The sequence below is a fragment of the Chenopodium quinoa genome, unplaced genomic scaffold (assembly GCF_001683475.1).
Source record: "Chenopodium quinoa cultivar QQ74 unplaced genomic scaffold, ASM168347v1, whole genome shotgun sequence".
NCBI classification, from domain to species: domain Eukaryota; kingdom Viridiplantae; phylum Streptophyta; class Magnoliopsida; order Caryophyllales; family Amaranthaceae; genus Chenopodium; species Chenopodium quinoa.
In genome coordinates, this window is record NW_018744290.1 from 589,833 (window position 1) to 706,854 (window position 117,022).

The following is a 117,022-nucleotide window of genomic DNA, read 5'->3' on the forward strand; positions in this document are numbered from 1 at the left end:
TATGTTAATAAGCGATATGAAATGAAGAATAAATTACAAGTAACAAAATAACAAAGAATGCAAGAAAGTAGGGGTCTAACATCCCATCTGAGGGGTTTTTCATTATATTAACATGATAAAGCAAAAAGTATTACAATGATGCACTATTGAAAAATTGATTTCTTCGTATCAGTTTTTATTGCCTCTAGGGCATCATTGTAAGGGAAAGACATGCTCAAACATAAAACCTTGGAAGGTTATCTGCATTCCACGGCTGAGGGAGATCCTTGCCATTAGGAGTCTGTAAGTAGGTCTAAGGCCAAGGATTTCAACTCATTATTTTGGGCATAATCATAGAAGGTTACCCTAGGGTATGGGATCCCAACTTCCACCGGAAGTACAACATCACTTCCATATACTAAGGCAAAAGGAGTTTGCCCCATAGCCTCCTTGGTAGTGGTACGAATGGACCATAAGATTCCGGGTAGGTCATCAACCCAAGAACCCTTCGTACCTTCAAGCATTATCTTTAACCCCTTCAAGATCGTTTTGTTGGCTGCCTCAGCTTGCCTATTGGTTTGGGGTCGGCATACAGCTGAGAACCTAGTTTGAATTCCAAATCGCCCACAATACTCTCTCGTTGGCTTGCTATTGAATTTTCGGCCATTGTCTGATATCAAGATTCGGGGTACACCGAAGCGAGTGATAATGTTTCTCCATATGAACTTCTGAATTTGCTTGTCAGTGATTATTGCCACCGGCTCGGCCTCCACCCACTTAGTAAAATAATCAACAGCGACTATGAGAAACTTCCTTTGTCCTGAGGCCACAGGAAAAGGTCATAGGATATCCATGCCCCATCGATCAAAGGGTAAGACTGATTGGATGCTTGTGAGGGCGTTGGTTGGGAGGTGGGGGATGTCAGCAAACATCTGGCATCTGTCACATTTCATGACAAGCTTTATGGCATCGTGCCTTAGGGTTGGCCAATAAAACCCGGCCCTCAGCGCTTTTCCCGCTATGGTTCTTTCGCCCTGATGGCTCCCGCATAACCCTTCGTGAATTTCTCTAAGAACATAATTTCCCTCCTCCGGAGTGACACATTTGAGCAATGGGTGAGTGAAGGATTTCTTGTAAAGGACCTCATCATGTAATATGAACCACTCAGCACGTTTCTTGATTGTCTGATAGCCGGGGGTGTCAGCTGGCAATTCTCCCTTCAAGCAAAGAATGATTTGGTCCATCCAGGTGTCTCCTTTATCGATTTCCATTATGATGGTCTCATGGTTAATTGGTTTTTCTAGGACTTCCCACATGATGTTTCGAGGGGCTATTCCCTCAGCTGAGCTTGCCAGACGAGCAAGAGCATCGGCTTGATGATTTTCCGAGCGGGGGATGTGCTTTATCTCAAAGCTTTCAAACATCTTTGCCAACTTCTCATCTTTCTCAAAGTAAGCCTTCATGTTTTCTTTCCTCACTTCAAATTCTTTTTTCATTTGACCCACAATGAGCTGAGAATATGAGCATACTTGAATCGACTTGATCTTCATGAATTGACACAAATTTAGCCCCAAGATAAGAGCTTCATATTCAGCTTCATTATTAGATGCATGAAAAAGCGAACTTGATGGCATATTCAAATTTCTCTCCCTCTAGGGAGGTGATGACTAGCCCAACCCCACTCCCGGCCTTACTAGACAACCTATCAACAAAAAGAGTCTAGGGGGTTGAGGTGTCCATTGGGGTAGGCCTGTGGGAGAATTTTGTAATAAAATCGGCTAGGGCTTGGGCTTTTATTGCTTTGCGGGGCTCAAATTCAATGTCGAAGTCTGCTAGTTGGTCTGACCAATCTGTCATCCGGGCGGAGTGATTCTTACTCTCTAACACCTTCTTGATTGGCTGGCTGGTAAGAACTTTGATAGGGTATGCTTGAAAGTATGGCTTCAACTTTCTACTAGCCATCACTAAAGCGTACACCACCTTTTCAATAAGAGTGTACCTCGTCTCAGCCCCCCTAGGGCATGGCTGATAAAATAGACGGGAATTTGGCCTTCTTCCCTCTCAGCCAGAAGAACCGCACTCAAGGCATAATCAGATATGGCTAAGTACACAAATAATGTCTCCCCGAGCAGGGGGCTAACAAGCTTCGGGGTATTCATCAAATGCTCTTTCAATTGCTGGAAGGCTTTCTCAGCTTCCTCATCTCACATGAACTTAGGCCGCTTGAGGGCCTTGAAAAAGAATAAGCTTTTGTCAGCTGACCGAGATAGAAACCGTCCAAGCGTAGCTAGGCAACCTGTGAGGCGTTGTACTTCTTTCACATTCCGGGAGGGATTCCATGTCAAGTATGGCTTGGATTTTCTCCGGGTTGGCATCAATGCCACGTTGATCCACCATAAAACCAAGGCATTTCCCCCTTGTACCCCGAAGACACATTTGCTGGGATTGAGCTTCATTTTATATTTCTAAGGGTGGTGAATGTTTCCCTTAGGTCTGCAATGTGATATGAGCTTTATTTACTTTTAACAATCATGTCATCAACATAAGCTTCAATATTTCAGCCCAGCTTTCCTTCAAAGATCTTGTTCATCAAGCATTGGTATGTAGCCCCAGCGTTTTTCAAGCCGAAGGGCATGACATTATAGCAATAAACCCCTTGGCTTGTGATGAAATCTGTGTGGGATTGATCTTTCTTAGACATGGGAATTTGATGATACCCGACATTGGCATCCACAAAACTTAGGAAGGCGTGACCAGCGGTCGAATCCACCAACCTATCAAACTTCGGCAGAGGGTGATCATCCTTCGGGCAGGCTTTGTTCATGTCTGTAAAATCTATACACATACGCCAAGAGCCATTTGGCTTTTTTTACAAGCACAACATTGGATAACCACTCAGTGTATTGGCATTCTCGAATGAAACCCGCTTCGAGAAGCTTTTTGACCTCTATTGTTGCTGCTTGATTGCTCTCCGGCCCGGCATGTCTTAGCTTTTGCTTGACAGGCTTGTAGCCTTCCTTGACGTTCAGCTCATATGTCATGATCTCAGGGTCTATGCCTGACATCTCGTCTGCTGTAAAAGAGAAGACATCTTGAAATTCTTTAAGTGTTTCAATGATTTTCTCCCTGAGCTGGGGGTCTAAGTTATTCCCACTCTCACAGTCCGAGCGGGGTCATCCCCTAAGGGTATGCTCTTATCTTCCTCAGTAGGCTTAGGCCTACCAACCTGCTTGGGGTTCTCAGCCAGGAATATGCTCATCACGGGATGCGGTGAATCATCTACCTCCATTGCCTTCCGCTTGGACCCCTTGTCCTCTTGATTGACTGAGGTTTCGGGTTGTTTCAAGCTGTCAACATAACATTTCCTCCCTTCAAACTGATCTCCATATAACTTTCCAACGGAGCCATCATCAGTTTCGAATTGGAGAAGTAGAAGATAGGTTGAGATGGCGGCTTTGACCTTGTTGAGTAAGGGCTGACCAATGATCATGTTGTATGGCAGAGGAGTGTAAACAACTAAGAATGTGAATATCAAGCTTCTCCCTTTCCCCTAGGCGAATTGGTAGCTTGATTGTCCCCAAGGGATAGACATGTTGCTCCCCGAAACCGACTAATGGCTTGTCAAGGGGTGTGAGGTCTCCTCTGCCAAAACGCATCTGTTCAAGGCACTTCCAAGTAATTATGTACTGTTAGCTGAGCTCCCACTATCCACCAAAATCTTCTTGACATTGGCATTGGCCACCTTCATATGAATCACTAGAGGGTCATCATGGGGCCTTTGGATCTTCTTTGTAGCTTCATCCCCAAAGACCATGAGAGGGTCCTTAGGGGTGGATGAGGGGTGCCGATATCATAGATAGGCTCCTCAAGCGACCGCAAATGGCTTTTGCGTGCTCTGTTAGAAAAGCCCTCGGAGGCATATCCTCCAGCTATGACATTGATGCTTATGTTGGTATCGGCTGAGCTATGAACCTCTTGTGCGACTCTGGAAGCTTTGCATTTATGTTTGTCTCTTGGAGGATCCTTGAGGTATCGGTTAACCTTGACTTCATCTGCTAGCTTATCAAGTGCTCTCTTGAGTTCACGATAATTTCGGGTGGTATGACCACATTCTTGATGGTATTCGCACCACAACTTTTTGTTTCCTTGTTCTATTGGAATTTTCATTGGATTCGGCTTGGGGAGGATAGCCTTGTTTTTTATGTCCATATAGATCTCACGCCTATCAACATTGTATCTAAGCCCTTCATCATTGCTCTCGATCCTCCTAGGCTTTCTATTTTTGTTTTCTTGGTAGTAATCATCGTGCTTCCTCTTCCCTTTATCCTTAGCCGAGGGAGTTTTGCACACATTGCTGGCCTCGATGATCCTCTCGGCTCTCTCCATGGCCTCGGAGAAGGAGGTGACTTTATCATGAACAAGCTCGAACTTCAGCTTGTTAGACCTAAGCACAAAGAGAAGGGCCGTGAAGGCAACGTTATCCCGGAGGTCTGGTATGAGCTAAGACTCAGTGTTGAATCTTTTGATATAGTCTTTCAAACTTTCATTCTCCCCTTGTTTCACAGTTATCAAGTGAACGCTGGTCTTTGTCTGCCTAGAGCCAACGATGAAATGCTTCTTGAACAAGGTGGATAGCTTCTCAAATGTCCTGATGCTCCCCGGGGCGAGGTTATTGAACCAAGTCTGAGCAATGCCCTTGAGGGTGGTAGGAATGAACATACACCATGATGCCTCACACCCGATTTGGACGCCCATTTGTGCCTTATAAGCATTCAAATGGTCAGTCGGGTCTGTTTTACCATCATAGTGCTCCAAAGTAGGTATCTTGACCTTCGGAGGAATCGAGGTATTCATGATCTCTTGGCTGAAGGGAGTGATGTTCTTAACAGTTCCAAGCCTCCTCCGCTTGGGGGAGGGGGAACGCTCAAGACTTCCACTTGCTGAGCGAGCAGGCCGAGAGGAGGTCCTTCTTCTTTGCCTTGAAGTGGTTGAGTTAGCTAAGCTATCACGGTATCTGGTTGAGTCATGATTAGAGTGAACTCTAGTTCGACCTCTCTGGGGCGGATCATCTTCCTTAGAGTTTCCCCGCCTTGAGTTGATTATGTCACGGGCATCCAAAGTTCCTTCCCTCAGCCTTCGGTCATTGATTATGTCTCTAGCATCTCTTGGTCGGCTTGGCTGTCCTGACTCTCGCTGGGCTACAGGAGATGGACGTGGTCGCGAACGATGGGACTCTTGGTGCTGAGGCCGAGAGGATCCTTGATGGAGTAGGGACAAGTGAGGCTGAGGGTTAAGCTGAGGAGCGTCCCCCAACCTACCTTGCCCCTCAACCTGGTTAACTAGTGCCCTAAGGCTCTTTTCAAAGTTTTTGTTGATTGGGCTACCAGCTGCTTCAAATCCCGACGGGTGACTATATGAGGGCTAGTCACCTCTCCTATGGGCTCGCTCCGAGCTTGGGGTACAATCTCTTCGTCTATATGAGCATGCCGAGCCGAGAGAATTGGAGCTTGTCTAGTAGCATCTTGAGACTTTCGAGGACGCTTAGCGTTCACCATAGCTTTTAGTTTGTTATCCCCACAGACGGCGCCACCTGTTTCTGGAAACAGAATGCTCCTTGGAGTGTTAGGGTATGGTATCAAGATGTCCTAGAGACTAAGTTCAAGTATTGTCCAAATGTTCTTCGGCTCCGCCTACCAAGGGTATGTCAAAGAGCTAGGCTTGCAAAACAGAGAAGATTAGCTGCCTCGGGGGTGTGACCCAGAAAAGCCCCTTCGATGCTTAAGTCAGCAAGTGTACTTTCTAGAGAGAGAGAATTAGGAAAAAGTTTCCATCATTAATGAATGATGAGCTATTTATAGTTGTACTTTTCAGGTGGCAGATTTGTACTTGAGTGGACAGATTAAGGGCAAATCCGTACTTTGCAAATGACTAATGATGGGCTGGATCATGGAGGGGTATTTTCGTCATTTCAGGTCATTGGGCTTAGGATAATGGACTTGGCCCAAACAATAATAACATTTATTTTATCATAATCATGTTACTAAAAAGTATATGCTCGAAAGCTAACAATTCCTCTATTTCACTAAATTTGCAATACTTGTACAGTGGAGCTAGCTTAGCTCGATATCAATTAAGAAATTTAATTTTTTTTAAAAATTTGGGGATGTGATATTAAAATATCAAAAATTTGGGGATGGTATTAAAAAATCAAAATAAACGGTTTGTCACTTTTAACCCTTTTTCTTCTAAATAAAAATGGAATCCATCACTGTTCACTGCCCATAAATAGTTGGCTGAGTTTTTCTCCACTAAAATATTCTAATTCGACGGAAATTGCCGTTCTCATGTCTCATAAATTACAGACTATTTTAATGGTGAAAAAGCCAAAGTTTTTGCAGAATTTTGGACCAACCTAAACCCCCATTAAAATAACCCAAAAAATTTTAAATTTAATTGAAAACTATTTCACTAATTTACTATTAATGGGTTGAATTTTATAGATTCACTTAAAAATTAATAGCCACCGTTCCCACTAATTAATTCCCCTTTTTCACAAATACTTATACTCTTTAAATTTTCTTGTTTTACTCTCAATCTTCTTTTTCATGGCATCTCAACCTCCATTGATGATTTCTTTCTTCTCTAAAGCCCTGTTTGTTTCTCTGCAATTAATTTCTTCCTAAATAAATTAATCAAAAAATAAATAAAAATTCCCCCTTTTTTCCATTTTTCCTCTGTTGACTTATTTGGTACGCTTCTCTCTTTCTCTCTCTAATTTTTGATGTTTTTAATTAAGGGTAATTAATGGGTAATTAATTATTTTCAACATTTCCTAAGTACTATCTTTGACTGTTTTGTATTGGTGGGTATCTTGTCTTTCAATCTTTGTTGATTCTATACATATATTTATATTAGCATATATAAATAGCAGTCTTACTAGTCTAAACTTTGTTTTAGTATGTGGGTCTTTGAGATTTGATAGAAATCATTAAGCTAATTAGGAATCACTAATCATCATTTGCTTCTTAATCCCCTTTTTCTGATTTGGGTATGGTCTAATATCCTTCTAATTAGTAATGATTATATTATACTTCATTATACTTCATTAGTCAATCCTATTGTTGTATAATTTTTTTTTTTTCCAATTTGTGGCATATTAGCAAATATTTGATCTAATGTTTTATAACCCTAGCTTATATGAAGTTAATTTGGGTAATAGGATTGAATATTTTGTTAGAGGGTAAAATATGTCTGATTTTTCAGGCAATTTGTGGTTGTTTGTTCTTGTTTGGATTATCTTCGGCTTAATCACCTTTTTAGCTGTTAATCACTCTTAATTTAATTCTGTAATTAATTAGAGGAAATAAATTCTTCTTCTTGAAATTGTTTGACTTGTGGTTTATGTGATGTTGAGGTTTTTGAAGAGAGTTTTTCTGAAGTATACTGTAATAATGTTTTACATACTATATTGTTGTGATTTTGCAGGTTTTTAAAGGTTTAAAGTTCTTTAATGTCCAAAGGCAAAGAAATTGAGGAAAAACAAGTTGATATGGAAGGCAATGAATTCGATGAGCAAGAGTATGAAGAAGTTGGAGATAATTTTTACACCTGTGAATCCAATGAAGAGGATGTTATAGATTTGAATTCCTCTGCAGGAGCTCATTGGATTGTTTCAGATGAGCCACGGCCTGATAAAATTAGGAAGAGTAATGCTTCTTCCTATGTTGATTTCGGGCTTGTATCCTTAAGTATCCAGTCTCAGGATGCAGATTATATACACTCTCATGTTCCTCAACTCAGTGATGAGTTGGAGAATATGATTATTGCTAGAATTCCGCTTTTGGAATTCAGGAAACTGTGCTTATTGAACAAAAAGTTCTTAGCACTAATAAAAAATGGGGATTTATTGAGAGAAAGGAGAATGATTGGTGTAAGGGAAGCATCAGTCTTCATGCTTGCCAGTGGGGAGGATAATTGGTGGGCATTTGATCAGCAGTTTACATTCCACAAGGCACTTCCTGTATTACCTTGTGATGGTGTCTTTAGACTCGGCGATAAAGAGTCTCTTTGTGCCGGGACTCATCTTCTTGTTTGTGGGAATGAGTTGGATGGACCTGTCATATGGACTTATGATGTGATCATGAACAAATGGTTCAAGGGTATTTCCATGATTCAGCCTAGGTGTTTGTTTGCCTCTGCATCATCTGGTGGCTTAGCCTATGTAGCAGGAGGCATTGGTCTGGAGAGTGGAGGGATTTTGAATTCAGCTGAGAAGTATGATCCTATGACCAGATCGTGGGAGCCGCTCCCAAGGATGAAAGTAAAAAGGAAGATGTGCTCTGGCGTTTACATGGATGACAAATTCTTTGTCATCGGAGGACAAAGCCAAAATAATGAAGTTCTAACCTGTGCTGAGGTTTTTGATGAGAAAAGAAATATTTGGGTGGAAATACCGGGAATTTTGAATGGTTTAACACTACCCTCTTCTCAGTCCACCCCGTCTCCACCTCTAGTTGCTGTTGTTAACAATGAGCTATACACTATCGAAACTTCAACAAACAGCTTGATGGTGTATTTAAAAAACAGCAATTCTTGGAGGGATTTGGGCCCTATTCCTGTTCGAGCTGATATAAATAAAGGTTGGGGTGTGGCCTTCAAGTCTCTTGGCGACGAGTTGCTGGTCATAGGTGGATCGACTATATCACTCTCAGGCCGTGGTATGACTATTTATACTTGCTGTCCTTACCCGAGTGCTGAAACCTTGAACTGGAAGCTCCTTGATGATGGTGGTGGCAATAGACGAAGTCATTTTATTATGAATTGCACTGTTATGGTTGCTTAAAGGCTTAACTTTTCAAAACTTGAGCCTTCTATATTTCGCAGTAATATATTATAATTAAGGTTATAAGCCAGAAATTTAGGCCCTCAAACTGTAACATCTGTTCCTTTTCAGTTTTGTGTTTTGTCTTGATTTTATGTGATTCGAGTGACTTGTATTCATATCATGGTTGTGTTGTGCTTCATTTTACCTTGATATTTTGATGAGTTTCCTGAAAAGAATGCTCAACCAGTATGAACTTGTATTATTCGAACTTTGTCTTACGAATTTGCACAAACTTCCTTGAATGATGCATATGTACTGTGTCTTCCTGTCTGCTGCCATACTGTCATGAATTCCAGTATGATCATTTCATACTTTCCTGAATTTATGTTAGTGTATGATTCTCATACTTATTCTAATGGTTGCTTATTCTTCTACAAAATTCGGGAACTGTATTATTGCAGCAGATTTTATTCACTTTTGAGCTCTGTTGCGACTGTTTCATTCATCATGAATAACTCGTAATTCTCCTCCATGACAAGATATGAACCGTTGAATGTTCGTGTATCGGCTAATGTCTGTCTGTCTAGATTTGCTACCTTGTACCATTCCATTTGATGCTTGGGGCGTTTTTTTTTTTCCTATCTTTTCTTGGAGTTAACTTGTTATAGGTTCCTGGGAAATTAAGGTATTAAACTATGCATAGGGAAAACAATATCAAAATCAAAAGCTTTTGAAGATTGTGAAACTTGTATAAAGTTGCTTGTAGATTGTATGACGCAGTATCTGGACATATAATGTTAAAAGAGTGCATAGATGAGTTAAACTAGAGTTTAGAGCTTTGATAAAGGTTAGAATCTGATAATCAACTTTTGTAAAAAGGAGAGATTGCAAGTCTCAAAAATACAAGCGCCTTTATGTTAGTCTCGGGTAATTGTATTAGACACGGATATGGGAGTAATTATTTTGGCTTTTTGGCTTTTGAGTAATGCACATAAATTACGTCTAGGAGAGTTTTTAGTAAGCTTGTAAAGTACGAAGTAATATAGAGCAAAAGGTAATTATTCCTGATTTTCTTAGCTTGATCCCTTGATGTGAGGTAAATTGAGTCTACCTCCTCATTCATTTGCATAACCATTAGTACTCACATAATTACACTAGATAATCATCAAATGTAGCTCCTCGTATTAGATAGTTTAGTTGGCTAAAGTTTTAATTTTTACGACCGTGATTTTTTATTTTAAACACTTTGGTCATGAATTTTTTAATCAATAACTTTAAAAAACAAATATGATTGATAATCGGTAAAAAAAGTTTTATCTAGTAAAAATAATCTAGAGCCCAATTTGATCATCAATTGTAATTTATTTGTAAGAGATTATATTGTTATGTATTGAACATAAGACCTCATAGAATGAAGACCAACTTATTACCATCTAAGCTAAAAACTAATCATGTTCTATCTATGCACATAAATATATAAATACATATTAAAAATAAAAGCAAAAATTATTCAAAGTGTCGTTGTATTATTATAAATTACTTAGGGCCGAATACTAGTTTTTTTTGTTAAAAAAAATCACAAATAAACCATTAAACATATTACTCGTATTAGTCATAATTTTAGATCGCTAAACGCAAAAGAGCATAAACTTTCAAACGGCAATAGTTACCATACTTAAAAAAAAAAAAAAAAAAAAAAAAAGTAGTAGAAGCCAGCTGAAACGCCCCGCCTTTCTTCCCAACTCTGAACTTCTCTGCTTCTTCTTTCTCTCTCTCTTCTCCACTCTACAATTTCAGTTCTACTGCAATCGCATTCAACAAAGAAAACCCTATTATTCCGTCAAATTTCCCATCTTTTCCCCCCTTTTTTTGATTATCAATCGATGCCATAACTTCCTAATCTAGGGTTTTTTCAGTTTAAACCCTAGATCTGAAAATCACTGCTAATTTTATTCCCAAATTTAAATCTTGGTTCTTTGTGACTTTCGCATTCCGGGGTTGTTGATCGCATTTCGCTGGTAATTTAATGCTGAGGAGAATTCAAGTTCAGGGTTTTGAATTCTGTAGTTTGTAACAGTGTGCGTGAGATGAGGTAAAGCTTCGAATTTCCCCCTTTTTAATTTCGAATTTTTGTTTATTGCTGTTGAATTTGAAGTTTGGGGAACTCAAGAACATAGAATAAGTTGTTAGTGTTAGAGAATTTGTTGATTTGAGTCTTGTTTTGTTAGTGGGATTTTGGAAATGTCTGCAAATACTAACAATAATCAACCCAAGAATATTGGGGGATCAATGTCATCCCCATTTGGAAATGCTGGAATGGTAAACCCTAATTTGCCCCCAAATTTTAACCCATCATCATCATCTTCCCAACCTCAAGGTCAAAATCAGCCTCATCAGTTAGGGTTTGGGTTTCAGAATCAGTTTCAATTAGCCCAAGCACAGGCTCATGCCCTGGCTCAAGCGCAGTCGAAAGCGGCTGCTGCTGCCCATGCTCATCTTTTGCAGGCTCAGGGTATGTCCCTTAATCAGTCACAAGCTATGGGGATGGGTAATTTAGGGGGTAATTCATCTCCTTCGATGTCAGGACCGGGGAATTCGGGTATTAAAAGGATCCCTCAAAAACCCCCTGTTCGCCCTCCAGGACCCTCGGGTGGGATTAATTTAATGTCCCCTATGAGGAATATGATGGACCTTACACCCGCAGCTGCTGCTCGGAGGAAGAAGCAGAAACCTCAGGAGAAGCATTTGAGTGATAGGGTAGCTCCTATATTGCCTGAATCTGCTTTGTATACTCAGCTTCTTGAGTTCGAGTCTCGTGTTGATGCTGCATTGACAAGAAAGAAGATTGATATTCAGGAGGCTTTGAAAAACCCTCCCTCTGTTCAAAAAACTCTTCGGATCTATGTGTTTAATACGTTTGCTAATCAGAATCAATCTGCTCCAAATAAGCCAAATGCGGAGCCACCTACATGGACGTTGAAGGTGATAGGGAGGATATTGGAGGATGGGGTGGATCCCGAGCAGCTTGCTGCAATGAAACCAAACCCAATGTACCCAAAGTTCTCTAATTTCTTTAAGAGGGTTACCATTGCATTGGATCAGAGACTGTACCCAGAGAACCATTTAATAGCATGGGAAAATTCTCGGGCATCTGCACCCACTGAGGGTTTTGAGGTGAAAAGGAAAGGGGACAAGGAATTTATGGTCAATATTCGATTTGATATGAACTATATGCCTGAGAAATTTAAGCTTTCACCACCTTTGACAGAACTTCTTGGTATAGAAGCTGAGACTCGCCCTAGAATTATAGCTGCCATCTGGCACTATGTTAAAGCCAGAAAGTTGCAGAACCCAAATGACCCAACCTTCTTCAATTGTGATCCACAGCTTCAGAAGGTATTTGGGGAAGAAAAGATGAAATTCACCATGGTCTCTCAGAAGATATCGCAGCATCTGACTCCTCCTCCGCCAATACAGGTGGACCATCAAATCAAGCTTTCAGGGAATAGCCCTGCTGGAAATGCTTGTTATGATATATTGGTGGACATACCTTTCCCGATACAGAGAGAGCTCTCCATGCTGTTGGCAAACACTGAAAAGACCAAGGAGATTGAGGTTTGTGATGAAGCAATTTGTGCAGCTATTAGGAAGATCCACGAGCATCGCAGAAGGAGAGCGTTCTTTCTTGGTTTTAGTCAATCACCTGTAGAATTCATTAATGCGTTAATAGAATCCCAAAGCAGAGATCTCAAAGCCGTGTCTGGGGAAGCTAGTCGTAGTGCAGAAAGAGAGCGTAGATCAGATTTCTTCAACCAACCGTGGTATGTAGCTTTATTGTAATCTTATTTAAGCATTAGAATAGTTACATGTCATTGATGCAATATTCACTGAACATATTTTAATGTGGTATTGTGATACTGCTAACAACAGGGTTGAAGACGCTGTTATTCGCTACTTAACGCGCAAGCCAGCCAATGCACCTGATGGTCCTGGAAGCACGTAGACAAGGTGGTTTGCTGAGTGAGCTGTAGGAATGCTGATTAGCCCCTCTTCATTTGCCACTGGAAGGTTAAAGCTTGTTTTCATGCTTCTCCATTGTATAACCATCTGATGTATCTTAATGCTATCATAACTGCTAAGATCACAGTTTGCTTCTTTGCCTATCTGGTGCATATCTAAAATTGAGCTATTACTTGTGAAGAGATGTTATTCTAAACTCTCCCAGAAGGGGGCTGTAGTTTTAGTTTTGTGCGTTACTACCTTACATACTCCTGAGTCCTGACTGGCAATCACCAAAACAAAGCATGGATTGTTCAGCCTTTGCTTGTGGTACATGGCTGTTAGACCCTTTAACGGTCAAGGCGGCTTGCCGTGTAAATAGAACTTATGTGCCTGCAATGCAATTAAATTTTATGTAAATTAGGTTGTTTTGGGTGCCATTATAAGTCCCTGGATGTCTTACTACTTGTTAAATGAGCTACGTTTATTCATTAGCTGAATTGTGGGCTTGTTAGCATGTTGCTTGGCGCTTGTTAGCATGTTGCTTGATTAGCTTCAGGTTTGCATAGGCACCGAGTCAGTTTGCTTAGCCATTCATGCAGATACTTTCCTAGTTTTGTCCCCCCTATATTTTGTCTGGTGACGGGCTGATGTGCTTCATCTTTACGTGCGTTTCTCTGGTTATCCTTTTTGTATATTCAGATTTTTAACTCCCTTTACTCGAGCGCTGATAAATTATTATGGATAATAACCCCGGATCTTTCTTCGCGAATTGAAATAAATTCTTTAGCATATCCACTATTTGACCGCATATCAAATGGGCTGTTAAAGTACCGACTAAGTCATCCAAACACCTCGTACTATCAATGCAAATTTGGACCAAACTTTTTTAAAAGTAGTTTCACACTTTCACCACACCGTTTCCTGGTACCACCATGAACTGATGAACCTTCAAACTATCACCATGATAGTCATACCTGGCTATCACCAGAAATCATGCGGGACGAGTCCTTAAACCATCATCCTCCTCAAATTTGAAAATCCATCAATTTTTGGATCACAATTTCCATATGCGTTCGCAATTATCATACAGGGAACGAAGATTTTAAGGATTTTTTTATTTGCCTAATTTTATTATGTTGAGTGTCTAATTTTGCATTATCTCAACGTAAATGAAGATAGATTTGATCACAAAATATCATATTCGACTACATTTCCTCTGAGACTTCTGAGTTTTTATTATGCATTATTTATTATTTTTTTTTTTTTAAGAAAAGTAGAATGATTTATGTCTACAATTCTACAAAGCAACTCTTGCGAATGAGCAAGTTTTATTGTCAACTCATATGCATATTTCTCCCATATGCATCCTTCACTTGTCAACACACCCTTGAGTACTTGACCCTACCCATTTATGTACAATAAAATTGTTAAGTATGAATAAAAAGGCGATATACGTAATCTCTGAACCCCCGAGGTGATGAGATATTCGGGTAGTAGATATCTTGGTTGGGGATATTGGTACTTGGATGGTTGGATGGCAGGATGAGGACTTAAACTTGTATCTACGCGGGTGGATATAGATGTAGATATATACCCGTTATAAGGGGTGAGTAGTAGGATGTGGTGGATACGAAAATTTTAGGTGTATATGCGTATGAGGGTGGGGGTATCTGCATTTAACCGGCTTGATTGCCATCTCTGATTAGCTATGTTAATGGATGGACGTTTGGGGTTTCGATTAATATTAATTATGTTCTTCCACAAAATCCTTACTACTCTTATCCATTACTCTACATCGATCATTGTTATAGAGAAGCTAATTATGCTAGTTGTCGATTAGCTAGCTAGCACATGTAGGTCATCTTGTCACGCATCTTTTTTGTTTTTATTTTTTTCTTTCACCATCACACGGGTAATCTTTTATTCCCTAGTAATACTCCGCATCAAATACTTTTTTTCATTAATTACATCTTCATATTAAAAATGTATAAGCAAGATAATAAAATAGACCAACATACATAGAAAACTAACTAATGAATTGACTAATATGATATGACTGCAAGAAAGCTGGATATGCGTGAATAATTAGGAATGAAGCATTGACTGGTGAAGGGCAGAGTTGCGATCCTTTTAACTGGTGTTGTGATGGCTATCATTGTTCTGATGTGTTCGGTGTATGTACCGAAAGTAAGTCATGGCAATATAAAGGATCATTTTCCATTTAATATTCAACATTTCAATTTTGGACAATAAACATAAAAAATGATGTGCAAGGACTATCATATAGACATATACTTTGGTTCATGACTTTAATTATGCGACTAATTCAGACAGTGAATCAGTTCAAACTACTAGTTATATCTTCATTCTTAAGATGACAAGACACATTAACTCAATTTAAGACATATTTTTGTTAACTAATAGACTTCTTAATTATACTACGTATTTACTACTGTAAACTAATACTCCGTAATCAAAGTTGATATACTCCGTAGTTTAATGGCTAAAGTCAAAGTGGCTTAAATTTAAGTACATTACAATGCTATGATTTTTGTTTTTTTTTTTTTTTTTTTACTACTCAATCCGTTTTACCTTGTGTTGTACAACAATGATTATTTCTTTGTTTATGTGCACATACCTTTATTTGAGCACATGACCAAAAATTAAATTAATTACAGCGTACGACTAGTCGTACGGTGAAATTCCATTGTTTTTATACAAAGTATTATACTTACAATGTTATGTTTGTTTTAAAACTTGGCAGCCCTTGAATGCTTGCCTGAAGGGTACGCTTGTGGAATCTATCGACAATTCACGAGTTGCTGTGATCCATACAGTTGTTCAAGCTATTGGGATGGTAACTGTTACTTGTTTGGCTTTTCAACTAACACCATTCTCCGATCCAACTATAAATCCTTTCTTTTCCTTTCCTTTGAATTACCTCTATTACAACTGTAATAAGTGCTGTGTTTGGTTTTATGTTCTGAGTTTTAAGTATGTTCCTTTTCTTATATGGTCATAGCTATAATTGGCCAGATTGTAATCAAAATTCTCCCATTGGGAGCGCATGATAATAAATTGGTTTCTTTGTGTGCATAAAAATCATTTTATGTACTTGTAGATTTGATCATTCAAGTCGTTTACAAAGGAAAAAAAAATAAATAAATAAAAAATAAAACAAGCAGAACTTATAGAGTCAAAATGACTGTACTATATGGACCGAATTGTATAGAGAAAAATTAATAACTCGACATAAAATCTCATCGATACAACCCTCAAATCAATACCAATAAAATACAAATTGGCTGGTGTAGTGGTGATTGGGGCTACACTTGGTAGGGGGGACCGCGTGTTCGATCCACCGCAACAACAATTGGGAGGGGACTGGAACCTAACCACCCAGAACTAATCCTCGAATTCGGATTAGCCCAAAGGGTGAACAGGGTGGAACACCTAAAAAAAAATATAATGATAAAAAAAAAAAAAAGTGTTGAGCATAATAAACTTGCTATACACTCAAAATGGCTCCACCTGACATGAACTCAGATTGAATACATGAAATTTATAAACACCAGTACCACCGCTACCACGCCAAGGGAATTATTGAATGCAAATCAATTGTTGGATCACTTATCTGGTTAAATAAATTGTTTAATTAGCTGTTTTGTTGGATCGCATACTATTTTTGGATAGTATGTAAAGTCTATTATAACCTCATTTTTTTTAACTTTATTCATTGTACTTTCTAAATTACCTTTGAATTTTCCACATGCTTTGTATTTTTTTCCACTTTCTCTTTCTAACTTTTGTCTATAATTGTACTTTTCATCTTTTTTATGTACTGCATTGACTTTCTCTTCTTTAACTATTGTATATAATTGTACTTTTCACTCTTTTTATGTACTTCATTCACTTTCTCCTCTTATTTCTTAAATACCGTGAAAAAACACAAACAAGAACTATATATTGGGACGGACGGAGTAATAACTTCTAGCAGCATTTTGTTGAGTGGAAATTAACCAAAAAGCAGCTGGGAAATGACATCATTTTATTCTTAAAGAAACCAAAAACTTGAAATTTATAACTAAATCAAATTGATTTCTGAGGCTATTTCCTAGCTTTGATAAGTAGCACAGTAGACAGCAAAAAATGAGAAAATAAACACAAACCATAAATGCACATATCAGTTCATTCCTACCCCCTATCTACTGGAAATAATCTTCTTGACTAAAGCTAGGAATTTGATAATACAGCAAGGCCATATTACAAATATTATAATGGGGTGTCAGATATTAAACTCAGGTAAGTGTATGCGGGAACATGCAAAATCTTTTCATTAAATATGATGATGAGGGCTTGGGAAATTATTTCAATATCAGCAGAAAAATACTGCTTAGTGGCCAAATTACGGGAACCATTCCCTAGCATGAATGGAAGAAGTGATTTTTAATTTTAAATGGCAACAAAGTTATATCACCTGGAGGCCTAAACTAAAATAAGATACTCAAACCCATGGAAAGTGTTCAAAGGAGAACATTACTGATTTCAAACACCCCCCGCTTCTTATTATCACTGTTAATCAGTTAAAGGTAACAGAGGATCTTTTTTGTTTATTTTTTTGGTGCTATGGAACAGAGGAGTTATAGGCGCTCTTAAGGAACAACTCCCATTACAGTAGAGATTAATATTGATAGTGATTGGGGTGTAGTCTTTGATTTTCTAGGTCATAAGCTGCTCATAGGGTCGACCCCACTTATGGGATTAAGGCTTTGATTGATTGATAAGGGACAAAATCCTAGGACGACTATTGACCCTCACACTCGGTACACTCCGGCAGTACATCTATATGTCAGCAACTATAATCCCAATGTTGTGCCTATGCAATCGGAACTTTTCAGTCATGGAAACAGGAAGGAAGGTTTAGATTACACAATACTTTTGTTATGGAAGCACCAAATGTTGTTGTCTGTGACAGAAAAAGGGATCATGAAAGAAAACCGCTTCTAGATGAAATCCACAAAAATACTCTATGAGTATGTAAGAAGATTAACAGACCCCCAGATATATACAGCCAAAAGATTGTTAGACAGATAACTGTTTATAGACTGTTGCCCATCAAAAAATACATGTTCAATGAATCTATAAGGTTCATTACTCTGAGGCTTTTTACTTTAATAGACTAAATCAAAATGGTTCATAGAACTGTTTGCATGTATTTCTTATTGTGAAGCAACAGGCAATCATTGCATTAAGGATCAAGGGTCAACTGGCATCATAAATTAAAGACTGTCTACCCCTCTCCCTCTTAGCATGCCATGCTGAAAGCCCCATCAGAAGCATCAAAATATATTGATGTTGGTCTCTTCATACTCATATGGTTTAAAAATTACCTAAACTGTCTAACTCCGAACATAACATTTCTTGCAATTAAACCCTTGATTTTACATATTACGAGCAGTTGAGCAGCATACTTGATTGAGTAAGTTTCCATAGTTGCCGTTTCCATGCTTGGAGACCCTTGTTTGCCTCCGTCACCGCCTTGCCGGAACAACGTCGAGATAATACCAGTTTACCACCGACCGTTTTCTCTACTTTTGGTTTTAATTTTGATTTTGATCCGTACTACATGATTGCCTTGATTGAATGTTTTTTGTTTGGCTGAGATATTGATATTACTACTTTTTTATTTAATTTTTTAATGTATCTTTTCAAGAAATTCGATTATGTATATACTTTTTTTTTTTTTTGAAAAACGATTATGTATATACTTGAATACACGTGTTTTGGAATTTCTATGCTTTATTGATTATTGATGATATAATTAGTTTGTTTTTATTTCTTGTAATTTGTTATTTTATTCTAATTAAATGTCTTTTTAATTACTTTTTTTTTTTTGTGTCCCCATTTCCCATAAATTTAAAATTTCTGTTTTCCCGATTCCCCGTTTTCGTTTCCATTTCCTGTTTCCGTGCAACCTAGGTACTAAGAACCTGTAAAGGATGTTGATCTTGAATGCTTCGACTAAAGCCCCTTTTTCCGTCAATATTTCTTGCTAATATTCAAGATTGGTGTACGTGTTACTGTTATAACTAATGCGTTGTCTACATATTTGGGGTAATCCTAGTACTATATATATCAGGTGTTCTCTTTCGCATTATTTATTTTCTCATTTTATGTTGCAGTTCCAAGGGTAACATAAAGGATTAGTGTTATATATATGTGGATCAACACTGCACCATGGACACACACCTTTAATTTATGATTGTTTTTCAACTTGGTGTTTATAAATTGGATAATAATGTATACAACTAGAAACCATTTAGCCATTAACCTTTGGTTCGATGTATATTGCAGGTAGATCAGCCCAAACCGAAGTCATATATAATAGACGACTTTAATGAGATAGCAGAAGCCTATAGAAGTGAGTATGAACCTATTCTAGCATCACCCCTAGTTCAAATTTTTTCTGTCTCCGTCGACACAAATTTTGATGATGAGAGACCATGTAAACTCTATGGTTCGATTCGAGCCACTGAAGGAGAAGGTACTGCCAGCTTTAGTCTCTATGATCGAGACCATGACAGCCCGGAAACAATCTTGAAACATGGCTACTTGTCCCTAATTGGGCCACAATGCAACAATGATTTCCCATGCTCACTAGGCACCACTAGCACAAAAATGGATCTGTATCTAAAGGATAAGACTCGGAACATTGAATTCATCAAAGCACAACTTGATTTGGATTCTAACACTGAAGAGGCATACGATAAACTTTCAAAAAGCTATAGTCCGAGGTCTGTTGTAAAATAGGTGTTGATAGAACAATGTCTACTACAAGAGGGGGGGTGAATTGTAGTCTTAAAAATTTTGCGGAATTAAACTGACTATTAAGAGAGAAGACACTCGAGATAGGCAATGAATTATTTCACTATGTAAAAATGAATTACAAAAGTAAATATTTTGCCTAGACCCAAGTTCCCTGAGGAACTCAAGTATCCCAACTACGATCCCTCAATCTCAGTTTCACTCTCTCTGTGATTCGACTATGAATCACTTGTACAATGTGACGGACTCACTCAATCCTCACACTTACAACTCTCACAAACCCCAATCCCAATTACAAAGTAATTACAGGATTTTCCTAATGCACTTAAGACACTCAAGGATGGAAGGAACTCTGATTTCAAAACTCTTAGAAAACTTTAATGCTCAAAAAACTTAATTTGTTTTTCCACACTTCAAAACATTTTGTTGATTGCTTTTTATAGAGAGAATTGTTAAGTCTCAACCATGTTCCCACTTCCCCCATAATCTCACGTTCACCATAACTAGGGAGTTAAGATGTACGTTGAGGAAGTGGAGAATCATGGATTCACTGACTTCCCTCTCAAGCTTCAACATGTTTCCATAAAACAAGGCAACTGAATTTTACTAAGTCAAAATTAGTTAGGAAGATATTTATTTAAAAGATAAATATTTATTTTAAAAGGATAATTAAAAAGATATTTTAAAAGAATAAAAATAATTAAATAATTATTTAATTTAAAAATAATAAACTTATCTTTTTAAATTAAATAATTATTTATCTTTTATTTTATTTCCAAAATATATCTTTTCAAACTGATTTTACTCTTTCCTTATTTCAAGGACTTTAAAATTGTTTTAAAGTTTACGTAAAATCCTTTTCTGATTAAAACGTTAAGTTCCTTCTGGAACATCAAGTTCCTTATGCGTTCCTTCCAACACTTTAATTCTCAAGTGCTTACAGAAATATTCTAAGTATTGGAGCTTGTAAGTTTTTCTTGAAAGCTTGCATATCACGTCAAGACTTCCAAACTCTTTTGTTCCTGCTCCGGAACATATAGCTTGTACCAGAATCTTCTGTTCAACCAAGACTTAAACACACATCATTAGTCAGAGTTTGTTTTGTTAAGTCAATCATCAAAATACTAAGGTAGTCAATTCAACAGGTGTCTAAAACAAGAGCAACAATAAAATAAGAACAAAAATAAGAGAAGGAAATTCGGTGTGGCGTGAATAATCACTGCCTTTGAAAACAAATTCCGGTGCAACCGGGGTGCTCAATTGTAATCACAGTTGGGGCTAGATTTCCACACTAATTAGAGATGTGGCTAATAACAACAAAACTCGAGAATAGTATGAGAACGATTTGATAAAGACATTAAGTTTAAGCTATAAACATGTGCCTGTTGTCGTTGGTATATTAAATTCTGAATACGCAAGAAAGGCTAAACACGCAAAAAAAGGCTAAAAGCAAATTAAACCTATATGAAAATGCTTGTTTAATACGCTTATACTCGCTCTCCCAACGTATTTCCTTAAAAAAGTTACAAAATAGATCAATTTGTAGCATTTAACATAAACAAATTATATAAAAATTATTCATTAATTAACAAATTACGTGAAACTACATATATTTTTCATGCATTTACATCGTTGACACATATATAATTATGACCTTAGATTCGCCCCTGGTATCCCTTACAAATATTTGGTGACACATTGACACAAGTGTAATTAGAATTAGAGCATTCTTCCAATTTTAAAATAAAGTAATTGTATAATTTTAATAAAATAAAAATAAAATAAAATAAAAACTACTTACAATGGGCTCTTTTGAGAAAATGGTGGGATCGATAAGGTGATCAATATTGTCTCATGAAGGACAGAAAAAGGTTCATGTCGATCACTTTTATATTTCAATCTTTCTATACATTGCTTGTAAGTTTGGCATGCCAAAATGTTTGATATTTGTGATGTTTAAGGTGTGAAACCTGGTACAATATTAATGCAATATAATTGTTTCCTACCGGTCTAACTGTCATACCTCCTAAATCTTTTGATTGCTGTTTTGCAATATCATAACACAGAATTATCCGTGGCTATACTACTTCTATCAATGTCATGTTCATCTCGATGGAAGTTGATGTTTCAAGGTGTAGTTTCCCAGCTACAGTTGAAGATCCGCACAATTTTTTGTATCTTTCAATATTTCTGTTTGTATTTGTTTGAAAGTCCATGGGTTTTTTTTCCAGTTGGAAAACCTACTAACCATGGTATTGTTTCACTTAAATTCTCAAAATCTTCAAATCATGCACCAATTAACAATGAAGAAAATCTAGAATCTGTTAACTTTTGATCGTTTAATAATAACCTACATTATCAAAAATCAAATTGAAACTAAAGCCACCTTTGACCACTTTTGATGTTTGTGTTGTTTGGTAAAGTCTATTCAATCCTTTTTATTTCCAATTAGGGTCCCTTCGTAGGTGATAGGACAATCTTCTCCAGTGTTAAATGAACATCCTTTTTTTGATCTTCTATCTTGTTTACAAGTACAGAGAAAGTTGGACTTCCAGTGTTAAGCCCAAACTGATTCCTCCATTGTTGTAGAAACAGTTTACATTCTTCATCAGAGTCATTTGATTTTGATTCTATAATTAGGACTCCTTCAATGGGCAAGTCTTAGACTAAATGAACATCCTCTGGCAGTATTGATATCTCATTTCCTTTTGAGAGTACCAAAGATGATCTATCTTGGTCAAAGCTACTGACCAATTCAACACAAAAACTGACCTTGTGTGCATCTAAACTTAATTGAAGTAATCCACCAAACCCCAAAATTTTGATAGCTTCCTTATGTTAATCAGGAAGGTCTTTTATAACTCTTGTTATAAGCTGTTTGGGGGTGATTCTCTTAATCAATGCACGATCTCATTCTTCTTCTTGATCTTCTTCCTCCAAATGTGCAGCCTTTTTTTGCTGTACAACAACAATTAGAAGACTGCTTTCTTTTCATCTCTTTTGGAGGTTGGAAGGGGATAATACTTCTCTCAGGACTCCTAAACATTTAATTTAGGAACATTTATTATATAAGTTAGGAACAATAGGCATATAAATTAGGAACATTACGTGTATGTGTTATGAACAATGAGCATTTAAGTTAGGAACATTACGTATATAAGTTAGGAACAATAGGCATATTAGTTTGGAACATTACGTGTATAAGTTAGGAATAATATGCATATTAGTTTGGAACACTATTTTTTTCTGAATTTGTGCATATAAAATATGAACAATAAGTCTCTTTTTCAATCCTTTTCTTGTATACAAACAAACGATTTTATACAACAATCTGAAATTCAAATCAATAATGTCAGTATTTCTTAAAGATTAATGAAAATGCGACTTACATGAAGTTTACAAGAGACTTTTTTGCTGGCCTGGGAGCATTTCCGGAAGAATCCATAGGGTTTCAATGGAGATTACGAACAGTGTATTTTTTTTTTTGAAGAAAAAAAAAATTTGAACAATAGGAATTCAATGGAGATTACGAACATATTTTTTTTTTTGCAGTAACGGGGAAGTGGGATTAATTAGTGGAGTTAAAGAGTCTTTGAGAATTTTTGACTGTTTTCAAATTTTAGAGGGAACGTGGAGTTATTACGTGTACTGTTAAACCGCCTCATTATTTACGGATTTGCCATTATTATTGTTCCAGACTTTTATACCTATTGTTTAAAACCTTTATACTTGTTGTTCCAAAATTTTATACCTATTGATCCAAAGCTTTATACTAATTGTTCAAAACTTTTGTACTTATTGTTCCAGACTTACATACTTGTTGTTCCAAACTTTTACACGTATAAAGCTATATGAAAATGCTAAAAGCAAATTAAACCTATATGATAATACTTGTTTAATACGCTTATACTCGCTCTCGTAATAAATTATCAATCTATATGTCATATGTGTTCATAATCAATAACAGATATGTTCATAATAAATAACGAAACATATATGTTCATAATAAATATATAAAGGGATATTCTCAACGGTAACCCCCAACAATTGCTACGCACCAATGGTAACCCCCTTTTTTGGATTATACAAAATGACCTTAATTTAATTTTTTCAATCACTCATAACCTTATTTCATTAAATTTATTAACTATAGTTAGATTTCTATTAAAAAAAAAAAAACTAATAAAATTAACCCAACCACCTGCCTAGCCACCCCCACCAAAAAACCCACCCACCATAACCCAGCCGTAACAACCGACGAGTCCTTCCCCCTTCCTCCCGGAGTGCCGTAGCCCAACCCCCTTCCCCGACCACCCTCCCCTTTTCTCTTCCCCGACGGTTAGCAATTCTTGAAAACTGCTGGAATTGAATCGACTTGCCGGAATAGGCCTACCGAAATTGCGGTGGCTGGAATTGTATTAAACTTGCAAAAATCAGCCGAATTTACCTCTCGAAATTGCCGGATTTCGCAGCGAAACTAATGGTTTTGAGCTTGCAATGTTGGCGGATTTTGACCTCGAAATCACCGGTTTTTGACCAGCGAAGGTTGCCGAAATTCCGCCACAATCAACTGAAGAATCCCCTACACAATCAACAGAAGGTTGCCGGAATGTCGAAATCTAGGGTTTTGATTTTAGGGAATTCGTTTTTGGGGTTTTAGGGTGTCGAGGATGGTGGTTTAAGGGGGAAAAGTTGGTAAAGATGGGCGAATTAGCTTCGTCGGCGCAGGGGATGGGGTTTGGGCAAGGGGGGTTGGCCGGAAATCGGAAAGGGACGGAAGGGGATGGGTTTTTGGGTAGGGTGGCCGGAAGGCAAGTGGGCCAGGAGGCCGGGGAGGTGGTGGCCTGAAGTTATGGAGGGGGGAAGGGAAGAAGAAGAAGAAAGGGAAAAAAAATAAAGTTGGGGGTGGCTGGGCAGGTGGGGGTAGCTGGGCAGGTGGTTGGGTTAATTTTATTAGTTTTTTTTTTTTTTTTAAATAGAAATCTAACTATAGTTAATAAATTTAATGAAATAAGATTATGAGTGACTGAAAAAATTAAATTAAGGTCATTTTGTATAATCCAAAAAAAGGGGGTTACCTGCATAGCAATTGTTGGGGGTTACCGTTGAGAATATCCCATATATAAATTGTTCATATTTTCAACACTAAATGATCAAATAATTCCACTTTCAACGTATTATAATTCCACTTTTAACCTAATAAAATTAACCTTTCATAAAAATATATGAACACTTTAAAAAATGATCATTTCGTATTAACATATGAACACGTAAAAAAATGAACATGTAACAAAAATTTATGAACACTTAGGATATTAAAAATGAACATGATTTTCATATAGATTCAAATTCATTGTACATAATTATTAACGAAAAAATAAAGATATAATAAATTGTTGAAATATATTCATTTTTATGTACTGAATGTTCATTTTCAGTGTACTAAATGTTCATTTTGTATTGGATGTTCATTTTGTACTAGATGTTCATTTTTAAAATAATACATGTTCGCTTTTTTTTTTTTACAGAAATTATACTCAAATTCGATTGTAATTATTCAAACTCTAAAAAATTGAAAATAATCTAATTAATCTTGATTTATCATAGAAAATAAAATTATTGATTTATCATAGAGAAAATAGTTATTGATTTGTAACATGATTGAGAATCTAAAGACTACCAAAAAAAAGAGAGAGAAAGAAGAAAGAAAATGATTACAAATTAAGCAATTCAATTACTTTTCACATCAAAATCAGAATACCAAAAATTGAAATTATAAAATCGAAAACGAATTATTAAGAGTAAATTGAAACTCATCAAATTATAAATTCAAAAACAATTATAAACTCATCCAAAGTCTAACTCAATTAAAATAATTACAAACAACATCAAAACTAACCTTCATTGATCTCATTAGGATTAGAAACCAAATCCATAGTGATGCAAATAACAGAGAAGAGAGAAAATGTTAAATGAAAAAGAAAAAAGAGGAGAGAGAAAATATCGAATGGAAGATGAGAGAGGAGAGAGAAAATTGAGATCAAAATTATTATTATGAAAGTGAAGAAACAGAATCATAAAAAAGGAAACTTGAAGAAGATGGAGCTTGTGTTTCATTCAGTTGAGGCTGCGTTTTGCCTTGATGCAGCTATCTTGGCTGCATTAGAATGCAGTCAAGAATTTGCACCAATACCTTGTTCTCTCAACTGACAAGAGGGTTGAACCATCAGTAATAAGTATGTTCCATTGTCGCCCATATTGGAGAGTTGTGTCGTCTTGAAGAACAACCCAAAATACACAGAAGAATGACAAAATTAATTTGACAAATACGGTTAATTTCAACGTTTTCTAAAAGCCATTGAATTTCTGTTATTAGTAGATATGTAGAATAGTTTACAACGCATATTGTTACATGAACTCGTAATCTAGTAGTCATGCTGAATGCCTGATTGAACTACTTTCTGGTTTTGTGGGCTATTGCTGTCGTCATTGCTTGTAACTTTTCCGTCTTTGACATTGTTATAAAACTCATTGCTTAATAAAAGGTTAAAATTCCAAGAGAAAGAAGCCATTCATTTCAAGTGAGCATTGATATTTCATTTCTGGTCATCTGTTTAAATCTTCCAAAACAATAGTTATCTTACCTTAACAAAAGAGGAAAGCAATCAACTCATACAAAAATTGAATGCTAAAGTATATAATAAAGTCAAGCTGAATTACTTATTCACTTTGTTGGCTATACATTACTCCCTCCGTTTTTAAATATTTGCTCCATTACAATTGACACTACATCTACAATAGCTTGCAGTCTTTACAGCTTTATCGTTTTGTACGTTACACTCTACCAAATCACTAACTTCAATTATATCTGCAACTTTAATCCCTTAGCTAAACTCCGAGCTCTTCCTTATGAAATACGTAGAAAAGATAAATTGAACATGTTTCATTATACAAGCCATGTGAGAAAAAGTGTTACATTCATTCTTTAATTTGCACTGCAAGACAACCATGTGTACTATTATGCCAACTCTGACAAACCTCTAGCAGTCTAGCACTGTCTTTTGAACCTATACTCTTCTCTTCATATAATTTTTGAAGGAAAGAGGGAAAATGCTCAGAATCAAACTGAAAATCTGAAGCTCCAAGTCCACCAAATGTCAGATGTTGTAGCGACGCTCATTAATCTAGTCATTTTACCTTAGTGCTAGACTGCCAAGCTTCCGAACTGTTTGTTCCAGTTTTCATATATACCAAGTTCATTAGGTGAAACTGACGGCCTCACCTCCTGCAAAGCATCTTTAAAATCCTACAAAATAATAGCAGTCATGGCTTAAATAGCTAAAGAAAACTTACCAACTGTAACATGAGTATTAAATAAGCTATTTCAAGCAAGACATGCTTACCTGTAGAGTTACTGGCCTCATATCCTCTTTGTCCAGCTTTGTAATTTCTATGCCCTGCCTCAAAGCATCTCTTAGTGGACCCATGGAAGCATCCTTCACAAGATTTTTCATATCCGATCCAGAGTAACCTGGGATGGGGTGAAATACATATGGTAAAAAAACAGATGAAGCCCATAAATGTGTGATCGCAAGGTTGGTAAATGGTGGATAAGTCAAAAACCTTCAGTCAATTTGCAGATTATGTCCATATCCTCTTTTGAGAGTCTAAACAGCCCATCTTTTTCCAGGAGATTGCGTACTATCCAGGCTCTTGCTTCTGTGCATTCAAAATATTTTTATTATAACCTATCAGTGATATCTGCTGGAAATTCAGGCGACGGGCAGAGACACAGACCTGCAGAAGGGAGTGGTATGTACAGTCGTTTCGTAAGCCGCCTCCTTGCTGCTTCATCAAGCTCTTGGGGCCTATTTGTAGCTCCTGCAGAGTACACATAATTTACATGTTAATTGATACCCGAATCAAAACATGAAATAGACCATTGGGTGCAATGCCTAAGCATAAAGAGTCCACTATGCCATGCCCATGAAAACACTGATGCAACAGCCTAGACCTTGGCATCCAAGTGCAACCAAATTGGCATCAGCAAAGACTTCAACAAGAATAATATAAGAGGTTAGGGAAGCCCAATTTTTACAAGATAATCATAAAGTTTAACATCTTTGCTTGAAGTCAAACCTAATTATATTTACTGTAAAAGTTGAAATAATAGCAATCATTAGCAATTTATCTAATGAATACTCCACCTAATGTGGCAGGTTGTACGATAAAAGAGCATCAATAGTCAGGTTTGACAATCTGCCATAAAGATATGAACAATCACCTATAAGCAGAATCTGTTCACTTATACTGTCAAAGCCTTCCATCTCAATGAGAAACTGAGTCTTGAGTCTCCTACTTGCTTCATGCTCACCTTCTGATTTGCGCTGTCATAAAATAAACTTTTATAAAACTTCTCAGCAATATAGAAAGTTATGATTCGTGCAGGAACTGAATTAATTCATCTTCAAAAATATAATTAAATATGTGGTCACATTTTTCTGTTCAAGCCTCCTTTTTATTAATTTGAAACCCCAAGAATGTCTTACACTGAGGCAAATATTTGCTTCCCCAGTCAAGTCCATATAGAAGCAATAAAAACAATAAAAATCCCTCTTCCTCCAAAGCTAAAGCTCAGAGACCAGCATTACCTGCGACAGAAGGGAATCAATTTCATCAACAAATATAACTGCTGGTTGACGGCAACTGGCAACTCCAAATAGAGCCCTCACTAGCTTTTCACCCTCCCCGATCTGCATTTTATCAACACATCAATATCTTAGCTCTAACATAAAAATGCATCATAGCCAGTTTGCACTTCTTAAACATAAAATTCTGAAGATAATAGCAGACAGTCTCTATCTGAATCTTTAGGCAAGCTTGAATTAGGAATTAATGAATTAAAGAAGGGGTAATAAGAGAAAATCAAGCCAAGGAAGATTGGCAGAGGTAGACAGGTGGTGGTGGACTGGTGGTTGAAGGAGGGATGAAGCGATTATAATCTTCATTTTGGGGGTTTAAACCTTTCTGGGGAGAGGGAGGGAGAGGATGCTTAACCTAGACGGTAATAAGAGGTAATGATTTCCCCACGGTCCACCTCCATCCTCCTCTCTCAACCACAACTGCAAACTACACCTGTCTTCCTTTTCTTTGTTCTCTCTTATTAACCACCCTTAATTCTTCACTCCCAATCCAACCACCCCCCTAGTCATATTAGTAATATATTGTCAATTAACAGCTTAAAGCGAAGGTCATTTCTTCATGATGTCAATTGCCAATGAAGGGAGTCAGGAAAACAAGAAATAAGTGGACATGCCTTCCAAGTTTCATGAGATTCATATGTCATTGTAATGCACAATTAGCAAGCAAATATCTCAAAACACTCACAGATTAACAAGCCACACTTGAACCTTGAACAAATTAAGTTCTACATATCAGATGAAAGAATTTAAATTCATCAGAGAATAAAGTTCTATATATAAGGAGAGTAGATAAGGAATTCCTAGGAAAAAGACAACAAAATTCTAAGGTGGCAAGAGAAATGTATAGTCTGCAGCAAATTGAACTGGAAAACTCCCTATTTTTTATGAGAACGTGATTTAGAATTACAAGCAAGCAGAAAACACAAAACACAGTGAACAATGCAAAAATCTTTGGATCCAAGGTTTTAAACTTACCCACTTACTAGTCAGTGAACTGGCAGATATGTAAAAAAATGTTGCTTTAGCCTCTCCAGCTATAGCCTTCCCAATCATTGTTTTACCAGTTCCCTGAAATAAATATATGAGACAATATTCATGAAACAGTAGCTTTTAGGCCACTTGCACTTTAAAAGTAAAGAGCTGCAGTACTTACAGGTGGACCAAAGAGCAGAAGACCTCTTCCTGGAGCACGGCATCCTTTGAAAATGTCTGGGCGCAATAGAGGCCAAACCACCATCTCTGTCACACATTTCTTGGCATGCTCTAAACCAGCTGTAACAAGAAGACAATGAGTGCTAGATATATTCACAAAAAGGAGCATTGCATATAACAAATGCAAATTACCAATGTCATCCCAGCGCACATTGGGATCTCGGTCCATGATCTCATTGCTAACATGTTCAATTAGACGAGGCTCCAAATTTCTCAGCTTCTCTGGCAGCTCCCCATCAGGACCACATAACATTTCCAAACTAGCACAAAACAAATGAGCTGTTAGCAAATATGAATATCTGATCACCTTCCACCAGTTGACCACAGGAAGTAGAGTGTGGGAACTCCACTTGGTGGCCATTTGGCTGGATGCCAGGACATGTAAAAAACTATTTGGTGGGCCTTGAGGAATAGACTAAACTGGGGAGGATTAAGTTATTTAACTTTCTTCATTTTGTGCAAAGAACTTTCTAGGAACAATTCCTATGTTTTTTGTCAGCCAAAAAAATCCTCAAATTTTGACTACAAAGTTCAACTTTCTGTCAAAAGAACTACCACTTAGATTAGTATAATCTTATAACGAAGCATGACAGGAAAAAACCAAAAAAACAAAAACAAACAAAAAACAAAACAAAACAAAAACAAAAACAAAAATAAAAATTAAAGCAAAAAACTGTGAAAAGCTTATCAACCGAAGTTTAATAATACACTTGTGAGCTGGACATACCATTTTCTGGTTGAATCCTCCGCAGCATCATCACATTTGCCACCAATTCGTGCAGTCATATTCCCAGCATTGTTGCCATTGGATCTGATTGGGGGAATAAAATTACCACGGACCCCACGGCGTGATACACCATATGATTTTCCACTATAACCCCGGCTGTTGGAATTGTAATCGCTAATGGGAGAGACAGAACAGCTTGGTGAACCACCCAATCCTTTCTTTTGCTTTACTTCCATTTCCTGTCATAAGGAAAACAAGATATAAATTTCGATAAGATAATTTGGAGACTGGAACAAGTCCCAGGTTTCCAACATTTTGAGAAGGCTGTAGTCTAATTTCAAGATGTAGACATAATTGAAAATACCAATTTGGTTCTAGCAGTCACAAACACATTTCCAGAGACTTCTCTGTTAGTTTCCTTGTTGCTCAAAGGTGATCCGATGTCATTTCTAGGATACCTTGTTTCCATGTGAGGACGCTTTACTCCCAAATTGTTTCCAAGCGTTCTTTCTTCTTCTTCAGCGCGTGCAAATGAAGAATGCCCTCTGACGTGATTATTTGATGCACATGCCTTGTCCAAAATAATGCAGTCGTCAGTACCATTATTTTTGGATGTAACAGGACCTTTTACACCAACATTACTTCTACCCGTCATGTTGTTCCCATGCCAAGATGACAAGTCTGCCTCAAGAGTGGTTTTGGAGGTCTTCCTAGTCATTCTCTCAAATTGGTCTCTTTGGCCTCCCTGCACAAGATGTAGATAGCAATGAGCACTTAAATCAAAAGTACTGCTCCCTACTGGCTAAGGAGGTTACACAATGAACATAACTTACTAGGAGTCTAGAACAGTTGCACAATTAGAAGACTCATAACGACACTAGTCAAATTCAATCAGTTGTGATTCCAAAGATCTATCAAAGTGCTTAAACTACATTAATTGCCCCCCTCCCCAAAATGAAGAGTGCATTAGGTATAATTAGCATTAATAGAAATGTGAGTCATTAGAAACTGAAATTTTCAAGGCCTTAGATCACACATACCAATCCACTCGTATTTACTTTGGAAGACTGCTGAATAAGGGCACGAAAACATTTTGACTGCTTGATCTTGACATCAACGTCTGCATTTATGGAGAAAATTTTTCCAGGAGGTATGCCTGCTGCTTCAAATGCTTGGCTGTTACACAAATGGCACATAGTAAAACTTTTTACAAAAAAATTTAAACAGTAGAGATGAAACACAAACTTCCACAGGATAACAGATAACTGCTGCACAAAGAAAATTACAAATAAATTAATTCTGCCAAGAAAAGAAAGCATTAAAGCGACATATCAATCACAACTATTGTCAAGGATAAGGGAAATATCTCAATAACACTTTTTTGGGTCATATGTTAAAGGCAGAGCCTGCATTATGGACATTAGAAATAACTGCCCTCTAGCTTGTTGCTGTTATCAAGAGTTAGAGCATCAGAAAATGTGTAAGAAAGAGGAAACACAGATATGTTCCCCACCATCTTGATAGGTTGGCACATAATGGCTTCTGAGGGAACCAGTGTTTCCTACACATGATCTCTGACTAGGTCATTCACACAGCCAATAATAAATCTCACTTCTTGTTTTTTGACAAGAATAGCTTCTCTCTTGTAGCAGCAAACCAAGAATACTACATTTTATGACCTCATATGCAATCCTTTCCCTTCTATGACCACATACTGTGAGCATTCTCATGGATATGATTATACTCTCCATCTCCAATCTCCCTTCTGGCTTATTTTCACTTATATACAGAGTACAATAATATCACAAGGCATGTCGCGTCACTAGTTTCCATCTCTATAGTGTTATGTTGAATTATTTAAGGAAGATGTAAGCTTCATTTTCCTTTATAGTTCTTGGAGCATCTATTGCCTAGACATATCACAATCTAAGTGCTTTTGAGGTTGTAAAAGTAAGATAACCTTAGCAGTCAATCATTTTGCAATGTATCAAATGTGTTGGCCAACAAACTCCTACAATCATTAAATCGCAATACAACATACAAAGTATGTCTTAGTTTCCCTAACAAAACCCGAACAACAAAGTGAAGTTCTTCTGGTTTAGTTACAGAATTTAATGCTTCCAAAAGCCTAAATATAAAAATTCACTAGAGCTTCATCTCTTATAATCAATGAAACGATGTTCGCAATCATCAAAATATAGAGATTCAACTTCTGAAACAAAACCTAACACCAAAAGCGTTCCTCCAATTCGAAAACAAAACAATAATTTTGAAAAATGGCGAAAAATCAAATTAGCTCAAATTGCAGCTCCATTCAATATCAAAATACAGTAATCAATTTCGTGAACAGAAAAATCGAACAAAATTAAGCACTTATATAAAATTTTTCCACCGAAATTTTCGAATAACGAAATCATTCAGCTTCAATTCGCAATATAAAATCCATCATCAAACAAAAAATTCACCAAAATCAAAAAAAAAAAAAAAAAAAAAAAAAAAAAAAAAAAAAAACTGAAATACTAAAAATTACAAATACCTCAAAAAGGAACATAATAGAGAGAAAGAGTTACCGGTCGTAAACGGGAGTAAGTTCACGGCGAGAAGCGTCGAGCTTAGACAAAGCATCACGACGAATAGGATGAATAAACGAGGAATCGACGTCGTTTTGAGAGCGAGAATCGAGAAAACCGAGGAGACGAAGACTGAGAAGTTGTGCGGAAGAATAATCGCGATTCTCTAAAGCGAAATCGGCGCCGAAGAGTAGAGATTGAAGACGGTTGATGTTGTTATCGACTTCTTTCCTCCAACTTTGCTGGTTTTCTTCTCTCTCCTCTTGTTTCGCCATTGTTGCACCTCTTTCAAGCTCCTTTCTTACTGTAACTTTCAGGAGAGAGAAAGAAAGAGTGAGAGAAGGATTTTGTGAAGGGATTTCTGATTTTGGAGGGTTTTTAATTTTTATTACTTAGTACTTGTATTTTATTTTATTTTCTTTTTTAGGTGTTATTGTAGATTTTAGGTTAAGTAAAATATTTTGAGAAGTTTGTTCAGAAGAGGTTTCGTGGTGTAGTTGGTTATCACGTCAGTCTAACACACTGAAGGTCCCCAGTTCGAACCTGGGCGAAGCCATTTTGTTCCCGTATTTTTTTATTTTAATTTTTCTAAAAAAATTTGTTTTAATATACTGTAAAAAAGAATAATTTTTTTTTTTTTGAAAGGAATATAAAAAAAAATTATTACAAGTAAATTATTTTTTTAAAAAGCTAAAATAAGTTATTAATTGAATATTTGAATGGTTTAGCAACTACTCCGTATAAAAGTAAGACCATTTTTTTGGTAATGCTTATACGATTTAAATTCTACCTTGCTTCATTTAATCTATACTATTTACAAGCCATTTTGTTCCCGTATTTTTTTATTTTAATTGAATATTTGAATGGTTTAGCAACTACTCCGTATAAAAGTAAGACCATTTTTTTTGGTAATGCTTATACGATTTAAATTCTACCTTGCTTCATTTAATCTATACTATTTACAAGCCATTTTGTTCCCGTATTTTTTTATTTTAATTTTTTTAAAAAAATTTGTTTTAATATACTGTAAAAAAGAATAATTTTTTTTTTTTTTTGAAAGGAATATAAAAAAAAATTATTACAAGTAAATTTTTTTTTTTAAAAAGCTAAAATAAGTTATCAATTGAATATTTGAATGGTTTAGCAACTACTCCGTATAAAAGTAAGACCATTTTTTTGGTAATGCTTATACGATTTAAATTCTACCTTGCTTCATTTAATCTATACTATTTATTAAAAGACGTTCTTAAAGATGTTTTTACGTCAAGTGTGCCCCTTCTAACACTAGCATTGCTCATCACCATTCAACAGTTTTTATTCCATGTCATCATTAACTAAAAATGCATTCATAGAGGTTTGAACACTCTTAGCTAGAAGAAAATGCTATATCAATCCACACAAATAGATAAATACAAATTGGAGTGTAGAATAAAAACAAAAAAAAATCTAAAAAAAATTACCGCACGCAAACTCGGGTCACACGCTGGTTATTTTATTAGTTGGTGCCCAACTGCCCAACTATTTTAATTTAATAGTTTTAGATCCGTATTTGAGTTACGAACTTACGACCACACTCAACTCAAGTCTAGCTCTTACTTCACTATGAAATGGCTTAAAGATTAATGAGAAACCTGTAGGTAAATACTTCCATTCTCTCTCGAAAAAAAAATGTAAATATTATCATGTCTTTTCATCACTTAAATACGAAGCATTTATACTTATACTCCCTCCATTCCATGTTTCTGTTTGGAATTTTGACTTTTAAAAAATAAAAGAGTATCCTTTAAATTTCTCTCAATCTACAAGAACAAATATAGTCACGTGGGATCTAGTTTGATTCGTCTTATTGAGTACATTATTAATATCTAACTACTATAATTTTTGCTCGTCTGAGATTAAAGACATCTGCGGTCAAAGATGGGCAAAATTTTGCATCGATTTACGTAAACAACATCATTCTGAAACGGAGGGAGTATGTTACTCCGTATGTGACAGGTTCGAGATAAGGAAAACGATTGATTCAAATAGCTTCAAACCACGAAAAAAGAGCCTCAGAATCACTAATACAATACATACAATAACCATACATAGTAGCTTATAGGTTATTCACCAAGTCGCGAAATAGAATTGCAAGTCTTGCCACATATAGTTAAAATTTTGTCAACCCAAATACAATAAGGTAGACTTTGATATATCACATACTTGAGTGACCAATTCTAACATCAACCCTATGCCATGATGTGTTCAAAATTCCTCTGAGATTCCAGATACTTTCTACGCTTTCGGGCTGCACGTTTGCAGCGATATCCACCTGCCACAAATCAAAGAAAACATCAAGCACAAATAGTGCCATTAGAAAACTCAGCAATAATTGAACATGAAATGAGTTGAATCAAAAGATTTTATATTACAAAAGTAACAGCAGTTGAGCAGCTGTTTTAGTGTTCTACATAGACAGAAAACAGAAACTTAAAGTTACTCATAAGACAGCCATGTAAAGTTTTTCATTAAATTTTTCAGAGCATAATACTCAAGCCAGTTTGTATAAAAATTTTAAAATTAAAAAATAAAATAAAACAGAAGACCAAAGTATCTGCAAGAGAAGGGACCAAGGAATTTTATTACGTAATACAGTATAACACATCCTTACCGCTTTTGCAACAATCTCAGCTCTATGCTGCACCTCAACTTCGGCCTCAAAAAATACCCACGCCCACTTGTCACAGTAGAAACTATCTGCAACATACGGCACGCCTGGTTTCTGGTATCTGGAGGCTTCCACCCATGTTTTACCTCCATCTATGGATAAATCTACTCTTTCAATCCCCCGACCTCCACCAGATAGTGCATATCCTTTGACTATTACCTAAACCCAGATAAAAATAAAAAATAAAAAAAAGTTTTAGATACCATTACCAGATAGTGCTAATGTTGACATATTCCTGAAGTGCCAGAATTCAGCAAAGAGGATTTCAGGAGATATTTTTTTAAGAACATAAAATCCTCTCTATATTTGTGCATTTGATTTATAATTATATAAGAGTGCAAACATTCCGAGATATTTTGCCATTGGATGGGGTCTCCACTCTCCAGAATGTTAAGTGCTAAATTGTTGATATTGTAGTTTGAACAAAGCGCATATGTAATTATATTTTGCCCAAGTATTATTGAGTGAGAAGGAACAAATGTAGCAAAATTACCTTGCCATCCTTCAGAACATTAGAGTCTTCTAAGGAACAGATGGCGGACTGCAAAAAAAGAAGCAACATTTATTCTCATTATGCCCACAAATTCAAACGTTCAAGTTCAGAAATCTAATCACATTCTGCCCAAATTTATTTCTGAACAAGTTATGTCAGAGTATGGTGCACATCAGCTTTCAGGAATACATATACCTGAACTGGAAAATCCATTTGAGGCCTCCTCATTGACCAATTTATATTATCCCAATCAACTGTAGGAGGGAACATTTTATAATCCTTTTGCGTGAAGAAACCCTGTTGATAGCAGCATGAAATAGGCCACTAAGTCCCCTAAAGAGAAAATATGTAACAGCTTATAAAAACCAAGTACTCTATATTAGCCAACCTGAGATTCTTCAGCAATCACATTGACAGAATCCAGCCATTTAACTGAACGAGCACCAATAACACCCGGGACAATTACACGTAATGGATAACCATGATCCCTGTTAAGAGGCTAAGGTCATATCACAAACAGATAAACTCAAGTTAGATTGATACTGCACACAAAGACACTTAATGCTGGTCATGAGATCAGTTAGTGATCGTGAATGAAGCTTGATTGGAAAATCAATAGCTCAACCACTTTTCTCATCTTTTCACTATCTTTTTTATCAAGATGATGGAAATTCTAGGCAGTCAAATTATCAATGCCTGATGTCTCCATACAGAAGAGAAGACAGTAAGAAAATCAGGCCCAAATCAATTTTACAAACACAATACCTATGAGGTTTCAACTGCAGTTGATCAGCCTTTTTCTTCTCTGGTTTAACACAGGTAGAGAGTGGGGAAATTAAAAATAAAATGAGCCCTGATTAACATCCTCTGTCAAAACATGCCCACATCTCTTCATTTAAGCTTCATTCTATTCGAATCATCTTGTCTAAACTTATCTTATTTGAACTTACTTGACTTATTTTATCTTTTTTTTTTTTTTTTTTTTTTTAATTTTGTGCATGGGGGGAAGGATTATTTTTGTTTCAACTGAACTGAACTATCCAGATTTATTTGAACTTATTTGAGCCAAAAATAAGTCAGATAGAACAGGGCCTTAGAAGCCACAACATAGAGTGACTCCATTAGCTGCAGATTAACTAGCAGGGACAGTTTACTTTATCAGTAGTAGATATGTAGCAAAATATAACATAAATTTACTCATAATCAAAGTCTACAAACTCTCTTTGATGAGTAAGTTATTAAGGTGGAATCCTATCACGAGTGTTAGAAAAATCCTGCCTTAGATGCAAGCTTGGTAGAGATTCAGATTTTGTGTAAGGCATTGAAGAAGAAAAAAGGCAGTAAGAACTTAGATGAAAATCACCTCTCCATTCATTTCATAGGCAAGTAATACATCGGCCTCCGGGTTAGTTGCCTGGCTCAACGGAATTGATGCCTTATAAGGACCGCCATTCTCTTCCTACTCAACAACAAATAGATCTGGTGAAACTCTCCATCAAGAGATTTTTAAAAATAAAAATAAATAAATAAAAAAAAAAAACCCACCAATTATTGAAGAATGATGAAAAAAACGTATAAACAAAAGTCAAAACAGAGAATGAAAGAAGCATTACCTTGCACCTGTCAACACTGACAAATTCAACATGTTTTCCCCCACTTGCTGTGGAACTCGCTAGCTTAGGAACACCAACAAGTTCAAGCACATCTGCTAGTTTAGCTCCACCCCATACAGCTGAATTAAAGTTAAAAGATAATAAAAGGTTAGGAAGGTGGACTGAGCACAAACTCTCTAAGCATCAGTTTATGTAAGCAATTATCTAACAAGTATACACCAAGTTCTTCAACAGGCATAAAAAAGACAGTAGTCTGCAGACTATATTCAGCAAACTATACTCCATAAAAACAAGCATCATAGAAAGCCTACTTATCCAATATAGCCAAACTCGTGTTTGCTTCTTTCTCTAATTTTACAAATTGATGAAGTCCTACAGCAAAGCATGGATAGTTTACAGCATATAATGAAGGAACAGAAATTGCCCCAATATTACTCAAATTAATATTACTTCATTTGTTTCAATGTGAAAAGCACAAACCATTTCCTAAGGCAGCAATGCCCCATCCAACTCCTCTCACTTTTTTCGTTTTGCTCATAGCTGTCCTGCGGTTTCCTGCACACTGTAGCATTGAAAGATCAAAATACTCATCAGCTTTAATTGTTGAACAGAAGGACGTTACAGTTATTCTGAGAGAATAAGGCATGTCACAAAAGCAAACACCAATAGCCCACTTAATTTCTCATTACTGAAATTTTAAAACCAACCTGTAATGTAGCTGTTACAGTATACTTGGGCAGGTCCCTAACACAGAAGAAACAATGTGAGCACATGAAAACAAACTGGAGGGGGGAGGGGAGAGGGCAACCATCAGGTAGATCACATATGTCAGTTCAACTACAAGATAATATTTCTAGTTTGCAACCAGTCAAGTAAAGTCAAGGTATAACCCATATGACATATCCTCGACATATCCTCTATAAAGTAATGCAATCAAAATATTGTAAAACCTGCCTACCGGATGTCTCTCATGGAGAGCTCCTTTTGGACGCTGATCAAGCCCATAACAGAAAGACAATACCTACGAGACAATATACAACTGCATCAGTATAGAAGTATCACCAAGTATTGCAAAGATTATAGCAGTAAGGATAACCTTTCGATGTCATCAACTATAGGTATAGGTCCATGATTTCTTTTGTAGAACAAATCCACTGGAGTCACATAGGAGGATATGAGGCCTGATCGATGCGGTTCAGCATTAAAAGGCTCCTGCACAGTAATAAACTACAATTTTACTAACCAATGAAAACGAGGCTAGTTACGTGATACTACATCCACAGCCAAAATAAATTGCCTAGTTCTTGAGCTAACGGAAGCATGCAAAAAGCCTTCACACTGGAATATATTGTATGTTAATCCTTTCCCAATTGACTTTATTTTAGGCCATCTCTAAAAACAAAAAAACAAACAAAACCTCAATTCCTTGAAGATGAATACGTCTTAAGCTACCGCCAAAAGTGTAAGTCACACAAAACTGCCAAATTCTGTAAGTCATTGATACAGTAATCTCTTTAAACCATCTAGAGAGTACTACTACATAAAAATCATCACCAAAGGAACATAATCCTTGATACTATTAATATATGAATATGACTATTGACAAGTCTTCCCGAACCTGCTTTCCTTCAAACTTATAACGACATTCTAGCCTGAATTTGGCCAATCAACAATCTTCAATATACTCCCAATCCAGGAAAGGGTTTTCCACTTTACCTAGACCGAGTAATCTTACTATCATTTTCTTTGAGTACTTTCAAGAATTAGTATAGTTCTAAACTTCTAAGGTTGTTAACACGACGTATGACTCGAATTTTGGTCCGAAACATGCATAATCAAGCGGGAGTATCTACTATTTAGACAACTTACTCTTTGATAAAACAGAAGTACTATCAATGGTTCTACCATCAGGCCACATATGAATTTAGTTTATATAGAAGTATGATATAATCAGTTAAATCACTAATTCATCAAAAATATATTTCTAACTTAAACAATTTCCAAAATTACTCCAATTTTACTTATGCTAGCACAGTTTTGTTTTCTTTGAGTTATTTAGAGTATTGCATTGCTTGATGAAATAAACTGTTGTTTTTACACCGTTTGGAATACACCTTTTGGAATAATGGTTATATGGCACCGTTTGGAATACACCTTTTGAAATAATGGTTATATGGCACCGTTTAGTTTACACCTTTTGGAATAATGGTTATATGGCACCGTTTGGAATACACCTTTTGGAATAATGGCTATTCACTTTTTTGCATGCTGCATATATATATTCAACGTAAGGGTTGTGGGGGATCATCAGTTTTTTTTTTTTTATCTCTTCATTAAAAAGTCAATTTGCACGTGTTTGTCATTGTTCATCATCACAAAATAAATATACTAGTTTACATTGAATCATAATTATACTACACATAATTGTGATTGTTCTTCGTCGTATCTCCTAAGTGATTTCGTGATACCCGGGTTGTAGTTTAAGGGTCGAAATATTACTTTTGGGAAAGTGATTTCGTTCACGCCTCAAAGGTTATTATTGTTTAATTCCGATTTCTTCTTTGTGTCCCTTGTATTTCTAGTATTATCCCCAACAGTTTTTAACATAGCAAAAATGTTTTTATATTAACAATCAATTACCATATTAATTCTAGATGTTTTATTGCCAATAACAAATCCCTCAAAGTAGCACACAACTTAAAATCCACCCCCCCCCCCAAAAAAAAAAAAAAAAAAAAAAAAAAAAAAAAAAAAAACAGACAAATAATAACAATAACAACCCATCAACAAATCAAAATTGCGTCAAAAAAAAATTAAAAAATAAAAATTATCACTAATTCGTCAGCTAAACAATTTTCCAAAAATTCAATCAGTTAATCAATAATTTATTCCTGCATTTAGATAGAACAGTGTGATTTTCAAACAAAAATAAAATCATATTATAAAATACCAAACAATGAATTAATTCAAATTCCAGCAGAATTCAACAGAGTAAAATAACAAATAATCATTAAAATCAAACTTGCTGAATAAATAAGAAATTAACAACATGATCAATAATAAAAGAGAGAAAATTGCCTTGGAATTAATGATAAGAGAAGGATGACGAGATGGTTCATTGGAGTAATCGGACGGCGCGTGAAGCCCCGGCATTTTGCGCGACTCAATTACTCTTCCGACTGGTGTTTCTGGGATGAGATTGAGAGAAAATTATTCTTTTTTGGTTTTTTTTTTTTTTTTTTTTTGGAATTTGGTAATATCTAGTGGGCCTGAGTTGCCTGACGGCCTGTCAACTTTGCTTGGGCCAAAAAGTTGGGGTCAAGAAGATTTGATCCTAACCTTTTGCTAAAAAAAAAACAATATTTAATCACTATTCCTATGTCATTAAATTTTTCCTTTTTTTTGAAGAATCGTATGTCATTAATTTTTTATATGCAATTATTACACATCATATTATTTACAAATTTATGATCAACAACTCAAAAATACTTAAGGGGGTTGCGCCCTTGTCCGCCGAAACAAAGATCCTTCCCTGGCAAGGATCAATGATATATACTTGTATGCACTTTGAGAGAGGGGTACATCATTTAGTTAAAGCTTTAGTCCTGTTATAGGAAATCATGAGATCGATTCTCTTCACCCGTTCTGCTCTCATTAACACCAAATAAAAAAAAATAAAAAAAAAATAAAGTATTGTCTTATTTGTTCTTAACGTTTTTTTCTTAATTGATTTCACTCTATAAAAGTTTTTCAATCCCCCTTTATTGTTTTGTTTATATTTTCTTCCTCCATTTTGTTTTAGTTTAACATATTTTCTTATTTGATCACCTTTGTTAAATTTTATATTGGACAAAATATAGTCATATAAAATCTTAATAGATTTATATAATTTATATTTTCACGATTTTAACATTTGTTCTAATTGGAGATATAAAGGGTTGAAATTATGCAGTGGGTAATGTGAAAGTCAAAACATTACATGATTACAACTAAGAGCACTAGCAATGGTGAGTGTTTTTTTTTGCTCATGAGAATTTTTTGTGAGTAAAAAAATGATCATGAGCTACAATGGTGAGCAAAAGTTAAAATGGGAAAAAAAGCCCATGAGCATTTCCAAAAAAGCTCAAAACTTGATGAGGTCCACAGCTGGCTGGCAAACAAAAAAAAAACGGACTCCAAGCATCAAAACGACGCGTTTTGATGAGGTCCCTCAAAGGCGCGCCTATCAAAACGCGTCGTTTTGATGAATCATATTTTAAAAAAAAAAAGCTGGTTTCTGAAGCGTGCAGCGAGGGGGAGCAATGAAGACGCGACACGTGGCGGGTGCAGGCAGCCAGCCAATCAGAAAATACTAGCCGTTTTACAACAGTTATTTATTTATAATGCATTTTCAGAAAAATATATTTTGTAAAAAAAAAATAAAATTACCAACGGTCATAAAATTAAATTCTCTATAAATAGACATGCATTTTGATATATTTTGATATAATTTCGTAAACACTTTAAAATCCTCCAAATTTTAATTTTCTTAAAAGTTTAAATTTGTAGAAGAAATTGTTGTTGCAATTCAGCCATATTGAGGTAAAAAAAAATTTATTTAATTTTTAAAATCAGTTATATAATATAAGTAGTATATATGTGATTTTTTTTTTAAAAAAAAAAATTGTAGGCCATGTAATTATATTGCAATATGTAATTAAACAAAGTTGTGTATATTTTGTCCATAAATTTCTAAATTTGTAGTTATTAAAGTGTTGCAATTATTGGTTAATTTTTTTTGCTATATATAAATGTAGTTACGTAATAAAATTAGTATATATGTGATTTTATGGAAAAAAAAAATTATAGGCCACGAAATTATATTGCATTATGTAATTAAACAAAGTTGTGTATATTTTCTCAAGAAATTTCTAAATTCATAGTTCTTAAAGTGTTGCAAGTATTGGTTAATTATTTTTTTTAATATGTACATGTAGTTATGTGTTAAAATTAGTATATATGTTATTTTGTGAGGAAAAAAAAAAATATTGTATGGCATGTAATGTAATTGCATTATGCAATTAAAGAAAGTTGTTGATATTTTTTTGGATTTGTTATCATTTTAATTTGTTTTTTGAGTAAATGTTTGTAACGATATTTATCTTTTGTTTTTTGATGCAGAATCTTTTAATGGATCCAAACAACCCAAATTTCCGTCAACAATTTTCGGGTTTTAGTGATGATTTCCTAACTAATTCCGAGTTTCAATTGTTCTTGCAAAGAATGGGCAATATGTCGTCGCAACCACCTCCACTGCATCAGACACCCACTGAGGTTCCCCTACAAAACCCTGCTAATGAAGATCGTACACCTGAAACTGATCTTGGTAGTAACACACTCTTCGATGAGAGCGAAGAGGAAAGCGTACCAGAGACGCCGCAGTATCCTCCTCCACCAGTTCGCTTGTTGGAACCCAACCAGGTTCCTGCACGAGCTACCCGTATTTGGTCTTTTGCGGAAGATGAAGCTCTGATTGGGTTGTACTTGCAGATTAGCGAGGATGCTATTAAAAGTACAAGCCAAAAAGCAACTAGCCTATGGCGCAATGTACACGCAGCATATCAAACTTTGCATACGCAGAAGCCGCATATAATTCCGCCAAGGCTTATTAAGAGTCTGACGTCGCACTGGAGAAGGTTGGCAGCGGACACACTGCAATGGATATCTTGCTATGATGAAGCAGGAAGACTTCTGGAGGGAGGGAGTGGTTACAATGAAGCTGATCGTATGAAAAGTGCGGCGAAGCTTTTTCATGTCGCCCAAGGTCGCAATTTCACTTTTCCTCACGCAATTGAAATGCTTAACAAGGATCCAAAGTGGAGACCAAAGCTGAGATGGTCAATGTCCTTGAAGGAAAGAAAAGTCGCTTGTGATGCTGAGGAAGAAGGTAGTGCTGGAAGTGGGAAGAGGTTCAGAGATGATGTAGAGGATGATACCCCTACGGATGGTTTTTCATCTGGCGGTTTACAGCGACCCGAGGGTGTCAAGAAGGCGAAGGCGAAGCGTAAAGGGAAAGCAGTAGCAACAGAAAGTGGTTCGTCTGAGCTTAGCGAACGAATGAAGGAATTCGCTACAATTCGCGAGAGGGAGGCCATTCTGAAGGAAGAGAGGATAAAAATTGAAAAAGACAAGGAACAGAGGAAAAGGGAGGAACTTGACATTCATAAGATGAAAACCTGGTTTGATATGGTGCAAGCTCTGAAGAATTCGCCTACGCCACTCACTCCTGAAGAAGAGTCGTACAAGAATTTTTTACTGGGTAAATTACAAGACCTTTAAGCATGTTTGGTTGTAGTGTTTTATTTATTAAGCGCAATTTAGTCTTTTATTTTTAAGTTGTATTAGTGGTGTGGTTAATCTCAATGTAAGATGTACACTTGTATTCTGATTTTCCAATATTGAATGACAAGTTGTTTAACAAGTTGATTTAAGTTGCCATTCATACCGACATAATTGCTTTAAATCTTTGTCATTGTGTAGTCACAGTTTTCTGATTTCACTTTATCAGAATGCTTTAACCTTGTGTCATTGATACCGACATAATTACAATAAATCTTTGTCATTGTATAGCCACGTTTTCCTATATTCACTTTATCAGAATGCTTTACCTTTGTGTCATTAATACCGACATTATTGCACTCAAGGCTTGTCACTGTCAACTAGCATAGTATACCTATTCCGTGGTTGAAAATTTGATTCATGTACTTGGTGTGGTCATTCAGATTTGTAACCACATATTCATTTGATATTTTTGCTATATATAGTAGGCATGGCACATATCCACAACCACACCCCTTCATCAAGTAACAATATTAATACGAGATGTATTCTAGACCATCATCAAGCTCAAGTTCAAGCTCATCTTCTTCAAATACTGAAGAATATGACCAACTTGTTGATGAACTCTTCACATACCAACCCCCATCTATCCTCATGCCCCAAACACAATCCCAACACTCTTCAAAAAAACCTAGAGGGGGTACGAATAGAAGAGATAGGGAAATTGGACATGCCAGGTTGTTTAATGATTACTTTTCCGATAATCCTGTGTACAACACCACCCAATTTAGAAGAAGATTTCGTATGCAACGACCTTTGTTTGTACGTATAATGAACAAGGTCGTTGAAGGTGATGTGTACTTCCAGCAGCGTAGGGATGCAGCTGGAAGGCTAGGTTAATCACCTCTGCAAAAATGTACAGCGGCGATAAGAATGTTAGGCTACGACATGGCTGCGGACGCCGTGGATGAATACGTTCGGATCAGTGAGTCAACCGCTCGAGTTGCCCTTCAACGTTTTTGTACCGGTGTCATTGAGCAGTTCAGAACCGAGTACATGCGAAACCCTACAACTGATGAATTGGCTAGAATACTGCATCAAAATGAACTGCGTGGTTTTCCAGGCATGATAGGCAGCATTGATTGCATGCATTGGGAATGGAAGAACTGTCCAACGGCATGGAAAGCGCAGTACGCCGGTAGGAACAAGAAAGCAACGCTAATACTGGAAGCCGTTGCAGATCAGGATTTATGGATATGACATTCCTTCTTTGGGATTCCTGGATCTTTTAATGACCTAAATGTCTTATACCGTTCCCCAGTGTTCGATGAGGTTCTGCATGGTCGAGCTCCTCCGGTAAATTTTACCGTTAACGGCCATGAATACAACATGGCATATTACTTAGCCGACGGTATTTATCCGAAGTGGGCAACTTTTGTTCAGGGTATCACAACCCCTCAACTTCAAAAAGATAAATTGTTCGCTGACCACCAGGCTGCTGCTCGAAAGGACATTGAAAGAGCATTCGGTGTTTTGCAAGCTCGATTTGCAATAATACGAAAACCGTCACTGGCGTACGATGAGGACATACTGCGAGACATAATGAAAGCATGTATCATTATGCACAACATGATTGTTGAAGATGAGCGCCACAACTACACTCGAGCCGAAGTTCTAAGAGCCTTCTACGAAGAAGATCAACAAGAATCAACACCAGCATCAACATCTACAACACCACCGTTTGAATTCAACGTAGGTCGACCTACCAACTTTGACTTCAACGCATTTCTACAGCGAAAAGCTTCCCTCCGTAACAGAGAAATTCATCTATCTCTGAAACGTGATTTAGTCGAACATATTTGGCAACGATACGGGCCACGTAATTAGGGAGAAATTAGACGACTTAAATAAAGCCAAGTACTATGGCGTAGCTACTTTTCCGTACGCAGTCGAGTTATTTTTTAGTTATTGTGTTTATTTTATTTCCTAAGTTTAATTACGCATGACGTTGCAAATGTAATTGTTCTCTAGTATTGTACCGCTTTTAAAATAAATAAAAACATTTAACAAATTATGAGCTTTTTTTTACAATTTTTTTATATAACGTACTTAATTTTACGACAAATTTTAACGATAAAAAAGACAAAAATAAAAAAAAAATAAGTTACACAAATTTAAACTAGTTTTTATTTATTTGGAGTAACATTGTTAAAATATAAATGAAATAAATAAATAAAGAAGTGTTGTGTAGGAGAGAGAAAATAATGGTGGGGTATTGAAAAAGTAAGAGAGAGAGAGTGGTGGGTGGGCATTTTTTTTGCTCACCATTGGGAGAGAAAATGTGAAAAAAATTTGCCCATGAGCAAAATTGATTTGTTGAGAGAGAAAGTGGGTAGAGAGAGAGTGGGTGAGCATTTTTTTTGCTCACCATTGAGAGTGGTCTAAGAAAGAACTACATAGTACATAAATATTTTTTTTTCTCTCTCTAGTCACTCTCTTATACTTTATTCGCATTTTTTATATACTCGTGATATTAACATTCACATTTTAGTTGTTCTAATTTGTTTGCAGAAAGCAAATGCTAAAAAAAATCAAATAAGAAAGTAAATACATCTGTTGAATTGGGAAAAAATAACAAAATTCAAGTATTTGTATATTAGTAGCACTTGAAAAAATAATGAATATTATCACTCATACGAACATCAAACATTTATTACGTGGAGAAAATTCATACTAATGTGTAAATAATGATATTTAATTGTCAAACGTGCATCAAAGAGCATGATAAACCATGAATACTATTGAGGTCCTTAAGCCTACCTCAGCTAGACCTGGCAAATGGGTCATAGGGTCGGGTATGGGTTGGGTCATTTCGGGTCCGGTTAAGTTCGGGTCGGGTCGGGTCATTTCGGGTTGATTTCGGGTCGGGTATCGGGTCAACACTTCAGTCGAGTTCGGGTCGGGTCGAGTTTGGGTCGGGTCAATTTTTGGGTACAAATTTCGGGTCAACTTCGGGTCGGATCATATTCGGGTCGATGCATTGGGTTAAATTCAACTCTGTATATATATTCGGGTCGAGGCATGCCAGTGCAGGAAATTGATCAATAATAGACTTCCTATTATGATTATCAGTAATTTACATTATAGAATTTTACCAATTGAATATTCTTAAAATATTTATTGTGGTGGCGATTTCAACAAGTACACACAATGACACAAGAGTGACAAGACTATATTTTTTCTATTAAAGACTTAAAGAGTAGTAGCGTGGATGGACGCCAAGTACACTTACCCGCGCTGTGAACTTTTCTTAACCGATTCGATCAGATATATGTTATGACATGCTTCGTTTGAAATTAAATTTCCTGCTAAATTGCAAATTAGGAGTCCAATCTCTCTCTTTTGTCTTCACTATTCTCTAATCTCTACACACTTCATCTCATTTTCCATTGAAGCGTTTTTTACTCAAGTGGCCTAGAAGATTTTGTATTCCCAGAATCTCAAAATATGTAAAATACTTACACTGTTACACATTACAAATTAATAAAAAAAAATTAAGTCAGTTTGATTGCGGTTATTTTCTGTTTCGGTTTGCTTAGGTCAAATCGTTAGTTTAAATAGATTCTGGTCATTTCAGATATAAGGTAATTTTAGTTCGGGTCACTTTGGGTTTCGAGTCTATTTGGGTCAATTAATTCAAGTTAAAGGTCGGGTCACTTTGGGTATCGGGTCAACTTCGGGTCGGGACAACTTCGGTCTCGGGTCACTTCGGGTCTCGGGTCAACTTCGGGTCGGGTCGGTTCGTTTCGTTTCGGTTCGGGTCATTTCGGGTTTTGGGTCAAGGTCGGGTCAATTCCACTTCGGGTCGGGTTGATTTCGGGTTTTGGGTCAATTTTGGGTCACTGTTTTCGCGTCAATTTCGGGTCATGGACCGGGTCATTCGGATCTGGGTCAGGATTGCCAGTTCTAACCTCAGCCCAAGGCACTCTCTAGGCCTTAGAGCTTATCAAGGCCACATATATTTACTTGTCCAAATTCTTCTCATTGGTAATTATCTCACATTTATTATACATGCATTCCTAATCTAGCAACAAGTGTTCAAGAACCAATGTATGTGCTTATTTGCAAGTAAATTGATTGTGATGAAATAGAACTATAGAAGAAAGGGGAATAGTGGATTTTCTTACAAAGATTATACCAATACATGCAATAATACTCCATAGTATGTGTAGATATGACAAAGCATAATCAGTCAAGTGCATATAAATTACATTACTTACATGAAACATGTAATCCTTCATTAACTGTAGCTGAGGTGTTACACCCACCTTACCTATGAATGACATTATATTACATACTATGGAGTAATTATTTTTAACAAATTCAAATCTTATTGAATCGGATCAGAAACATTTAGAAAATTTTCTTATTTGTTTTGCATATTTGCCAACTATTTGAAATCATTTACTAATTCAAATTGTAGAAAATACACAATAAAACAAATTAAATAATACCTCATTAATGATTTTTTATACGAAGTATGTATCAACATATAATTACATTCAAAGTTAATTAATACCAAGAGATAAATCAAACCATACATGGAGTGATTCAAAACTAGGCTAAAACAAACACAACATAAATCAGTCCAAAATACCTTATTTCGGATGAAGAGAATATGGGTTAAGTTATTGCACTAACTCCAAAAATCAAAATGTGCTCACTACATAGAGACAGCGAAAAAACATTGAGACTTAGTATTTGCTCTCACATCAAATAAAATCTTGAGTACTAGGATTCTAGGAAGCATTATTATTATTCATAGGCAAAGTACTCCGTACCATCTTCAATTCTTCATAGTAGTCAATGGACTTGGCAATGCTGACCCAGACCCGATGACCCGACCCATGATCCGAAATTGACCCAAAAAATTGATTCGAAAATGACTTGAAACTCGAAATTGACCCGACCCGACCCAAAAATGGAGTTGACCCGAAGTTGACCCGGTCCGAAATTGACCCGGAGTGTTTGACCCGAACAGACCCGATACCCGAAATTGACCCGAACAGACCTGATACTTGAAATGTCCCGAACTAAAATTACCTTATAATTGAACTTAAAATGTCTTGTACCAAAAGTAACTCAAATTGTTCATCTTCAACCATAGCTAAGCTCATAAACTGAATTGATAGTTTTTATTATAACAATAACAAAATATATACTCCGTATAAAATTATTCATTTGAGCTTGATACACAAATGAAACAACCCGAATATGACCCGACCAGATTTTGACCTGACCCGAATATGACCCAAACATACTTGACCCGAAATTGACCTGACCCGAACATACCCGACCCGAACTCGACCCGATACCTAACCCAAAGTTGACCCGAAACCCGAATCGACCCGACCTATACCCGACCCAAATGTTAGTTGACCCGAAATGACCCGACCTGAAAGTGATCCGACCCAAATCCAACCCGAATGACCCATTTGCCAGGTCTAGTAGCCAATGGGTAACCCTTTTTATACATGAAAAGATCATAAGTCGCAATCTTCGTTTGTTTCACATGAAACGGCACCTTTGACTTGCATCACTAGCATAAACAAACTTAGAAGAATAAAATGACATTTACAAAATTAATTATTTTACATAGTCCATAGTAGGATTCATAGAATATACGAAGTAATATCTCCAAAAATCTAAAATACTTAGTATAACTGTATAAGCCTATAATACCCTCATGACTCAAGTTAGTATTGAAAAAAAATTGGGATCATCAATGAGAATAGTATAAAACTATAGTACAATAAACTTAGTAAGTTTAAACTGAGAATATTAGAGGGGCCGAGATTTGAATCTTTTACCTCTCGCTCAAAACTAATCATCTAAAACTAATAACACCATTACTACATTGTACATTGCATAAACAAGATGCTAACAAATTAGTACTCGGTCAGACAGAAGAAAAGAATCGTAGAGTTATGCAAAGGGCATACACGATCCGCCAAGTCTCAGACAGAGGAACAGTTTACTTGCAGAATATTCTGTGATACGGAGTAGATGATATGTTACTGTCAGGAAATCAACAGTATACGGATTCCTTGTACTTTCGCAACCTTAAACTGTTGACTTGGCGATATAGTGAATATTCATTGAGCTGAGATCATACATTAACAAACAGCTTACATGATTGAGACAGACTGAGAAACAGCTGATACAAAAAAAAAGTACAGCAACATAATCGTTTAGTATTACTGACCGCGTCAATCTAAGACAGTATGTTTCAGTATATAAGTATCGTAGGATGAAGCCTTTTATCTGCAAGTTCACAAATATTTTCAGTGCAATAGAAGAGAATAAGTGACGGATAATTTTAAACACAATAGTAGCATACTAGTAGAATAAAGAAAATGAGTGATCTGATGCCAGCCTCGAATAATGTGGATGAGATCGAAACAAAGAAATTTGCTCTTCCAGTGATGCAGAGAACAAGGCCATAGTCTTCCCACTCGTATCTGTGGCAAAGCCTCATATGCGGGCATTTCATTTATGCTGGATACAATTCTTCTCCTGCTTCCTGTCAACTTTTGCTGCCCCGCCTCTGCTTCCTATCATTCGTGATAACCTCAATCTCACACAAAATGACATTGGTAATGCAGGAGTAGGTTCAGTTTCAGGAGAATATTTGCCCGCGTTCTCATGGGTACTGCCTGTGACTTGTTTGGGCCACGGCTTGCTTCTACAACCCTAACCCTCCTCACTGCACCAGCAGTTTACCTGTCTGCTGTGGCAGACTCTGCACCGGCTTCTTTTGCTATGCGATTTTTCACAGGCTTTGCTTTAGCTACTTTTGTCTCAACCCAATACTGGATGAGCTCCATGTTCTATCCAACAGTAGTTGGCCTAGCCAATGGGCAGTCAGCCGGATGGGGCAACCTTGGGGAAGGGGTTGCCCAGCTGGTTATGCCACTAGTCTATACTGCTATCCTTAAGACAGGAGCCACAAATTTTGTAGCCTGGAGGATACCATTCTTCATACCTGCCCTCTTTCAGATGTCTTCAGCATTCGCTGTAATGCTTCTCGGACAAGATCTGCCTGATGGAAATTTCCACCAGCTGCAGAAAGTCTGGTAACATGCATAAGGATAATGCGAAAAAGGTTTTATATCATGGAATCACCAATTACAGGAGATGGATCACTGCTCTAGGATATGGGTTCTGTTTTGGGTAGAACTAGCTGTAAACAAGATAGTTGCTTACTACTTCTTTGACCGATTTAATCTTAACCTTAACCTTTCGGGAATTGTTGCTGCCACTTTTGGGATGGTTAATCTTTTCTCCAGACCTATAGGTGGAGGCTTGTCAGATTTCACGGCGAAAAAGTATGGAATGAGGGGAAGACTGGAGCTGGTGGATAGTCCAAACAATAAGTGGTGTACAGTGCATTGCTTTGGGACTGATTGACACTTTAGCTGCATCTATTGCAGTGATGACTATCTTCTCTTTATTTGTTCAAGCAGCCGAAGGACTTACGTTTGGGGTCGTTCCTTTTGTCTCTAGAAGGTAAATACATCGTTTACGTTCCTTTCACTTTAACCTGCAATTGCATTTACCAAATTCAGCCATGCAAAACCTCGTTAAAGATAACATTGTAGTCTGTACAACTGTACAAGTATATTAGAATGCAAGGTAAAACAAAAATAGTACAACATACAACTATTTCATTAGAGTAAATTAGAAATTTTGAATCAGCACATAAATTGGTTTTGATGGTAGGTTTACCCTTCAAATTTACATCAGATCATTTTATAAGGATTAATTAGAAATTCAGAGTGATTCAAAAACTATTGGAAATTCTTACAATCTTAGAAATACATACAATCTTAGAATTTATTCAAAAAAAAAAAAACATACAATCTTAGAAAACCATAAACTTGTCAGATGGTTGTCAAGCTTACTGCTTACATCAATATCTATTGTATGTTCCTAACTACTCTACGTCACTCATCAGATCTTTGGGGGTGGTTTCGGGCATGACTGGTGCTGGCGGAAATGTGGGTGCAGTCCTTACTCAAGTGATCTTATTCAGAGGATCTCAATTCACAACAGAAGGAGGAATAACATACATGGGTGTTATGATCATAGCATGCTCCCTCGGCATAGTTTCCATATACTTCCCACAATGGGGGGGTGTTTTTTGTGGTCCTAAAGCAAACTTTACAGAAGAAGACTTCTACCTGAGGGAATGGGATGCAGAGGAACAGAAGAGAGACCTTCATAATGTGAGCATGAAATTCGCAGGGAGCTGTAGGAATGAGCGAAGTACAAAAGGAAAGTCTGTAACCAAAGAAGCTGAAATGAGCGCACCAGCTGGTGTTTAACAGCCACCTTTACTTATCAAAATTTGACATCTTGAATCACATCTTTGGATTCAGATATCTACTTTATTACAATCTACATGTCAACTGCATATGTAAAATCTCTATGTTTGGCTATACTGTAAAACATGTTCACAGTATCTTCCTCCAATCCCAACCCCCCATATTTTCCTGCTTTTATACTCGTCAAAGTCCAAAATATGTGTAATGTGTGAAAATATATCCAGTTGTTGTTTTTAGTTCCAACTTTCATCTCTGAATTCACAGTTACCGCCCGCCCGCCAACCCCCCCCCCCTCCCACCCCTAAAAAAAAAAAAAAAAAAAAAAAAAAAAAGGAAGAAGTTGAGGTATTTTTTCTTAGACGACTTTGGATGTGAGATTAAAATCAACTCATTCACACATACATGGAAATCTGAACTAATACGTTTGTAAAAGCATACCATTAAACAAACAATGAGAACAAAGTTTATCTATGTACAATGATATAAATCAAATATTGCAGCAAAACTTACTAAGGATACTAAACATGGTGGCGCAATGTTCAATCCTTAACTTATATTAGTTATCGACTTGAAAAAAGTTTAAAACAAACAATCACTATTTGGTACTCCGCATGTAACATGACATATCAACATTTTTCGTAAGAAAATAACTCTCAAAATACCCTCTATTATTCCATGTAATCTCCTTTCGCCTAAAATTATGAAAAAATGTCATTATTATATGCACTATTCACATATACGGAGTAGTTATTTCTATGCCATCTCTTCCAACAACAGATTTACATCAAATTCATAACGAAATTTCAGCTCGATATACTCTCGTCCCATGAATACCATCTTCTCTATGACTTCTAATCCCAATGCCTAAACCAGTAAAACCACCACAATTCAATGTTCCCGCCAAAACCGTCCATCATCAAACATTTCACCAACTCATCTTCTTCTTTCTCTTCTCTCTCCCAAAACTCACCTCCATCCCTCTCTCTCCTAGCAGACAGATGCACCTCAATGCATCAACTCAAACAAGTCCACGCTCAGATGATCACCTCGGCTCGCATTCACGACACCTACGCTGCCAGCCGGTTGCTCTCCTTCTGTGCCGTATCGAATTCTGGTGACATCAATTATGCTGTAAAGCTATTTAATTACACCCAAGAACCCAATAATTTTATGTACAATACCATTATCAGAGCTCAAGCTACTACTGGAAATCCCTCAAATGCTCTGTTATTGTATGTTCAGATGAGAAGGATGAAAGTTTTGCCGGGAAAACATACGTTTCCTTTTCTTTTGAAGGCGTGTTCGAATATGAAATCGATTAATGGGTGTAAACAGGTTCATTCCCATGTAATTAAACTTGGGTTGGATTTGGAATTGCATGCTGTTAATGGGTTGGTGAGGGGGTATAGTGTTTCAGGAAGTTTGAGCGATGCACGCCAAGTGTTTGATGAAATTTCTGAGAGAAATTTGAGTATTTGGACTAGTATGATTTGTGGGTATGCGCAGAATGATAACTCAGATGAGGCTTTGGTGTTGTTTAATCAAATGGTTGATCATGGGCTTGAGCCGAATGGAGCGACTTTGGCTTCGGTGTTATCGGCCTGTGCTCGAGAAGGGTGCTTGATGATAGGGGAGAAGATTGAGATGTTTATGATTGAAAAAGGTGTTGAATTGGGGGTGATTCTTGGGACTGCATTGGTTCACATGTATGCAAAGAATGGTGCTTTGGGTAAGGCAAGAGAAGTATTTGACAGTATGCAAGAGAAGAATGTTGCAACTTGGAATGCTATGATTCATGGGTTGGCTGTTCATGGGTATGCTGAAGCAGCACTAAGGCTTTTCCGAAAGCTTGAAATCGAGGGAATCGTGCCTAATGACATTACATTTGTGGCAGTTTTATCTGCTTGCTGCCATGGGGGCTTCCTTGAAGAAGGTCGCCAGTTTTTTCGTATGATGAAACAAGATTACAATATTGAGCCGAAACTAGAGCACTTTAGCTGTATGGTTGATCTTCTTGGTCGAGAAGGGAAGTTGATTGAGGCAGAGCAATTGATACGAGATATGATATGGAAAGCAGATCTGATTATTTGGGGAGCTTTGTTGAGTGCTTGTAAGAAATGTGGGAATATTGCTGTTGCTGAAAGAGTAGTAAATGAGATTTTAGCTTTGGATCCTCATAATCACGGAGTTCGTGTTATTTTGTCGAATATGTATGCAGAGGCTGGTAGGTGGGAAGATGTATCGAGTCAAAGAAAGGTAATGAAGGAAGGAAACTTGAAGAAAGTACCTGGTTGGAGTTCAGTTGATGATGGTGGTTAATGTTCATCAGAATTGTACATTTTAAGTTAAAATATTCAAGGTCTTTAAACAAGTTTTTAATCATCCAGTGCATTTAAAACTTATCTTCACTGAGTAAAATGTTGTAATTACTACCAAAGATGTCACTTGTAGCACTTACAAAAGACTATCATGAAGAAAGGAGAAGGATATCTAGAGTTCTTGTATTTCTCAATTCTTATATTCTAAATTGATCAAACTCTCATAGCAAAACTAATCAATACCAGGTTTATAAATGCAGACTATCATTATCTCAGTAAACAGTACAGTTCAGATACATTGAATGTGTTCCCGGTACACAAGCATTGAAATCATAAATTACAGGCATTCAACCCCAGTAAAAATATACAGACATTTGCTGATCCATTATATTGTTATCAGAACAAAAGACAAATGCAGCTATTTTACATATTAACATAATTACATGTATTTTTTAATGCAGTAATCAAAACCGATCTGTGTGTGTTGTCTGAATATACAGTAAATATGGACCTATCATACAAATGTGTCCTTGGCACCATGTATGTACCTATATGGCAGAATCAAGAGACTACGTCAATATTCCACCTTTACAGCATACAAGGCGCTTACCTATAAGAATCCTTTAGTGGCAGCAATAACATGTAAATTACACCATGTAGTAGTGTAGTGTATCAGACTTAACCAAGACATGCAGCAGCTGTGCAATATGGCAATATGAATCTTCAATCTTCCCGCAGGCAACTCTCCAATTTCTTTGGTTTACCTGCTGAGACATGAGATTAGCACATCTTCATGGGCATGGTCACCAGTGCACATGTAATATGCCTAAGCGTGAATAAATTACATGGCAGAATCTACCAATCTAATTCGCTTTTTTTTTCACAAGGAAAAAATCCGATTACACTTAGGGGGGGTTAAACTTAAGTTGCATATGATTTGTATACTCTCTATATCTCATCCAATTGTCCCAGATTCTAACTTGTGGAACCCTTCCTTCTTAAGCAGATGATTTTTCTCCCTTACATAAGTAGTTAATAGGGTTCCATGATCAACTAACATGTACCAATCTACTTCACCGAGAGCTCATGGACAGAGTAAATTACTTGAAAAAAAATAAATTTGCAAGTGGTTCAGTATTGAATGTCATTTTGACTCTAGCATTATTTGCAATGCATGATGTGAAAATAGATTAGCAATTAGATACCAAGTTACTACTTTTCCGAAAAGAATAAAAAAAAAAAGGATACCAAGTTACTAACCGTGTGAAAGAAACTAGTAGAAACTGATTACTGGATATTTGTCCATTTGTCCTTCCCAAAAATCTAAGCCTTATGCAAGGTGTTCATTGGCATTGCCTGTTTCATAAGAGAGTTATATTCTCGACTTCTTGACCACTCATCAATCTCACGAGCACGTAGCACAGGAAGAGGGTGTGACAATTGCCTTGTTTGAGCATTACTGTAAGGACATAAAGGGGTTGTTAATCCTTTTGGAATCCTAACTAAAAAAGTTGGTGACTGTGCACGACTTATTATACTAAGCTGGTACCTTACCTTATATACCACCCCATTGGACTTGAAGAAGCTTTATCATAAGAGCGAGCTTGCTCCAAAAATGCATCCACATTTAGTTGATCCACCAAGGAAGGGCAGCCCCCAGACAACTTCATCAGGACGGATACGACAATCTCTTGTAATACCACCAAAAATATTAAAGAGATCCAACAGAAGGCGAGGGAAGAATGCAGATTAGTTTAGTAATATATTACAATCACCAATATTGGGAAACCAAGAAAAAAAAAGGAGGATAAAAAAAAAATACTTGTATAACACATGCTGAAAGAGATCACATAACTCACATCACCATACCTTGGGATCTTGAGCAACAAGAAGGGCTGCACGATCACAGGTCAGCTCTGCTGCTCGGAGCCAACGGGTTAACTGTTCCTCTATGCTACTAGCAATAAATCCACCAACTCCTACAGATGGAACAAGAGGTTTATTCTTGTATTATGGTAGCAATTTTCACACTGAAACCTTAGCACTTTCTAGATGAGGAAAATGCGAAAATCAGACAAGATTTCTGCAAACCAAAGTTTTCTCTAGTGGTATAAATTTAAAATTAACCTTAAGTGTTGATTTTTTGCAATTTACAGAGCAACCAAGTTTATATTATAGTTAAAGACTTAAAACAGCTATAGTTCTATGCAAATATGATATATATATATCAGATGCTATTTCCTTTAGAAACTTAAGTCCTAGCAGCAAGCTAAAATTAATCAATCTCCGGAAGTGATTATTCACGCAAAACAATCGAGATGTTGAGAACCTTATCTCTGGGATTCTTACAAGTCATTTACCATTACAGGCCACCAGGATTCTTACAAGTCCATTGTCCAACCATTCGAAGACACTGGAAAATGTTACTACTCCAACTAATAGCGGTAATCAAACCACATAAGACCAAAAGTTTATGAAATATTATACATGTAAGATTCTGACTAGCTCAAACGAGCCACCCTACAATGATATCAATCTTAATTATCTAAAAAAATTATTTAAATTATCTTTAGTATACCTATGCAACCACTACAACTCTAGTAGAATGCACATTAAGCTTACCAGGTATGACGTATGCTCCAAGAGAGAGGATATTTGCATATGTCAGCCACAGTCCATGGTCACATTTCAGATGACCCAACTCATGGGCCATGACAGCCTATTGACATTAACATTAAAAAAAAAAAGTCAGGAAAGATAGTTGCAAAATGCATCTGAATCATGGCTCAATGCTTGATAAAAACTGTATACATTTACAGCAATATGGGAAGAAATGATGCAGGAAAAGCAAGGAAAAGAAGCCAACATCAATACCTGCAACTCTTTTCGTGATAAAAGTTCAATAAGACTTGTGTGGACAACTACAAATGGCCTTTTACCGCTGATGGCTAAGGTATATGCGTTCGGTGTAGGACTCTGGCGAACATACAAATCAGGAGGCTCAACATTCAATATTTCAGCAGCCTCAAGCATCAACTGGTGCAGTTCAGGAAGCTGAAACACAAGCATAGCATGTCACAGTCTAATATAAGCTAAAATCTAATTGTTTGAGGCAACACAAGCTTCAGCAATCACAAAAAAGGTTTAAGCATTTTGCTTTAGCAAGGTTTCAAAAATTTGACCGAGTCTTGACACCTTAACAAATGGCCGTATCCAGCACTCAACTAAGAGTAACATAGTTGTGTAGCTTTGAGAAATAATCAAACATTATGGTTGGTGCTGAACTTTCACAATGCATATCATCTAAAACAGATTTTACATACGATATATGTCTCCATCTCAGCCGGAAATTTCAAGGTACTAAACATGTGACTCGTGTCAAATGAACAAGAATGTACTCGTATAATGGATGCAGCAAGTGTAAATTATAGTCTTACAGAAATGATAAAATTCACAACATGAACCGAATTCGACTCCAATTTCGTCAAGTTATTAATATTACCTGGTTTTTGGAAACAAGCAATGAAGTACCTATGTTCTCAAGAAACATAACCTGCTCCGCAATTGATCCTGGCATTATAAAAACAAACATATAAACATATCAAGTCAAATACATGAAAAAAAGTACTAATTTCATAAGAGTAGTCAAAATTATTAAATTGATTGACCAAAATTAGTAGGAAAAAGTATACCTAATAAAGCTTTGCCAATTGCATCTAATCCAGGAATTGCTCTCAAAATCACAGTGTTCTAATTTCACAATCAACCAAACAAAAATTAAGAAAATTAATAATATATAATTGAAGCTAAATACAAGTAATAGAGATAGAAAGTTACTCGTTGATCAAGAGGATGTCTGAAATCATCGGCATTAAGATTGCGAAAAACAACATTCGAAGAAGAAGAAGAAGAAGTAGCAGATGCAGAAACAGAAACATGAACCCTAGTGTTTCCAATAATTGGCGGGGATCGAAAATTGGAGAAATTAGGGGTTGATTTGGGGGGAAAACAACGGATGGAAGGATGAGAAGAGATTGATAGTGAGGAGAGAGAAAAAGAAACCGCCATTTTTAGTATGTTTTTTGCAGAAAATCAAAAAGCAGAAATTATAAGAACTGAGTTTTGTTGGCGGGTTAACTCAGTTCTTCACCCCATGAATCATGAATGAGTGTGAGAGAATTGAACAGATTTATGGTTATGCTTTACCGCCACTTCGTTTTCTGTTTAGACTTATTAGAGGGTTTATTTGTATTTTTTTTTTGTTTTCTAAATGTTAATTTGCTCGAGTTGGCTTTTAAGTTCACATTGTTTAAAATGGATATCTAATCGGGTTTGTTAAGGTTCCTATGTTTCGGATAGATCGGAAATTTTATGATATTCGAAACCTAATTTGTATTGTAGTTGAAAGATGTTTTAAGTCAATCAAGAAGTAGTTGAGAATGGGGTGTTAAATATCACCATAAAAAAATGATCAAAACCATTAACATTTAGTGTGAATGGACAATCATGCACTCACCGCTATCTTCCCTCTTGCCACCATTCACTAACACCTTAGCACCACCACCCTGACTAGCGACGACCACCACACTAACCGGTGACCCACCACATCTCCCTCAATGATGACCCACCACCTTCCCTCCCTCGCCAACGGGAAAGTAGTGGTTTTTTTTATTTCCGACAACCGCAACAACCGAAAACCAAAACGATTGCCGGAGCTGGAAACCAATTATTGGGCATGGTAACCGTTTTTGGGCTCCAGTCACCGCGGTTGCCGAAAATTTAAAAAACAAAAAAAAAAAAAAACAACCACCCTCCCGTCGGCGAGGGAAGGTGGTGGGTCGCCAGTTAGGGTGGTGGCAGTCATTGCCGGTCAGAAGTGGTGGTGGTCATTGCCGGTCAGAAAGAGGTGGTGGGTCGCCATGGAGGATAAGGGGTGGTGAAGTAATAAGGGCATGGTTGTCCATTCACACCAAATGTTGGCGGTGTGATCATTTTATATGGCGGTGTTTAGCAACCTACTTGATATACCATATCAATTGGCTATCATAAGCTTACAATTGTAATTTTAGTTTTTACAAAGTGGGATTGTATAATTGGATATAAGGTGGATATCGTGTTTACTTATAAAACAAAGTTAAGGTGAATTAAAGATAAGGGTATATTCTATCTATCTGATTTTTTACTTATCTAAATTTATTTTAATTTATCTGAATCTATTAAAACTTTTTTTAATTGTAATTTGAATATAGACAAATCTTATCATAACTTTTTTTCATGAACTTATGAGAGTTGAAATAAGTAAAAATAAAATGAATTGAACTATACATGACCTAAATATATAATGAATTTCATGTAGTGAGTTTAAGGTATACCTTTGAGGATTGCCTTACCAAATCAATTCAAACAAAGTGTAGCTTGGGAGGATTAGATTATATTGACATAAAATTCAAGACAAACTTCGCAAAAGGTAATATCGGATAAATTAGGTAGAACATAATGCTTGACTAGGGGAATAAGGGGACTCCCCAATTTATCTTTATGATTAACATAGGGATGTTTATCTAGTGTTGAAATTGTGTAAATTGATTAAAATAAAATTTTCTTTAGTTTGGTGCTTTTTAGCTTTCATGTCTATCAATTTATAAGGCTAACAGATGTTAACCAGCTGAAGCATCATCCTCCATTGAAGCTGACTTCACCTTCTTCCTCTATTGAAGTTGTCATCTCTTTTTTCCTCCATCTTCTTCTTCCTTTTCGCAATCTCCACCCCCTTCACCAACACCATCACCTCGGGCGTTTTTGCCGCCAAAATAAACGAAAATTCTATCGAAAAGGGTGAAATTAAGAGCATGGTCAACCTCAAAAGGTAGGGGGGACCATGTCTTTCATTGAAGCCTTGTTAAAATTGATTTTGTCCATTAAAGCTCTTTGTTACTTCGTCCTTCATTAACGGCGACCGATATTGACAACTACAGTAACGAAAGTTTCCGCTGTTAAATAAACCTGATAAATTACCATGCTGCCCAAACTTGTTTAATGTAATTTATTATTTTAACCCTAGATAAACGCTACATGTTTATCATGAACATAAACTTGTTTTCTCAAGAAATATCGTTACCGCGCTCATTCATGAACAAAATCCAATATCGTTACCGCGCTCGTTCATGAACAAAATCCAATATCGTTACCGCGCTCGTTCATAAACAAAATCCAATTTACAAAATAAAAACATAATCCCACCCAACTTAATAATTGAAACTATCGCCTCCACTAACTCTTTCCACAAATGTGTCCCATTTCATGTGATATGGGTCTCTCGTCTCTCAGTCTTATGTATAACTTGCCTAGGGATTTAAGAAACACTTCAAAAAAATTGTAAAAAAAAAAAATTTGTACAAAAAAAAAAAAAAAAAAAAAAAACCAATTCTTCTCAAAAATAAAAATGGTAAAAAGGATTTCAGAGTCAATCACATCACAGAAATGACACTAACACAGTGCTTGTATTCAAATTTATAAACGGTTATTTTCCTCTTATAGAGTTCACCCTTCACAATTTCCCTCCTTTTAGAGATCCCTCTGCTTCGCTCTCCTCAATTTCCACTGTTCTTATACCTTCAATACTTCCAAAAAAAAAAAAAAAAAAAAAAAAAATGAGAGTAGCAAAGATAAAAAAAATGGGTGCTGATAATTCTTCTGTAAGATCATTTGCTACCCACCATGAATTTTTAATTTTCTCTCTCCTCTACTTCTGGGTTTTTTCTGGGTTGAAGATTATTCAACTACAGTATTTTTTTTTTCCTTTATTTGTTTGGATAAATTGAACTAGCAATATCTGTTTTACTTATTTTTATTTTAATTTTAGCAGAAAAAAGCATCAATGTCAAAGACGGAGTTGAAGGCTGCCTTAGTGGCGAAAAGACTTGCTATGCTTGAAGATGATCAACTTACTCCCCCGGTAAGTTTATGCGTCTCCGTATATTTTTAGACGGTAATAAAAATCCAAGTGTTTGTTCGATTCACCTGATTTTTTCTACTAGTCCGGAATCATATTTATGAATTAAATAGTGTTGTTGGTCACATATTATTAATTTTACACGATTAAAACTTATATTTATGGATTGAAAAGATATATTCTGAACATGAAATTTGTATGTTTAGGAATAATTTTTTTAAGATGAAGCGTTTTCTTAAATTTTTACCCTAGACTAGAACTGTACTTTTTCGTTTTTTTTTATTATTTTATACTCCGTATTTTATTACTATTTTTATTATCGAGTTTGATTATCAGAATGAATTTAATCAAAATCAAAATATATACTCGTCAACTTCCCACTATCACAGATTAACAGTATGCTATGCTATGCTATGCTAATGCTAGTATGCTACTAATCCTTATTCCTTAGCGGTGAGGGAGTGGATGATAGTGGGCCACATTTCCGCATTAAATACGAGTAAAGAACTACTAGAACTAGAGTGTTTTTGGAAAAACTGATAAAAATAATCTCAATTTTTGCCCGTTAAAATAATCTCAACTTTTAATTATTTAATAATCCGGTCTAAGTGACCCGTTACCTGTTAAAGAGGTAATTTTTTTTCTAAAGGTTTATTTGACACGTGTCAGCACTTTATAGGTTGAAAAAAAAATATTTAAAAAAAAACCGAAAAAATCCCATACCCAACACCCAGGCAACCCCACCGGCCACCACTACCGTTCCGGCAAACCACCTTCCTAAATCCCGGCCCAGGTTCCCCCGTCCTTACCCCTTGTCGGAATCGTTGTAATTGGGTGTCGAATCTCTGTAATTGGTGGTGAATTAGATGTTGCGGGGCTGCCGGGTTGCCGCAGCTTTGGTTGGGCCATTGCAATGGCTGGTGGTTGTTGTTGGGGTTGTGCGGCTGCTGCGATTTGAAGAGGGGTTGCAGGGCTGCTGTGTTGCTGCGCGCTGGTGGTTCAGGAGGCGAGATGGCTGATTTTTCATCGGCTGGGCGGCGATGGTGGTTGTTTGGTGGAGATGCGGGCTGCGTTGTTGGGTGTAGGTAGGGGGTTTTGGGGTGTTTAATTTGGTGGTTCAGGGGGTAAGGAAGGGGCGTCGCCGGCTCTGGTGCGGGGGAGTTGGTTCTGGGTGCCGGCGGGGATGGCGGTGACGGGAGGGGTTGTGGCTGGCGGCGAGGAGGGTGGTCGTGGATGGGGCTGGGTTTGTTTTTTATTTTTTTATTTTAAGTTTGTTTTTAAGTTTTTCTAAAAGAAAAGGCTTAAAAGAAAATAAAAAAAATAAAAAAAAAATCGACCAAGGTTGGGTAACCAGTTGGGACCATTTTGAGTAAATGACCCCCAAAGTTCGGATTATTAAAAAATAATCCAAAGTTGGGATTATTTTAAGCGAACGAGCAAAAGTTGGGATTTTTTTTACCAAATTTTCCAATGTTTTTTTTTATTATTTAATGACAATTAATGAACTAAAATGTCACTCAATGTGAATACCCATTCGTCTTTTTGAATGCATCACTTGTATTTTTATAATTTTAATTTTTTAATTTAATTATATATACAAGTCCTAAAATTGTATCTCAACATATATGTAATCCCAAGTGATGCATTTGCACCCATGTGACACATCAAATTTGCAAAGAAATCAAGGGATAACAATGTTGGAATTTTATTTTATTTTTATTTTATTTATTTATTTATTTATTTATTTTTAAGTTGTGCACATTTTTGTTTAAGAGAATTTGAAGAGTTGTAATAATAATTGTAAAAATGGAGCCTCTGTAATTAGATTGAAAATGACTATAGGAATTCCTTCTATATATATTTTTTTTATAAAGGTAAGAAAAATGAAAACATTAGGAAACCCTCCTCACGAGGGGAATTCCTAATGCATACGTTCTATATGGTGTTTAACTAGGATGCAACCGTATTAATATATGGAATACATCACGTACCCGTAAAGGAAAATGATGCGAGACAAATTTGCAAGTTATGTGAATTTTTTTTTTTTTCAAAAGACACAATGCATTGTTTTTTTTTTTTTTTTTTGTTTTTTTGAAAGAGGTTAGGTAGAAATGTAGAATTGCAAGGATTGAACTTTAAAGGGGTTTGAATATTTAGATAGATGTTAGTTCATAGTCATTATGGAGAAATCATTAATGAAGGGTTAAATTTTTTTATTTTACATATTTTTTTTGCAGGTATTATCTATAGTGAATTCAATACCATGTGAAAGGTATATGAAAAAAAAGCCAACTAATTTCATTTTCACATGATTTCAGTTAATTGCTTTAAAAACACTTTGGGATATTGGAAAACATTATTATTTGTGCATTTTTATACCTTAATAATTGGAATTAAAAAAATAAGTTAGAGAATTTATGTCTTAAAAAAAATGCTATTGATAGGAATATTCCGATGAACGTTTTGAATGTTTTTTAATCGGGAATATGGAAAAAACAAAAGAAAGTGAAGGGAGTATTTATTTTTGGCTAACATCAAATATAATTGAAAACCCTATGATAGAGTCATAGGAAATGGCGATCTTAAATTTCATAATTTTAAGATGGTATAATAATTATGCTTCCTCCACCTGATTTTACTTTCAACATTAGGATTTTGGCACTATTCCTAGATTTCCTACTTGTTTGGGGTAAAAATACCCTAAACACGTGGCCCAATGGCCTAGTGACACGTGGCATCCAGCCGTTGGTCAGCAGGGCTCCAATCCTCTGCTGACACGTGTCCTCTAAACCCTAAAAGGGAAACCATCTCTTCCCCACTATAAATAGTGGAAGGACCCTCATTAATGGGGGGCTGGAACATTTGTTGTTCACATTGAATACTCCTCAAAAAGAAAAACACTTACCCCGAGCAATATTAATTGCAGAATTCTCCCATTACGCGAGAAGTAACTTCTACATTACGTGCATTCTACCTCCCGTATCTTTACTAACTTGATCGTCGGAGGCGGAGCTCCTACCCCCGGGAGTCTTCGTGATTTTGCAGGCACAGGCGTCGAAGGGCATTCTTGGAATTGTAACTCTCCCGCAGGACACATCAAAAAACCCCGAAACATTTGGCGCCGTCTGTGGGGAGAGTACTTCTAAGATGACTTCTGATACTGTGTCACCGAATCAGGGCAAACGGCCTGTGGTCGAGCCTGAGGTCCAGACGGACCATGAAAGTGGAGACGAAATTGAAACATATGTGGCCCCGGATGGGTCTTTCAGAACGAAGCACCCTCGTGCTAAAGATAGAAGAGAACGGGAAATCAGCCAAGCTGCTCCCAGCAACCCAGCCGGGCAACCGGCTGGAATTGCCCAAACGGTGGAGGGCTCAGCCCCCGTTACAAGAAACGAACTCATGTCTTTCATGAATAGTTTCAAGGGTGAGATCAAGAGCCTCATCCGGTCAGCTACTCCAAAGAAAGGTCAGCCGGCCAAGAAGCCTTCTGGAAAGAAGGCGGTCAAAGAACGAGTTCCTACCCCTCATCCCAAGCCAAAGGAGGGGGAGGGCTTAAGGTTTGATCCAAGCAGACTCTGTTTTCCTCAAGGGGAGCTGCGAAAGGCCATCCGGCACGTACAGCCGGATGGCTCCAAGAAAACATTCTCAGACGCCCGCACATTTCTCCAAGAGAAGCGAGGTCAGGCGTCTGCGTCGGCCTCAACGTCGACCTTCCCGGACAGTTTCCATGACGTCTCACACAGGCGTACGGGAACGAACCTTGGGAGCCAGACGGGCGAAGCTTCTGCCCGGTCTGGACCCAAAGTGATCCAGCCTGGCCTATTCGGCACACCGAATGGGTTGGGTGGATCCCCTTTTATGTCACCGGGTCTTTTCGGTGGGCAAGCGCAGCAGCCGTTCCAACCCACGGACTGGCAGCTGCGCCTGCTAAATTTGGGGGAACAGCCAACGGCGTTCTCACCAGAGATAACCCAGGCGGCACAGCCGCCTAAGATCAAGAATGTTTTGGTGGGGGCCTATGACGGCACCACCAACCAGAAGACCATCTAATGGCCTACTCTAACCTCATGTACCTCCAGGGGTTAGATGATGCCGTCTGGTGTCGATGCTTCCCGGCTACCCTCAAGGGCATAGCCCAGCGGTGGTTTGGTAACCTACCAGCCGGTTGCATCAACAGCTTTCGAACTTTGGCGTACTTGTTTACGTCAAATTTCTCAATGAATATTCCTGCCAAAAAGACTAGCCTCGACCTAGGGGCAATACAGCAGGGCGACCGGGAGGGCCTCCGGTCATACGTCAGACGGTTCAATCTGATGAGAATTCAGATTCCAGGACTATCAGACGAAGTGGCCTATACAGACTTCTTTCGAGGTCTGAAGGATGGGTCGACCTTTAAGTTTGACCTCGTCCGGAAGAGGGTTGCTACCCTCCAAGAGGCGTTAATTGAAGCTGAAGCCTATATACAGGCGACGGAGCTTTGTGCTGTCAAGCAGCCGTCAGATTATAAAAAGTCTGACAAAAAAGAGAGCCGGCAACAGCATCAGCCGGCAAGAAAGGAAGAAAAGAGAAAAGGGGTCTGGGCAGCTGACCGATCAGGACAGCCGGCCCAGAAGATCAGGCGGAAGTCAGAATCGTATGCTCCCAAATACGAGTTCGCAAAAGATTGCTCCACCATCCTCCTGGAAATCAAAGACCGGATGTCTCTCGACAAACCGGCTGAAATGAAAAGCCCCGTGAATAAACGGGACAAGAGCAAGTATTGCCAATACCACGAGGATGTCGGCCACGACACCGATGGCTGCTATAGCCTCAGGCGGCTATTGGACCGTCTGGCAGATGAGGGGCCCTAAAATCCTACCTACCCAAGGCTAAGGGTAATACCCAGGCCAAGAAAGGGCAGGCGGCAAAAACCGGCCCAGCAAACTCCGAGACGGATGAAGAGACCATCTTCACAATAGCAGGCGGTTTTGCCGGAGGGGGTCCTACCATCCGGGGCACCAAAGACAACATCAGGAAGCTGGTCAACTCAGTGGATGAGGGCCAGGCGTCGAAAGACATCTTTCCTGAGGTCCTTATTTCTGAAAAGGACCGGGGCAAGGTCCGGCGGCCTCATGATGACCCCATCGTCATCGAATGCAAGGTTGCCAACCAGAAGGTTGGCCGAATCCTAATAGACACCGGGAGCTCGTCTAACCTAATCAGTTATCAGTGCTTGACCAAGCTCAAGTACACATCCGGTAACATGCACCAGGCTCCTCACCCACTAGTCGGTTTTGGGGGTGGAGTAGTGCATCCGGTCGGAAGCATAGATCTTCCGATCCGGCTGGGTGAAAAGGGGCAAGGACGCCACATGATAGTCAAGTTTTTAGTTGTGGAGGAGCTGTCCGCCTACAACATGATATTTGGCCGTCCTACCCTCAACGCATCTAAGGCTGTCATCATCCCGTCCCTCATGTTGGTCAAATTTCAAAAGGATGATGGTACAGTCGGTGCCCTAAGCGGGGACCAGAAGACGGCAAGAGAGTGCTATCTCTCTGACGTCAAGACAACTATGGGTGCAGCCGGCCAGGGCGAGCCCATAGATATTGATAACTGCGACCCAGCAGTCCCGGCTCCAAGGGCAGCCGGTATGAAAAGAAAGGCGGACCAACTGGCACCCGTCAAAAAGGAGAAATAGCAATCACTAGCCGGGGAAAGGTCAGATGACCAACGACCTCAGCCGGCTGGTGACTGCCTTGATGTCATCCTAGATGACAGCCGTCCTGAAAGAACAGTCAAGGTCGGGACGGTAGCCTTCGAACGGTTGGGAGAAGGCTTGCTCCAGCTGCTGAAGGAATTCAAAGACATCTTTGCCTTTGAAGTGGAAGAGATGCCAGGCGTCAGCCCGGATCTTGCTGTCCACAAGCTAGCCGTAGATCCCAAAAAGCAGCCGGTTAGGCAGAAAAAGAGGGATCATGGTGGAGAAAGATCTCAAGCAGCAGCGGCTGAGGTCAAAAAGCTGTTGGATGCTGGGTTCATTAGGCAATGCTACTACCCGGATTGGGTGGCAAATGTCGTTCTAGTAAAGAAGCCGAACGGTACTTGGCGGATGTGTGTGGATTACACAGATCTGAACAAAGCATGCCCAAAAGATAGCTACCCGCTTCCAAAGATTGACAGCCTAGTCGACTCAACAGCCGGCCATGCGTTAATGAGCTTTATGGATGCTTATTCCGGCTTCCATCAAATACCTCTCTGGAAGAAAGATCAGGAGAAGACGGCTTTTGTCACTGATCAGGGGTTATTCGGCTATACGGTGATGCCGTTTGGGTTGAAGAATGCACCGGCTACATTCCAGCGCATGATAAACACCGTTTTTATCAACCAGATTGGCAGGAATGTAGAGGCGTATATCGATGACATGATAGTCAAATCCAAGCTACAGACGGATCACCTAGCAGACCTGCGAGAAACCTTCACCACACTCAGACGGCACCGGGTCATGCTTAACCCAAAGATGCGTATTTGGTGTTGAGTCTGGGAAGTTTCTCGGATTCTTGATTGACCAAAGAGGCATCGAAGCTAATCCGGAAAAAATACAGGCGGTAATTGACATGAAGTCTCCCCGCACTGTAAAAGAGGTCCAGAAGTTGACCGGTTGTCTGGCGGCATTGGGGAGGTTCCTCAGCCGGTCAGGTGACAAGTGCCTCTATTTCTTCCAGGCAATCAGGAAGAGGTCAAGGTTTGAATGGGGTGAAGAAGCAGAGGCGGCATTCCAGAGGCTTAAGCAGCACTTGCATTCTTTGCCAAGGCTAGTGAGCCCCCTACCCCGGGAGGTTCTGTACATGTACCTAGCCGTCTCTGATCACGCCCTTAGTGCCGTTCTCCTCGCTGAGAGAGACGGCATTCAGCTGCCGGTGTACTTCATCAGCCATGTCTTTAAAAATGCTGAGCTCCGGTACCCCATGATCGAAAAATTTGGGTTGGCCTTATTCGTAGCAGTCAAGCGGTTGAAGCCTTATTTTTTGGCACATCCGGTTGTGGTATACACAGATCAGCCGCTCAAGCGTACGATGACTGCTATAGAGTCATCCGGTAGAATGATCAAGTGGGCTGTTGAAATACAAGGCCTTGAGATAACTTTTGAACCCAGGCGGGCAGTGAAAGGTTAGGCGTTTGAACTCACGGCAATCCATAGTCCGGTTCCGTTTGCTAAATGGGGCATGGACATTTTGGGACCTTATACGCCTGCATCAGGCGGCCGCCGCTACATTCTTGTAGCAGTAGACTACTTCACCAAATGGGTTGAGGCAGAGGCGGTAAAAGGGATTAAAACGAAAGACGTGATTTCTTTCATCTGGAGAAACGTCATCACCCGGTTCGGGGTTCCAATGTCCATGGTTTTCGACAACGGACCGCAGTTCGAAACGCCTGTCCTGAAGACCTGGTTGGGAGACCAAGGAATTTCCCATTGTTTTGCATCCGTTGGCCGTCCTCAGGCAAACGGTCAAGTTGAGGCTTTTAACAAGTTGATCTCAGACGGGATAAAGAAGAAAGTAGAAAGAGCCGGTGGACTATGGGCAGAGGAATTACCTCATGTCCTTTGGGCTATCCGGACAACCGAAAAGGGGGCAACCGGTGAGACCCCATTTCTCATGACATACGGCACTGAAGCAGTTCTTCCCATTGAACATTATGAGCCTACTCTACGCATTATGTTATATGATGAGGAGGCTAACTGGGAAGCCATGCGGTTGGCATTAGACGCTCTTCCAGAGCGAAGGGGGAATGCTGCCTTGCGTCATGAGATCTACCGTCTGCGTATGACTAGAGCCTACAACAAGCGGGTTCGTAAAAGACCTTTGAAAGAAGGAGATTTTGTGCTTCGCAAAATGGAGGCAACCGGTAGGGCCAATGAACAAGGCAAATTAACCCCAAATTGGGAGGGACCCTACCGGATCTTTGAAGAAGTACGAGACAGCACTTACCGCCTGGAAACTCCAGACGGAAGAAAGTTGCCTAGAACTTGGAACGTAGATAACCTCAAAAAATACTACTTCTAAGTATTGTACATCTTTTGAAAATTTTCAAATGATTAATGAGAATTACATTCAATTTCGTATACAGCCGCCATGTCTTGTGTCTACCACAAGCGGCACCAGTAACTAATTTTTTCATCCGGTGACACCCATACGGGTGAATTCATCGAAGAGAACATCTCCCATTTGGGTGGTAAATTGTTCTAAGCGATCACACAGGCGGACAAATCCGCCTGACGATCTTTCGCACCAAAAAAGGGCAGGCTAGCAACCCCAAACTTGCAGCCGGCTCACTTTTTGGAAGGACAGCCGGTACTCAATACCGCCGCCTGACTCTCTAAGAGCAGGCCTAAAAACATTTGGTCTAGGCCATAATTCATTCAGGGGTATGCTTGCAAAAGCCCAACCGGTGAATGGACATCCTAATCTGGCGTGATTCTTTTGCGAAGTCCCGACCGGTAATTCAGTATAAACCGACTGGCTCCCGAATCTAATGTTGCCACTTAGTGTATATTCGAGCTATATCATATGGATAGTCGCCTGGCTTGCAAAGACCCAGACCGCTATCCAGGGGCAATTACCCAGACGCCATCCGGTTTGGTTTTGGGTCGAAATTTCTTCGCCTAGTTTGCGAAGACCCAGACGGCAGTGTTACTGGTGGGGTCTTCTTGGCAACCCTAGTAAATTTCTTCGCCTAGTTTGCAAAGACCCAGACGGCAGTGTTCCCGGTGGGGTCTTCTTGGCAACCCTAGTAAATTTCTTCGCCTAGTTTGCGAAGACCCAGACGGCAGTGTTCCCGGTGGGGTCTTCTTGGCAACCCTAGTAAATTTCTTCGCCTAGTTTGCGAAGACCCAGACGGCAGTGTTACCGGTGGGGTCTTCTTGGCAACCCTTGCAAATTTCTTCGCCTAGTTTGCGAAGACCCAGACGGCAGTGTTACCGGTGGGGTCCTCTTGGCAACCTTTGCAAAACCGGTTTGGTTTTGGGTCGAAATTTCTTCGCCTAGTTTGCGAAGACCCAGACGGCAGTGTTACCGGTGGGGTCTTCTTGGCAACCCTAGTAAATTTCTTCGCCTAGTTTGCGAAGACCCAGACGGCAGTGTTACCGGTGGGGTCCTCTTGGCAACCTTTGCAAATTTCTTTGCTGTTTGCGAAGACCCAAGCGGTAGTGTTACCGGCGGGGTTCTTTTGGTTATCCTCGCAGAAATATGTATAAAAAAATAACAAGAATTCTAGTATTGAAGTGCAGAAACATAAAAAGCATTCAAAAGCCGGCTCAGCCGGTGAAAATGTTAATATTCAAAATAAAAATTATTACAGCTTAGCCCATCTCATCCGGTGCTATTACAAGATAATGCAAGGCGCGCAGGCCGGGAAGTAGTTGCTACTCCAGGCGAACAGTGAACCGGTCCTCTTCCGGTTGGTTCTGGGTTGGATCAGGGTGAGCGGCTGCGTCGGCTTCAGGAACAACTTCCTCTTCAGCAGCCTCCGCCTGCCGTCGCGCAATCTCCTCCCTAACCCAAGCGTCATAGGGTCCGGGCCCCGGCTCATTCGCCTCCTCGGCCAGAATGGCAAGATCAGAATATTTGAAGGCGAGTTCCCAGACGGTGAAGTCCGCCTCCGGGTGGATGAGGGAAAACGCCCGTTGCATCCGGTTTGCACAGTCATGCTCATTCTCTTCAATGAGCCTCTCCTGCTCCGACTCCAAGGTGGCCTTGAAGTTCTCATTGGCAGCAGCCGCCTCTTTGCGCAGGCGCTCATTCTCTTTGGCAAGGCGGCCATTTTCAGTCTCCGCCTTGCTCAGCCGTTGGAGGGGCTCTTTCTGTTCCACCAACTTTTTATTGGCATCATCCAGGGACGCCTGCAGTTGGTCAACTTGGTTTTTCAGCTGATCAATCTGCTGTTGGAGGGCCTTGGTCTTCTCCGCCTGTTCTATGCGTATAGATTTAGATTCTAAGCCATGCATGTACAAAGAGTAGTCAGCAACATTATGGGCGTCATCAACAGCCCGTTTGCTTCTCCTTACCTCTTTAGACTTGCGGGTATAAGCTCGTTTGAGCCCCTCTACGCGCAGCATAGCCTGCAAAAATACAGCCGGTTAATACTGCATATTTAAAAATGCACGTCAAGAAAATTACCGCATGGTTGTTGGAGCATACGTCGGCCAGGTCGACCAGCACCCGGTCGGCATTAAAGGAGTTGATCCCAGGGATCGCCTCCTTCTCGTCCCTGGGGACGGCTTTCAGCATGGCCCGGGCATATTGTGCCCCGTCCGGCCAGCGGGGAGAATTATCTGCACCAGAAACAGACGATGAGAAACTCGCATATGCTCTGCCTATAGATTGCCGGCTGATTGGAGAATCCCCCGGCTGCGATCGAGACTGTGAATAAGACTTGACCCGCATGGGCAGGTCAAGCAGTGTAAGGTCGAAGTTACCTTGGCGGCCCGAACGGCCTTCAGAGGGACCGGTTGCGGTCCTCAATGGGATGGCAGAAAGCACATCCGCAGATCCAGGCCCGCCTGGGACCTTTATTGATTTGCCGCCGGTAGTTTGCCGGTCGGCTGTCTTCTGCACCTTGGATGCAGACTCTTGTTGGGTCGGCGGAGGCCTGACCTGTTTTTGAAGGGACCGGGGCATCTGCTTATCGTCCTGTAAACGAGAAAAATATAAGTTATGGGATAAAAGGATTGAAATAAACGAGAAGGATCAGACGGTTATACCTTCCTCGCCGCCTGGGCAGCAAGTTTTTTCTCGAGATTGGCTTTCCGGATGTCGGCAGCCGACCTAGCCGGTGTCTTCTCGGTGGGCAGCATTTTCTTGGCTTCTTCTGCAGAGGAAGGCACACGGTTAGAATAATAAATAAGCAAGGAAATAAAAGCATCCGGTTCGAAAGAAACCGGCTGAGTTCCGAATACATACGTTTTTTAAACATGCTGCTTAGACCACAAGCGGACAAGAAGCATTCGTCCCTAAAAAATTCATGTTTGGGCACCCAGTTTCTAGGTACCCTTACTATCTCTCCGGATGAGAGGGTGTCAGGAACTAACTCAAAAAACCCGGAGTCAAGGATGGTCTCTCTATCATCCTCCGGGACAGGGGCAGGCAGCACTTAGTCCCCAAGAGTTCTGGTTTCCGGTTGTAGATCCGGAATTCTCTGTTCTCTGCCGTAGTTGGGGCCTTAACCAAGTAGAACCGGTGCTTCCAGTCCGACCATTTGGATGGCTTGTCCAAGGTCATAAGGTATTTGGGCTGGGTGGTCAAGGTATACCAGGCTCTCCAGCCGCCTGGGCTCCTACTCAAGTAATGCATGTGGGCAAACGCCTCCCAGCCGGGGTTGAGGCCCTGCATCTCGCAGGCGGCGATATACCCTAAAATATTTACCCATAAGTTGGGGGTTAATTGCCAGAGACCTAGGCCATACCCCCTAAGTATGGCTTTTATTGTGTCGTGGAGAGGGAAGCGGACTCCGGCCACGAAGGCCGCCTCGTAGCACCCGAACCAAGCGTTCGCGTTCGGTTGTCCATCCTCCCACCATATTGTTCCCAGAGCAGCCGGGATTTTTATTGTATAGTCACCCCCCAGCGGCCGCCGTTTGATAAAATCTGGCAGCGCAGCCCGCATGAGCTCGCGGTCCTTAGAGGAGACGGCGATCATGAGAGGATCGTTCCTATTATCCCAAGAAGGCCTCTCCGCCTCCTCGCTATCCTCAGATTCGGTTAAGTAGCTGCTACTGCTACTTTGAACGTGACCGGCATCAGAGCCGGCTGGGGAGTTGGAGACCTCCTTATCAGAGCCTACCTGCTCTCTGGTCTCCTGGAGGGGAGCAGACTCTTCGTTTAAAATGCTATCACCCGGGGTGCTAGGAGCGCCCCCGGGTGAGCCTCTCTGCTCTACCTCTCCTTGCTCTACTTCACCGCCTGAAGCTGGGACCTCAGGCGGCTGCTCATCTGAGCTCCCACTTCTGTAGTTGGGATCTCTGGCAGTAGACCGGATTCTGGCCATTGTGTCCTGCACAGACACAGAGTCGGTCGATATGGGTGTTGAAAAAGGGTTGTCCCAAAGAACAGAGGCGGCAGACCCAGTTCTAGACTCAGCCGTACTAATAAACCGGCTGAGTTCACAGCTAGGTTCCGGGTATGGGTATAAGGGGTCCATCTACTTATGGGACCAATGAACAAAAATGCGAGTAAAAGACTCAAACGGAAATACATGAAAAAGCTAGAAAGAATAGAGACGGTACCTAGAAGAAAATCTGGAAATTCTTTGGGATGCTTGCGAAGATGCAGGCGGTTCAAAATCCGGCTGGGTTTCTCTGATTACCCTCTCGAAAACCTTTGGCTAGCTTGCAACGACCCAGACGGTCTGTAGACCGGTTGCTCTCAACGAATCTCAACTCCGAATGCTCTCAACTCTCAAATTGCCGGCTGCTCTCAAATTTTCAGAAATTTGGCAAAGTTTGTAAATGAGAGCTCGGGGGACATCTTCTCCTATTTATAGAATTTGTCCCAGAAGGTGAAAAGTCGTGACTCTTCGCCTTCTGCTTTTCCATCCTTCAAAAAGAATCTGAAGAGTTGTAAAAAAAAAAAAAAAAAAAAACCTTTCACCGGCGCCACGTGGCACCCTGCCATGTCAGCACCAGTGAGGGGCAAATGTTTGGGGTAAAAATACCCTAAACACGTGGCCCAATGGCCTAGTGACACGTGGCATCCAGCCGTTGGTCAGCAGGGCTCCAATCCTCTGCTGACACGTGTCCTCTAAACCCTAAAAGGGAAACCATCTCTTCCCCACTATAAATAGTGGAAGGACCCTCATTAATGGGGGGCTGGAACATTTGTTGTTCACATTGAATACTCCTCAAAAAGAAAAACACTTACCCCGAGCAATATTAATTGCAGAATTCTCCCATTACGCGAGAAGTAACTTCTACATTACGTGCATTCTACCTCCCGTATCTTTACTAACTTGATCGTCGGAGGCGGAGCTCCTACCCCCAGGAGTCTTCGTGATTTTGCAGGCACAGGCGTCGAAGGGCATTCTTGGAATTGTAACTCTCCCACAGGACACATCAAAAAACCCCGAAACACTACTCTTTCTTATTATGTCATATTGTGATGATTTATGAGGCTACCCTTGATAAACGTAGTGTGTTTATCTTATGGCATTATTATAAATATTTTGCATTGAAGACTGTGTTATGTAATAAAAAAATAATTTTATTTTTTTCATGCCAGCTGTCCCAAACGGCTTGATTTTAACGCCGTTTACCATGAATTATTTCCTTCTCTCTCCTCTCCTCCCCTCCCATGGCCACAACTACCTATATATCGCCGCTTTGCGGCAATAAACCGGCCGGCCGGCCGGCCAAACCATAGACACCCTAGTAGCAAAGTATGTAAAGTAGGGCCATATTAAACCTTTAGGGGAAGGTATGACAAAGATGGCAGTGGTTAATCGCCGCTATTGTGGTCGCGATGTTGAAGACGAAGGGCGGTATGTAGACTGTGGTGGGGTCGATTTGGTAGGAGCGGCAAGGTTGAATTTGCCGTGTTAGGGTCGATCTGGTAGGAGTGTGTGGTTGTGTGATGGGGTCGATCTGGTTGGAGCGGTGGGTTGTGCGGTGGTTGTGCGATCTAAAGGAAGAAGAAGATTGGGTTTGTAGAGGAGAGAGAAGGAACTATTTTAGGGGTATTCAATGAACGGTGAAGAAGCAAGAGCCATTGAATATGGTGAACGGTGAAGAAGCCAAAATTCAAGATTCAAAGCAGGCAAAAAAAGAAAAGAAAAGGCAAAATAAGTGGTTGTGGCCATGGTGAACAGTGAAGAAGATTGGGTTTGTAGAGGAGAGAGAAGGAAGTGTTTTTGGGTTTATAGTCTTAACGGCACAAATAACACTGTCAAAAGCAAAATATGTAAAAGGCCAAAATTCTCCTTACTAAACCACATGAAAAGACAGCGCTACCCCTAGATAAACTATTTTCGTTTATCTAGGTTATAAACTTGTATTTTCTCATGATTTATGCACTCTTTCACCAAAAAAAAAAAAATGTTGTGATTTATGCAAAAGAAAAAACATAGTTATGTGGAATCTTGTTAGATTTGTCTCAGTTTGTGCTGTTAAAGTCTTATTTTTATAACTTTAATCAAAACTAAGTTGTGTATTGGCAAGTGTGAAACAAGTAAATTAGTGGAAGAAGCATTAAATAATGCTTTATAGGCACTTGTTAAAATGTTTTCAAATTGCATTTGCAAAGTTTCATGTTTATAAAGTTTAAAGCTAATTACTTTTTAACGTTCTTAGATGACATGTTTAAATTCTACAATGCTAATTAAGTCATGTATGATTGCTGAAGCCCCATGCCACTAATGACAATTAAAGACGATACACTCTCTGAAGACAATGTAGTATTAAGGTCTTCGAAAAATCGAACAAAATTTGGAAGGTCAGCTGATGTTTACATTTTATCACTTTTCTAGTGGGTGTAACAAAATTGAATTTTGTATGCTTGTTTGGATATTGGTCATGTTTATTGATATGTGTATTTTTTGCTCAACTTATATTTCCCGGAAGGCACAAGCAAGCAAGGATTGTAAGTGACAACGAGTCCTCAGAAGATAAAGAGCTCATGGCTTCTACTCCACCGCGAAAGAAAGGAAGGTGAAGCTCTTCATGTAAAACCACCTTTTATACGCGCACTAGCAATTTTGAACTAAAAAAAAATTGGTGACTGTGGGGATGGTATGCTCAATTAGCCCATTGATTTTATTTGTAATTTTTATTCCTGATAAATTTGCGCAACATGGATGTTACTGAAGTACTAAGCGGAAGAGAATCAAAAGCATTGTGAAGGCTATAGGTGATCCAAGAACACCAAAATTGTAAGTTTATCAACTAATTTTCTAGCTTTGTTTATGCTCAAGTATATACGCATATTAATGTGCTGCAATTTGGCGTTACTGAAGAAGTAAGAAGAAGAGGATCAAAAGCAATGATTTATCTATCGATGAGAAAGTCAAGGCTACTAATAATTCAAGAGCAAAAAAGATGTAAGTTTATGTATTTATTTTTGTTATGCCTTGCATGGCCTATCATGTCTAGATATGTATGCAAATTAATGATGCTGCATATGAACAGTCAAAGAATGGACTTAAGTGTTCCTTTATCAATGGATGACAAGTCCTCTTCCATGAAGCGAGCAGAAGAGGTCCAAGCAAATCTGTCAGCAGAATCTCCTAGCTTTCTCAAAACAATGTTGAAATCACATATTACTGGGGGATTTTGGTTGGTAAGCCAGCAAAATTTGTAATACATATCAAAAGCTCTCAGATTTGTGGCATGATCTGGAGTTAGGTATTTATGTCTATGCATTCTGATGTTACTTGGCTTTGTGATGGATAGGGTCTGCCGAGGAAATTCTGTGATGAGCATCTGCCAATTCGTGACTGTACCGTAGTGTTGGTGGATGAAGCTGGAAAGGGATTTGACACCGTTTATCTAGCAGGGAAAGGAGGTCTTAGTGGCGGATGGAGGGGATTTTCCATCTATCATGAATTGCTTGAGGGCGATGTGTTGGTCTTTCATCTAATTGAACGTACAAAATTTAAGGCAAGCTTCTCAGACTAGTACTCAGTTACTCACTACATAGTACAGAAATATTTGAGTCCTGACGGAAAAATGCAGGTTTACCTCCTACATATGCATGTCACTCTCACTAATTTTTTATCCGAATTTCCTAAATTTACGCTAAGACAGCAGAAATCCCAAAGTTTGTGAGAATGATGTGCATATCTAGGAGATTAACTGGGAATCCCCTGAGTCTTCGCTGATAATTATAGTTCATGCTCGAATATTCTGTTTCTTGTTTCTAACATAGTTATGACATGAAAGCACATGGGCAACTATATAAATGAACTAAACACAAACAAGAGAGTGGTTTGATGGTAATTAGAATCCTGAAGTCCATGCCCTTCGTAGTTTTGTTGTACTACTAAGTACGGATTCTGGGTTTTCTTTAGGCTTAGTTATGCCAGTCATGCTATGCCCAACAGACTGTTAATTTTCTGGTTACACATAAGTAGTTACACATCTCAGGAATTTGCAAATTGCAATATCACACTTATATCGGGGAAACTGGGTAAGCATCCCCTTGAGTCTTTTGCCAACCAAGTAATCTCTGAAAATTCTCTACAATTTGTGTAATCCTAAAAAATTCTATGATAACCAAACAATCACTAAGCCTTTTCTATGTTCCTTGTCTACTATGCATACATTGCAAAGCCAGGTTCCTTCCCATTTCCATATGCAAAATTTTGCTACGTTACATATCATCACATGCATTGCAATGCTTCTACAGATTTATATAATAAGAGAACAGAGTTTTGGTGAAGTCGATGGTGCTTTAGGGCTCCTAACCTTGGATTCGAGGGTAGGAGAGCAGAAATCAGGTAAATAGCTTGCTCTTGTGATCGCTTCTGTATCAAAATTATAAAATATATAGTGTCTAATTCTTCACAACCATTTAAATGCAGAAGGCCATACTGAAATGGTACAAACTGAAGACAACTACACTGCAGTGGACCACCTGTCCCTAAGCAGCAGTGATGTTGATTTGGGCTCCGAAGTGCTTGATGGGATCCGCTTATCAGATTCTTCCATCAAGTTTGAAGGAGTGAGCGACCTCAAGAACTTTAACATCATTGTCGATGGCCTCATATTAGACTCCAAATTCAATGACAGTACACGGAAGAAGTACTATGAGCTCTGCTGCAACCAAAGATCTTTTCTGCATGAGCGCTTTCTGAAGGGACTGAACTGCCATTTAGTGGTTGGGATTATTTCAGAGACTGTTAACATTGCAGATGCCATCAGATCCTATGAGGAAGCTCCTACATCTCATGAAGATCTTCAGAGTTGGGAGAAAACATTGAGGGGGTTCGAGTTGCTAGGCATGAAAGTAGAGTTCTTGCTTGCTTCGGTTAACAAACTTCTTGGCCATTCTGTGGAATCTGAAGTAGTTAATGTACCAAACATGTTGAAAGAAAGTATAATTAAGCGGGCTTTAGCTGGGGAGAGGATGAAAGCGCTTGAGAATAAACTCAGACAGCTTAAAGAGTCCTTGGAGAAGATCGATTTTGAGATGGACATGGAGATAGCAATGGCAAGTTCATGGAAAAAGGAATCCAAGGTTGAGGAAATTCCTGCTGCTGTGTGGTGATTAACACTAGGAGAATCAGTTGATTTAGCAGTTTTTTGTCCCGAAAGATGAGCAGTTTCTGCTGTTTTTGTATAGTTGAAATACCTTGATCATATCTGTATAGCATACCAACCTATGGTGAAATGTTGGTAAGATAATTTTTTGACAGTAGTCAGTAGATCCTCTTTTGTGAGCATGATCATTTAGAGCACTTTTAAAAGTACAAAAGTGCAATAGGAAAGATTACAAGTGTAGGTCTGTAGGATACTTTTTCCTCCATCCATAGGCTTGCTAACCAGCTTAATTAGTGTCTTTTTTATCAAATCTTGTTTATATTATTGTCCTTTATTAGTTTTTAACGGTGTTAATTCATGACTAAATATGAAGCATATCATTAGCTCGTACCTTTAGAGGATGAAAATCGTTTTCACTGCAGTGTTTTCAATCAAGCTCCTGTAAAGGAGAATCACTCCTCTTCCTCCATCTTTCTCATTTGATTGGATTTTCAATTTTGTGTTCAATTATGATCCAATTTTTTTTATCCAAGTTGAGTTGTGAAAGGATCAAAATTTATTTTGCATGCTTAGATTAGAAGGTACAAGTTAACAATATGCTCCATATTATTTATTGTTCTCTATTATGATCCAATGACATACGTCACATATCTAAACTATATTATTTGAGGTTCTAATAATATAATTCCAAATATAGCAAGACGAAAACTACATTCAACAAAATTATGTGAGGGTTAAACTGGGATAATGTATAAACTGTAAACAGGGGATATGTTCCTCACGCGCACTCGTCAGAGGTTAAATCAGGATTCTTAAGTACATCACATAATATTCCACAAATAATTTCAAACAAAAAAAATCCCGTATCAATTTTTTACTCAAAGCTCAGAAATTGAAATATCAGCCCTAACAAAGGCGGCATACCATACCAATTTCCGTCATCACCTTGTCTTCTTCATCTATCTATAATTCTATATATATATGTATAATCGTCAAATTTAGTTTTCAAATTTACGGAAAAAAAAAATCCAGAAAATTACTGGAGCTAACAAAACAAACAAATCCCTTCATTTCGATTAACCAATGTAATCTTTGTTCAATTTTCTCTCTCATCTTTACCTTTTTCTCCTAGTATTTCACTGTAATAATTCCTATTTTACTTATAGTTTGTGGGTTTTAATTTTTTTATTTTCAAATTATCTAGGAGGCATTCAGTGAATCGTCCACCAACACCAGATGCAGGAGATGAACAAGAAAAAGAACTTACCCTTTCAGAAAAAATCAACATTAAGGTCTATTTCTTCAACCCCACTAATCTGTTTCTTGTTTTTGATAAGATAAAAAATATCTTACTTTTTGCTTATTATTTGTTGGCAGATCGTTAAATTTGGGAGGTTTTTTTAATTTATTATTGTTTGAGCACCCCAAAATTGTGAATTTTGATTTTGTTGAATATAATTTTTAATTTTGTTGTTTATTGAAATGGATTTTTGGTTAATTGACTTTACAGTTGATTGAGAGTGGAGAAAAGGAGAGATTGATGGATTTGTTGAGGGAAAGGCTCATTGAGTGTGGATGGAAGGATGAAATGAAAGCGATTTGCAGGTTTGAACTTCCCCCATCCCTCTATAGTATAGATGTTCATATCCTCTAATCCGGTTATCGGGATTAATAGTTGCGTTGATAGTGTAATTTGAACCCGCAACATGACAACTAAATTTTGGACGGAGGGAATACTTTATTTCATGTCAATATTGTAGTTTTTTTTTTGTAAGGAAAAGAGGAAATTATGTGTAATTTCCAAAATTGAAGTTGAGAAACAGAAACTATATTTATCTTATTTTGATGAAGGTTGTTCTTTATAGTACAGTTTGACTATGAAGCTTTTGATTCAAATGCCTTGTAATCTTGCAATTTTCCATGCTTGAGTTTCTAAGATTTGCTTCCATTTTCAGGGCATTTATAAAGAAGAAAGGGAGGAATAATGTGACTGTGGATGATCTAGTACATTTAATCACTCCAAAAGGAAGAGGTATTGATGATTATCTCACTCATATATCTTATTTCAGGTGTTGCTTCTCTTTTTGTGTATGTGTTTTCTTATGTCAAAGCTAACTCTTGATATGTAATACGAAGTACTACTAAATAAACTCCGTACTAGTGATTGGAAGAATTTTAGTTGACAGCATGTTGTAGAAAGGTTTGAATCGGTAAATGATTAGGATGGCTGTCTTGGTGGGCTGTGAGGCATGTGTTAATTGGTTTTTAGCTACTGGTAATATGTGGAGCCAGGGGTAGAGCCGTAGAGGATTACTAGCTTTGGCATTTTTGCAACAGTCCTTTCTTGCATTTATTCTCTAAATAGATGAACATTACCCCAATGCCTCCTAAGAGACTTGCAAATCGAATGGGGTAGATGAGGGTCAGACGGGGTAGGGACGGATATGTGCAGCAGCACTTTGCTAAGATAGAGGTTGTTATCAATTGACAAATAATCTAATTACAAGTAAGATGTCTTCAAATCAGAACAAGTAAGAAGCTTTTGGCAATGTGATGAATTGCATCATCTTCACAATAATCTCTCGACTCTTTTTATTAGGAGAGGGGGAAAGGGGGGGGGAGTTGTTGGGAAAATTGGTTGTTGCTAAGTAATCTACAGAGTAACTATAACGGAAATAAGACAAAAAGGTGATTCCCTTTATCAAGCCCTGCTACTTAGAAATCATTATTATACTTCATTGCAAGTACTTTGTAGATCAAATGGGGAGAAGATCAGACAATGAAGAAGTGCCTCCAAGGCTGTCAGGGGGGAACAACGATTTATTTATATGTTTTTTGTAAGGGAGAAATCAAAATGAGCATGTGCTATGAAGTTTATGGAACAGAAGTATAACTTAAGTAACAGTCCTGTTTTGTCACTAACCTAAGCTAGAATCAGCCAAAATGGTATTTAGCTGTGTATATTATGTAATACTATGATGTTCACCACCTTACCTTTATTTTTGGTAATTAATAGTAAGTCATGTGCATCATATTGATGAATGATTAGCAATTGGAGCTTAAATATTTAAACTGTTTTTTGGTCTTTGGGTTGCAGAACCTGTAATCATGCTGCGTTGTGATTTAATATTTCTGACAATCTGACATTTCGTGTGTTTTACATCTGAGAAGTGATTGGAAATTTTAAAACAGATGGATTCTCCACCTGTAGCGATTTTATTTGCTATAGTTCAACACCTGCATTGTGTTTGTATTCAGTACTCGTAGACTGGTAGTGGCTAACATTTTTACTTAGTGTGATGTGATCATGTCATGCAGCATCTATTCCTGATCCCGTGAAAGCTGAGCTGTTGCAGCGAATTTGGGCTTTTCTAAATGCAGCTTCACTTTGATGCGAGGGATTGTTACCATCAGGGGAAAGAAGAGGTTCAGAATATGTTGCTTGACCAAGTCTTAGTGTAGCAAAAGCTACGGAGTTTGGCGGGAGAGTCACTCCTGTGTGATATAATGCAACCTACCTTTAGTAATGCATTGCTACCTTTCTGACTGAACCTACCTCATGTGGGCAAGGACATGCGCGGCATTTGTATCAGGGGTTAGATTTTGCAAGGGACATTCTATATGCTTGTAATTGTAGAACTTACGTAGTTCCATCTTGTGAATTAAAGAATTTGTGCTCCTTTTGCTCTCTGCCTACCAAGTTTTGCAAAGGACAATCTACAATATTCTACATGCTTGGTGTAATGAAAAAGGGCGTTCGTAAGTCATACCAACTGCAATGATGACCTCCATTTTTTGTCTCTGTAAAATTTGAGAACCATACCTGATGCTTGTGTTGACATAAAAGTACATAGGAATTGAAAAATCATTTGTGAAAAAAAAACGCGGATTTGTTTGTGTTGGCTAAAATTTAACTTACCGTGTAAAAATTAGAGGAAATTAGTTAAGTTTTTCTATGTAGGGAAACTATCCGTGTAAAAATCGAAATTTCTAATGTTCAACCATATTTGCATTATTTGGGAGGTGAAATCAGGGAGGAACCACTAATTCACATGGGTATTAATCATTTCAAGGGAAGCTACTTCTTTGTCAACATTCTAGCTTGATAGTGTTTGGATGGCACTTAGCAACTACTTCGAAGTATTTCCTGAGAATTATGAACTGCCAAAGGAAAAATAATTGAGCCATTTCTTGTGTCTCTTCTTGAGGAAGTTCCACTCCCCCATTATGTCAATCAAACAATTTCTTAAGAACCCGCACTTCCAGTTTGCTTACAACCAATTACTCGCCTAGTTTCTATACAGGGAATAACGAAGTTGTCATGACATTTACCTAATCAATCATCAAACATGTCGTGATCCTTCAATTGGATTAGAAAGTTACCAATCCAAACCATTGCAATTTCCAAAAGTTTTGTCAACCAAGAAATCTCAAAAAATTACTTATTTTAGAGAGATCTAATTTTAGAAGTCTCAAATTTTGTTTGTTACAAAAAGATCCTACTTTTACCTAAATGAGAACTAGACAATAGCTAATTAGCTACTAAAATATTTGCTTATTTTACAAAGATTTTTTTATTAGTAAAAGCTAGACAATTACAAGTTTAATTTGTTCTTATTATTGATAATATAACATGATATTATAAACATAACCTTCCTATCAACCCGAACAAACATAGTACTTCCCAATTTGCTTGGATATGTTGATCCAAAGGAAGAAATGGATAAAGACATCATGCAATATTCCATTTAACACACTGAATAGTAGATTAAGTATTTATAGTCACAAAATACAGATACATGGATTTTCTCGTCTCATTTTTCATTTTCATTGAAATTCTGCCATCAGATCATACAAGCTAGAATCACTCCTCTGCAATAACATACAATATATTATCACGAACTCTTAAAATACATTTATTTTACTCAAACACCTTCCCTACTTTTTGATAAATAAACCCAAGCCAGAACACATCTTCCAAGCTTGCGCTTTGCGGAAAATTTGGCTCACCATATTACAGATACAACGTGAAATCTACAATATGCTGGCGCAATCTACAGACAACAGTTTATGCAGAAAGCAGATTACATTCCGGCTTGTTCACAAAGGTCGAGCAGCTCCAGGGTCTGCAAAACAATGACAATCAGATATAAGGGTTAAAATAACGGGTCTTCTAACCAACCAACCACCAACGATTTACATGCTGTTATTTCAGTGTTCAGACAACCACCACCAGGGCCACAGACATAACTTCTAAACAACTTAACAATAAAGCACCCATTTCACTTGATACTGTCAAACTACCTTAATGAATTAACACTGACACATGCCTTTTACTTGGGGGGATTAAGAATCAAGAACTTTCTGACAAGGTTGATGTGCTAAGGTGTCAAGCCTTTAAAATACTTTGATTTATCACCTATCCGTAGATTTTGTACGAAAAAAGGTGATAAAGTGAATTTATTTTGACTTGCAGAATGGCAAGAATAAGTAACCACACAGAGGATAAGAAATTAAGAGCCAATAATTTTAGGATAATGTCCCAGTGAAATGAGTAATGTTACCTCTGAGACTGAAAGTTCGAGGCGGAACTTGGGACCATCATAATGGTGCAGGACAGGCCTAAAGGAATCTTCCTCCAGGGCTGTGCAAAGCTTTCTAATACGAATCCTCACCTGAAATTTGGAGGGAACAAGTAACCATAATGCAAATGTTAGGAAACATTATGCACTTCAAAAAAAAATTTGAAAGAGAAATCTAAGCATTATGATCTTCATTTTACCTGCGCAGGAAACCTTGATTCACCTTTGCATTTCTTATCCTCCCATGCAGTTGGATCTATATTTGAGCCCCCGAAAGTAGATGCCTGTCAATTCATTGCACAATTAAGGAACTATGGTTTTTGCACAAATTACCATAACAAACTCAAAGGTAGTCTGTTAAGAATTTTAATCAACTGTTATCAGGGGGAAAGAACTCGAATTCTAATATCTAGTGGCTCATATAGGTCAAGGACAATAAAGGAAGTAGAGTAAGGTTTAATATAAACCTCAAATATGCCATGAAGCTGGTGAGTTGTATAGTTGTACAGAAATAGAGGTAAACCGGGTGTTATTGCGCGAACAGAGTCCCTGTATCTTGGGGGTAAACCTGAATGAAGGAACTACAATCAGCAATCATTCATCACTGTAAATTGAAATCAACTGGTCATGATGAAATTTGAATGCAGGTAGAGCATACTATTTCCAGCCATATCTACTTCTAGTTGACTGAAATTCCAGGATTAAATTGAAATCCTAAATTCATAAGCATGAGCTAAAAAGAAATCATACCAAATAGCTGTCGCTTGAGATTCTCTTGCATGGTATCATTGTTACACACAAAGATGTATCCACCAAGCACCTCGTTCCTAGGAAGTGTCTCTGCAGCAGGCAAGGTCTTGAACCTTTTATCATTTGCGCTGTCATTGTTGTTGTTGTTATTGTTATTGTTGTTGGGCTCCTTGTTGCTGTTATTGTTGATGATAGACTTGTTAATGGGCATGTTTTCAACAATGTTAGTGTTGCTCTTCTGATAAACAGCATTCAGATTGTAAACATTGTTCCTAAAGGAGCTTTTGCTCAAATTTTCAGGCCCCTTAGAGTCCAGGCTCAACATGTTAAAGTTGAGGCTTTCAAATTTGTTATCTTCTTGGAACCCAAATCCCCTTGGCCTCACATCAGCCGCTCCCTTGGAAAAATCAATATTATTCATACGCTCCCCCTTGGATCTAGTCTTCTCAGCTAACTTTGAAGCTGCCATCAGCCATTTGTGATCTTCTGACACTCTTGATTGTCCACGAAGCTCATCACCTAGTTGCCAAAAGCTGTTCAAACCGTCCATCCTGCAATCCTGTTAACACATTATACAGCTTAGTGTTATGATTGTTTGATATGCAACTCCTCAGCGAATGAGATGGTGATGAAGAGATCTATCAAGTGAAATACATGCCCCATCATTTAGAAATCTAGTAAAAGAAAAACCTAAATCTCGGAAGCTTAACAACTTACAGTGAATCCAAAAGCCAACAAAGAATTTAGGAGATGACTGAGGAAGTGAAATTCGTGTACAGTTAAAGCAGTAAAACACTTTCCAAGAACATGATTCAAATGTTCAAATAGCAAGTGAGTACCTCCTAAAAGAAGAAGCATTACAAAGATTGATACCAAATGCTTACAAAAAGATAGTTGAGTAATTCTACTATTATGTTTACTTTTATGTCAAAATAAACGACTGACCAAATTGAAGTTGATTGATCACAATCTTCAAGTCAAACATTTATGATCAGAAAGAATATACAAATCAGCCCTATTATAGGTTAATCTATATAATGCTGTTATCTTCGTTAATCTAATTTACAGACTCAGAATCTCCCTCGCAAAGCATATGTTGAAAAATAAACAGGAAAAAAATCTTAGTGTATAACTTTTGTATCTAGTAATGCTATGACAAAAGCTTGGCTAGACCTACTTCATACTTTAATGGGTGCTATTATTTTAAGGACTTGAATCCAAACAACAATACATAAAGAAAAAAGTACTGTAACAATCAATATTTTCTACAATATTCTCCTACTTGTATATATTATCTCCTATATATTGATTATACTCCCTTTCTCCATCCGAAAGTAATAATTCGAACGGATAGTGTAATTTGAACTAGCGATGTGACAATTAAATCCAAACGAAACAATACTGGATGTATATTTAATTAATTACTCTTCAATCTTTCATTCATAATCACGCAACAAAAACACCCCAACCCAGCATTGCCCCATTTACAATAAAGTAGAACCCAGAAATTATTTCATACAAATTTCAAACAAAAAAAAAATCTCATTGACCAACTAATTCAAACACACCGACAATCATATAAAATCAACATCCCACCAAAAATTAAACAAACCCCAGAACAAATTAAACAATCATAGCATAAGAAAACATAAATTAAACCCTATTATACTAATTAACAAAAAGTACAATCATAACAGAATATAAGCTAAAATAAGCATCAAACAGAAGAAGTTAAAATTCAAAAAAAAAGAAGAGTGAAAATGAAAGAATGATTAAATAGATCGGAAGAAAATAGAACATACCCAGAAAATCAAAGGAGCCCTGGATAATTGGGATCCCCAAAATTGAGAGGGAAAGAGGGGAAAAAAGGATGAATAGGAAGAGGAGAGAGAAGAGAAGAGAGTACCTGTGAAGCTTTATCCCTCTTTCTCCGCAGCTGAAATCGGAAGACGTGACAGAGTGTTACTAATCGAAATTTTATTACCTCAACCCCACTACTTTTACTTTTTTTTTTTAAAAAAAATTTTTGTACTTTATTAAATTTGGGGTAATTGGTTAATTTTATTAGGCGGTATTCAAAATATGAGATTAGGTCAAACCTTATCCACATTATTGTCCTTTGAACCTCTCTCGACATCTAAATCGATGTTATGGAGTACATGTAAACTCATAAATCATAATCATGTGAGTCGAACTTGTCCGCATTATTGTCCTTTGAGCATCTCTCAACATTTAAAAAGATGTTATAATTACGTGATATGACCTGTTTTTAGATAAGATAATTTGATCTTAATTTAACATAATAGATGTACTACGTAGATCTAATCATATAATAGTTGTATGTATGTGTTTAGTCTAAATTCTATGATAGGTCTAATTTTCTGATGTGATTTAATTGGTTTTTATGTATTTTGAAATAGGATTAAACTATAGTCTTACCGCCTAAGTAAGATGGTGCTCACCCAAGCCTTGAATAAGATTATAAGATATTTTATATCTATTTGTTATTCATTCGTTTAAAACTTGTTAAAACATACGAAGTATTTAATTATATTTGAACTTATTTTTCTTAAATGAGTGGAAATAAGGTGAATAAACACTGCCTACAGGCTATGTTTTTGAGTGCTTGAACAATGAGTGTAGAATCATATAGCTATTGAATGAACCCAATGGTTTTATGCTGCCACGCAATTTAATAAATTAAAATTGGTTGGCCTTTTGTCTAAGTCCAAATTATTTAAATTCAAATAACATATGTCCAAATATGATAACACAAATTAAGCTCCAATAAGTTCAAAGTCACAATTCAGATACAAATTTTTAAATTTTACATAATGTCATGTTGGAATTATATTAAGTTTTGTTTTGTGTTTCCTCTTATAACAGTGAAATTAAGCTTAGATTACAGCTAAAATAGGTTATAATAATAAGTTAAGTTTAAATAAGAGAAAAGCAGGTGATACGTTACGCTATGTCGAGCATAGAGTTACATTTCCATATAGTGTAAATTTTTTTTAAAAAAAAATGTGAGCAGTGTACCTATATTATTATACAATCAAATACACCTCATTTGTTACATTATAGTTTCACTGTCTTATTTTTACTTTTTCATAATCATATGATCTACTTCCTTTCATGAGTTGTTAAAATCCCAATCCAGATCTTACGATCCTACGATTCTACGATCCAAAATTGTTTGATCAACCCAAATCTTTGGTAGGATCTTACGAACCTACTCTGATATTAATTATGAGTGGTAGGATCTGAACACGATCCTACGATCCGATCCAACATTTCACTACAATATGAGACTTTAATTTATTTTGACATATTTTTTTTATTACTCATTAGGTTATATGCATCTTAATTTAATGTATTCAATAATTATCGCTAATAAATTAGCGAATCCGAGACATTAATATGATTTTATCAATTGACAACTTGCAATTGTCATAGTTAAGGTCTCATTCTTGACAAATTTGCACATAATTTATTAATTTAAACTTGTGTTATTAATCTTCTAACTACCATACAGACAAAACTAAATGAAGATCGACCTTTCTTAAGAAAACCAATGTCTTTTAGCATTGAAACCCTTAGAAGAAATGTTTTTAAGTCAATTTATAGCATAATATATAATATTATTTATTTTTAAGTAGGATCTTACGATCCTACGATCCAATTCTATCGATTCGATCCCACCAACCTCCCCCCATCGATCTGGATCCTGATCCTAGCAACCTTGCTTCCTTTAATTCTAAATGTTGTTTTTGTTCAAACCGTGAACGCTTTCCAAAAAACGTCAAAATAAAAGAGAATAGTGAATACACACTTACCAGATAAATATAACAATATCTCACATATCTACGTTCCTCCAATTACAATGGAGATAATTCATGGTCAACATGGGTGAGGTTAAAAAGGGATGAGCTATAACTTTCACCTTCAATGCTTAAATGGTGAAAGTAATTGCAATGTTTTGTATACACGTGAAAATCGATAGGTTACGTGCATGATAGGTGGTGGAAATTAATTCAAAGCAACAAACAATGTTTCTCCAAAAAAAAGCATACATGTAAGCTGATTGTTGAATACTTGGATTGCTCTCACGCGCATATCGTGAAACACCCCATGACAAGTAGGACAATTGAAATCAAAGGGTACAAATTACAATAAATGCTTGTTGCATATTAATGAACTAACAAAAAACAAAATAGAGGTGGTGATGGTGGTCATTTAGATCTTTGGTGGTGATAAATTTGGTCTCAACTACTATGGTTACGATTAATTTTTGTAGATGATTTTTACCATATAATGTACCAAAACAATAGGTAGTATAAAATTTGACTAACTAGTAATATGTATGAACGCTCGTTTTACATGAATTCATAATTAAATTTAAGCTTAAAAGCTCTGATGTGTTTGGATGCATAGTAATATTAGGTGTTGCTTTTAGAATGTTCTAAAGTATAAGTTGTAAGTCTTAGAATGAGGCGTTGATGTTTATAATATACGTATAGGAAATTAATTTGAAACAAAGAGTTTTAATGATTACTAGCCAATTAATTAGATAGTTTAGAGAATTAGGTGAAAAGTTAATTAGTATGCTGAACAAGTGTTTGGTTAGATAATTTCACATAAAAATATATCACGACCTATCACGAATAAATTCTTTTTGTAAATATTGTACAATGTACAAGTATTTATTCATCATCTTCATATGGAAAAATTATTCTCTTAGCCGAATTTTTTTGGTGTCTATAACACAATTTTATTAGTTACCATTAAAAAAAATGGGCTTAGACAAACTTACTAAAATAGCATCAATCTTGGTGATCTAGTATACAAACTATTATACTCACACGTCATGAGAAATTGAGTGTGTTCGAGGAACTTACAGACATTGCATCAATCTTGGTGATCTATTGTAATCTACTTTTTAATATTGTCAAAAACATTGTTATATACGAAGAAACGAAAATTAAAAGTACACAACTTTGCATAATTCGTATGATGAACAACACATCAAATTCCATTATGTAAAAAGTAGTGTATTTGTTCAAAGTTATATAAGGTGTAATCTATACACGAAATGAACAAGTTCTATTAATCCACCCATCTTTGATCTTTTTAATCATAGTGATTGAACAAATGGTTATATACGCACACTTATCTTGTTGATTGACAAACCAAGGTTCTTGGTCGTCCACTCTCAAGGCTCAACCTAGACCTGGCAATCGTGTCGTGTCGTGTTCGTTTTTGTGTCGAAAATTAAACGAATTGGAGAAGGTCAACACTAACCCGACCCATTTAATAAACGTGTTGTGTCTTGTTGACCCAATTAATTAATCGTGTCGAAAACCCTTAACACTAACCCGCTTTTTTCGTGTTCGGTTCGTGTCTTGTTGAATTGAAAAATATTGGTCTTGTTCAATAGATTTATCAGTAATTCCATAAATTATTGGGTTTTTATATTAGGCGAGTTGAGTCGTGTTAATTTCGTGTTGAGAATTTCAACACTAACCTAGCTTGTTTAATTAAACGTGTCGTGTTGCGTTGACCTATTTAATTAAACGTGTAGAAAACCCTTGACACTAACCCGTTTTTTTCGTGTACGGTTCATATCGTGTTGTGTCAGTTTTTGTCAGCTTTAGCTCAACCTATGAAAGTCTACCTACAACATAAAGAGGTATCATCAATATTACTCCTTGACCACCTAATGATAACAATACCTTGCACCTTTAATTAGGAGGTGAAGGTGTTACCATCAATTCGTACATTATCATTTAGTGAAAATGTAGAATCATACATTGTACTTAAATCAGTTGTGATTCTTTTGCCTTATTTTTGTGCCTCTTCAATCCATGAAATTGCATGAAGAAACTATATCTAATCTTTTAAAAGTTATAGTTATACTTACAACGACACCATGCCAGATATTCTCATTCACAAGAAATATAAAATTCACACCAGAATACTTATAAAAACAAAAAATTATCGAAATAACACAACAATACTGAGGGATTCTAATGGAGTCATATGACTTTTGACTACCGCAATTTTTTAAAACGGACAGTTGAGATTATTTGTTTTTCAATTTATTTTTATTTAGTAATTTTAATTAAAAATTATTTTAAATATTTATATTTTTACTTTCTAGAAATTATTTTTAAATATTTCGGTTAGTGAATTGCGGAAGCACTTTGATGCCGTCATTAATCAAAGAAGAAAAATGTTATTTTGGGTACATTTGATCTTGGAAAGCAAGATTGTTATTATATTTTGTTTACTTAAATTTGCCATTTTGAAGATCGTTACGATATTTTGCTTTCTCCCTCATTGTCCATTTTGCGGGGTAATGGTGTGTTCTTTTTTCTTTTTTTTTTTTTTTTTTTTTTTAATCATGGTTATCGTGCAGGTCATGCATTGGTAAGGCACTTTTATACTTGTTTGCAATCTGCTACATAGCGCTTTTGACGTAAAACTGTTCTTTATGTTAGTTGTGAGTGAAATTTTGGTTTTAATTTACAACCTGATGCTAGTTTGCCATTGTTGTGGTATACAGTTAGAAGAAAAAATAATTTCTAAAAATTAAAAATATAAGTATTTAAAATAATTAAAAAAAAATGATTTTTAATCAAAATTACTAATTAAAAATAAATCAAAAAACAAATAATCTCAGCCGTCGATTTAAAAAAATTGTGGTAGTCAAAAGTCATATGTTTACATTAGAATACTTGCTAATGAAACATTCTTAGCACGCAATAACTCTCAAGTCCTAACCTTAGAGTTCTTGATCTATATATATGCATATATTTGTCATTTTGATCTATGTTGCCCAACTTCAAACCATTTTAAATTCTTGATCACCCATTATTCTCTAATTAATAAAATGGTCTTAAACAACGTATTTAAGATCCATCAACAACATTTCAAACTTTACTTTTAGAATTCAATGAATTCAATCAATATAGAGTATAGATAAACGATCACAAATTCTTATATGTGGTCAACTGCACCATTAGTTGATGGTGTGATCACTTCACATATAAGACAATCAATTAAGTAATAGCCAATGGGGGCTAAGATTACGTTCAAATCACATGAAGAATTATTTCAATATATGAATAGGGTTACTCTTATTAACAAATGGAACTATTATTTCAACATTCAAAATTAAAGAATTGAGGTTACTTAAACAAATGGAGTTATTATTTTATAATATTAAAAATTAAAGATGTTATTTAAATGAGCAAATATAAAGTAATTCAAAAGTGGCCGCACAAAACCAGTTGATACTGGTTAATACGGACTGTAGACATGTCAATTCGCGACTTGACCCGATTCCAAACCCGAGTTACTGAGAGAGAACTCGAACTCGAACCAACCCAAACGACCCGAAATTGACCCAATTATCATATTTTGTAATGCCCAAACGATCCAAACCAATCAAACCAAACGACCCGAAATTTAAACCGAACCCGACCCACTGACCCGAATTGACAGGTCTAGGGCGTTCTTATTGAGCCGCGAATGCGTCCAAAAAACCAACCCCATCTCATCTCTATGCATCTCCCATAGAAACCTTGATATAGAGATTAGAGAGTGGGTTCATATTCCAAGTTCCATCTGCCGGTCATCACTATCTACACAATTATATCAATAGGCCCACACCTTCTTCATACATTCACAAACTGTTCTAGTCAAATTTTCTTTGACCCTCCCTCCCAAAACCACCCTTCTGCTTCTCTCGCAACTCCTCCGCCATTTTTCGATTCTCTCTCATCCGATTTCCAGGTTTACATCAACGCTATAATTCTTTGTCTCTTTACCTTAATTTTGCATAATTCTTGTATTTTTTTTTTTCTGCAAATTGTGTTGGATTTTATGGGGGTTTATTGAATTTTCCCTTGTTGTTTTGGTGTTTTGCTTTCTGGGTTTTTAAAAAATTTCGATTTTCCCTTTGTTCTTTTTATTTTAGGTCGTTATCTTTAACTGGGTATTTTTTACTTGCTTCGATTATTCGTTCTTTATCATACAATTCTTTGGTAGTTAAATGATCTTATAGTATTTTTTAAGAATTTTGTGATATGAATGTTAATGGGGTTGAGGAATTTCGACCTTAAATGTAATTTATGGATCATAAAGCACTAGACATGGGGATTGTTTTCCTAAACTAGTGTTTTTGTATTAAATGGGTAGAGGTGTGGTTATGTAGTATGGGAATGTGTTTTCTTGCTAGAATTTTGCTCACATTTGCGCTGGAATGTTGAATGTTATAAGTTTTTTGATAGTTTAGATGCAATGTTTCAAGACCAATGTAACTTCATTGATATATGGTTGTTTGGGTTGCGCGTTGTTGAAATTCTAAGAGGTACAGTTGTGGACTATTTGAACATTTGAGACTACTTGCAAAGTTGCAGTAGGATTCATGTTGGGTTGTTGTGATTGTTGTTGTTGTTGTTGCTGCTGTCTTTCTTGTCTATGTCACGTATCAATGTATTATTCGATTCAAGTGATTGAGAGCTGGGTTGTGGACATACTAAGATCTTGAGACCTTGCTTGCAATGGGATTCATGTTGGGTTGTTGTGATTTCTGTTTCTTAACTTGTCTATATTAAGCTACTTTATTTCTTTGAAATATTCAAGTTATCGGGTTTAGAGTTGTTGACATTTTAAACTGTCGAGAGTCTTGAGACCATCTGCGCAATAAGATTCTGATGTTTTAAATCATGTGGTTGTTTCAACATGGTTGCTCTTTTGTTGTAGTCTATCTATCTCTGATCTCTGGGTTATTATACATCAGTTTCTTTCCTTTATGGCATCATAGATCTTACCGTGCGGGAAAAGGCATCTGGAAACCAGTTTTTTCTCACTGACCAATAAGCTGAAGGAGGAGATATTGCTGCTAGGCTGGGAATGCTTCCTGTATGACATAAAATTTCACAGTGTCAGGTTTGCTGAATGTATGCATAAAATAAAATTTATTGTTCCACATTGTGCTGTGCTTAAAAAAAAATTTGGATATGGTGACTTGCCTCTTAAATTTTATGTAGATAAGTCTTTAATTTTTCTTTGCACTGGAATTGCTTAGTTTGATTGTAGGCCCTGGGGACCTGGCATCATAGGTGCTGAGCTATAAGAAATTTAAAATATTTAATTAAGAGAAAGGGAGATCAATGATGCAAGAGTAACTAGATAATGGGGTCGCATGCATTTTGTATTTCCTTTTTTGTACAAGAATGGCCTCTCATGATTTGCTTAATTTCATGTAGATTATGTTTATCATAAGATAGATATACTCGTCCTTACTCTTTAGTAGGTTTGTTTTAAGATGTCTATTTCCAGCATGAAATTCGAGTTTGTGATTGAGTGGAGCTTTCTCTCTTGAATCCCTTTCTATGGCGATAAATCCCTGTAGACTGTGTCCAACCCCACTCTGTTGGGCAAGGCAGTTTGTTATTTGGGTGATTGGTATTGATGCATATCCTGGTGAGCTTCTTCCTGACTTACGGGGGTGTTGAAATGTAGCATTGTTTTATTTGCAGTCATCTATGAACGGATCACCTTCAAACATTCCAGATATCACTGGAAGATCATTTCCTTCACCTTATTCTGTCCAGTCTGGTGCCGGCTCCCCGGGTTTTCATCACACTGGTAAATAAAGTTTTCGAGCTTCATGCTTTTGAGTTTCTTTCCAGTTCATGCCTTCATGCGTTCAATTGGATTGGTTTCTCATGCAGGAACACTTCAAGGGCTTCACAACATGCATGGTAGCTACAATGTTCCCAACATGGCTGGTACGCTTCCATCAAGAAATCAAACAATAAATGTACCTCCAGGCAGTATGCAACAATCTACTGGAAACCTCCTTACTGGACGGTTTGGGTCTAATAATCTACCTATTGGTCTTTCTCAGGTATTCTTATATTTCCTTTAAAGCTGAACCATAAAAGATTGCTTAAACTTAGAAGTGAGAATGCTTGAAATGTAATGGTCACTACTCATGCAGATTCCTCATGGTAGCTCACATGGCCATTCTGGAGTTACGAATAGAGGAGGTATGAATGTTATCGGAAGCCCTGTGTATAACAATAGCACAAATGCTGTTGGTGGTTCGATTCCTGGGGTACTCCCAACATCTGCATCCATTGGTAACCGTGGTGGTGTTCCAGGCATTGGGGTATCACCTTTTCTGGGAAATGCAGGTTCTCAAATCACAACTTCAATGGGAAATGTGGCTGGCTCTGGATCTGGCTACATTGGTAGGAGTTCTGGTGGGACTTTATCTATGCCTGGTCTTGCATCTCGTCTAAATTTGAGTTCCAATAGCGGCTCTGGAAGTTTAGGTTTACAAGGATCAAATAGATTAATGAATAGTGGACTTCAACAACAAGGTAATATTTAAAGTTCTGATTTTTATGAAGAAAGCATTCACAACACTGGCAGTTGATATTTAGTCAAGCACACCTTTTGCTTTAGTCTTCTTGGTCACATTCTGTCATGTATCCCTAGTATCATTGGAATATAGGTTACTTTGGTGACAGTGACATCTCTTGAAAAAGGGTTCTCAGTTCTATTAGTTAACAAGTTTTTGTCCTTACTAATGATATTATTGTAAAATTGCTTATGACAATGTGCTTCACCATTAGATCTACTTTTTGATCATAGAGGCAAACTATAGTACCTTTTGAAACGATTAAACAAATATTTGCATGGTTCTTAGAGGCTCGAGGAAAGTTTTGAACCACTGAGATAATTCAAATACCTTTTGAACTAATGACAAAATGAGGGCATTGATCTTGCCAATGTATTAATGATCTTTGTGTTATCACAAAAGCAAACACATTGATGAGCTCTGTTGGCTGTATACGTTTATAATATAAACAAGAATGTCTGGTATAGATGTTATAGTCCTTATAGATGGCCTCTAGCTGACACTTGTTGAATCTGGTGAGTTATTATATACTCTATTCATTGACATTGGTTTTGTGATGGAATCTCATCTGAGCCTCAATTATTTTGGGTCCAAAACTCCAATGTAGTATAAGATCAACACGAACTTATCCAAGCCCTAATCTTTTTCCTTTTGTTAGGGGATCATAGTTAATGGATCTACATTAAGTGCTGTGTATATTTGTCATTGGTATTAAAATAGTCATATCTGCTTTCAGCATCACCACATGTAATGTCCATTCTTGGAAACTCCTATGGTTCTGGTGGAGGTCCTTTATCTCAAAATCACGCCCAAGCTGTTAATAATTTGAGCTCAATGGGAATGCTGAATGAAGTGAACAACAGTAATAACTCACCTTTTGGTGTGGAAGATTTTCCTCTGCTAACTAGTCGACCTAATTCTGCTGGAGGGGCTCATGGACAAATCGGTAATCTGAGAATCTTGAAAGTTATTTCTGGCTCTTGCTTGGTATTTGGCTTGACTTGCAAGAAATAATTACAGGCTCGATTAGAAAACAAGGTATTGGTGGTCCGGCAAGTCAACAGAACCATGAATTTAGCATCCAGAATGAAGATTTTCCTGCTTTACCCGGACAAAAAGGTTAGTATTTTTTTTTTTTTTTTTTTTTATATTTTTTATTTGTGCTGAAGGTACTGAAAAGGTTGTATACTTTGTCCGTTTCTTTTCCTTGTCCGCTTAAGAAATGTTCTTTAGCATCTTTGTCATTTTAAAGAGTTGACATAGCCTAGAGCTGGAGAATGCAATTAGTAGTCTTGGACTTGTTTCTTTTAATGTCAGTTTTGGCCAAAAAGTTAATTTGTGGTATTGTGTTTTGAAGCAAACAATATGTCGAACTATAGAAGTTAAAAATCATCTTTTGGTGTAAATTTTTAGTTCCTTGTTGAATAATGTCACTGCCACCGCACCCGGTCCTCCAACATCAAATAAGGCATGATTCAACTTGTTGCAATATTTTACTTGTAGTTATTGGGTTTTCATGACTTTTAAGCATAATTTTTGTAACTGTTAAAATTATTTCTATTTTGTGACCATTAAAAAAAAAATTATCTTATGGAGTTGTATGTTTTGGTATGCTGTGGAGCTTATGAAGATTTTTTTCGGAGCTCACTTGGTCAGTGAATAGGATCCACTCGGGTTGTGTTGTGATTTAGTTTGGGGAAGAGTTTTCAAATTTGAGGAGATAACTTGAATAATTTTGCTTTTCACTTCTGCAAGTTGATGCTAATGAGTATAATGAACTGTTTTTGGGCAGAAAATTTAAGGAAGAAGAAGATGAATATTTGCATTAAAAGCTGAAAATTGCCGAAAAAGGAAATTTAACCTTTTGAGAGGTTTAATTCTCTTCCAAATACAACTAAGCTTAATAAAGCACTCATTAGTTTTCTTCATGTTTCTCTCCCTGGTAACCCCTTGGTTTCTCTATGCTCCACCATTATTGCCCTTCAAGATTACCTGATGCCATAAAATGAGTTCCCTGGAAGCTAAGCTTTTCCTCAAAAAAAAAAGAAAGAAAAAAAAAGAGCTTGTTTATAGGCTATCAGAAACTGTGTTTGTGCTGGCAACTGTTGTCTGTAATCCAATATTATTATTATTATTATCTCTTTTATGTACATCTTATTACGGTTAATACTCTTTTCAGGGGAAATTCTGAGTATGGCATGGACTTTCATCAAAAAGATCTACTTCGTGATAGCAGTGTGTCTATGATGCAAAATCAGCATTTCTCAGTATGTATCTTGTGAATGATTTAATGGCTCTCTTTTTTGCCTAATAAGTTTTCTTGCACTCATAAGGTGTAATATCCAGATGGGAAGATCTTCCGGGTTCACCGTGGGTGGTTCATACTCATCACCTCGCCCACAGCAACATCAACAACATATGCCGTCAGTCAGTGGTGGCAGCGACTCTTTTGTGCCTGTAAATAATCAGGGCCTTCAGCATTTGCACGGATCAGATATGTTTTCATCTTCAAATTCAACATATCATATACAGGTTTGCTTGTTGGTTGCATTAAAGAATTCGTTGCTGCATTGCTTGACTAGTTTTCACCCTAGAATCTGTATCTTGCTCACAAAGTAGTCAGATACTAAATTATTTCCTTACTGTTCTTATTGTTTCATCTTGTACCTAATTATGAAAGTGTCTTTGAAGGTACTTGAAGGCACTTACTTAGATTTCATAAGTTTATTCAGATTGCAGATTTAATGTTTTTAAGATTTGTATTCCCTCAAATGTTTTCCCTTAGTTTTTCCACATTGACTTCTGTACTACTTACAGTTCTCACTTTAACCATACTTTCTTACTAATACAAATGTTGTTATGTGATTTGTCTCAAATGTCAATGTATAATTTTTATATGTCAACTTTTTATAATTTTTACTTGGAGATATTAGATATATTGATAGTCAAAGTTATGCGAGACGAGAAAATCGATATGGAAAATTATTAATAATATAATGGAGGGAGCATTTATCTTCTTTGATCGAGACACTCATATTGTTAATTTTAAGTGAAATTTTTCCCTGGAAAAAAAAATTTAAGTGAAATTTAATGAGGTAGATAACATATTGCCAATAGTGGTTATGGTTACAGATTTATAGGTTGGTACCATAAGAACAGTAGAATAGTAGATTAGATAGTCAATGATTTGAAGCAAAACGTGGGATGCTATGGTTGATTCTCCTAGTAGTAGCATGGAAAATAAGTCTTGATGATTTCTTTTTTAAAACAATGGGCGTGTTTGTTTTAGAGGAGTGCTTTCTTTGATGGGTACAAAGGGTGTAGGAGAAACTTGTATAAATGTTATACGAAGTATTAGTTTTTTTTTTTTGTGTTTTTTTTATTTTTTATTTTTTTTTAAAGGAAAAGATCTAGTGGGAAAAGAATTTACTCAATGATTTTGCAGATGAGTTTTTCCACCCAATTTGACAATGTGACAAGTGTGCTTTGTCTCAATATTTCTATCAGGGCAACGCGCCTTCAGATAATGGCATGAGATCTATGAACAACTTAACTGCAATGTCCGGTGTGCCTTCATATGACCAAAAAATGCAGCATTATCAACAGCAAAGCCCATCCCAGTTTCATCTACGGCAGATGTCAACGACAGACACGACGTTTCGAGATCAGGGAATCAAGTCTAATCTGGCTACACAAGCTGCGGCTGATAAATATGGATTGCTGGGTTTGTTGAAAGTCGTAAGGATGACTGATCTTGATCTGTCGTCCCTTGCTCTGGGAATGGACCTGACAACGCTGGGTTTGAATCTGAACTCTTCTGAAGACCTTCACAAAACGTTTGGCTCCCCTTGGTCTGACAAAGCTGTAAAGGGAGATCCAGAGTTCGTGACACCTGATTGTTATAATGTGGAATCCACTCCATCCCTAAATGTGAGCTGCTATTTGAGATGGGCTATTCTTGTTTACTGATAAATTAATCTGATTCAAGATCTGATAAATATATATTATTTTTTTAAAAAAAAAAAAAAATTGATTTCCCTTTTATTTATTTATTTTTTGTTGTATATGTAGTTTTGTTGTATATGTGGTTTTAATTTTTTAATCTACGATTACGTAATTCCTGCTACTTCTCATGTCACTTATTGTGAGTTTTTTATTTGGTGCAGCATCTCTACTTCGTGAAGTTTCAGATGGAGACTTTGTTCTACATCTTTTACAGGTGGAGCTGTCTTATATTTGTCATGTCTTTGTTATGATTTTACATCTTGAACTCATTGCTCCTTGGTGCCTTTTTGCTTCTTTTGTTTTTTCTCCCATTTTTTACACAGCATGCCGAAGGATGAAGCACAGTTATATGCAGCGAATGAACTGTAAGCTCTTTGACCGAATGATTGATCTTGTGTCACATCATTTAATCTTTAGCCCTTCCATGTTTTAAGCTATTTATCCTTTTCAAATTTTCATCCAACTCCCGAGTTACTACCATAAGATGTTTCCTGAATTTCTGATTTTGCTGAAAGGTAATTCAACTTGTGTTTGCAGTTGCAGAAGAGGATGGTTCTATCATAAAGAGCTCCGGATGTGGTTATCAAGGTTTTCCAATGTGGAGCCTCTTGTCAAGACACCTACATACGAGAGAGGGTCTTACCTCTCCTTCGATCCAAGTACATGGGAAACAAAGAAAAAGGTACCGTCTTATAATCACAATCCATTTTTGGTTATAACGATGAATATTAATGTGTTTTCTTGCAATTTACAGGACAACTTTGTTCTTCAGTATGACTTAATTGAGAAAAGACCTACCCTTCACCAACATTAGTTATACTAGTTGAATGTAAATTATCCTGACTATTAGCACAATTGTTAGAAGATGAGATAGTTTTACTGTTACAAGTCTTGTATTCAACAATTAAAAGTATTTTAAAACTGATCATGTTTCAGCTATAGTTCAGTTTGGCCTCAACAAATAGTCTTGTATCAGATTGTAATTGAATCCCAAAGTTGTTATAAAAAAAAGGGATATTCTCAGCAGTAACCCCCAACTTCTGCTACGCACCAACGGTAACCCCCTTTTTTTGGATTATACAAAATGACCCTAATTAAGAAATTTATCTCACATATGACATTAATGAGTGTTATTTATTTTAAAAAAAAAACTAACTATGGTTAACTTTGAAAAAAATAAATAATAAATATTAAAAAAAAAAAAAATAACCAGCCCACCCCAACTTCAACCCTCCAGCATCCCTCCCCGGAGCGCTGGCTGACCCAGCCTCCTCCCCTGCGCCGCCGATCTATCCTCCTCCCACGCACCGGCCGACCCTGATAGCCGTAATATGCAGTGTATGGGTACTCATCTTCAGTTGTTATGCCTTGGTTTTGTTGGATGAATGTGTAAGCTTTCGAGACATCACCACCACGACAACCGTCTTCTTGAACACAATCGATGAGTTCTTCCTCTGATAGTGAGATTAATTGTCCAAATTTTATTCTATTTAGTCCTACTGCTGCAACCGCCGAAAATGCCCAGCAACCCTCTGTAATTTTTAAGCATAATGACTAAATCAAAAATCAATTTTAAGAAAATGCATATATAAAGTAACTTATAGTTTAATTTCATACCACATTGGCCTTGGTACTTTATCCCTGTAACAGCTCCTTGTTCTCTCCAATCCATTGAAGGCGAGATGTCATAATCGGTAAGGTCTTCATACCTAAACTCCGTTGTCATCGAGCCATTGGATATAAAATGAAATTGCCTACTACGGCTATCAGGATTTTTCGGGTTAAGGGTTTAGCCGACGGTGGATGGTTGCGGCGGGGTTAAGGAGGAAAGGGAGGGGGGCTGGGTTGGACGGAGTAGGGGAGGGGGCTGGCCGGAACGGTGGAAAGTGAGGGGAAGGAGGAGAGGTTGGCCGGAATCAACGGGGATTGGGGGTTGGGATTAATTTTTTTAATTTTTCTTTTTTTTAAAAAAATATAAATATAACCATAGTTAATATTTAATGAAATAAGGTTATGAGTGGGATGAAATTTTTAACTAAGGTCATTTTGTATAATCCAAAAAAAAAAGGTTACCATTGGTGCGAAGTAGAAGTTGGGGGTTACCATTGAGAATATCCCTAAAAAAAATTCTTAGTACTCATGTTATCCTCAGTTTTCAGAGAAGTATGCGTAGAAATGCAGATCTGTCCTGTTATTAGAAGTGTTGTCACATACTCGTTGTTTGTCGAACATCAGTTATTACTTGTGATTGGTTGCATTGTGTATTAACTGTTTTGAATCTTTCTCTCCATCCTTATGTTAAGTATCCCTCTTAAAACTCGGGGGTGCGTAGAATAAACTCGGGGATGGAAATTGTGATTTCAACCCAATGTTTATGTTCTTACTCTTGCACCAAACTAAATAATAGAAATTCAAGAAAACACTTCTATAAGTAAATATTTTCCACCTTAAGCAAACGGAGCCTAAATGCCAAGACTCGAGGAGAAAGAGGGTGACCCTCATGTTTGCACCATGGGTTGCTTTTACAATTGCAAATTACCTCAACTTTACTATTGATACGACGTAATTGCCACTCATTCAAGTTTTTGTGTCTCGCCTTATGCTACATGTAATCGCCTATAAAATTTAGTAAATGGAAAAAAAGCTTCCATTTACTTATTTTCTCATGGTAAAAATATTTAATCTACAAACGAATTTGGAATCTAACAAATGCATACATGACTCTGATAAGATATTTTTAAAGATAAGTATGATCACATTGAGTTGTATTGTTTATTTGATTCCACCTTATGACGCTATGATGTACAAACAATTTCAATGAGGCACTCTATCAGTCTATTATACCACAATTGTGACATATATATGTATTGACATTTTTTTTTTCAATCACACATAAATCTTCATTAAAGAATCAATTTTTTACTATACACATTTTTCTTATGAATAGTGTTTGGACAAATGTTTGTTTACTTATTTGCCCTCATTAATGTAAATTGTCTTTTTTTTAAAACACATAAGAATAGTATGAGGACATTTATACCTCTAAAAATATTTGTATATATATTTTCCCTCATTAATGTTGCTAACAAATAAGTTTGTGACATACGAAAAGATCAAATCGAAATAGCTCAACGGACATGGCTAGCTATGGCGCACGCGCATTAGCCGCCCTAATTTATAATTTAAATAAGACATTCACTACGTTTTAACATGTAATTTATTGATATTAATAACAAAAATGAATCAAAGATAAAGGGGTTGGAGTTTTAAAAACCTAATTTTCGATAAGTCTTATGGTAAATAGGTTCAAGTTACTCCAAATCGTTATCCAAAATTTTATTCTGCGATTTACCATTTTTTATATCTCGTTTATTACATATTAAATTGTCATAAAAAATAATACATGATGGTTTTTTTTTCAATTTATTTAATTTCAAATTTTACTAAATTTTGACTTTATTTGTACACTAGTTTTGTGTCCGTGCGATGGCCAGATTGATTATTAAATTTTAAGATAATTTTTTTATTTATATGCTAAATTTTAAACATATCATTAATATAAACAATTATATATACAGATAATTTATACGCGTCAATCTAATGGTTAGTTGTTACCTACGTGGCACGACACTTATCAAAATTACGAATGCCATATCTCGTGCCCTAGCTAATCGTATCGCTTAAGTTTTGTTATATTGCGTGACTTGATTAATCGTACAACTTTATATATTTAATAGTGACTAAATAATATTTTATGTCAATTTATAAAATATATAATAAATAGATCTATTTTGAAGTACTATTTAACTCAAATTTTATGATATATAAAACATAAATTTATAAGATAATTATTCAGAGTTATAGTCCAATTTTATTTTTGAATAAAATTATAATGTAATTTGTACATAGAAAATATTGGTATTTTATCGAAAATAAACCTGTAAACCAATAATTTTACTCTAAAATACTAATTTTATTGAAAATAAAATTCTAAACTAACTTTTTTATCCAACCGAATCTATTTAAGTCTATCCAACTAAATACGTTATATTCAAATAAATCCTACGTGTCAAAATAATTATCTTTATATGTCGCCTATGTGACACGACACTTGAGGAAAAGTTGAAACGTCAAGTGTCGCTGTCTCGTAGCCTGACTAATAGTTTAGCTTTATATATGATTACTACTTTACTAGTTTTGTGCCCGGGCCCATATTGTTGATAAAATCTTAGAATAAACTTTTTGGATTGAATGTTAAATGCAGTTATATAATCCCTTTTGATTTTGCAGGATATTTAGATGTACGATATTATATCGCTTATTTATATGATAGTGTATTTTTTGTAATTTTGTTTGTAAAGTAAATATCTATGTTATTTTTGACTTGAAATTATTTTTACTGAACTTAAATTATTTTTATTGATTTAAAAGTATTTTTGCCAAACTAAAATTATTTTTTATTATTAAAACTTATTTTTACTAATTATCTATTATTTTTTATATTAATTTAATATACTCGTATTATAAATGGATCTTATTTTACAGAACTTTTTAAAACGAATTTTATGATCGAATTAGAACCGAGTTATACGATATTTATTAAAAGTTATGATTTATTTTGTATATATGAAATAGTAGAAGTATATCGATAATAAAACACTATACAACATTTTTATCTTAGAAAATCTATCCAAAATTCGCTTACTTAGCATCATATGTGTCACAATAATATCTATTTGTCGCCTATGTGGCGCGACACTTGACGAAAAACTGGAATGCCAAGTGTCGTTGTCTCGTGATGGCCTGGTTGCGAGACAGACTTTAGTGCCTGGGCGATGCCTATTTGGTAGATAAGATTTAGGAAAAAAAATTGGAGTGAATGTTAAATACGGTCATATAATCCCTTTTGATAATTTATATAGTAGTGTACTTTTTGTGGTTTTGTTTGTAAATAGATATCTATGTTATTATTGACTTGAAATTATTTTTATTGAACTTAAATTATTTTTACTAAACTGAAAGCATTTTTAGCAAACTAAAATTATTTTTACTGACTTATTTTTACATATTCTCTATTTTTTTTGAATAAATATATTATATTTAAGTTGTTATTAACTTGAAATTATTTTTATTGAACTTAAATTACTTTTACAGAAATGGAAGTTGTTTCGGGGTTTTCTGATGTCCTGCGGGAGAGTTACAACACCGAGACTGGAACCGGCCGCCTGTACCTGCAAAATAACGGAGACTCCTGGGAGCTCCGCCTCCAACGGTCAAGTTAGTACTTGTTTGAGGAGTAATAAGTGCGGAAATTAAAGGGGGAAGATCTGGTTCCTCTAGGGGAGGAGTGATCAGTGTGTTCAGACTTCTCTAGGTGAGAGTAATTAATTGCTCTTTTTCTTTAATGAGGATTAATTAAGTATTTATAGTCTTGAGAAGCGTGCCACTCTCTAGGTTTAAGGTAAACCTAGGGCTGACTGGGCCTCTAAACAGGATTGGGCCTTGTTGGCCGGTTTTCCCATTTGGCATGGGTGGACACGTGGCGTGTCTCGATTGGTCCGTAGAGGACGTATATGTGATTGACACGTGGCAGGCTCCTATTGGCCTACGTGAAGGACACGTGGCGGAACCCGATTGGTCCACTTGTCAGACGGTGATTGGTGGATAAAAATCCCCTAATCATTTGCCCCTTACAGGTGGCACGTGACTGGTCACGTGTCACCTGTGACAGGCGCCGCATGGTGACAGGCGACGGCCTGCTGCAGGTGTCACCTTGCAAATGGCCGAGAGATTTTCCCGCCCAAATTTTGAATTTGGAAGCGACCCTTCGCCTTCTCACTTTGCCTATATAAGGAAGTACTGACTTCGGTCATTTTTCACATTTGAGAACTTTGCGAGGGAACTTTCGGACCCCTGAACTTGCTCTGACACTTTGGACTTTTGTTGCCTACCGCCTGCTCTGACAAGCCGTTTGCAAAGGATTTCAGAATTTCATCAGTCGTCACTCGTTCAGGTAACCGTCGGTTCTCTTATTCTTAATTTTTTTCTTATTATTATTTTTTGAAATGGCACCATGGAAGCACACGACACGACCTAAGTTAGTGATCAGCCGGTCACCGGGGACGGCTGAATCTAGGACTAGGAGTGCCGCCTGCCCTTTTCTGGACCCATCTTTGCCCTTTATACAAAGTCCGACTGTATCTGTGTCTATGCAGAACGTGATGGCCAGAACAAAGAAGACTGCTAGGATCTCAAACTCGGACGGCTCCTCCCAAAGGGTGCCCATTAGTGAAACATCTGACCAGGCGCCAGATGTAGATGGGAAACAAGGCGGCTGCCAAGCCGACAGTTCTGAGGGAGGGGGCAAGGTGGTCCCTTCCCATTTTACCGTTGATATGTCCAACTTTTCTCCTGCTCCTTCTAAGGGAGAGGAGGCGGGCCCCTCTGGGAGAGGGGAGGAGTCGTCCTCTTCGGACTCGTCAGAGGACGATTCCGAGTCCAGCTCTTCTGGCCACGCTTCTCCAGGCTCAGAAGAAAGAAACAGCCGCCTACAAGAGGCGAGGCTTTCTCATGCAGTTGAGAAGGGGGGCAATTGGGCGGAGCCGTCCGCCTCTTATAGAGAGGAAAACACCCCCTACTACTGCACGGTACCCCGGGGCCGGATCGCGGCCATGAAAGACAAAGTGGAGAGCTTTATAGCTAACCACAGAATGGGCCCCGGATTTTTACTGTTCGTGTCGGATCCAGAAGACACTGTCGTCTGGCCGGCTGGTACCAGCTATGATGGCGGCTGCTTTGGCTGCTATGAGGCGGCCATCAAAGCTGGACTGCGCTTCCCATTACATCCGGCTGTTCAGCGGATTTTAGATGGGTATGATTTGGGGTTATGGCAGTTAGCCCCCAACTCTTGGGTAAACGTACTCGGCTATGTGGCCGGGTGCGAAATGTACGGGGTGGAGCCAAGCTTTGAGGCTTTCGCCCACATGAACTATCTCAGCCGGACCCCTAAGTCGGGAGGCACCGGCTGGTATCAATTAACAAGCCATAGGGGCTACCTCATGACGAGAGGTAAGGCGAACAAATGGAAGGATTGGCGGAATACCTTCCTTATCATCGAGGGTTCAGACACGGAGCTGAACAAACGCTTTAACAAGTGGAATAGGGATCCGCCTCTTCTCGCAGGCGGCCGCAGCATGCCGCCTGTTCCCCCAAAGGCTAAAAAAGAGATCCTAGACAAAGGACTCTTCAAAGTAGAGACTAGGGTGAACTCTACTTCAGGGGTACGAGAGCAAGTACCCCTGAACTGCGTCCCAAACTTCAAGTGGCTCTATGACGAGTACTTTTTGGCCGCCTGTGGCCTCAGCAGTTGGTGCTCTAGAGGTAGCCGGCCTGACAAATACTCTGTTTTTTCACGCCTTGTTTACTTGGGATTTTTACTAACTTTGCTGTTTATTTCTTGCAGCTGACGCCATGAGTAAAATAACAGCATCCAAGACTGCGGCGGCCATGTTGCGGGCCTCTCTCATGCAACAGTCTTGTACCGACTCCCCCAACAAGGGGGCACCCTTGGTAGGCCTCGAAACTCTTCCTCTTTTAGGAGTTGTTGTCTTATGCATATACTAACTCTTGGACAATTAATCAGTCGGGCACTCCAAGAGCTTCTTCCTCGCAACAGCCGGACCCCAAGGCCCGGAGGACGACTGTTGCAAGCTCTCCTGGGTCTTCCAGGAAAACAGTGGCGGCTGAGAAGCAGCCGGCCACTTCTTCTAAAACTCCGGCGGGGCCGCCTAGAAGTATGGACAATTAATTGTAAAAACTTTTACACTTGCTTCCTTCTTGACTAGGTCTAACTTGCTTTTTTACGCTTGATGCAGCCGGCCCTCAGGAGCCTGACTTGGTAGAGGTAGCCAAGTCCATGATCAAAGCAGTTCCTCCTTCTGAAAGGGAGACGGTCAGGGGTGTCGGCACCCTTGACCTTGATGGGATTGCAGGGGTCCTTGCTGAGGTATACTTGGCATATTTTTGAGTATTTGAATTCCAGGACGCCTGTTTTCTTGTTGTTTGGAAACTGACGCCTGTTCCCCTTTTTACTTAGGCCCTGCTCCGAGTGAACGGCCTTCGCAAGCCGCTTGATCGGAAGAACAAAGAGGTAAAGGCTGCAAAAGCTATGGCCGCCTCTGACTGTGATAAGGCAATGTTCAAATTGCCCAAAATGAAGTTCTGACAATTGATATTCTTTATTATCAGGCGCAGGCTGCCGCCGCTATCTGGGCTCAGTTAGAGGCGGCCCAGAAGAGGAACAGCGAGCTGGAGGCGACCGTCTCCAATCTCAAGGCCGAGCTTAAACCTCTCCGCCAAAAGATACTCTCATACGATGCCATGGAGAAATCCTTGGCTAATGTAAAGGAACGCCTGGTGACCCAGGAGAAGAGTCTAACTAAAGAGCTCTCGGAGAAGGCTGAGCAAGAGAAGAGAGAGCTCGTCCGAGAGATGATTGAAGACTCTTCCCAGATCCAGCGCATGACCTGGAGCCGCCTCTTCCCCAGTGCCGACTTTGCCTCGTGGGAAAAAACGTACCGCCAGTGTTCTGAAACATATAATCAAGAGATCCTGGCGGCTGCTGAGGACGAGGCGTTGGAGGAGGCCTTGGTTGAGGATGAGCAGCCGATAGTGGCGCTTGTGCCACTTGGGGGCAAGGCATCGAAAAAGGATGCAGCTGAAGCCGAGTCCAGCAAGAAGAGTGCTGACCAGGCGGCAGCGGCTAATACTGAACTGCCCCCTTCTTAAGCTTTATGTATTCTTTCCACGGCCTGCGTGCCGTTTGCTTGTATTTACCCGGCCAGGGGGCCAGGGTTTTGAATATTTTAATCTTCATTAATGCAATTTTATTTGCTTGAAATTTGTCTAAGTGTTGAATATTTTGATATTGATTTGTACACTATATCGACTGTTTTGCATGGCCGATTGTAGACAGGTACGGATGGTCCGCCTATGCCCCTGGACGACTGGTTGTCTGTTTCCAAGCTGGGCGATCAGTCGGCCATTTATTCAATCGGTCTTGGTCCCGTTTAAAAGATCGGATTACCTTTAGGCAGCCGGTCCTGTTATTTGTAAAATTAACCAAGAAAGGGTTTTCTTACTTGTGTGACTAAGTAAATATGGCTCTACCTAGTCGCCGAGTGATTGAGTAGTAGAGGTATCAAGCGGTGGGCACCGGCTGTTCCCCTTTATTCGCCAATGTTTGTTGGCTATTAACTCGAAGGGAAACCTAGTAGGAATAGTAGTTTGAATGCCCTTGTTTGCCAAAAAACAGGTGGTCTATTCAGACTTTTTAGGTTCCATACCAAGTTTGGGAGAGTGACTGTAAGTTAACGTTGGTGTTACTCAGTCGTCCTCATTCTAGATTGAGTAGTAGAGGTACCAGGCGGCAGATGCCGGCTGGACCCCTTGATTCGCCAATGTTTGTTGGCTATTAACTCAAAAGTTGTTAACCTAGCAGGAGTAGTGGTTGAGAGCCCCTGTTTGCTAAAAACAGGCGGACGACTCATACCTTTTAGGTTCCATACTAAGTTTGAGAGAGTGACTATGAGTTAACTTTGGTGTTACTCAGTCGCCGTCACTCCTGCTTGAGTAGTAAAGGTACCAGGCGGCGGAGGCCGGCTGAACCTTTTGATTCGCCAATGTTTGTTGGCTATTAACTCAAGAGGTACCCCCTCTATTTATCCCAAGTAATACAGGCGGTAATCCGACTCAGATGTCAATTGTTACCACTAGTTTGGTTAGTGATAAAGTTATCCTTGTCTCAAAAACGGCTACGTGATTGCCCTTGGGGACAGTCGTATAGGTGCCGTGTGATTAATTTATAGAACAATGTTCCACCCAAAAGGGAGCTGCTCTCTGCGACGAATTTCATCCGGATGGATGCCGTCGGACGCCTGCTATAATGTTGGGACAGGTCGAATTGAATTTTTACATTTTGATCAGTTGGCTTGACGCCTGGTCTGATCATGTTTTTTGATAGTTCTTGGTGAACTATATTATGTGAGGGTAGCCGTCTAGCGGCGTGCCCCTCTTAAATTAAACATAGAGAGTGGCCGACTGTTTGTCAGTTGGCATGCCCCTCTTAAAAATGAATATAAAGATGGATAGTAGCCGACTGTTAGTCAGTTGGCATGCCCCTCTTAATACAAAATTGAATAGTAAGTGCAAACTTTTATTAAGTAGCTCTTTACTTTACATCATTCAAAAGAAATATTTCTTAAGATTATCTACATTCCAAGTTCGAGGTAACGGCTGGCCGTCTGGTGTTTCCAGACGGTAGGTACCGTCTCTAATCTCTTCATATATTCGGTAGGGGCCTTCCCAGTTGGGAGTTAGCTTGCCAGACTCGTTAGCCCTACCAACAGCTTCCATTTTTCTAAGTACAAAGTCCCCCACCTTGAGTGGACGCCTGTGCACTTTGCTGTTGTATGATCGAGTCATTCTCAGGCGGTAAATCTCATGGCGTAAGACAGCATTGCCTCTCTTTTCAGGGAGTGAGTCTAACGCCAGGCGCATGGCTTCCCAGTTTTCCTCTTCGTCATATAGCATTACTCGAAGAGTCGGCTCGTAGTGTTCTATTGGAAGAACAGCTTCCGCACCATAAGTTAGGAGGAATGGAGTTTCTCCAGTCGCCCCTTTTTCAGTCGTCCTAATAGCCCAGAGAACATGTGATAGTTCCTCCGCCCATAGGCCGCCTGCTCGTTCAATCTTTTTCTTCAGACCGTCTGAGATGATTTTATTAAAGGCTTCTACCTGGCCGTTTGGTTGTGGTCGGCCGACAGATGCAAAGTAGTTTGCAATTCCTTGGTCACCCAACCAGCTTTTGAGAACAGGCGTCTCAAATTGGGGACCATTATCAAAAACCATAGACATGGGAACCCCGAACCGAGTGATGACATTTTTCCAAATGAATGAAATTACATCTTTCGTCTTGATTCCCTTTACAGCCTCCGCCTCTACCCATTTAGTGAAGTAGTCAACGGCAACAAGTATGTACCTCCTGCCGCCTGTAGCAGGCGTATATGGACCCAGAATGTCCATGCCCCACTTAGCAAACGGTAGTGGGCTGTGAATGGTAGTGAGGTCAGTAGCCGGACGGTGAATTAGTTTGCCAAACCTTTGGCACTTGTCACATTTTTTCACCATCTTCATCGCATCTGCTTCTAAAGTAGGCCAAAAGTAGCCCTGCCGCCTTGCCCTTTGAGCAAGCGTCCTACCGCCTATATGAGAAGCACAGTAACCAGAGTGAAGATCATCTAGTATCTCTCGTCCCTTTTTTGGAGTAACACACTTTAAGAAGGGTTGAAGGTACCCCTTTTTGTGAAGTTCTCCTTTTATCATTTCAAAACAGGTGGCTCGTTTTTTCAGTGCTGCCGCCTGTTGAGTATCATCCGGCAGTGTACCGTTTGTCAGATATGCCCTGATTGAATCCATCCAGGTTGAGCTTCTGTCTAGGATTCCAATAGGGTTTTCCTCGATGCTTCTCTTCTCCATTACTTCCCAAAAAACAGTTCGAGGAGTATCAGAGGAGGCGGATGATGCTAATTTTGACAGTGCATCCGCCTGGTTGTTTTCTGATCTCGGCACTTGGACCAGATGGAAATCCTCAAGGGAGCCGACTGCTTGTCGGACCGCCTGTAAATACTTGATCATGGCCGGATGGGTCGCTTCATATTCGCCATTGTACTGACTCACTATTAATTGTGAATCGGAACAGGCGTCTATTTTTCTTGCCCCTGCCGCCTTGCACATGCGGATTCCGGCTAGTAAAGCTTCATATTCTGCCTCATTGTTTGAAGCCTGAAAACTGAAGCGTAAAGCATACTCGTACCTATCGCCCTCTGGCGACTGACATATGACGCCTGCTCCACAACCATTTGAAGTAGAGCTTCCGTCCACATATACCTTCCAGACTTGGTCTGGAACTTGAGAGTCAGGAGGACGAGTCATCTCTACAATAAAATCAGCAAAGGCTTGCCCCTTCACTGCTTTTCTAGGCTCGAATGTAACTTCGAGGCTCTGTATTTCTATGGCCCATTTGATCATTCGGCCTGACGACTCCATGATGGTCAGTGGCCGCTTGAGAGGTTGGTCTGTATACACGACGACTGCATGTGCCAAAAAGTAGGGCTTCAATTTTTTAACAGCCATGAAGAGTGCAAGACCAAATTTCTCCACTAGGGGATACCTCAACTCGGCATTTTTCAGTACGTGACTGACAAAGTAGACCGGGAGCTGACAGTCGTCTCTCTCAGCAAGGAGAACAGCGCTTAACGCATGATCAGAGACGGCCAGGTACATGTAGAGTACTTCTTTGAGCAAAGGGCTGACCAACCTCGGCAAGGAATGCAAGTGAATTTTCAATTTCTGGAAGGCGGCCTCAGCATCCGTCCCCCATTCAAACCTCGCCTTTTTCTTGATTGCCTGGAAAAAGTATAGGCATTTGTCGCCTGATCGGCTTAGAAATCTTCCTAAGGCCGCCAGACAACCTATTAACTTCTGAACCTCTCGGATGGTACGAGGCGACTGCATGTCAATGACCGCCTGCACCTTCTCAGGGTTCGCCTCTATTCCTCTCTGATTGATAAGGAATCCGAGAAATTTCCCAGACTCAACTCCAAATACACATTTCTTGGGATTGAGCATGACATGGTGCCGCCTGAGTGTGGCGAAAGTTTCTCGGAGGTCCGACAGATGATCTTTCTGAAGTTTAGTCTTGACAATCATATCATCAATGTATGCCTCGACGTTTCTCCCAATCTGATCAAAGAACACAGTGTTTATCATTCGCTGGAAGGTAGCCGGGGCATTCTTAAGACCAAACGGCATGACCGTGTAACAGTATAACCCCTGATCAGTGACGAAGGCCGTCTTCTCCTGATCTTTCTTCCATAAAGGAATTTGATGGAAACCAGAATAGGCGTCCATAAAGCTCATCAAAGCATGGCCAGCTGTTGAGTCGACCAAACTATCAATTTTAGGCAGAGGGTAACTGTCTTTTGGGCACGCCTTGTTTAAGTCTGTGTAGTCTACACACATTCGCCAGGTGCCATTCGGCTTTTTAACAAGCACCACATTTGCAACCCAGTCTGGGAAGTAACATTGCCGAATGAACCCTACATCAAGTAATTTTTTAACTTCGGCGGCTGCCGCCCGACTTCTTTCTTCGTCATGGTTCCGCTTCTTCTGCCTTACCGGCTTCTTTTTTGGATCCACAGCCAGTTTATGTACCGCCAGCTCAGGACTAATGCCTGGCATTTCATGGACTTCGAATGCAAAGATGTCCTTGTATTCTTTCAACAGATTGTGAAAGACATCACCTAGGACCCCTAGAGCAGTCGTCCCAACTTTGACTGTTCTGTCAGGACGGGAGACATCTAGGATCAGGTCCGTATGCTCACCAGCCGGCTGAGGGCGGAATTCATCCGACCGCTCCTCTGCCAATGATTGCTATTTTTTATCTTTTCTTGCGGCCCCCATCTGGGATGCCTTTCTTTTCTTGCCGCCTGCTTCTTGATCAGGCGCATTGTCCTTGACATTGTCAATCTTTCCTCCACTGGACCCAGCGGCCATAACAGTGGGCTTGACATCCGAGAGATAGCACTCTCGTGCCATCCTCTGATCTCCCTTAGGGAGCCGACTGTTCCATTGTCCCTCTCAAACTTGAGCAACATAAGAGATGGGATTATTACAGCCTTGGAATTATTTAGGGTTGGTCGACCCAGAATCATGTTGTAGGCCGAGAGTTCTTCTACCACCAGGAATCGGACTACCATGTGTCGGCCTTCCCCTTTTTCACCCAGGCGGATGGGTAGATCTACTCGTCCTACAGGGTGGACGACTCCTCCTCCAAACCCTACTAAAGGGTGGGAGGCCGGATGTATACAATCAGAGTGATATTTTAGTTTTGACAGACATTTGCTACTGATAAGATCTGAGGAGCTCCCAGTATCTATAAGGATTTGGCCAACTCTCTGGTTGGCCACTTTACATTCAATAACGATAGGGTCGTCATGTGGCCCCCTTACCCCTCCTAGATCTTCTTCAGTGATGACAATCTCAGGAAATGAATATTTGGAGGGCTGTTCTTGGTGAACGGAATTTACATCTAGCCGCCTGATATTGTCTTTGTTGCCCCTAATGGTGGGACCTCCTCCTGCGAAGCCGCCTGCAATAGTGTAGACGACTACATCATCTGTATCAGAGCTGTCGGCCTGTTGATTCTTTTTGGCCGACTGTTTTTTCGAGGAAGTGCTCCCCTTGGATTTCTTGACAAAAGAGTCAAGATCACCTTGCTCAGCCAGGCGGTCTAGGTACCGCATGAGACTGATGCATTCGTTGGTGTGATGACCAACGTCTTCATGATAATCACAGAATTTGTCTTGGTTCCGGTTGCTTGCAGAACCCTTCATGGGGACCGGCTTCTCAATAGAGATCCGTCCCTTGATTTCTTTTAGGATAGTTTGGGTATCCTTGCTAAACGCATACTTTGGGGAGTATGGTTTGAATTCTTTTTTCTTCTTCTGGGCCGGCTGTTTAGAGGAATCAGCCGCCCAGACCTCTTTTCTCTTCTCTTCCTTGTTTGACGACTGTATCTGTCGTCCTTTTTTGTCGAACTTTTTCCCGTCCGACTGTTTCATTGTACTACAAAGATCAGTTGCCTGTATATAGGCTTCTGCTTCAATCAAAGCCTCCTGAAGAGTCGCCACCCTCTTTCGAACCAGATCAAATTTGAAGGTCGACCCGTCTTTGAGACCCCTGAAAAAGTCAGTATAAGCTACCTCATCCGGTAACCCTTGAATCTGTATTCTCATCAGGTTAAACCGCCTGATGTAAGAACGAAGCCCTACTTTTTCGCCCTGCTGAATTGTTCCCAAATCAAGGGTCGTTTTCTTCGCAGGGATGTTCATGGAAAAGTTGGAGGTGAACAAGTAAGCAAGCGTCCTGAAGTTGTTTACACAACCAGTCGGCAGGTTGCCGAACCATTGTTGTGCAATTCCTTTGAGGGTCGCTGGAAAACACTTGCACCAAGTGGGATCATCCAACCCTTGAAGGTACATTAGGTTGGAGAATGCCATCAGATGATCTTCTGGGTTAGTAGTGCCATCATAGGCGCCTACTAACACATTTTTCACTTTGGCCGGCTGAGCGGCTTCAGTGATTTCCTTGGAGAAGGCCGACGGCTGTTCACCAAGTCTAAGCAACCGTAGCTGCCAGTCCAAAGGTTGGACATTTTTAGCTGCGTGTCCACCAAACGGAGGTGGCTGCATAAAATACTGTTGCTGCGGTACAAACGGTAAGTTTGGTACCGCCTGGTCGCTATGAAAGCCTGACCGACGGGAGGTGCCGCCTGACTGACTCTCATGACACGACTGGGTATGCCTCATCGAGGTATTTCGCAGACTTTCTTGAAAATTTGAAGTAGAGGCCGACTCTGACAGTCGGTCACTCTTCTTCTGTTCTAACAGCAAACGAGCGTCTGTGTATGTTTTCTTCGACCCGTCCGCCTGAATGTGACGAACAGGTTTCCTACTTCCTGTCGGAAAACGGAATTTTGTGAAATCAAGAGCAGGCGGCTCCTGCTTCCTTGATTTAGGATGAGGAGTCGCCTCCCGCCCTTGAACTGGCTTCCTTTTCAGTGAAGTGGATGGTTTCTTGGCCGACTGTTCCTTGGCCGGAACAGGCTTCTTATTAAGCAACTCTTGAATTTCTCCCTTGAAGTCCCTCATGAAGGTCATGAGTTCGTTCCTTGTGATGGGAGCAGACCCATCAGTCGGCTGTTGCCGAACAGGCGGTGAGCCTGCTGGCTCGCTTCCTGTTTGAAGATGCTCCCGCTCCCTTCTTTCGGTATGACGGGTACGTCGGGCCCTTAGGGTCCCGTCTGAAGCTGTGTGAGCTTCAACTTCGAATTCACTCTCGGTATCATGGTCTGACTGAAATTGAGGGTCGTCTAGGGGACGCCTCTCTTCAGGAGTCGGTACAGACGTGGATGCCATCTCAGAAGTACTCTCCCCACAGACGGCGCCAAATGTTTCGGGGTTTTCTGATGTCCTGCGGGAGAGTTACAACACCGAGACTGGAACCGGCCGCCTGTACCTGCAAAATAACGGAGACTCCTGGGAGCTCCGCCTCCAACGGTCAAGTTAGTACTTGTTTGAGGAGTAATAAGTGCGGAAATTAAAGGGGGAAGATCTGGTTCCTCTAGGGGAGGAGTGATCAGTGTGTTCAGACTTCTCTAGGTGAGAGTAATTAATTGCTCTTTTTCTTTAATGAGGATTAATTAAGTATTTATAGTCTTGAGAAGCGTGCCACTCTCTAGGTTTAAGGTAAACCTAGGGCTGACTGGGCCTCTAAACAGGATTGGGCCTTGTTGGCCGGTTTTCCCATTTGGCATGGGTGGACACGTGGCGTGTCTCGATTGGTCCGTAGAGGACGTATATGTGATTGACACGTGGCAGGCTCCTATTGGCCTACGTGAAGGACACGTGGCGGAACCCGATTGGTCCACTTGTCAGACGGTGATTGGTGGATAAAAATCCCCTAATCAAAAGTATTTTTACCAATATTCACTATTATTTTAAAAATAAATTAATATATTATATATGGATCTTATTTTAAAGAACTTTTTAAAATGAATTTTATGATGGAAATAGAACCGAGCTATAGGATATTTATTAAAAGTTATGATTAATTTTGTATATATGAAATATTAGAAGTTTATCGACAATAAAACTCTATCCGACAATTTTATCTTAAAAAATCTATCCAAAATTTGCTTACTTAGCATCATACGTGTCACAATAATACCTAATTTTCGCCTACGTGGCGTGACACTTGGTGAATAACTGGAATGCCAAGTGTCGCTGTCTCATGGCCTAACTGCGATACCGACTTTATTTATTAGTGATATGTTATGATATGATACTTCGTATATTTATGTTACGTATTATAATAAATATCTTAGTATCACAAACCACATAATAAATCACAAACATACACAAAAATATTACAATCGAATATGAAGAATACCTAATTCAAAAGCTTTGATGGTAAATCTATGGTAGACTAAAAAAAATTAAATTATAATTACGTGGTTATTTGTATAGAGTAAAATTCTATTGTTAATTGGATATTCATATTAATTATAATATGTGGTGTATCGCTATAAGTTAAATTCTATTGTCAATAAAAAGATAAATTTTTTTCTAAAGAATTATAAATTATTTTATGTATACTTTTTTATCTTAAACAAATCCATCCAATCTAAGCTAATCTAACTAATCACAATAATACTTATTTGCCTCCTACGTGGCTTGACACTTGGCGAAAAACTGGAATGCTAAGTATCGCT

The 117,022-nt window shown here is 38.2% G+C and overlaps 12 protein-coding genes, 1 non-coding gene and 1 pseudogene across 26 annotated transcripts; 10 read left to right on the forward strand and 4 right to left on the reverse strand.

The window, feature by feature from the left end:
• The first annotated feature begins 6,248 nt into the window (after window positions 1–6,248).
• On the forward strand, window positions 6,249–9,112 carry LOC110695079 (F-box/kelch-repeat protein At3g27150-like). 2 transcript variants are annotated; one of them, XM_021872277.1, is made up of 2 exons: window positions 6,249–6,728; window positions 7,465–9,112. In XM_021872277.1, the coding sequence occupies exon 2, from the start codon at window positions 7,490–7,492 to the stop codon at window positions 8,819–8,821; it is 1,332 nt and encodes a 443-aa protein (XP_021727969.1). In that variant the 5' UTR covers window positions 6,249–6,728; window positions 7,465–7,489; the 3' UTR covers window positions 8,822–9,112. The 2 variants fall into 2 exon arrangements, with proteins under 2 accessions (XP_021727969.1, XP_021727970.1); XM_021872278.1 differs by lacking the exon at window positions 6,249–6,728 and adding an exon at window positions 6,844–7,027.
• A 1,214-nt stretch (window positions 9,113–10,326) lies between these two features.
• Window positions 10,327–13,242, forward strand: LOC110695080 (SWI/SNF complex component SNF12 homolog). Its single transcript, XM_021872279.1, has 2 exons — window positions 10,327–12,624; window positions 12,734–13,242. Exons 1-2 carry the CDS (start codon window positions 11,045–11,047, stop codon window positions 12,804–12,806), a joined length of 1,653 nt encoding a protein of 550 aa, XP_021727971.1. The 5' UTR covers window positions 10,327–11,044; the 3' UTR covers window positions 12,807–13,242.
• A 13,061-nt stretch (window positions 13,243–26,303) lies between these two features.
• LOC110695081 (ATPase family AAA domain-containing protein FIGL1-like) lies at window positions 26,304–33,471 on the reverse strand. The gene is made up of 13 exons (XM_021872280.1): window positions 32,842–33,471; window positions 31,312–31,447; window positions 30,636–31,016; window positions 30,272–30,510; window positions 29,677–29,804; window positions 29,486–29,604; window positions 29,308–29,400; window positions 28,282–28,383; window positions 27,915–28,017; window positions 27,428–27,511; window positions 27,254–27,349; window positions 27,034–27,161; window positions 26,304–26,936 (listed from the first exon to the last, which is right to left on the reverse strand). Exons 1-13 carry the CDS (start codon window positions 33,114–33,116, stop codon window positions 26,835–26,837), a joined length of 1,986 nt encoding a protein of 661 aa, XP_021727972.1. The 5' UTR covers window positions 33,117–33,471; the 3' UTR covers window positions 26,304–26,834.
• Window positions 33,324–33,397, forward strand: TRNAV-AAC. Its single transcript has one exon. It is a non-coding gene; the product is annotated as a tRNA-Val (tRNA).
• Window positions 33,472–34,844: 1,373 nt separating the features above from the next.
• On the reverse strand, window positions 34,845–40,898 carry LOC110695082 (sulfite oxidase-like). Its single transcript, XM_021872281.1, has 12 exons — window positions 40,733–40,898; window positions 38,751–38,866; window positions 38,613–38,675; window positions 38,362–38,398; window positions 38,135–38,216; window positions 37,655–37,773; window positions 37,405–37,500; window positions 36,430–36,540; window positions 36,237–36,338; window positions 36,042–36,089; window positions 35,492–35,707; window positions 34,845–35,152 (listed from the first exon to the last, which is right to left on the reverse strand). The coding sequence occupies exons 1-12, from the start codon at window positions 40,805–40,807 to the stop codon at window positions 35,036–35,038; spliced, it is 1,182 nt and encodes a 393-aa protein (XP_021727973.1). The 5' UTR covers window positions 40,808–40,898; the 3' UTR covers window positions 34,845–35,035.
• Window positions 40,899–42,823: 1,925 nt separating this feature from the next.
• On the forward strand, window positions 42,824–43,972 carry LOC110695314 (glutathione S-transferase T3-like). The gene has a single exon (XM_021872571.1). The coding sequence runs from the start codon at window positions 42,824–42,826 to the stop codon at window positions 43,970–43,972; it is 1,149 nt and encodes a 382-aa protein (XP_021728263.1).
• A 948-nt stretch (window positions 43,973–44,920) lies between these two features.
• On the forward strand, window positions 44,921–45,859 carry LOC110695315. Its single transcript, XM_021872572.1, has 2 exons — window positions 44,921–45,170; window positions 45,294–45,859. Exons 1-2 carry the CDS (start codon window positions 44,921–44,923, stop codon window positions 45,857–45,859), a joined length of 816 nt encoding a protein of 271 aa, XP_021728264.1.
• Window positions 45,860–50,333: 4,474 nt separating this feature from the next.
• On the forward strand, window positions 50,334–52,643 carry LOC110695353 (annotated as a pseudogene).
• A 145-nt stretch (window positions 52,644–52,788) lies between these two features.
• LOC110695084 (pentatricopeptide repeat-containing protein At5g06540-like) lies at window positions 52,789–54,741 on the forward strand. The gene has a single exon (XM_021872288.1). The coding sequence runs from the start codon at window positions 53,251–53,253 to the stop codon at window positions 54,676–54,678; it is 1,428 nt and encodes a 475-aa protein (XP_021727980.1). The 5' UTR covers window positions 52,789–53,250; the 3' UTR covers window positions 54,679–54,741.
• Window positions 54,742–54,944: 203 nt separating this feature from the next.
• On the reverse strand, window positions 54,945–59,176 carry LOC110695085 (protease HtpX homolog). 3 transcript variants are annotated; one of them, XM_021872290.1, is made up of 10 exons: window positions 58,515–59,157; window positions 58,370–58,427; window positions 58,180–58,247; window positions 57,552–57,731; window positions 57,300–57,396; window positions 56,547–56,656; window positions 56,232–56,365; window positions 55,938–56,136; window positions 55,361–55,441; window positions 54,945–55,225 (listed from the first exon to the last, which is right to left on the reverse strand). In XM_021872290.1, the coding sequence occupies exons 1-8, from the start codon at window positions 58,743–58,745 to the stop codon at window positions 56,001–56,003; spliced, it is 1,014 nt and encodes a 337-aa protein (XP_021727982.1). In that variant the 5' UTR covers window positions 58,746–59,157; the 3' UTR covers window positions 54,945–55,225; window positions 55,361–55,441; window positions 55,938–56,000. The 3 variants fall into 3 exon arrangements, with proteins under 3 accessions (XP_021727982.1, XP_021727981.1, XP_021727983.1); XM_021872289.1 differs by having other exon boundaries at window positions 54,945–55,441; XM_021872291.1 differs by lacking the exons at window positions 54,945–55,225; window positions 55,361–55,441 and having other exon boundaries at window positions 55,998–56,136; window positions 56,232–56,367; window positions 58,515–59,176.
• A 1,064-nt stretch (window positions 59,177–60,240) lies between these two features.
• LOC110695083 (B3 domain-containing protein Os01g0234100-like) lies at window positions 60,241–79,233 on the forward strand. 6 transcript variants are annotated; one of them, XM_021872282.1, is made up of 11 exons: window positions 61,335–61,372; window positions 61,543–61,632; window positions 63,867–63,901; window positions 76,001–76,090; window positions 76,219–76,305; window positions 76,464–76,526; window positions 76,611–76,694; window positions 76,783–76,933; window positions 77,047–77,253; window positions 78,002–78,092; window positions 78,177–79,233. In XM_021872282.1, exons 1-11 carry the CDS (start codon window positions 61,352–61,354, stop codon window positions 78,860–78,862), a joined length of 1,605 nt encoding a protein of 534 aa, XP_021727974.1. In that variant the 5' UTR covers window positions 61,335–61,351; the 3' UTR covers window positions 78,863–79,233. The 6 variants fall into 6 exon arrangements, with proteins under 6 accessions (XP_021727978.1, XP_021727976.1, XP_021727979.1 ...); XM_021872286.1 differs by lacking the exon at window positions 63,867–63,901 and having other exon boundaries at window positions 60,241–61,372; window positions 61,540–61,632; XM_021872284.1 differs by lacking the exon at window positions 63,867–63,901 and having other exon boundaries at window positions 60,242–61,372; window positions 78,177–79,232.
• A 435-nt stretch (window positions 79,234–79,668) lies between these two features.
• LOC110695087 (transcription and mRNA export factor SUS1) lies at window positions 79,669–82,664 on the forward strand. Its single transcript, XM_021872292.1, has 5 exons — window positions 79,669–79,940; window positions 80,060–80,147; window positions 80,366–80,460; window positions 80,811–80,887; window positions 82,174–82,664. Coding segments are annotated over exons 1-5 (336 nt in total). The 5' UTR covers window positions 79,669–79,938; the 3' UTR covers window positions 82,248–82,664.
• Window positions 82,665–83,597: 933 nt separating this feature from the next.
• Window positions 83,598–87,312, reverse strand: LOC110695088 (B2 protein-like). Of its 2 annotated transcripts, none has more exons than XM_021872294.1 (6): window positions 87,094–87,312; window positions 85,188–85,746; window positions 84,905–85,005; window positions 84,638–84,721; window positions 84,420–84,530; window positions 83,598–83,981 (listed from the first exon to the last, which is right to left on the reverse strand). In XM_021872294.1, exons 1-6 carry the CDS (start codon window positions 87,295–87,297, stop codon window positions 83,940–83,942), a joined length of 1,101 nt encoding a protein of 366 aa, XP_021727986.1. In that variant the 5' UTR covers window positions 87,298–87,312; the 3' UTR covers window positions 83,598–83,939. The 2 variants fall into 2 exon arrangements, with proteins under 2 accessions (XP_021727986.1, XP_021727987.1); XM_021872295.1 differs by having other exon boundaries at window positions 86,990–87,126.
• Window positions 87,313–92,799: 5,487 nt separating this feature from the next.
• On the forward strand, window positions 92,800–100,814 carry LOC110695089 (probable NOT transcription complex subunit VIP2). Of its 5 annotated transcripts, XM_021872300.1 has the most exons (15): window positions 92,800–92,984; window positions 94,018–94,115; window positions 94,736–94,844; window positions 94,931–95,106; window positions 95,200–95,248; window positions 95,363–95,584; window positions 96,362–96,571; window positions 96,646–96,745; window positions 97,805–97,892; window positions 97,972–98,157; window positions 99,133–99,555; window positions 99,792–99,844; window positions 99,954–99,995; window positions 100,168–100,312; window positions 100,385–100,814. In XM_021872300.1, exons 2-15 carry the CDS (start codon window positions 94,107–94,109, stop codon window positions 100,442–100,444), a joined length of 1,872 nt encoding a protein of 623 aa, XP_021727992.1. In that variant the 5' UTR covers window positions 92,800–92,984; window positions 94,018–94,106; the 3' UTR covers window positions 100,445–100,814. The 5 variants fall into 5 exon arrangements, with proteins under 5 accessions (XP_021727992.1, XP_021727989.1, XP_021727990.1 ...); XM_021872297.1 differs by having other exon boundaries at window positions 93,994–94,115; window positions 95,200–95,584; XM_021872298.1 differs by having other exon boundaries at window positions 94,018–94,153; window positions 95,200–95,584.
• The last annotated feature ends 16,208 nt before the right edge of the window (window positions 100,815–117,022 follow it).

Excerpts from the sequence above, each read along its gene's own strand:
- LOC110695080 (XM_021872279.1), top strand. The coding sequence starts at position 11,045 with ATGTCTGCAAATACTAACAATAATCAACCCAAGAATATTGGGGGATCA. Across the intron at positions 12,625-12,733 it reads GATTTCTTCAACCAACCGTG|GGTTGAAGACGCTGTTATTC; the intron begins GTATGTAGCTTT and ends TGCTAACAACAG.
- LOC110695084 (XM_021872288.1), top strand. The coding sequence starts at position 53,251 with ATGTTCCCGCCAAAACCGTCCATCATCAAACATTTCACCAACTCATCT.
- LOC110695088 (XM_021872294.1), bottom strand. The coding sequence starts at position 87,297 with ATGTGGATAAGGTTTGACCTAATCTCATATTTTGAATACCGCCTAATA. Across the intron at positions 85,747-87,093 it reads AGAGGGATAAAGCTTCACAG|GATTGCAGGATGGACGGTTT; the intron begins GTACTCTCTTCT and ends ATGTGTTAACAG. Across the intron at positions 84,531-84,637 it reads AATCAAGGTTTCCTGCGCAG|GTGAGGATTCGTATTAGAAA; the intron begins GTAAAATGAAGA and ends TCCAAATTTCAG.
- LOC110695082 (XM_021872281.1), bottom strand. The coding sequence starts at position 40,807 with ATGCCGGGGCTTCACGCGCCGTCCGATTACTCCAATGAACCATCTCGT. Across the intron at positions 38,399-38,612 it reads CTCTCCATGAGAGACATCCG|GGACCTGCCCAAGTATACTG; the intron begins GTAGGCAGGTTT and ends CTTCTGTGTTAG. Across the intron at positions 38,217-38,361 it reads CTGTAACAGCTACATTACAG|TGTGCAGGAAACCGCAGGAC; the intron begins GTTGGTTTTAAA and ends TCAATGCTACAG.
- LOC110695089 (XM_021872297.1), top strand. Across the intron at positions 95,107-95,199 it reads TACCTATTGGTCTTTCTCAG|ATTCCTCATGGTAGCTCACA; the intron begins GTATTCTTATAT and ends CTACTCATGCAG. Across the intron at positions 99,996-100,167 it reads TTATATGCAGCGAATGAACT|TTGCAGAAGAGGATGGTTCT; the intron begins GTAAGCTCTTTG and ends TTGTGTTTGCAG.
- LOC110695315 (XM_021872572.1), top strand. The coding sequence starts at position 44,921 with ATGGCTGCGGACGCCGTGGATGAATACGTTCGGATCAGTGAGTCAACC. Across the intron at positions 45,171-45,293 it reads ATGGAAAGCGCAGTACGCCG|TGTTCGATGAGGTTCTGCAT; the intron begins GTAGGAACAAGA and ends ACCGTTCCCCAG.
- LOC110695085 (XM_021872290.1), bottom strand. The coding sequence starts at position 58,745 with ATGGCGGTTTCTTTTTCTCTCTCCTCACTATCAATCTCTTCTCATCCT. Across the intron at positions 57,397-57,551 it reads TATCACGAAAAGAGTTGCAG|GCTGTCATGGCCCATGAGTT; the intron begins GTATTGATGTTG and ends TAATGTCAATAG. Across the intron at positions 56,137-56,231 it reads CCAATGGGGTGGTATATAAG|TAATGCTCAAACAAGGCAAT; the intron begins GTAAGGTACCAG and ends ATGTCCTTACAG.
- LOC110695314 (XM_021872571.1), top strand. The coding sequence starts at position 42,824 with ATGGATCCAAACAACCCAAATTTCCGTCAACAATTTTCGGGTTTTAGT.
- LOC110695087 (XM_021872292.1), top strand. Across the intron at positions 80,461-80,810 it reads GAAATGAAAGCGATTTGCAG|GGCATTTATAAAGAAGAAAG; the intron begins GTTTGAACTTCC and ends TTCCATTTTCAG. Across the intron at positions 80,888-82,173 it reads AATCACTCCAAAAGGAAGAG|CATCTATTCCTGATCCCGTG; the intron begins GTATTGATGATT and ends CATGTCATGCAG.
- LOC110695081 (XM_021872280.1), bottom strand. The coding sequence starts at position 33,116 with ATGGCGAAACAAGAGGAGAGAGAAGAAAACCAGCAAAGTTGGAGGAAA. Across the intron at positions 30,511-30,635 it reads TGACTGCTAGAACCAAATTG|GAAATGGAAGTAAAGCAAAA; the intron begins GTATTTTCAATT and ends TCCTTATGACAG. Across the intron at positions 29,401-29,485 it reads TTCTGCTCTTTGGTCCACCT|GGAACTGGTAAAACAATGAT; the intron begins GTAAGTACTGCA and ends TATTTATTTCAG.
- LOC110695079 (XM_021872277.1), top strand. The coding sequence starts at position 7,490 with ATGTCCAAAGGCAAAGAAATTGAGGAAAAACAAGTTGATATGGAAGGC.
- LOC110695083 (XM_021872282.1), top strand. The coding sequence starts at position 61,352 with ATGGGTGCTGATAATTCTTCT. Across the intron at positions 63,902-76,000 it reads AATTCAATACCATGTGAAAG|CCCCATGCCACTAATGACAA; the intron begins GTATATGAAAAA and ends TGATTGCTGAAG. Across the intron at positions 76,527-76,610 it reads GATCCAAGAACACCAAAATT|AAGTAAGAAGAAGAGGATCA; the intron begins GTAAGTTTATCA and ends GCGTTACTGAAG.